General features: G+C 36.5%; 1 protein-coding gene and 2 long non-coding RNA genes across 4 annotated transcripts; 2 read left to right on the top strand and 1 right to left on the bottom strand.

Annotated features, from left to right (window-relative positions):
- Positions 1-13,498: 13,498 nt before the first annotated feature.
- Positions 13,499-23,382, top strand: PCDH18 (protocadherin 18). Of its 2 annotated transcripts, none has more exons than XM_068680749.1 (4): positions 13,499-17,056; positions 17,989-18,074; positions 18,200-18,363; positions 22,644-23,382. In XM_068680749.1, exons 1-4 carry the CDS (start codon positions 14,555-14,557, stop codon positions 23,315-23,317), a joined length of 3,426 nt encoding a protein of 1,141 aa, XP_068536850.1. In that variant the 5' UTR covers positions 13,499-14,554; the 3' UTR covers positions 23,318-23,382. The 2 variants fall into 2 exon arrangements, with proteins under 2 accessions (XP_068536850.1, XP_068536849.1); XM_068680748.1 differs by having other exon boundaries at positions 17,986-18,074.
- Positions 23,383-23,849: 467 nt separating this feature from the next.
- Positions 23,850-30,872, bottom strand: LOC137855988 (uncharacterized). The gene is made up of 3 exons (XR_011096124.1): positions 30,729-30,872; positions 26,341-26,513; positions 23,850-23,987 (listed from the first exon to the last, which is right to left on the bottom strand). It is a non-coding gene; the product is annotated as an uncharacterized lncRNA (long non-coding RNA).
- A 30,098-nt stretch (positions 30,873-60,970) lies between these two features.
- On the top strand, positions 60,971-116,909 carry LOC137855985 (uncharacterized). The gene is made up of 3 exons (XR_011096122.1): positions 60,971-61,125; positions 113,663-113,874; positions 115,261-116,909. It is a non-coding gene; the product is annotated as an uncharacterized lncRNA (long non-coding RNA).
- Positions 116,910-144,179: the final 27,270 nt, after the last annotated feature.

Below are 144,179 nucleotides of genomic sequence, written 5' to 3'. Positions count from 1 at the left end.
GTTATAAAGACAGCAGACAAAATAGCACTGTAGTGCTCCATTCTCTCTTGTCTTCCCATGAAATATGTTGCCAAGAAAAAAATTTTAGACTAGATAAAACCCTCCGCAGTAATTACCGATTTTATCAAAGGATCTACTCTCCCTACACTAACACAATTGCAAGGGAGAAAATCATAAGTGTGGCACCCACTTTGAATGGAATTGGTTTGGTGGAAACTGATCCATGACCAGAAAAGTTTACAGCAAGAACATAAAGAAACAGACAAGAATTTATTTATTTTAAAAAAGTGTAGGTATACTATACACATATATAAACAACTTTTAAGCCATCTCAGAAAGTATCACAATGAGCAGTAGAGAAGCAGAAAAAGCAACTCATCTGATAAAGCAAACGAGAGTAAGCTATCTAGATGAAATACAGTGATAACCATGTTAAAAGGAAAAAAAAAATCCTGAAATCTCAGATAGGACTGATATATAGAGTTTCCATATGGATTTTCCATATAAAGGGGATATCTATAACTATGTAGGTATTCTCTGTCACTGCCACAGAAATTGCTCTTAGCATTTATATGCTGTAACAACCCTACAAGCCACATAAACAGCTGTGATTCACAGAAGTAAATTACCTAAACAGGTTGGCTAAGGAAATGGTCAGTGGCTTTAATTACTAATAGTTTATACTTAAAAGTGTATGGGTGGGAATAGATGTTTGATTAATTTTGAGAGAAGTATTCCTTCTTATGGACTGTTTAACCAACACAAACCAGAAGCCAAGCAAACAAATGAATATAATCTTATTTCTTTCTAGATTTGATCAGTTACAGAAATGGGTATCTAAAAGGTAATTCACTTTGATTGTTGGATGATAACTGATTGTATCAGACAGCTCAGTATTAATTCAGTAAAGCAGGAAAAAAAAAATTGCTGAAAGAATTGACTCTACCATCAATTTTGGGAGTAATGTTTGATTTTATCGGTTGTAAAGTATGTGCACTATATTTGCCTTATGTAGTATACAGCATTCAGAAGCAAGGCCTTGTCAAGGAAAATACTTGGAATTGGAGATAATTTTAAGGCTGCAGGTTTGGATTTGCTTGACAGTCTCTACAGCTGCAACATTACAAAAAAACAAGTTATTCACAACATACAGTGAGAAAGAGATGGAAGCAGGCAGGTTTGGGTGTATATCTTACCTAAATATATATGTATCTTACATTTATTAAAATCACTAATTTAATTCAAATCTATATTTTCTTCTCATAATATAATAGAAGAGGATAGGCAAATAGCTGGAATCTACATTTGGCTTCTTCAGCTTTTTTCACCTCTTTTGCAGTCAATTTTTATTCCCTTTAACATTCAGGATATACAGTCGTTGGAAGTCAGGAGGACCTTTTTTTGCGATACACTGGAAAAATGACATTGATTAAATCCTAATTGTTCTAGACAATGAGCCTAAACACTGCATAATGCTAAAATAATGGAAGTTATTTTTCTTCACAAAGTGGAAACACAATGAATAAGCCTGCTCTGTGATGAGCATCATAAAATCCCCTCACAATTGGTAGTTAATATACTAGTAACTGTGAATCTTTAAAATGTCAAAAAAGAAGCCTTGTAGATACATCAAGAAAAATGTTTCACTTTTCTTTCTCAAAGTTTGTACAGAGATATTTGGTCTTACAGTTACAGCTGTATTTTTCATATTAATTTAGATGTCCAGGCTGCTTGGTAGAGCGTACTGGCAACTGATTTCTCCTGGTGGTATATTGGGTCTTTCAATATTTTAATATTTAGACTTTCAGTGATTTAGAAGCACAGAAAGGGTTTTAAATGCTCACGTTTGCCTGCCCAGGGTTTATACAAAAATTTTTAGTATTCTAAGTTCCTGTTGACAAGACTGCATGTGAGACCCTCGTATGAAATTCTCCTGCTATAATAGAAGCTGATAGCACTTGCATGACTACTTTTTTATACTTTCAGTTGTGTGTATAATCTGTTCAAACTGATTTAAACAGAACTACAAAATGACTAATATATTAACCTCTGTTGTACTCTCTTTACACATGATACCTGATAATGTACATGATTCTGATAATGTAGTCAAAGAGACCAAGAAGCAAGAAGGGCATGGTCACATTTCTCCGTTTCTTACCTTGTTTATTGTTTCCACTTTTCTTGTACATTTTTCCTAAACCTCTGCTCCCAACAAGGCCCATTAGGGTCATCATTTGTTATTACCTAGATATTTTACTTTCTACTTTACCACCTGTATGCTGTTCAGATCTGATTGGACCCTTCCTTTTCCCTTTGCTTCTGAGGCCCTGTTTGTGGTCAGATTTCCAAGCCATGGTGGATTCTTTTGATCATTTCCAATGTCATGTTATTCTGGCTTGAAAACATGCCAACTACAATTATTATTATATTGTGCTTACTTAAGACTTTGATTTTGTTGCTTTGATTTTGCAGTCAGAAATTGGTGTCTGCTATTGTTCTGTTTACAAGTTTCATTCATTCCCATTCTTATCATTTTTATGCTATACAATATAGCGATTTTACAGTGTACCTTTCAATAATAATGGTGCCATCCTGAAAATGTCAATGCACATCCCTTTTTCTTTCTCTCCTCTGTCTTTCTATGTTTTTTTCTCTTCCCCTTCCCTTCAAATGTATATGTGAAGCTAATTTATACATCCACTTTCAGTTAGGGAAAGTTGGTTTTCAGCACAACAGGCAAAACTGCTGTGTACCTGCTTATGTTATTTGTATGCACAGTGATCACAGTTGCCTACAAATTTGCTGCTATCATCAGTAAGATTCTTTCCTTTTGGAGAGATGGTTCTTACTGGCTGGGCAGTCCAAAATACTGTGAAAGCAATTTTACGTAATAACACAGAGACAGGATTAGAAAATTTATATGCTACTTAGCAAGGTAAGCACACCAGGTGGGAGCCTGAGAACTAAAAACTACCATAAATTAGTATTTTTTCAGTTTTCAATGACAAAAAACTTGTTGACAGAATTTTCGTTAGGAAGCATGGGACAATGATACATAATAGCTCTTGTCTGTTAACAGAGTCATAATGATTCTGTAGGATTAATACGAAAATATATAGGATTTATATGAAAATGTTATATAGGTCTTCAGTTCAAGGCTGACTTCCAGTTTATTATATTTTTTTTTTCTCCTGGAGAAGTTATGATTCTTATTTTAAATACATATTTCACCCATTTGTTAAAAATATTCTAGACTTTCATGGTTTTACAATGTTAGGAAAAAAAAAACCACGTATATTAAAATCCATAAGTGATAAAATTATTGTATTTTGCACATAGATTTTGCAGTAGGTTGATTGCACTGTAAAATACTAATGCTAATGATGAGATGTCAGAAAAATGTTCTTTCTCCCTCTTTTCTGTCTCTCTCTTCCCCCATTTGTGTATACATATAATGGCAAAGCTAATGATCTCCAGGGTGTTCAGCTCCAATAAATTCATTTCACGATTCATGCATTATGGAAGATCTATGAAAAATAGTTTAACCACTTTTCTGTTGCAATTTAGGGGCACCATAAATTAAACCTAGTAACTTGAGAAGTAACAAAGATCAAAACTAGTAATTTTCAAAGGTAAAGGACTATTAAGTATCCTTCTCATTTCATAAATATGTGAGTTGTAAGATTCATGAGAGCTCAGCTGAGAACAGAAGTCAGTCATTTTGGCCTCATTTCCACATGGATGATAGCACTTTATATATCTATATATATATTATTTGTTTATTTATTTATTATTTTATTTTATTATTATTTTTTTCTGTCCACCACAGCCAAGAGAGTGCAGCATGGCACAAGCAAATCAAACCGTCCTGACCTGCCAGATGCTAATGTACTGCAATGAAGCTTGAAGAGCAGTTATGAGAGTAATGTCTGCTTGAAGTACTAGTTATGGATCATAACCATGCTGAATTACTATCAAATTAGCTGCTTGTCATGGTTGAGGGCTGTTTAACCTGGATGGAAATCAGAAATTGAATATGAACAGAATTTAGTTAAAAGAATATATAAGCTATAACTTCAAAAACTTAAAGTCTTAAAATATTATAGGCTTCAGAAACGAGACCTCTGTATGATCTAGGAACTTGATCTGGATTCATTGTTACATGCTTTGGCTGAAAATAAACCACTAACTCTTCTGTGCACACAGTTACTCAACTCAACAGGCTCAGATCAACAAGGACGATGGAATTTATTGTCATTAGATGTAAAAAAAAGCTAATGTTAAAGTCAGCTAAAGAAAAGGTTCTTTGGCATCCCTAAATCCATGTGATGTGATTCCTAGTGAAAATTAATATAAGCATTTAAGAAAGTTTTCCACAGTTAAAAATATCAAGCACCCTGTTTTAGTGTCATACTAGAGCAGGCCTAGGGAAACGCATGCTATTAGCTTTCATAGCATGTATGACAGATTACATATTGCTGAACAGGTTTAAAAATAGTGCAGATGTTTTCTCTAAAGTGACTGTAAAACAAAACTAACAACAAAAACCATCAACCTTGTCAAAACACTGATGTTTTTCTTGATATGTGCTTTGTACATTTATTACTTGCTTTTATGGGATTTAGAATTCAAGTGAAAATTTGTGAGGAATTTTTATTGTAAGGTCTTGAACCATTTCCTACCAAGGCACTCAAAGAAATGTTTGAACCAAGTTATAGAAATTACATATAAACTTAGTGTTTAAACAATGCAGAATGGCTAGGAGAACAATTCATAGCAATAATACTAAGGACTGTTTTGGAGGTTTACTTGTGTAACATTTAATATCAATCACAATATACTAAATTTCCTTACTCTATTTTTTTTTTTTTTTAATCAAGTTTTACTTTTTTTTATCAATAGAATATCTTTAATGGAAATTACCCGTATGTCATACTGTATGTGCTTGATTTACTCTTCATTTCACAGCTTTGTTTTGTGATAGAAGTCTGTGTAAGGACAAAGCAAAAGGCCAACATCTTAACAGCACAGATGCCCTACAAAAAGGCACCAGTGAACAGCAATTATTTATAACTTCAACTTCTTATTTCTCTAAAAGTTGTATATATACATAAATGCATTATATATAATATATATGTGTGTATGTGTATAACACAACTTATTTAATTAAAAGTCTACACAGTTACAATTGGAAAATGAGTGTATGAATTTACACGACCATGCTTTAAGTTCCACTCCAGTATTAGTATTTTTTATTTTATTTCTGAAAAAGAAATGCCAGCTGATGCATTGCATCATACCAAAGTGTTCCAGGATCTGACATAGATGTTTTGGATCAGAGAATTAGGAAAAAAATAAAAAAATAAAAATGTGGGTGTACCCATGTTTATGTAGCCTGGTGAGCAAATGCATTCCATTCAGTTAAGGGTATTTTGGAATCGTCTTACGTGTTTAATTTGACATGTAATTGAAGCAAAAATCTTTCTGATGGATGAATGTTCTGATGTTATTTAAACATCTCTAGAAAACCAAAACACTTTTTTTTTTTTTGTATTTCCTACATATTTTATATCTTTTTGCTTACCATGAAAACACTCAATTTTATAGTACAAAAGCAACAGAACTCTTTCATTTAAACTAATGGAGTTCTAATGAATTTTATGAACACTAATATGTACACAATACATTTCATGCAGTTGAGACATAATGCACTATTTCTAAAATGGGTCTGCACAAATTAACTTTGAAGGGTGTCTGTGCCAGCCTTTCACCCATTAATTGCCTGATGCAAACCCCCACAGCAGCTGATTTAAGTTAACCCCGCCTGATTCTTGCCAGTGGAAATTTGCCAAAATGATTACATCAACTTTCAATAAACTACATGTGCGTGACAACAGTAAGCAAACAATTACTTAAAACCCTATAATATAATTTGTAATTTAACATAATAGACTGTTCTTTCAGCGTTCACATTTCCATGACAAAGCCCCGAGAACTGGGGCAGTTCTGCAAACAAGCAGCACTCTGGATATCAGCGAGAGAGGTAGACCTTGTCCCTCATCTCCTCCATGCTCCTGGCCTGCAAAACTACAGCAGTGCCTGGAACCTGAGGTTAAAATAGTGACAGTCATCATTTTGGGATGTACAGTAAAATTTCTTTCTTTTTATCTCTGAGGGGTGGAAATGCCCCCTTTATGTTTTGCCTAATAAGACATTGAGGGTGTTGAGGAAAATAAACTCGTACTAATGATTTATGGAAACAATAACAGTTCCTTGAGCTTTAAAAACATCTGAAAGTAGATGTCATGCCCTCACCTCATCCCCAGCTCTATGCGATATTTTCCCTCTTCTGGTGTTACAAAGATCTAGTAAAGACAAACTCTCAGGAAAGACATGTTGTGGTAAGTTTATTTCTGCTTAAATCCAATATTTTTCAGTAAAGTCACAAATTGCTATCTATGCAACATTCAAAAACTGTAAGATTACTGCACACTCAGGCCTTGAAGCCCTTCTGTTTTCTTTGTTCAAAGACAGAGGTCCTTGAGTTTTATTCAGGAGATGGATCAGTTTATATTCTCTGCCTTTTTCTCCCCCCCCCTCCTCTCTGCTTTTAGCTGAGTGATTTATTTGAAAACTGTGTCACTTCTCTAATTTCCCATTTATGGGCAAGGGGTTGTTTGAAGCAATAAAAGGACATAAGGCCAGCAAGGAGGAATTATGCGGCATCTATTGAAAGGAAATGAAAAATAGATGCAGTTTTATATGAGCAAGGACACTTAAAGGAATGCAAAGTCTTTATCTGCAGATATGTGTTAACATTTTGTTTAGTCTCTGGCTGCCAGAGGAAGACGTCAATTAACTCCTACTTTCCCTGATATCCTGAAGAGCAAAAGTCTCATTTTCACTCTGGTTTCCAAATTAACTTTAAGGTGGAAAATCGACTTTTTCTGTATGTAATGAGATAAAAAAAAAAAAAAAAAAAAAAAAAAAAAAAGAAGAAGGAAAGTTTGTTACAACTTTGGAAGTGGTTGAGAGTATGGAAGAACAATAGTAATATTGTGTAGTATCTTCTGAATGACTGAAAAAGCTTATAAGATACAGAAATTATACAAAAAAATAGAAAAACAAATAACGTTATGTTTGGAATAAAGTGACTTCTGCAGCAGGGAAAACAAAAAGCCTTTGCTATGAACACTGAAAGTTTATCAGCAGTACTGTATGTAAAACAGTTGATTTTAGGCTGTTAGTAGCTATTATGTCAATTTGCTCTTCCTTCCTTGAGTGTTTCTCTGTGTGATCTGTTTTTACAGACCCTTGGCCCAGACTAGGAGGCAGAGGAGCCCGAACGTTCAGATGAATGGTAATGAGCATTGTCAGAGAGGAGGAAAATTGAGTCCCCGGCTCTGGCTGCTGGGCTGAGAGCTGCAGGAGCTAATTGTGTCAATGATAATGAGACCGAGCAGGCAGCAGATGCTCACGTGCCTTTACAATCCAAATCCCACCAACAAATTCCTCCCACAGAAACTTTGAGGGACGTCTTGGCACCCTGGAGATGGTGATAGACCCAGTCCCAGCCACATGCCACCTGCTAGAGCTATTGTTTAAAAAAGAAGGAGAAAAAAAAAGCCTATTATGATAACAAAGTTGTTTGCTGTCTCTTGCAATGACTTTATGGCACCAGTTTTACCATACTGCATCTATTGAAAAAAAAAAAAAAAGAGAACATCTGATTCTTTAAAGAGAAACATTTGTATTGAGCACTGTTAACAACTTACTTGGGAAGCCGGATGTTCAGTATATGTTTCATATTCTGCTGATAAACCATGCCTGCCTTTTTCCCATTACAGCTCCCACTGTGCCTGCTTCCTACAGCAGGTTTACATTTCCACGTTTTCCCATGACATTGAAGCAGGGAGAATTTTTTTTTCCTTTTTTTTTCCCAGAAAAATCAGGAATGAAAAATGCAGATACCCTTGCATAGTGCCGTATAAATATTTATTGTGAAATAAAATAAACAACATATTTGGTCCTGATTCACAAAGCAGGCTGGGTGGTGAACTGTGCCTGAAGTTTTGTAGGGAGGAAGGCCACTAGCACCCAGGTTTCCTTACTGGCCATTATTTGTAATGCAAGCTTTCTAAACGTTGCAGCAGGGAAAAGTTCAGATTCTTCCAAGTGTCCCTTATGACCCTCAGAATTTGTGCCTCCTGTGAGGCTTACATCATTCAACAGAATTTAAACTGCCCCTGAAGCTGTTGAAAATAGTTTGATGGATCAGGTTGGTTCTGATCAGCAGCAGGGTCAGAGGAAGATAGAAATGCTTTACAAACACTGGAGTTTCTTCTGCCCCCCCCACAGCTGCATGAAGCTGAGCCCAGGCTCTGCTGAAGGTAACAGACCCTTCCCTTGCAAGAGAGTGTCCGGCATCCTCAGAGCATGTTGGTCATGAGCAGCTGCTGGCAGTAGGTGCAGATGAGTGGAGTTTGACTCCACTGTTTGGCTTAGGCTGTCAGGGGAAGATTGAAAACATGCTTTGTCTGGTCTGAAGACACTTGAAACAGCAATCATGCTCCTTTTTTAAACTCCCAGGGGTAGTGGAGAAAGTTATAGTTCCTTAAAAAGCTTGGGTTGAGCTTTTAATTTGACAAACTTTGCATTGCAGGCCTGGCTAAATTCACATCTGCATCAAACCTCAATTCCTTCCTTTACAGAAACTCCACTCCCATGAAGAAAAGAAGTATCAAAAGTGCAGCTGCACTTCCTACCCTGTGTAAAGTAAGAATGGCCTTGAAAATATCATCACAAGCTAGCCAGTGTGCTGCAGGGTACTAGGACAAGATGTTAGTCACAACAGAACAGAAATAGTGTGAGACAGATAGCCTTTGAAATTTATTTCCAAATTCCAGTGCATGCAGTATATTAATTTGTTAACATCTGGAATAAAAACAGATGTGGGAAATTCAATGCAAGTACACCGGTATGTAAAGCTGAAACACAGTAAGTGTACTTCAAGTAAATATCACAGATGTTGGCAGTACTTTCCTTATGGGGAAAAAGAGGTCTGGGGTCTCCAGCTACACCAGTGACTATTCCAGCCACAAAGTGGATGCGCCCATAGGAAACAGGAGGTGACTGGGCGTCTTCATTCCTCTACTCACACTGTGTATGGACTTGAAGGTTGTAGCCACTGTCTTCAGAAGCATCTGGATCTTATTACTATCTGTATTTGCAATGGGATAGGTAGATGGAAAGAAAGAAGAAAAGAAAGGAAGAAAAAGAGAAAGAAAGAAGGAAAGAGAAATAAAGATGCATTAGGATCTGGGCAGTTATGCACAACTGTACCCATAGCTGAGTTTATGTGGCTTGTGAAAAAGTGGAACAGGGCTGCATAGGGCTGCACCTTTGTTTCCTTAGGTGTGAGGGGAAAGAAGCATGCCGTAGTTTTTAGTAATATCCCAGGCATAAATAATGCTGAAAATCTCATTTTACTGCAATGCATTTATTACTCTTAAAGAAAAATTGGGGTAAAAGGCTATCAGAGATATTCTACTTCATGCTTTACAAGGAAATAACTAAACAAAAGGATAAACATAACAACAAATGCATTTTGAGTAATGAGACAATGGAATTTTCATTATATACTCTGCCACATTAATGACTACTCAAAATAATTCCAAAGTGTCTGGTGACACGTTGCAGATGTTTGTTTGTAACAGAGTGAAATTCAGTAAACTGTAAGTCTCAAGCATTTTTCTCTCTTGCACTTGGTAAAACTTTGAGAGATAAATGTCTTATTGGTACAGAAAGAGACTAAATACCACGGTACAGCACTTGCCATGCATGAAACATGTACAAGTTTAACTTGCTATTTTGATGCACAGCAGTGCATTGCAAAACTGCCATGAAAATTTACTCATGTAGCAGAAAATCTGCTCCCCTGCCCTTTGCCACAATGATTGATGATAATGTAAAATCTAATTTCAAACTCACTTATCAAGAAAAAAAAAAGTTCTCAACCATCAGCAAATGTATAAAATTTAGTGATTTGATATATTTTAATGAATGAGTATGAACTAAGTTTCTCTCTTTATTCCTCTTTCTGGGTACCTAGAATTTTGCTTGAGGGGCTTTATATGGGCTTTTGTCGGGGTCAGGAAGGTATTTTTTCCTGATACAGGAAAAAACAGATACCTGTTTTTACATGTGTCTCAGAGGTGTCAGCTGTCTTTGAGAATGCTGGATAATGCACAGAAGGGACAGTGCTCTGACTGAGAACAGCTTGGCAGGGTTGTGTTAAAGTAAGGTGCAGATTTTGGGGGAAGTTGGGATTTATATTATTGGTGTTTCTGGCCTTTCTGATCTGCCTGTCAGCAACCTCTGACCCCATTAGGGATGGCTGGTGCTCTGCCTTTTCAGGTGAACCATGTAACTGATGCCTGATTGAGGTATGCGTTTTGTATTTTACAGATTAAAATAAATGCTCTAGCTAATGTAATTGGGCTTAATTAAGAAGACTGTAATGTACAGAAGGCCATATTTGATAATCCAGTGGCCCATTCACCCTCTAGTGTCTCTTGAAGTAACCCAGCCTCTAATGCATCTCAATTTTTTTTTTTTTTAAAGTATCAGGTGTAAACATGACTGATGAGATAGCTAATGGATCGGACAAATACAGCATTAATTCATGATGAGCTTATAATATAGTTGTCCATGCAAAAAATCAGAGTGAAATGTCAGCTTTCTTTCCCCCATCCCACTGAATAGTATATGGACCTTCTAACAATTTAGCGGTGGCTCCAAGAGTGAGTGTAAAATACCTGTTTACCTACATGGATATCCTTTTCCCATTTTGCACTCTCACTGCAACAGATGGAATTGTAAAGTATAAAGACGAGGGAGAGCTCTGTCATTAGTATTACTTTGGGAAACAAGCTTGTGTAGGAGGAAGGGAGGGACAGACAGACAGGGACAGACAGAGAAGGAGAGCAGGAAGAAAGAGAAGAGACAGAGAAAAAGCCCCCCAACTTTGTCATTCATTGTAATGGAAATGTTCTCTTAAAATACACTTCTGACTTAGGAAGACTTGTCTTTCACATTCATTACACAGGTGTCAAATCAAATTTTATCTTGCTATGTCTTGTGCACTGGAGCATAGTGTGTCTGACATTTTGTAACATGATGCAACATAAGGCAATAAATCATACCGAAAGTGAATAAAACCTCATTTCTTTTTTGGGGGGTGGGGTGGATGAGCCAAATGTCACTGTGCTAATTTCACTGTGCTACTATCATTATTAAGAAAATCATTTTCTTTCTCTCCTGTCCCTGGCGAGGGACTATTTCTCAAAGTAACTCTTCAAAGTCAAATTCTGTCACCTAAGTTTTGAATATATACCATGCATCTAGGGCATCAGTAACTTTTAGAAGGAAATCTATGCTTGAGAGCTCAATAAAACTCCTTGGAGAAACAAGTCAGACTTTCAAGTATCTTGACCACAGAAGTAAGCCTATTTTCAGCTAAGTGAAAAATTAATTAATCTGCTGTGTAGCTGTGGTTTCTGAAGCAGTAGTGTAGGCAAGTTGAAGTGCTGTTTGGAGACACTTTGTTTTTCTTCCTCAGGTACACTACCAGGGAATTTTGAATGCAGCTTTTGCGAAGGTTGTGGTGAATAGATACATACTGGGTGGGAATAAGCAAGATTACTCTCCAGGAGGCTAGCAGCACTCCGCTCACGTGCCTAACAGCATTCACAATACCACGCTCCGCAAGAAGTGTCTGCTGGCTGCACGTGGGACTCTCCCTTTCCTTTGTAAGGGAAGTCTGCCATGTCAAAGGTGGGCTGGAGTTTAAGAGACTTTCAGACAAAACTCTTTCACTGGCTATGTGAGGAATCAGCCTTGGAAGTGCTGTGATTGTTCCCATGCACCCCACAGAAGTATCACTTCTGGTGGCACCACGCGCTTAAACGTTGCTGCCTTTAAACAAACAAAGGCAGTTGCTCCTCACTTATAGGTTCAAATGTCTGTCAGATGAAAAAAAAAAAAAAAGAAGAAGATTAATGCTTTTTCATTACTTTAGTTCAGAATCCAGATAACAACTGTTGTGTCAATGACATCTTTATCTTCTTTGTAAGTGTAAATGGGTAGTGGCATGACAACGTGGACTTAAGTGATAATGTTATAAATAACCTGACTGGTGAACTTGGGGGGGGAGGGGGAAAAAAAGAGGGAAAGAGAATGCAATAGGTATTCTGCTATCTATTAATATAGATATTGACATGAGAGTATCTCAGAGTACGTCTCTGAAGAAGACTAAGGTGATAAATTGAAATTACTATTTGGAAAGTGATAAAATTTGCATGAAGCAAATTCTGCATATCTAAATGTACTCAACAGTTACTTGTAAGAACATGTTATCATTTAAATATATATATATAATTTTAGCATTTCAGAAGGGAAATTATTTTTTACTATGAATTATTCATCTTCTGTACTCATGTAAAGGGGTAGTGACTTCTTTTATCAGCAAAATACTTTTTATTGACATTAAGAACAGCATTTAATTGCACCCATTTCCCCAATTATTGTCAGAAAAGAGTTTACATTGGCATTTTGGAAAAATGTTTTAGGAATATTTATCAGAGCTGCAAAAAAAGCTGTCCCTGGACTAATGGAATTAGATTATCTTTGAATTTGCTCCACCAGAACTTAGAATGGCCACTAATTCCTTTCTTTGCTCTTTTGGTGTTTGCAAAGGAGTTCACTAAAGCCTGAATTGATATAATTATTGGCTTGGATTGTTAGAGATTTAGGCCAGATGGCTATGGGTTTCTAAAGTCCCAGTTGCTTGTGTTAGCTTTTCTAGTTTGCCTATAGGGTTTGGGGATCAGCAATTTGAAAGGGCTGCAAACTTGTAAAACAGTATTATTCATGGGGGCAGAATGTTCATCGGCGTGACCCAGTACTAAATACATTCATTATAGGCATTTCTATTCTGCGCAATTTGCCACACGGCGCTGGTTTGTGAAAAAAGAGACAATGGCTTATAAAATGCTTTTGAATGCTTAAAAAGACAGAGAGTTCACGCTGAGCCTCCTCTGCTTTTTTTTTTTTTTTTTTTTTTTTTCCAACAAGAACCTTCTTAGTGACTTTGACTGGGCTCTGCTGAGAGTAAATTGGAAGAATCAGAGATTCACTTTTCACATTTCAGGATAGGGTGGGGAGGGGATGGAAATATATGGGGGGAAAAAAGCATAGAAGAGTGATGGTAAAATGTAAAACACCGGTAACCGAGTGGGTAGTGGGTAAAGTTAGTAGAAATAAAAAAAAAAAAAACAAAAAAAAAAAAAACGAAAAGCATGGTAAGGTTGTGGCTCAAGTGATAAACTTTAAAGGAAGTGCAAAAGAGGGGAAATAGAAATCACACCATAAATAGATACATTAGATAGGAGGTGGTATTGGCTTCGGTGACCTGGCTGCAGGATGAAGCTCTCTTAACTTAGCGAACTGTAGCATTTCTGGAGTACATAAAAGACACGACCAACTCAGCCATAAGGTATTGTGTGTCTGTGTGTGTGCGCAAACGTGTTGCAGTATAAATAGTTTGCAGCTACGGAAGAGAGGTGCGTTAAGGAAATTGTCCAGAACACTTAATCTGTTTTGTGGCTGCTTCTTCTTTAAAACCCTTGGCGTGGATAAGGTGTACTTAGCACAAATTGTCATGGTGAAGCACGAAGAGCTTTTTCAACCAGGGTGAAAAAGATCTGAAGCAGCAGCACGGGGCCAGCCAAGAGAAAAGCAGGGGAACACACACACACACAGGCACATGCGGGAGAACCACGCTCAGGCACACGCCGCTGCACAAATCGTGTAGGAGGAAGGCAGGGCATGGCCAGAAGCGTGCGGAAGGCTATTGCCTTGACAAGCAGGAGGGAGAGCTCCCCGGGAATGGGGGGCAGCTCCGCGTGGATGTCGAGGGAAGCAAGGCAGCTAACGGGGGGAATGAGATGGCGGGGGCGCGGCTGAGCCATCCGCCACCCCCGGCTCGTTTACCAGGCGGACGCCCCGAAAAGACGCCGGCTGGTTAAACGCGGCTCCTACAGGCACGGCGCCGGGTGTGGGGCTGGCTGTGGGGCCGGGGCCGGGTGTGGGGCCGGCTCTGGGCGGCGCTGCCCCCGCCCGTCGGGGCTCATTGGCTGCGCCTCGGCTTTGTCCGAGCCCAAGTGAAGTTGCGCGGGGGGCTGCGGGCTGCCGGGCGCTCAGTCTGCCGCCGAGAGGGCACTGGGGAGGAGGAGGAGGAGGAAGAGGAAGAGAAGGAGGAGCGCTCCGGGAGGCGCCGCGGCGAATGGAGGGCGGCTGCGGGCGAGGGAGAGGCTGAGGAGCCGGCAGAGCGGCGAGGACGTGTGGATGGGTGTCCCGGCACGGTGCGTGCGGAAAAGTTTGGTGATCCGCTAAGGTACCGGTACGCGGCTCCTTGCACAGGGACCAGATGTGCGCGGGGGTTAGGGCGCCGAAGGAAGCTTTGCTATAATTGCGCTTTACTTCGCTCGGAGGGATGAACCGCAAAAACTTAGAGATGCAGCGCAGCGGCAGTAAGATGCACTTTGTGTTCGTTTTTGCACTGGTGGCGGTGTCTTTCGATAAGGCTGCGCTGGGCAAGAATTTGAAATACAGGATTTACGAGGAGCAGAGAGTGGGATCGGTAATCGCAAGGCTATCGGAGGACGTAGCGGATGTTTTATTAAAAATTCCGAACCCTTCCTCGGTTCGCTTTCGAGCCATGCAGAGGGGGAACTCTCCCTTGCTTGTAGTCCGTGAGGATAACGGGGAAATCAGCATAGGAGCTAAAATTGACCGGGAACAACTCTGCCAGAAAAACTTAAACTGCTCCATAGAGTTTGATGTGATCACTCTGCCCACTGAACATCTGCAGCTTTTCCATGTGGAAGTTGAAGTGCTGGATATTAATGACAACTCCCCGCAGTTTTCCCGGGCTCTCATCCCGATTGAGATATCCGAGAGCGCAGCTGTAGGAACCCGGATCCCTCTGGACAGCGCTTTTGACCCAGATGTGGGGGACAACTCCCTTCACACTTACTCCCTTTCTGCAAATGATTTTTTTAGTATTGAAGTGAGGACAAGGACTGACGGTGCTAAGTATGCAGAGCTCATCGTGGTCAGAGAACTGGACAGGGAGTTGAAGTCAAGTTATGAACTCCAGCTCACTGCTTCAGATAAGGGGGTGCCACAGAGGTCTGGCTCGTCCATCCTGAAAATAAGCATTTCTGATTCCAACGACAACAGTCCTGTTTTTGAACAGCAGTCGTATATAATTCAACTCTTGGAAAACTCACCGATTGGGACTTTGCTCATAGACCTCAATGCTACTGATCCAGATGAGGGCGCTAATGGTAAAGTCGTGTACTCTTTTAGCAGTCATGTGTCTTCCAAAATTACAGAGACTTTTAGGATAGATTCAGAAAAGGGACATCTGACCCTCCTGAAGCAAGTGGACTATGAAATAACCAAATCCTATGAAATTGATGCTCAGGCTCAAGATATGGGGCCAAATTCCATTCCAGCTCACTGCAAAATTATAATTAAAATTGTGGATGTGAATGACAACAGACCTGAAATTAACTTAAACTTGATGTCCCCAGAAAAAGAAGAGACAGCCTACATTTCTGAAGGGTCACCCCTGGACACTTTCGTTGCCCTAGTCAGAGTGCAAGACAAGGACTCTGGCGTGAATGGAGAGATAGTTTGCAAGCTCCATGGACACGGCCACTTTAAACTCCAAAAGACTTATGAAAATAACTATTTAATCTTGACTAATGCCAGTCTAGATAGGGAAAAGAGATCTGAATACAGCTTGACTGTAATAGCAGAGGACAAGGGAACGCCAAGTCTCTCCACGGTAAAACACTTTACTGTCCAAATCAGTGATGAAAATGACAACCCACCCCGCTTCCAGACAAACAGATATGAAGTTGTTATCTTAGAAAATAACTCTCCAGGAGCGTATATCACATCTGTGACAGCCACAGACCCAGACCTAGGGGACAATGGGCAGGTGACCTACACTATTTTGGAGAGCTATATTTTGGGAAGTTCTATAACCACCTACGTGACCATTGATCCCTCCAACGGGGCGATCTATGCCCTGAGAACTTTTGACCACGAAGAAGTAAATCAAATTGCATTTATGGTTCAAGCGAGGGATGGAGGGAGCCAGCAGCTTGTTAGTAATACCACAGTTGTACTAACCATCATTGATGAAAATGATAATGCACCTGTCATTGTCGGTCCAGTACTACGCAACAGCACGGCGGAAATCTCAATCCCTAAAGATGCTGGAATTGGCTTTCTTGTCACCAGGATAAGGGCTACAGATAGAGACTCTGGTATGAACTCTGAACTCAGCTGCTCCATAGCAGCTGACAAGGAAAACATCTTTGTGATGGATCCCAAAACTTGTGACATTTCCATCAATGTGAGTGTCGAGTCAGTTCCAGCAAAACAATGGGAGTTTTTTGTGATAGTCCAGGATAAAGGCAGTCCTCAGCTTAGTACTAAAGCACTTCTGAAATGTACAGTTTTTGAGTATGTTTATTCATTTTCAAGCACAGAAGCTACTTTGGTAAGCCAACCCTCTTTGGATGTCTCAATGATAACAATTATATCCTTAGGATCAATATGTGCCGTGTTGTTGGTCATTATGGTTATCTTTGCCACGAGATGTAATCGAGAGAAAAAGGACACCAGGTCCTACAACTGCCGTGTGGCAGAATCAACCTACCAGCACCACCCAAAGCGACCCTCACGACAGATCCACAAAGGGGACATTACATTAGTGCCAACGGTCAATGGCACTTTACCCATCAGATCTCACCACAGAGCGTCTCCATCATCATCTCCAACCCTGGAAAGGGGACAAATGAGCAGCCGGCAGAGCCACCACAGCCACCAATCGCTTAACAGCCTGGTGACAATCTCCTCTAACCACGTGCCTGAAAACTTCTCGCTGGAACTCACCCATGCCACTCCAGCTGTTGAGGTAAGGTCCATACCTTGTTTAGCACTCACACATTCGCTTGGGAGTGTGGAGCTGTTCTTCACACAACCTGTGAGAGCAATGGGCAGATAAATTGATGCCCAATGCATTACAGATTTATCTTTAGCTATCACAGCTTTGCAGTTTTACTCCAGTGCATCTGAATCCATTACCTTCGGGAACAGGATTAAATCTGTTATTGGTAGCATTAGTTCTTGGTTCTCCCCTGTAAGGCCGAAACAATGGAGTGTAACATGCAGAGTAGTGTGCTCTGGTTTACTGAGCTTTCTCCTTCTTCCTTGCCTTCCCTTTTCCTCTGCATAGCTCTATTTAAGAAGGAGTCACAGAGGATTTATATATAGGGACAATAAAGGACATTGATTAATGGGGATGGAAAACCAAAAGGTTAAATATTGAAACAGTTTAAGTACAGGCGTTCCAATGCTATTCTGATACATGCATACAGTATCCTAAAGTTTGACACCTCCCATTTCAATTTCTGTGTAGTGGTTTAAATGAGTGCTGAGTCCTGGTAACTCCCTATATGTAGTTCAATGAAATTTTATTTTGAATTAGGATCCTGGAATGTCAAAGGAATGTTCTAATCTATGAAATCAAAACAAAACTCCAATTTAATTACTTGTTTTACTTGTTAATAACCTAATTGTTATGGGTTCCGAGGCTAACGAACAGCAGTGCGCGTCCTCATTGTTCAATGTCTTCAGATGTTTTCTGTGGCAGACTGTACACTAATAAGTAGTCTGTTGTACTGCATTATGTATGTGCAGGAATTTGATTTAATTAAACTTTAAAAAGGGAAAAGAAGAAAAAAGAACAAAAACAAAACAAGAACTGAGAGGCTTATTAGTGGTTTTACAACTAGGATTATGAGCTTTTATTTGAAGGAATCAGTCTCTTCATCTTTTCTTTAGCAGGTTTCCCAACTTCTTTCGATGCTTCACCAAGGCCAGTATCAACCAAGGCCAAGTTTTCGAGGAAACAAATATTCCAGAAGCTACAGGTAAGGATCTGAACTGTTCCCCCAACTGTGCTTTTATATGTATCAGAAAATACATTAATGTGTTTTTTAATCCAAGTGATACATGGGATAATTATATTCCACAATCACTACAATTCTCTTTACAGATATGCCCTACAAGATATGGATAAATTCAGCTTGAAAGACAGTGGCCGGGGTGATAGTGAAGCTGGAGACAGCGATTATGATTTGGGTAGAGAGTCTCCAATTGACAGACTTCTTGGGGAAGGATTCAGTGACCTTTTCCTTACCGATGGGAGAATTCCTGCAGGTAAGAGCACAATGGAAGCTGAACAGGTTATTTACAGTACTGCCTAGCTGTCACTCTGATAAAGCTACTACTGAGGAAGCAAAAATTCTTTAGCTTTCAAGTCTTGTGTTTCTTTCTGTTTCTTCGTTAAATATTGAGCTGAAGCCTTCCCATATCTAGCCAAATAAAAATGCAGATGCAACTGAAAAATCTGCCCACAGCAATGCCTACATTTTACTGTTATTCACATCATCATGAGCTAGTTCCAATCCTCCCCCTTTCCTCAGCTCCCCCCTTCCCCCCAAGCATGATTTGCTCTGTGTCCTTAGATTTTTAATGACTGGGTGGATGTTTTTGTTTAAAGCCAGGCAGTTGTGGTTTGTTAAAAATACACTAAGCTATAATTTAGGAGATGCATTTTCCACAGTGGGTTTCATCCATAGGATATAAACTTCCAGAGTTCAGAAATGGATTGTGAAGGTGGTTGAGAAATATGGATGGCAGAAGATACAAAAGTATTTTTCACACTTAAAAATGAAGTGGCAAAGGAAGAATCTAAATATGTGCCAGATTTCAAATAGTGCAACCCTAATTTTTACAAGAAGGAGCTTAAGAGAAACAATTCAGGGGTAGAGGGCAAAGCAGAGAAAAGGTAGAAGAGGTTGAATGAAAGCAACATAAACACACACCTGTACAGATTCATGTGTTTGAAGTATCATTTTTGAATGTTATATGTTGAATATTAGAGGATAGCGTGGGAAATCACACTGCATGTAGACATAAGAACTTTAACATGATTTTAATAATTCTACAGCCACTGGTTACACCCTAGATGTCATACCCATATCATATAATATTTAATTCTCCCTGTATAACCAACAGGGACTAAATAACTTCAGTATGGTTTAAGTTTACATCAAGACTGATTAATAAAGTAACTCTCTACAGGGGAATGCTGCTTTATAGTATGGTGCAGCATATGTTCCTGCAGTGGCCCCCTCAAGTCACCCAGAGCTGCAGAGTTGCTCCTTCCCTCTGCTGCTACATTAAACATCAGTGGGGTAATTGTACCTGACATTGGAACATTTTACACTAAGAAACATGCTAAGCAGGAAAAGAAAAAAAAAAAAAAAAAAAAGTGAAATTTGTTCTTCTTAACCGTTTTAAATTTAGACAATAAAAATCCCTTTGCATTTTGTGCTCCAGACCAGGTCTTGTGTCACCTATCCAGATGTTCAGCTGTCTCCTCAACCTAGTCTTGAACCAGAGGCCTTGAAAATTTACTGTTTTATTTTTATATTTTTTTTTCCATAATCTTTAACTGAAATCTGGAGTCCTAATACTTTTTTTCTTTTTCCATCCTCATTTCCCTCAGTTCCTATTGCTTATTCTCCTGCCATCTAGCACGAGGCATGCCTCTTTCTCTCCTGTGGTTAGCAAAGCAGGGAGGGATCTGCTGCAGATCTCAGTTGCCAGGGGAACTTCAAGTGCAATGGCGTTTGCACTGGCGTCCGGCCCTGCCGCTGCCAAGGAATAGCTGTCCCCTTCCCGCTGGGCGGCTGGGGGCTGCCAGCAGGCAGGAGTGGTTACGCGCTGGGCTAGCTGAAATGCCTGTTACTCATTTTCAGCTCTTGCAATTCGCTCTCTAAACAGGAAGCCTAAGGGTAGGGTTTCCAAAAGTGCCTGGCCTCCGCCTAATGCTAATTGAATTCAGAGTAAGGAAAACTCCTGCTGAGTACAGATGCAACTCAGTTTAGCTATAAAGAAGTGCATTTAATCTCACCCAGATGCCCATTTGCCACAATGTGTGGTATTAGTCCATCAGACAAGTATGCTGAGCTCATTCAGATGAGACATGAGCTGTTCCAAATCCCCAGTACAATCCAAAAGAAAAAAAAAATCTTCCTGAAGGTTTCCTGTTCTCCATTTTGAAAGGTTTCTGCATTGTTAGTCTGGACACAGCCTAAATGCTGTGAGAAAGCCCTTGCAATCTGTCCCTTTAAGGTGGAACTGGAGAGGAATAAAGTCTTTGAAACTTTCAAAAATGGCATGATTAGAATGTTTGATAACTGCCCATGAAAGACTTGTTTCTTTCTCTCACTTTTTAAATCTTCACCAATAAGTTTTAAGTTCCGGGGGAAACAGTTGTGCATTTCTCTTTTTTATTCTATTGCTGATTCAAGGGCAGACTGTGACACCGTTCAATTTCCTTAGAGTATCTCTTGATCTTACGCTCAAGAATGCCAGTATTTATTATTTTATACCTAAACTAATCCTGATAACATCAGTAGCAAAGCTCACAATGAGGCAATCCTCACTGCTAATGAAATGCTAGACCACTGAAAGTCTCCCGTTAATTTACATGAGTCTTCTTAATTTAAAGAGTAATCCTTACCTTCTGGGATAAGTTGAGAGCTGGTCCAGGCACAAAGGATCACTGAGATATCTTTTTTCCTTTCTAACTCTTAGGCATTTCCTGTAGAATAGCACATGTGTGCTTTTCAGGCATGGGAATAAATCACTCTAAAGCATTCCACTCAGTCATACCAAAGTATCAGCCACTGATATTTTCTGTGTTTTTTTTTTTTTTTTTTTTTTTTTTGTGTGTGTGTGTGTTTTAATCAGTAGGCCATTTGCAATACCTTGTACAGTCTGCAGCCTGAACCTATGTTCTTGAAGAAATTCCTACTTGTATAAGAAACGGAGGAAGTTTATACTCGGAAGAATGAAAAAGGCATTAGAAAAGCAAACACTATGATAGACTGTGTAAAGCATAGAGATAAATAACACTGACAGTTTTAGGGTAGCACTTTATCAATCATGGGTACCTTTGAAGCTGAAATACACTATTCAGTTCTACTTACACCACTGCAAAAAAAAATCCAAAAACTTTTGATAAACTGAGTGGATCCAGAGCCGGATGGGAAATGTGATGAGAAAATGAGGAAAATCTACAGGGCATGACTGCAAACATTTAGTTTCAGAAGTGATATTTCTTTGGTATTTAATACATAAAGGATTAAAGAAAAAGAAATTCTGTTTTGCATGGGATAATCTAACTATTAGTTGATGGGGATTAGGAGAAAATTTTCCTATGGTCAAAATACGTATAACGCAAAGCTTGGCATTGCTGAAAACTTTCTTTGGAAGTATGTGGCTCATATTCAAGTTAGTGCCCCCTGCAATGCCTCGATCCTTTCCAGCAGGTCTGCCAGGTACCTATGCAGTGCCCAGCCTCATGTCCAAGGCTTCATGTCCTAAGAGTCACTTCTTGTTGGAGAGGAAAATTGCAAGAAAAAGGAAAAATGCAAGAGAGACATGCCTCTTTGCAGGTCTGTCCATCTGTCAAATAGGTCTTTGCCTGTCTCTGCTTCAAAGGGTCTTTCCCAGACCTCTGCAATGGGAGAGGTGTTTGTGGGCTACTCTTGCAGTGCCCCTTAGTGGGCAGGTCAGTCACTGGCCTCATTGTATGGCTTTGGCCTGAGACACAGCAGGAAAACTAAGCAGTGAAAGAGGGAATTTTCCACCCTTTGGCCCTTCTTGCTGGCTTGGATGCCTTTGGAGGCCCTTTCTTGCTGGATTGGTGCTCCCCTTGTGCCTACACCTGAGCCAGCACAGCCCAGTTAACCTGAACTGCAGAGCTGCAGATGCAGTTCAGGGTGACTCCCCTATAAACCCTGGGGTCACACTGGATATAAATTAAGTATTCTGTTACTGAATTAAAATTTAAATGATTTGGTTAATAGGGTCAGATGTTAGTGGATCACCCTGGTATTTCAACACACAACTCATTGTCAGATCAAAAGGAGATAAGTTAATGGAGATCCCTCTGCACATTTTTGTTCTTTCTTCTGTCTTTCCTCTGTCCGTTTATTCTTGTTTTTTTACTCTCTTATGTTTCTGCACTTGCATGCAGAAGACTTCACTAAAACAATTGTAAGCTGGAAGGTAGAAACACCTTCATTTTATTTGTTTATGAAACAGTACTGCAGAAAGGGATTGAGTGGCTTTAAGTCATGAGTGCTAATTTTCTCCATGGTTAAGGTATGACATCACTTTCCTACATGTTCTGCATTTTGCTTTCTCATTTTTTGAGAATATTTAAAAATAAAAGTACATTAGGATCCAGAACATTTGCATTTACTACTGTCGTGCACACAGAAAATGAATCCAAACACCAGGTTTGAATGGCTCTGATCTTTAGAGAAGTTCAGCTCTTGTCTGCCTTGGGTGTTAGATGCTGTTAGTATGATACCTGCAAACAAAGCGGGATGTTCACTCTTATCTCCTCTCTCTTGCAGCAATGCGACTGTGCACAGAGGAATGCAGGGTTCTGGGCCACTCAGACCAGTGCTGGATGCCACCACTGCCCTCTCCCTCGACTGATTACAGAAGTAACATGTTCATCCCTGGGGAGGAGTTTCAGTCACCGCAGCAGCAACTACAGCAGCAGCAGCAGCAGCAGAGCCTTGAGGAAGATCCGCAGCCTGCTGACACAAGTGAAAAGAAGAAGAGCTTTTCAACATTTGGCAAAGACTGTCAGGGTGAGGAGGAATCGGGGGACACCTGCACCTCCTCTCTCCTCTCTGAAATGAGTAGTGTCTTCCAGCGCCTGCTGCCTCCCTCACTAGATGCCTACACAGAGTGCAGTGAGATGGATCGCTCAAATTCGTTGGAGCGCAGGAAGGGACATTTGCCAGCCAAAACTCTAAATTACCCACAGGGGGTGGCTGCCTGGGCAGCCAGCACACATTTCCAAAATCCTGCCAACAATGGGCCCACTCTAGGGACTCACTCAAGTGCGCAGCCTTCCTCTAAATGGCTGCCAGCCATGGAGGAAATCCCAGAGAATTACGAAGAAGATGATTTTGACAATGTGCTCAACCACCTCAGTGATGGCAAACACGAACTCATGGATGCCAGTGAGCTGGTGGCAGAAATTAACAAGCTGCTGCAAGATGTCCGGCAGAACTAAGTGTTTCAAAAGCCTATTTTTCCATATTTATGGAAAACTGGAAGGAAAAAAAAAAGAACAAAAACCAGACTGACAAGAACTGGCATTGCCAATTAGTTGCATTTATCATAAATGTGTCTGTGTATGTTGAATATTAAAATACTGTATTTTCATATGTACACAATGCAAGTGTGATTATCTTTATCTGTATTTTAAAAATACATTTGTACCTTATATTTATGTGTAATTTAACAAATAAATTTTATTTTTGTACACCCACAGCAAGCATGTTTTCCTAAATGTATATAGATGGTACCATCCCTGTCAAACACCCGTCATTCTTGCCACACAGGCATGTAGTTTAAAAAAAAAAAAATACTGCTTTCCATTGTTTCTTTTAAGTCACAAATGTTATGAATACAAATCCAAACCACTGAAACATTATCCAAACATTAGTTTCAATAACTGATCCAACACCTTGTTGCAATGTTTCATTCTTGTAATAAAGAGTTGTCAACTCCCATGAAGCCTAAAATGTCCTTTTTATTTTGATGTTTGGTCAATAGAGTCATTCTTCCATTTAATTAATGGGTTATTGTAGTCTTGGGTCTTCCTCTGTTTTACAAGTAAATGTTTTCTCAAGTGGACAAATCATGGAATTCAGTGATGGAGCTTCTAACACTATCTTTGCCTTAAAAAAAAAAAAGAAAAAAGGTAAATTTGTTCAGCCATTGTTACTGCGCAAAGCCAGCTGAAGTGAGTGTTGTATACCTGAAAGACAGCAATAAAAGCAGAATTTCAGACCTCAGGCTGAATTCTCACCCTATGTAAATAACAAATTGCAGGTGACTGCTTTATGCTTGTAAATGACACCAAAATAAAATGGATGTTGCATCTCTCAGGAAAACTATAGTATTTTACATAGCAGCTATTTTTTTTCTCATTTGAGAAACATGAGTGGGTTCTGGATTCCTGAATCTTGTTTTGGGGGAGTTTTACTTTATAAAGAGCCAGACAGAAAACTAGTAGTTTGGCCTTTCATTCCAGGTTGCAGATGCATATTTATAGGATATATTTTATACCAGAAGTGTGTGTAAAGTCTGGCATGACTTTATATGACTTTACACTTTATTCTGGAGACCTGCACTTGTAAACCTCACAAGTACACTATAGAATACTTTTTAATTATAGAAACAGAAAATTCTTTTTAATATTAATCTGAACACTTGCCAAAATTTTATTTGTCTGCATAAGTTTGTTTGTTTGATCTGTGCATAAGATAACGTTAATCTCTTATTGGTTTCATAGTGCTGTAGCTGTGACATCTGTAGATGTACAGGTATTTGTTGGCACCTAATGGAGAAATTCACACCTCCACCCCTCAAGAGTTTACGAGTATAGCTATGCCAGTTAGAAATACCAGGATCTCAGACTTCTAACCAAGTATCCCTATTAGCAAAAATCGTAATGAGGATGATATCACCAGCATGTGATTTTGTCAATATTATTTACACATTTAAGAGAACTGGCTTATCATCATTGCTTAAAGATTAACAGTGGAGGCCATTTCCATCTTGGAAAGTTCTTATAGCACCTTTGATATGCCAACAAGACTTCAGTCTCATTCAAATACATCCAGTAACCAAAAAAGTCCTTTCCCAGGCCTGTTGCCAGTGCCCAGCCAGAGCCAGCAAATTCTCTTGGATCACACTTTTCTCACTCACAATCCAGCTTCTAATTGTTTCCATCCATCTCCTTCCCAATGCCTGACACACAGGCTACTTTTATTCTTTGTGCTTGCCTGGGCCTTGAGGGCTCTAATAGGCCTTACAGGCCACAACCAGCCTCAGCTGGGCCTCCCCCACACCCTCTGTCTGCCCAAAGCCTCCAGATTTCATTTAAGCTCAGCCCAGGGCCTCCAGTTGGTTGTATGTTGGTTCTTTCTAGCTATAATTCCTGAATGGAGCTGGGATTTACTTTAGAGCAATGTCTCCAAACCCATCTCCAGTTACTGCTGACTGGAGCCCTCAAAGAAGGCTTTGTGCTTTCCCCTCGCTACACTGGGGGCAGCTGATGGACCTTGTTACCAGCACCTGGCTCAACCATCAGCATTCAGGTACTGTAGGATGATCCCATGGCAATGAGGGTACTGCCTGTGCTGGAGTTGGCCTGTACCCCTGTGGGACAGCCCCGTTCCTGGCACTCCCTGACAGTTCTCTCATGTCTTGTGTTTGTCCAGAGCCCTGTCTACTTACAAGCAAGGTCAAGTTGACTCTGAGACCAGTCTAGGTGCTGTAGTAGTCCCACTAACCCTGAAGATCACAAGGGTGTAGCATTTTTTCTTAGAGAGGTGGTTTCTGTCTTACTAACTCAGTTCCCTCTTTCAGTTTCCCTCATCTTTCTATTAGTATAGTTTTGGTCCTGCCCGCCAAGTTCCTTCACCCCTACTTCAGTCTCCTTTCACTGCATCTCTGACTGGTCTTCACTGACTCATCTTGCCTGCGTGCTAATCCTGTATGGCTTGTGGCTGTATTCCTGTGCTTATGAAGTACTTCATGGGTACTGCTAACATCAGCCACGACTGAAATTCCTAGTTTCTACTTCTTCAGCTGGATCTAGTTAACATACATTCCTCAAATCCTTTCTTGCCCTAACTTTTCATATATAGCTGTAAACTCTGCTGGATTCCCAAGTTCCCCCACACCTTTTAATGGGCCACTGGACAGGGTAGCAGGAGGTAATGTTCCCACCACACCTACTTGATGTTGTCTTTGCACAGATGTAGAACAAGAAAGGGAGGCTCGGGCAGAGCAACAACTCCTGAGACAAAATTCATGCCTGCTCAGGAAATCAATGGTTATTTGATTCTAGCCTGGAAACACATGAAGTGTGAGGTAGCACCAGGGACTGGAAGTTATGTTAAAAATGTACGCCAAGGGAGTTTGGCAATAGCTAATAAATGTGGAAGTTATTTTAAGTTTTCTATTGACATGGATAAAATGTTGCTGTCTGTCATGAAATCAACAGCAGAAAACAAAACTTGCCTTCAAGTAGTGCAGATCCCTCCTTCATAAATAAATGCAGATATTACTTCCTGTTTCCAGAGGAGAAAATATTAGACCTTCGGGCGCAGACTGGTTTGCGCTGTCTGATGACTTGCAGGGCAGCCTGATAAGCTCCATTTTCACAGTCCCACCATCCACCAGGGATTACCAACCTGTTTTAAATTTAAAATCCTTAAATCAGTTTATACCCACTGGCCCATGTCACATGGATAGACTCAATGATTTAAAGAGCCATTGTTTGTGGAGAGAGCTTTCCAGCAAAAATATGACAAATTAATTTCTCTAGTATTGCTAGGCATCCAACTATCATAAAATACCTAAGGTTTTCCTAGAGGGGATTTCTATAACATCACACAGTAATAGTATTTGGTATGTGCATTGCTGCAGGAATATTATCATGTAAAGGGACCACCTATAAGACCAGTGCAGACTCCAGCAACAAAAATAGTTATTTAGATTATATGTATGTTATGTTATTTAGATTAATACAGCAGTCTGAGCTGTGCTTATTATCAATAGGAAGCTTGCTAAAAGTTCTGGAGGTTGTGATACTCGGAGAAAAATCTGTCTTAATTCTACTCTCAGTTTAGTTTTCCTCTTTTTTTTCAGGCTTCCCCAATAAACATGGAAAAATACTTTATATATGTGTTAGTGTGAAGACACATGCACACATACATATACACATGTATAGGTGAATCCTAGTGCCAAATATCTTCTATGACAGAAATAGTTCAAACTGATATTCCACAGATCAAAAAACATAAAATATATAAAATCTTGATTTGCTACATGTTAACAAGTAATAGAGGATTATGGATTGATGATGTATTTTAAGCACCAAATCTGAGCATGATTATACTGTCCAGAACACTGGGTTGCTAAAACTGCTATAAACAGCTGTAATTTTATTCTTGAAGCCAAAAAGTTTTCCGCCTTGGTATCATAATGATAAAATGGTCTTGAAAGTCATCAAACATTAATTACCAAAATAATGGTAAGTACCGTGTGCTGGTGGCTCTGTTACTGGTGCCATAGGTGAAATTCATAAGACTTCTGAAGAAATAAAAAGCTTAATTAATACATAATTGACCATTCTTTTTCTCCAGACTCCCAGCATGCTTTCTTTTTCAGTCTTCTCTGAGTTTGATACACTCAAAAATATACTGAAATAATGACTAGAGAGAGTAGGTTGTTTCACCACTTACTTAATTTGTATTTGAAGTAATTCTCTGACCACCGCATCACACTTGACTATTCGAGGTCCATTAGCATAAACACATTGAGAGGATGTGGAGGATGTGGCTGCAAATAATGTCTTTGTTGCATTATGCACCCTGATCATGTTTATAGTTACTTGGTTTAAGAACAGCAATTGAAAGCAAACAAAAGCTACCACAAAATATTTAACCTTCACCATTTCCTATATTATTTTATTTAAAAAAAAAAAAAAAAAAAAAGACATTCATAGAAAATGCCAGGAAACTTAATTTCCTCCTCTTCTCTGCAACCTGTGGAGAATGTCAGATGTTTCCAAAGATTAGAAGAATTGAAAACCTCAGTTGTCAGATGCATATATGAAAGAAACCTTCCCAACTGCAGCACCTAGACTGGGAAAAGGTTGTCTGCAAGCTGTGAAAAGGCTGGATTTATGAAGAAAATCTTATATTTAAACTTTGTCAGGAAGGACACACACTTGAAGATTAGTTCAAGTTGTTTTAAAGAACAAACACTGAACTGTCTCTTGTTTAATGAGCATTAGAAGGCTAACATGTTATCTAAACTGAGATCCCTAGGAGACTATTGCATAATATGCTTTTTTTTTTTTTTTTTTTTTTTTTCCCCAACAATGCAGGTGGTTACAGGAAGGAGAGAAATTGTGCCTTAAATGGTATCCCTGGATCAGACTCTGTCCTTATATAAAACTTACCCTGCAGCATATTCTGTAACATAGTTTATATAAGTAAGGAAGTAATAATACTTTAACTTGAATCAATAAATCATTGTAATTAACAATTCCGTTGTTGCACTTTACAACCTTGGAGCTGTAGAACCATAAATGACTAAGTGTTTAAAAAATAAAAAGAAATGACAAAAAGAAAATGAAAAGAGAAAAAAAAAGTATTCTGGGATCATTTAACCTATCATTGAAAAAAGGGGCCTCTCTGAAGAGGCACTCAGGCACAGTTTAATCTATACTGTAAAACCTATTTACAACAGAGTTGGTAAATAATACCTTGTTAATTAAAACTCAAGGGACGCTCATCAGAAATGTCTAATAACCAAAGCTGACATTTGACCAAAGTACACGTTATCCTAAAACTAGCATCTCCATGTCTCCAGTTTCTTCATATGGCTTTTGTTTAGTACTGATTCCAGAGAAGAAAGCACTACCTAGATGCTCCTCAAAGGACTTTTATCATTGTAATGACCACACACAATGAATGCCAAGTAACCTTCAGAAGTTTACAAAGTCACAGAAGAAAATCTTACCCAATTTAGATTTATCTTCACCCATTTATGAAGAAAAATGTTTTTAAGCAAGTGTCCTAAAGGACAGAGCTAGAAAATCTCTTGAGTAACCCTAAGTTTATCTAACAGTTTTTATCATGTAAATCCAATATATAGAATCTCAAAATACGGATGTCATCTTGTTGGTTGAGTCTATTTCTATTACTTAGACAAATGCCAATCACCCTGAGAATAGACACTTAGTTAGACACTTACTTAGACAAATGCCAATCACCCTGAGAATCACCCTCTATTTACATGGGAACTACATACGTTCCCATGTAAATACAACATCAAGTTCTCTAGATGTTAACGTATCTGTGGCTGGCCACACCAAGGTTTGTCACTGACTGAGCACAGTAGGGCAAGTGATCCTTTGCCTAACTCTTTTTACAGGCTTGGTATATTGGAGGTTTGCTGTCTGAGCACACTCACACAAAACTGGGCTCTGGAGAAAATTACAGGAACAGGGAAAAGAGGACTGCACAATGAAATAGGCACTGGAAGTCAGTTGTCTTCCCTTCCAGGTGGCCACCCCTGAATTCTCCTCATGGGCATGTTTTCTCTCTGTGGCTGGATAGTATGTGTTTTAAACATTTAACAGAGACAGCAGCGTCAGTGGTAAGAATTGAAATCATATGGTAGGCTAGTAGTTTGTACAAAAAGTTTAAGATTCCTGAGTAGAGAAAATGGTTTGAAGCTGAAATTTCTTATAGCTCCAGTAACATTAAAAGCCCCCATTATAATTGCTTATATTTTGTGAGGAAAAAATTGTCATATGCTCTTGCTCTGAAGTTAGGATTGATCATAGTGGATTTTTCTTATCTTTTATTTTTAACTTGTAGCTTTTATTTGTTGAACTTTGAGCATTAACCCAAGTCCCATATGTGCTGCAATCCCATCTTCTCCCTCTGTGGTCCCTGAGCATTCCTGCCTGTACTCTTTGCTGACAGTGTTGCTCAAACAAGGATATGGTGATCCAGTTGAAGGAGCTGATCTGGCTGCAAGCCAGTGGCTTGTTCATGATTTCACCAAGTGCTACTGCAGCAATGTGTTGGGAGTATACAGCAGCCTGGGCTTTGGTTGGCATTGGCTGCTACAGAATTATGCTCTCGATCCCTGCTGAACATGCAGCTATTCTAGTTTGAGTATTGCTAAGAAGGCAGCTATGGGAGCATGGAGTACAGGGCAGGCTGCAAAATCTCTTTTAAATGCTAAGTGTTTGGGTGACAGACTCCTAATCCAGCACTTTAGGGCTGCTCTGCTAGTAACACACAGCTGAAAATGGTTCATATGTGTCCGTGGAGGGTGATCTTTCCTTGTACAGTGGAGGCTTAATCCATGCTGCTATCATCTGGTTTGCTTACTGACTGGTTCAGGTGTAATGTTCCCTGTCAAGGGGAGTGCCCCATTATATTGCACAGAAAGCGTGTAAACACTGTAGATCCCACTGTGTTAAGAGGTACAGACATTTTCTTGTGCATTTGGCCTAAAATTGCTGTAAAGATTAGGAAGAGGTGAGTCCTAACTCCTTTGTTTCATTCAAATAATTCCTCATCTTTTGTCCCTTCTTGTTGTGGGGACTAATACCCTTCATCTCACTGAAACCCTGAATGAGTGTGGGGTAGGAAATATACATACGAAGAAAAAACACATGCCCACCCCCCCCTTTTTTTTTTTTTTTAGGACTAGTAGCAGGAAGTAAAGGGGGACTGAGAAGCCAGTGCTCTCCTTGGTGGTCTAGAGCTCTGTGCAATTTGCACAGTTTTTACAACAAATTGTGGAAGTGACAATTTTGCATTTTTTTTTTCTGTTGAATTATTCAGTGCAAAATGGTATTTTTAAATTGCAATATTTACCCGCTTGGCAAGACTTGTTTCCAGCTGGTAAGCCAGTGTCCCGGGGTCCCCATGGCAATGTTAAGTGGAAACCATGAATTATTCCTTAAAAGGAAGCGTTCTGCTGTGTACAGAAAATAAAACAGCCTCTCACATATGGTGCTGTGGCGGCTGGCTATAATAACTTGGCATAACTTAGTTTCTTTATCTTTTAAAAAGATAAGAATTCAGCAGTGATTATATTTAGATCTCAGAGTATTCAGCTATCCAATTATTATGTACAGAAAAAATAGCTATGACAAGGAAAATAAGCAAAGTCCATATAAGAGAGGATTGCGTTTGTGTTGCCTTTCCACAGGCTCCAGCTGGTTTTGAAATAAAATGGTTGCTCTCTCTGCACATAAACAGATGTGTTACATGTTTAAAAGTGCATTGCCATAATCATGGCTGAAATGGGATGGGGGGCACATGTGAGCCTGGGACTCAATTTTTATGTTTTTGTGATGTTTTTTTTTATTTTTACGTGATCATGGGCAGACTCAATTTTATCCTGGATGGGGTTCGTAAGAAAGGCTAATTGCTGATGTCCTGGAAAAAGCTAATTGTAAGAATTTTATACTCTTAATTAGCTGAAAGTACTGCCTTTGTGTGAGAGTATGTGCAAAAATCCACTTCCAAATTGTACAAGAATAGGAAGGGAATAGGTTAAAAAAAATATTTTCTTTTTTTTTTTTTTTTTTTCTTCCCATGTTAATCAGGCCTATGCTACAACAAGTAATGCTTATTATCCCCAATATTTGCAAACTGGCAGGTAACCTGCCTGGCTTTCTTACAAATGATGACAAACAACCACAGCAGCTTAGTGCATCTCTGACAAAGAATGATGGGTACTTTTTATTCAAATAAAATGGAAACATAAGCTTGGTAAATTGTCAGACTTGAAACCACCTGAACTTATTTTGACCCATCTGGCTTTCTTAAATTCTTAGAATAATTAGGTCACCTCATAAAAAAGACCATGTTGATTTGTATCCAGTCTAGAAAAATGCTAGTGGCAAAATCTGTTTGTCATTTTTTCAAAATATCTGTGGGTAATATTAATATTAAAATCCTTCTACATCCTCAGGTTTGGATTTTGTTGTTCTTGTGGAAGTTTAAATCTGACCTGGTAAGTGCTATAACTTAAACTTTTGCTAGAAATCTTTCAGAAAGCTAATGTAATTCAGGCATTATAGTCTCAGTGGTGAAATAGTTGAATGGCATTTGTACTGTTTTAAGAAACCAAGCTATACTGTCACAATCACGCCTTCTGACCTTTAAAACCTGTTAAACAAAAACAACTGTAAAGATGTATGTTGAAGGGCAACCAAAATTCAGGTCTCTTCATTGATTTTTGTCTCACTGTAGTGCATGGGACAGCAAAGTATGTGCCGTAGACGTTTGAATCTGTAACTTTATATGGAAAAAAAAAAAAAAGCAAAAGAAATTTATCATTGAAAACTGATTTGTAAATAGCTAAAAACTGAATGGCTTTCCACCAATAGGGGTGAACAGAACATTCTGATGCTCTGCATTATACAGCACGTATTTCTTCAACATCATTTACAACAGTCTTCAACAAAACAGTCATAGATAATAAACAGCAGTTCAGGTGAACTGTGCAGAGCAACAGTGAAGACTTGTCAGCCTATGTAATTTTGCATTTTTGTATGTATTAGAGTAAATTACTTCACTCCCTCATACTGGAAGAAAAGACTGCTATATAGAAAAGGTGCATACAGGTTATTAACCACAATGTTAACATACACGATTTAGGCAAACAAGTCATATATTAAAAATGTGTATGAAAAAAGCCACCATGATTATTTGGCAATTAAACTAGAATGAATCTTTAAAATATATATATATATATATATATATAAAGCTTAGTTATTTGTATTCATTTAGACTTGACTAACAGCCAACTGCAAAATAAAAAAAAAAGAAATAAAGCTTATCATTTAGATCATCTTCTTGTGAGTGACTGCACACACTATGGTGTTGCAATAAGCAGTATTCTTGATGCAATTTCTGAGAAATACATATATTTAAATATAAAGTGATATGAGATTCTATATTTGGAAAATGTTACTGTTTTGAATTTTTTTTTTCTTTTACTTTAGATTAAAGTATAAACAGATACTAAAAGAGAAAATGCAGAAGTATTGGTGATACTATTCTTTCTGGGTTGGGCACAACCCAGTGTGGGTTTAGTCTTACTAAAAGTAATTTATGGTATTATTTCATTGAAAATGCATCTGAAATAGAACGGGAAACCATGTATCATCAGTACCAACTTTAAATAATGTGTGAAAGAGTAAGAATAGATACTATTTCCCTTAAACTCAAAGGAACCCTCCCAAAAGACACTGCTGTTATGAGAACTTGATTTAAAAAAAGCAAGTAGAAAATATGCATTCTCTTTGAATTCCTATCCTGCTTCTTTTCCCAAACTTTGAAGGAAAAGAGTGGGCAGAGGAAGGGCTTAGAGAATGATAGTACTGTGCTGTAATTGAGTTCCAGGACTTAAATACCTCAGAGAAGGTACAGAGCTTGTTTGGAGGCTTTTAGCTAAACTTGCCTTTCTGGATAAGTCTTCTGAGTTGGATCTTGTAATTTGGGACTGGTAGATCTCATGAGGTGTCTGCTGCCTTGCTGTTTGCAATTCAGCTGAGGCCGGTGAGGACTGGAAGGGGGGTGTTGCCAATGCAAGAGCTGATTCATCAAGCCTGGCAGCTCCAACACGGTGTCTGCTCAAAGCTTGGCTAGGGACCGGAAGTGCTGAAAATCCATATGTTTTAGTGCAAGGAGTCTGCGTGAATTCAGTGTGTTGTTACCTGGGCTGCTGGTTGCATGGGTGGCAGCCAAGCACAAGGTGAGTGCATGGTGGGCAAGGATCCTCTGGCTGGCAGGACCAGGGAGGCTTATTCTGCCAGCCCATCTGCCAACTGCCACGGTGGCATCTGCAGAAGGCTCTTTCTCACCTTGCTTGTGGGATCCATGGCCAAAAAGATTTGTTTACACCCCGGAGGTCTGACTGAGCTGGCCAGGTAGCAAAGGGAGCTTCTGGAGAGAGCCCAGCTTGTAACACAGGGAGTGAAGAGTGTTCTAGGGAAGACGAGATCTGGCATCTTTCTTTATTGAGTGTATTGTCGTCAGTAATGGTCTTTTTCACTGAAAGCAGCAACATTATTATTATCTCTCCATGGAGTCAATAGGCAATAAATGAAAGCCTGTCTGACTTCAGAAATGAAAATTGATTCCTTCAATTTGGAGACAGCTTGTGTTCTCTCCATCCCCCTTGGAACCTGAACACACAGAAACTTGTGCCAAAATTAAGATGCTGCTACAAGAATATCGGATGCAATGCTCATAAATATCAACAGCAAGCAAACACAAACAAATGTGGGTGCAAAAGGGTAGTGTCCGTTCGGTCACTCTGGGGGCAAATCCAGAATGAGAGAGGAACGTCACCCGGATGGAAGGTGCATGAGAAAACATTTCAGCCTTAATTTTTCTCTTGAGAGTTCTGCAGTATGTTCCCAGGCAATTTAAAGAAGAGTTACTTACTGTACACTGCATAGGGTTGGAAGAGTGTCTTCGGGCAACTTAGTTAAATATTGAGCCTGGGACACACTGTATGAGACCAGTGAAATTAAATAAGATATGATAGATTTCTTCTAAAGAACATTAGCAGCAATGTTATATGTTTAGTAGCATTACTCAGTTAAATGTTATCTTCCCACAAAACATTCTTAGAAGAAATATCTGAAAGCAGAAATAAGGGAGAGTATGCTGAAGTGTGTTTCAAAGTTCTTAAAAACATCAGTTTTGCGGAGTAGTGGAGACAACATAATTGTCCTTTCTTACTTACCTCATAACTTAGAATACTTATTTCAGAAGAGATTATCAATGAGAGAGAAATTCCAGTTGCAGTACTATAGGAATTGAGTTTGCTGTTTTATCCCAACCTACCTGGGGATGTCTGCCTAGCTCTGGCTCCCCAGAAAGGCTTCTTGCCCCTACTGGTCTTCTCCATAGCTTTAGTGAGCTATTCTGTGTCACATGAGATTTTAATCATATTGGAAAACTCTCAGATGAGCCCTTAGGAAAATAAGTAATTTAGTACTCTAATAAACTATTTAGAAAAGTAGCATTTAGTAAGCTTAATTTAGCAAGCTTACTTAGGCACAATTTTCTGGTGTCTCCTAGAGCTCCAGTATCTGTTAACATGCTGTTCACTTCAGCCAGCACTGGTTGCTCAATTGAATCACTGAATATTTATGGTTGTTTAATATACTGGGCAAATAATAACATAGAATATGTATCACTTGGACTCAAATGTATTTTATAACACAATGTGCAAATCAGCAAAATACATTGATCCAATCTGTTTGACCAAGAGCACTATTTACTAAAATATTTTGGATGTGTTGTCTTGGTATGGGATTGTTTTTTGTTTGTTTTGTTTGTTTTCATTGCATTTTGAGCACATCAGTTCAGAGCACATTATATATTAAAAATGAAAGCAGAAAGACTTACATCCCAAGTGAATTGAATTGGCCTGAGGACAAACAAAATATGACTGAACACATAAGTACTTAAAGAGCTTTTCATAAACTGAACATCAATACTCTGAGTTAGTATGGATGTTCTTAACTTTACAAAAGAATAGATATTTTTTTTTTTCCAAATGCACTTATTTTGAAAGGTGTTCAATTAGGCCATGGTTGTTTAATTATGAGTGCATAGAGAATAGTGCTGCTCCAGCTTAAAACAAAACACCAACATAATTAGACCACTGACAAAAGCTTTTTGTAGAAGGCCTTTGTAATCAGCCATAGCTAAGTACATCAAAAAAGTGCAATAGGTTCTTTGGTCACAATGATCCTATATTGTAAAATAAACACTTTTCTTCTAAGCCTGAATGAAGGGGCAAGTATAAGTAGTTCAGTGACTTGAACCATAGCCCAAGTGAAAAACAGACTCTTCAAGTGACAGGTGGAAAAATAACAGACCAAGCGGAAAAGATATAACAACTGTATCTGTAGTATTCATTGCACAAACAATGAATAAGATTCACAGCTTGCTAGAAAGTTAGTAAGAATTATTCCAGTTTTTACAGATGAGAAAAGTGATACAGACATAGGCAAGATCAAAGACCAACTGAAAACCGTAAGCAGGAATTAATGTATGAACAGGCAGCCTTATGCTGCAAAACTCAAAACAGAAGGTGAAGCATTTTCAATAGAGTTGTTTCAGACAAATTAACCAGTACTGCTATATTGATGCAAACTTTTGCTGTAGCAAGGCACAACAAAATTTGCAGAAAGGCAGTTGAAGCCAAGTTAAACTGCATTGCTGATAATGAAAGCTGCAGCAAATGTTCTCTTACTGCATTCTGGAAAATCGCAATTACTTTTTTGCTCAAAATTATTCATATAAATAAAGCAATTTAAAATTTTCAAACTGGCATATAAAAATATGCTGCTTTCTAGCAGGTGCAGTATATATTAGAAGTTAGAAATCCAGGGTGGACAAATATCTCTTTAAAAAAAAAAAAAAAAAGTCTTCTGAAACAAGACAGATCCCACTAAAATTAAAAGAAAACCACACTTCTATATCTACTGGAGTTTAATGCTGGGAGGCTGGATCTTAACTGATGTGTTGATAGAGGAGTTAAGTTTTCTGCTGGATAGTGAAAATGCTTAATCATTGGAAATGATCTTAATATAACTCTGAATATACATAGGCCTTATTTCCCTCCTTTTCTCTGTTCTCTTTTGAGATGCAGTTTATAAAGAAGTTATTTGGTTCCCTAACTGAGAAAACTGACATGTTAAAAGACCCATTTCCCATCTGTAACAGTAAAAGCAAAAGTTGAGACACAATGAGGGTGAGGTGTCCTGGAACTTATTCAAAGAGGACATTAGCAAAGGAAATGGCACCTGGTTTACTGAACATGAAAGCTGATCTCCAAAACTTTACAAATGGAAAATGCATGTTTTCATCCTCCTCCTACATCTGAGTTTGTTTTTAAAATGACTCCTTAACACAGAACATGATCAAGAGAAAAGACTGGAGTATTAGCATCTGCTTGTAGCAGAGAAGTGGAGACACTAGGCCGGGCTGGAGGCGCCTGGAACAGTCTTTCTACCAGGGCATTCCACACATCCCAACCCTATGTGGTTTGCTTCCTTTGCTCTTAAGCAGAGGAGTTGCAAGACCCTAACATTTGCAGCTGTGCATCTTGTATAAGTGACAAAGTTCTGGAGACAGTTTTTCTTCTTTTCTCACTACCATCTGTCCCTGTGGGATCTCCTGTGCTGTTCTGTGTTATGGTAATTTGGTGTACTCGTAGCACTGAGTGTGTTTATTTAGCTGGAGGCTATTGGGTACTACAGTGATGAACAACAGAGGTGTTTGCCAATAAAATGTTTAAATTTAAATGTAGGTTTCCAGTTTGTTTTATATTTTTAGGACTTTTAAGAAATAAAACAACTTATAGGAATTAATGAAACAACGTAAGAAAAAACTTATAGAAATTGCAGGACTGCAAAAGCTAGTAAAAATGAATAATATGGTGATTGAAAATGAGGAAAAAAGCAACAAAACCAAACAAACCAAACCAAAAAAAAACAAGACTTGGAGACCCAAGTGAAGGAGCAGAATGTGTCCTCTAGTTCAGAGGCTGGAAGAAGCTCTGTGTAAGCATTTCATTCAGCAAAGCGTAATGGCATGGAAATTAGAGACATAAAGTACTTATTAGGTTATGCAGGCCATTTCCCAGTGCTGGCAGAGGAGGGAAGAAGTGGAAAGTACATCTCATGTCACCCACGTGTCCCCTCTGGCTGTACTCAGAAATGACAGGAATACTCTCTGGTGGGAGCCACACCCTGGCACTTCTGGCCAGGGGGAACTTAGTGGGCATGAAATGGTGATGAAGAGGGAAAATTCAGGGGCTGCTCATGGAGGAGGGAAAACCCTTTCCTTTGTGACCTGGGTGTGTTCAATTTATTGGCATTGGAAGTGAACAGACTCTGCAAGGGTAATCTGGTTAGCTGTCAGATCTGTTCTCTCTGTGTCCATACACCAAGTGCCTTCCCTCTGCCTGCCTTCTCTCGGGCTTCCATGGTAGAAGTTCGGTTTTGGTGGGCAGGAGGTGATGTGCCAAAGAGGATACTTGACAGCAACTTGGAAATTTTGCAAATAAGAAGAATAATGGCATTCAAGCTCTCTTTTGACCCAGAAGACAGAAAGTTCTAAAAGTAATATCAAAGTTTCACTGTAAAAAAAAATAAAATAAAAATCTATTTGGTTGGCCTTAAACTGCTTCTGGCTAAAAATAACTGAATTTTAACTGAATGAGGTCGGTCTGTCTGTCTCTTTGTTTCCTGTTCAGCTCTGGGTGCTTTTTTATTCTGTTTTTGAAGTTAAATTCCTGTAACCACTACTACCAAAGCCAGATCACGTGAGGCAGCAATTCAAGACTGAGTAATTTTGTGAGCCTTTTTCAATCACCCAGCCACAGGCATAACTACAGCTGCCAAAAAAGAATCTAAGTGTGATCTTTGTTTTGTTTTGTTTTGCTTTTCAGTGGAATTTTATTCAATTATTTTGTCTGGGTTCGATTTTTTTTTTTTTTAATTTTTGTATATTTTAAATATGATGGCAGATTATTCTGAAGGCACCTGACAAGGTCTTCGCTTTGTTAAGGTTTTTAGAACTTTTCAGCACATTTTTAGTTACAATCCCTTCCTACTGATTGCTGAGGCTGTTTGCCTTTTTAACATGGACTCCCCATTTTAAAATGGTGTTTTATGTCTGGAGTTTTATCTATTTTATATATATATATATATAAACAAATTACTTATCTTAGCATGTGAAAGGTCCAAAGTGTCCAAGTTATGAGTTTTAATGATTAATGAAAGTTTTGTTTGTTTGTTTGTTTGTTTGTTTTGGTGAAATAACTGTTCTTGCATCTTGAATGGTGACATGGTGGGGTATACCAAAATCTAGTGGGATCTAATTTTATTGCAAAGATTTTCTACCCTTTTCTGAGACTCTGGACAGCAAATGTTTTTGCAATTGTTACCATACAATATTGGCCAGATCTGGGAGTAATCAGTTTATGAGGTATAGTGGGTCTGATCTTTGTGGTGTCAGAACGGATGTGTCCTTTGAAGTTATGGCTAAGCAGATTTATAGCAGCTACAGTGTCTGGCCAAACTGATTAACTGATTATTACTCTGGTTTTGGGAAGACTTGCCTTTGATTTCAGGTACTTTTTGAATGAAAGGAGAGCCTAGTGGACAGTACATTACCAAAAGTTTTATACTCTGTCAGTGCTTTAGTGGATGGACCTGCAGAAGATCCCCAATTACCTTGTTGCTCTTTCAGCAGAAGGGGAAGACCAGTGATAAGTAATTTGTTTCAAAAACAACAGTGACAAAACACCTTTTGGAGGAGTCCAGGAAAATTCCTGGTCACCTTCCTAACCATGGGAGGAGGGTAACTACTATTAGCCTTTCCCTTGAGCAGTGACCAGCAGAGGGGAAAGAATAAATCCATCTGGTGTCTGCGAGCTGTGCAGGGCTATGAGGCTTCCAGTGGCTCCCAAAAAATTAAGGGCTGCTTCCTGAGCAAGCTCAGACACACAAGACTCCTGCTAGATCAGATAAATAAGATTGTACTACCTCCTGGGGGTGAAAAACAAGCTAGCAAAACTAGATATCCATAGAATACAATTATTGTTAAAAGTCGTATGAACTGCCGAATGGAAATAGATATTTTAATACTCAGATCAGAATGCTGTGAAAAATAAAATTAGTGTTGTGTGTTATTCTTTCTTGTTTTTACTCCAGTTCCACTTGGGGCTGCTTTAGGACCCTCATAATGAGGAGAGACAATGTCTTGGGAAAATAGGGGATGGGACTAATGATCACATATGAAAGGCCATTAAAAATTAGCATTTATCAGCTACCACTTTTTCTAGATGTTGTTCCTAGTTTATATTTTCACTTAAAATGGTAAATAAGGAGACATTTCTTTAGCCTGTAAATCATGAATTGAAATTCATGTAAACTGTTAACTTAGAAACTCAACCAAATAGGTATTGTGGTTTCATTCTAGTTAAATGCTTCACAAGCATTCAATTGTGAGTCATTGAATACTGATTTAATTATGTACTGCCAAATCATGAAAGGTTTAAATACCTGTTGATTTTTCTCCCCAAAGGCTTGCCAACTTGTTTATTACATAGAAATAGATTAACAAAACAAACAAACAAAAACAAACAAACAAACAAACAAAAACAAAAACAAACAAACAAACACACCAAGCAGTTAAGATGTACTATGTGGTTGAGAAAGGTATGGAAATGAATCGGGCAATAACGGTGTTGTACTGCTAGAAACACTGATATTTAGTGCTTATAAATATAAATAATATTTATATTATTTATATTTATATTACAGTAATATAAATTGTATAAAATTTTAAGTAAAAGAAGTATTAGTAGAAACTGGAAAACACTATATAAAATATGAATCGTGTAATTTTTATATATATTTTCATAGGTATTGACACTCCAGATCAGTCTCTCTTACTGAGAATGTGTTCTGACAGAGCTGAGAATAAAAGGTAAGAGAGAATTATTGTGACCTGCATGTACATTTTTGTCAATTAGTGTGTGTGTTCAGAAACAAAAAAACATGTAATAAAATTCAGTGACATGCAAAAGATTTTTTTTTCCAATTAAAAAATTTCAAAACTTCTTTGATTTACAAAAATCCTTGGAACTTTCCTCTATTTTCTTTTACATGTAGCAAATAAGAAGTTTAGCTTTACATTTTGACTTTTTTTTGTTTGTTTGTTTTGGTTTAAAGACTATAAATTTACACACATATATTATTGTCATCTTTCTAAACAAATAATGAAATTCAAGTGATATAACTAAAGGGTTTATTTATTTATTTATTTATTTAACTGATACTTAATATGTATCCCTGAAATACTTCATTTTTCTGGCAAATAAAATATGCTTTCATTTCATAATTAAATAGATTATATAATGCTTTATTACACAATAATCTAAATTATACTTCCATATTTTTTTTTTCAAGTATACTTACTGTGTTGACTATTTTATCTACATACTTTTCATATTAAAAAATATTTAAGCTTTCAGACATAATTATATTTTATGGCAGTAAGTTCTGCATAATTATATATTAAGAGGAATAATTGTTATCAGTTTTGAGAGGCATATTTTATGAAAGACTATGCAAATACTTGATCTACATTCTGTTTCAATATTGTTTAAATTAAAAGCCAACATTCTTTAGGAAAGTGTGGATATAAATAAAATAAACTTAATGTGAAAATAATTAATCATTACTAATTTAATTACTGAATACAATTGTTCTTTTATCTCATGTAATCTTAATAGTGCTAGTTTAAAGTTCTTGAGTTACCAAAAAACAGTTATGTCTCCTGAATATGGTAACCTTTGCATATTCATCAACATGTGAAAGGATCAAGTGAATGACACTAGATGAACATAAACTATAATTAATCTGCCTTCACCAGGTCCATTTTAAACTATTGTTGCTAAACTTCCTTCTAATTTTAGATTTAAAAGGAAAAGCTGGTCTTATATCTAGATATTTAACAAGCTTGAAGTAACAGGGATGGCCTCATATATATTTAAAAAAAAAAAAAAAAAGCCTTAAACACAACTTAGATGTCTACTGGCTCCTTAGCCAATCATCCATCCTTTTTATTCAGTAAGTAAATTTTTTTCAACCTCTCTCCATCTGACAGTATTTACTTTTGTGATTTGATCTGGTTTTGGATGAGCCGTTTTTTGTTTGTTTTTTGGTGGTGGTGGTTTGATTCTGCTCACATGAGCACAAAAAAAAAACCCTCTACCTGGTATAGTGCAGCTGCTTGTATGTTTTCCTGTAAACCAGATCTTAGTAATGCACTTCATTGGAAAAATTATTGCATCTCTGTGGAAGATGAATATTACACAAATATTGTATTATTTATTATTATTTATTGTATTATGCTTAGACTAACAACTAGTGGTCTTGCAACAAGAGTGATAAACACGTGCTCAAGAACAGGGGATTGTCACATTTAAATTTTTAATTCCTGTTAAATTTTGTTGAGTTTTCTGAAGAGACGGTTAGACCTCAAAATGTTAGAACTATCTTATGATTTAAACATCCATAATATTATTGAGGATAGCAACTTTCAGAGAGGAAAAGTTAACGAATTTTCAGCTAATGTATGCATTACCTAGCTATATTTGCCATGATTAATGACTTGTATCATCTTTCTTCAAGCAAATTATTGGAAAAATTCATTTTCAAAGCTTATGCAGACTGTGACCCTGAAATATTTGAAAAAATTGGGGTTTCAAGGCTCAATACTGCAAATGTATGGAATTTTTATTGGCATGGAATAGCTTCATTGGCATGAGAAATTATACTGAAATTAACTTTGGTAGAAAGTCAACATAGGTGGCCAGTGGTAATGCACAACTAGGCCCTCGATTAGAAAATACTTATATAAGTGTAAATAAGATCAGGGTTTAAATTACTAGCATAGAACCCTTTTTTTTTTTTTTTTTTTTTTTTTTTTTTTGTGCATGTGTGAAATTGTGGTGACTTTATATATTAGTTAAATTTCCATTGGAGTTCACGCAGTAGTTTAGTGGGTCTAATGATAAAGTTGCATAAGCATTTATGAAGAGTGAAGGCATCTCCATACCTTGAAAAAGTGGATCCTGGTCTCATTTTCTCATTTCCTAAGCAACTAAATTATTAGTCATTAAATTAGTCATTAAATGTAACATTTATTTTTTTCCTAAGATGCAATGATTACTGTGTAGATACAGCAGTATGAATGACCAGAATCAAGTGTAATGAATTTGTTCATTAGTGTAATTAATTAATTCATGTTGGAACAGGCTGCCCAGGGAAGTGGTTGAGTCACTATTCCTGGAGGTCTTCAAGAAATGTGTAGATTTAGAATTTAGTAACATGGTTTAGTGGTGGATTTTAGTATTAGGTTGAAAGTTGAACTAGATGATTAGTCTTTTCCAACCTGAATGATTCTATGAATTTATTTTATTTTTTGTATGTCTAATCTGTAAATTTTTATTTTAAAATTATCCTCAGCTAATCTGTCCTAAGGAAGTGCCAGTATTTTTGTTTTCTTAAATATACTTTTTAGTTTATATGGAAAGAGAAAAAAATAAATTCCTTAGTAAAGCTGGTGAAAAACTGTCATTTATGAACAGTGAGGCACTAGACATGAATAACTCTGTGTGAAACTACAAGAGGGGAAGCACTTGCCTTTTTTTTTTTTTTATTGCCTGCTTTATGGCTTGTAAATGATAAATGAAAGTTACTAGCAATGCTCTGCAGTAATATTTCAAATTATGTTACAGAATATACTCTAAAAAGTATTGAGTTATAGTAGAATCAAAGAAAAAGGCACTCATTTTTTTCTTTCTGGTAAAGCGTGTTATATTAGAACATTCATCAATGACAATTTAAAAATTACAGGATGCTACAATGATTCAACTTCAGTGTGTTCAAACATTTTATTTAAATAACTTTAAAAAAAATTATGCCTGCTATTAACATTTAGACTTAGAAATTAAATGAGGCTAAATCTCAGTGTTAAAGTATAAATCTGGGTTGCTGTGGGTGCCACCTAGCAGCCCACAAAGCACTGAAGAGCCTGAGCAGCACAGACCCCATAGCACAGTAGTGTGAACATTTTTCCTAGTGATGCTCCCCCCACCCAAGACACGTGAGAAAATTTGCATTGACACATTTTTATGATGTTTTATTTGTGGCTGTTGTTGAAAGATGAAGACCAAGAAAAAGACATTATCCTAAAGTGGGGCTGTGGATAGTGCCTATGGTGTCCTTTAAGCCCTCTAAAACAGGATCCTTTTGTCAGCTCGGGCGAGCGGCGGCTCTTTAACATTCTGAACCTGCTATGGCTGCTGGGGCAGTTCATCACCAAAGAATAGAAAAGAGCCCCTGGCATATCACATGGAAGAAGAAGGGAAAAAAAAAAAGGCATGGGGGGAGAGGGAGGAAAAAAAAGTCCTGGGCGCACAGACAGTGCATTGTGTAACCGGGGTTTAAAGAGCCGGCCATTAGGTATATTTCATAATATGAAAAGACAGACTGAGTTTGGCCCCCTCGCCTGGTGGGATCAGTGCTGTCAGTGCCATTTATTTTCAATCCCCCGTGATTTCTGTATCCCCACAACCCTTTTGCATAAAAATGAACCATAAAGGCAGTCAAAACACCTGCTTTGCTGACAGGCCCGATTAAAGCTTTGATTTATCCTTCCAAGGGAGAGCTGATCTGCTGTTGTGGGGGCCTCGCGCTGGTGTGTAATTCATGGGAGGCTGAAGGTCTCCTTTCTGTGTCCCAGAGGTTCAGCTGTGGGCCTCTTTTGTACCTGCTGGAAAGTTCGGCCAACTCTGAGAACACCCACCCCAGCTGGAGGTCGGGCTTTTTCATCAATATCAGTTTGAGTTTCTCGGCTCCTGTTATTAAGTGACAGTAAATTACCAAGCTAATTTGGGAGGCTCCCCAGCACACGGCCGCGCGTTTCTGAGGAGCCCTCTCTGCTCCCATTGTGGCCTCTGGGGAGCTGCTGTACCAGATGGAAAAGAATATTATTGCTTCCCCCCAGCGTTTTCCCATCGCTGAAACATTGACACTCGACATGTAAGGCTTATGTCATGTGGGAACCCTTTCTTCCTTTTTTTTATGGTGAAGTTTCGTGCTGTATGCTGAAACCTTCGTTGCAGGGGTTGCCCTGACTTGGCTACCCACCATGCACAGCCTCTCGAGGCTCAAAAGCAGCATAGCAAGTGGGAGCAAGCCTCCTTGTAATCACTTGTGTCTGTGTAGAAGCTTCAAAGCTTTATTGCTGTAACTGCAAAACTAGGTATTTTTAAATGTGCTGGAAGGTTGAACTGGCTCTGCTTTTCAACATTAGGAAAAAAAAAAATATATTAGTGGTTTCTGGGTGTATGATGTCAGTGAACACGTTTTGTTTTTAAGTAAACCCAGCCTGTATGCTGCATGTATAGTCCCTAAAGACTTCAGGATATTCTGGCAAAATTGTCTTGTGAGTACATTTGACCTATGCACTATCATTGATCCATTAAACCGCTAAGCTGTTATAGAACCATAACATGGTGTAAAAGAAGGCTGAGCAAGTCATTCCTTGTGGATCAATGTTCAAGAATTTCCAGAAGTGAGACTTTTAATTGGAAAACATCTTTTCACTGAGACTAAAACAATCTAAGAACAATGTCTGTGTATTATTATTTACAAATAGAATGGAAATAAATAGGAATTAATGCACGATCAAACAGCAAAAATATAACATGCTGTTTCATTTTGATAAAAGCAATCTTTCATTTGGCCAGGTGCAACATTAAAAAAAAAAAATCTTGAGGGATAGAAAAAGTTCTTTGAAATTCAGCAAAATCCATAGTAACAATTTCCTATTAAAAATGTTGTTTATTTATTGGAGAAATTGTTGCATTTTTGGGAACTGGGACTTAAAGTGTGATTTAAAAATAGCTTTACTACGAGTTCTTTAAATCACAGAAAAAGACTGTATGCAAAATTTACTTTTGCAGTAAGTCTACAGAGTGAACATTGTGCAGAGTGTGAAGTAAAAACCTAGTTTAAATTTCGAGGTGATCTTCAGTCAGGGCTTTCTAAACTTGTTTCCAGTCTGGGCTTTCCAAATGATAATGTTCAGCAGAACTTGACATGGTGCGACAGTCTTTGATAGACCATGTAGGTTATGGTGAAATGGCAGAATTGGAGAACACCTGGCTGCTTCCTCCCTTCACGGTGCATCTCCTTATGTGGGTGAGATTTTTGTACAAGAAGGAAGTCAGTGCACAGCAAGTCAGTGCACAGGACCCAACCAGCCTCACCGGATGTTTAAAGGTACAGTTTCCCAGCTCCTACAATAGGCACCTGCTTCATGATGTAGAGGTAGCCCCAAACCCCCAGGGGACTTAGTAAGTGTTCATGTGTTCAGTTTGTTGGTTCCAATAAGAAGCAGGGTAAAGTTTTGTGAACTAATCTGAATACTGTTTGTGAACTTGAATTTTTACACTGCTGAATGGAGCACAGAAGACTAAATCCATCAGTCAGGTACACTTGTATAGTTATATTAACTGAGGCTGTATGTAACAGTAAAAAGTCTGGTGTTGGTGGAGCATGGGTTCTAAGAAGGGATTGGTTTGTCTATTTGTCAAGTTGTTGTTTGCAGGGAGGGAAAACTTGCAGTCAGCTATGACTAGCTACTGCAGATTTAAACTCATTACATTTTCACTCACCTATTACAAATGCCACCATTCTTTTTCACTTATACAGAGCATTTAATTTTTTTTCAGGTCTCTTTCCCTCATCCATAGATTTCTTCACCTTGAAGGATCCTTCTCATTGCTATTTATTTGCTTATATTTCCTACAAGCTACATTTTTCTTAACTGTCCATGAAACTGTAAATGAGAATTGAGTGCTCTTTCCCTCCTAAACTTCCATCTTCACCTACCTTCTTTCTCCAACCCCTTTCATCCCTGTTTCTTTATTATCTGCATTGTTCCAGCTTACTCTTATCTTCATTCAAGCATATACTTCCCTGAAGTTTAATTCATTGAAATATGAATAAAACCTTACCAACTTTCTGCCAGTTTCCCAGATACCTTGAAAACATCTTAAAAAGATTGTAAAATTCAAAATCATTTATGAACAAGTCACTTTAAGGATTTCACAGATACTTAAATTGTTGCTAAAACAAGTCTGTGAGAACATGCGCTCCTCCTTTGTTCCTCATATATATCAACTTGTGGTGCACACTAGAAAATAGCATTGAATCCCATTAGTGTTGTGCATGGGAATTAAGATAATTTATATAGGTTAAAACCTATGCCCACCAGCCTTATGTTGCTTCTGCAATAGTACTGACATATAATGGCATGTCCTGATCGAGAGTTGAGGGGCAGGCAAATAGAGAAGTCAAGGAGAAATTCTAAAAAGAAGGGGCATGAATGGCTTCTAAGGCATTGGCATGTTACTCTGTTCATGTTTTTGTTGACATGTCCTCTTTCTGGTCAAAATCTACTGCTAACCCCAAAGAACATCCCCTGTACCCCTCATACATGTTTCAGGTCTAGATTTATCTTTCCACTTTGGCAAATTACCATTTGTCAAAGGGACCAGCCTCATAACAATCCTAATCTTTCTATCCAGTTTCTCCAGTGAGGATTTGAGCATTGCTTGCTACCTGCTGTACCTAAAAGAAGGGAACAATCAGAATCTGACTGTACAATACTCTAAATACTGTGTAACATAATAAATTCCAAGCTACCTTGTAAGAGATATTGCAAAATTATGAAAAAAAAAACAAAAACAAAAACAAAACATTTGAATTTCATTGTGTTGAGTAGAAGGGAGCACAGTGGGTGATGTGTAGGTACAGGACCAATGATTCCTTATTACTTCTTTAGTATGTTTTATCAAGACTATATTCAGAGTACTTCAAAGTTGTTTTTTTACTCATACATATATCTTGCAGTCTCACACAATGGTGCTCTTTGTGAAAAAATATTAATCATTGTTACTAACTATATAACAAAAATACATATAGGACTTGGTAAACTTTTTAAAACAAAATACAGAAAAAAGCTTCAGATGTAAATGTCCCAGAAAAGGCTTGGCAACCCTGAAGCAGATGTGTAGCCAAATCTCCTTAGCTTGAGGTAAGTACAGAAGAAAGCTCTCAGTGATATTCTGGCAAATATCCAAAGCTTAACTGTGATTGAAAAAAATGCAAAAGAAAATAGAAGAGAAACCCATACCTGTTATTACAGATGATATATTAGTTTTAAGGTCTTTTTATGACAGAACGCTTAGTTTTATTTTTTAAAGTAAGTTTTTCTATATGAAGCAAAATTTCTTTCTTATACATACCAGAGCAACTTTATGAATTTTAAATCACTCACCCATAACACATATAATAAACTTTGGATGTTCGACACAACTGGTTTGAATAAAATATTTGCTTCTCTTTCTGGTCTTTAAAATGTTACTTAGTCTAAAAACATTCTAAGCATGTTCATCAAAATCCAAAATTAATAGAGTGAGTATTTCTTTCCAGATACTCTCTTGTAATTGATTTTGCCAAGGGTAGTTTAGTTCAGATGCAATCTGTTTGTTCACTGAGAGCCTGCTCATTTTATTTTATATAATTTCACTGTGTTTTCTATATCATGTATTTTTCATACTGTAAAAATTTAATTTTAGTCTTATTACTGAATGCTTCTATTTACTACTATATGCAACATAGACTTATATAAAAAAGGACAAGAGCAGCTTTCTGTCATTAAAAAATATAAACTTGACCTCACATGAATGTAGCATTTTCCATCTGTTAAAACTGCAACAAACTAAAGAACTTTACATAAAAATCTCATATAGGTCATAAATATTCTAAAACTGACTCTGGATACCACCCTGGCTCTGAAGTTTTGCTGCTGACTTCAGGGGTACAGGGCTTTCGTGCCTACCTGGTGTCTTCTTACTTGTACAGCTGATAAAACTCCAGATCTGCAATGGGGTCTAGTGGAGTCATGACTACAATGGGATTTCTTGTAACGCACTCATGAGAACTAATCTTTACTGGGATAGATTCAAAACTGGTGGGTAAATACAAGCCTTTTGGAATACTATACCCATTTGGAAGCCAGCCTTGGGAGTACAGCATATCCAGAGAAAACTGAGTTTATTAAATATGCAGTGGTCAAAAAACAGGGAAAAAAGGGAGAGACCAGTAACATATTCATAAGACTTCACTTCATATGACAAATTCTACTAAGGAAGGAGTACCTAAAATAGCCAAAGAGGATTGTTTTATAAACAAAATCAGAAAAACGAAAGGCCTGACAATACTTATTTTCTCTCTTCTTATTTGAAATACTCTTCTAACAACTATACCACATAATGTGTGCAACTATATCCGAGAGTTTATGAAAAGTTTCTCATGTACAGCCAGAGTAGGCTACTTACCTCCCAGGGACTCGGATAGATGCAAGTCAAAGTCACTTCAGGCAGTGCCTGACTGGGCTCAGTAAGTCCTCTCTTGACAAGATCTTTCCTAGGATAGACATCAGCAGAGAGAAAAAACATATGTACAGAAGCTACCTCATGGTAGCTACAAGTGAGCACAAGGACTAAAACCAACAAAGAGTTTCTGGGATCAGACAGACACTGTAGTCATGAGGAGAGGAACTGGTGAAAATTACACTGACTGTGGAAGAGCCTGATTTGATAAGGGTTTACTGTTTATCTTTGGTTTGTTTAAAACATCTTCCCTGTACATGTACAAGGAGATTCACTTCTAATATTTTTGCTTTTAGTTTGTTTACTTGAATTTACTCCTGAAAAGGTTGAAGCCAGATGGAGAAAAAGAACATTAGAAAATGATGCAGAGCAGCACCCTTTTTTTTTTTTTTTTTTGGTGCCAATGGCTCTAGTTTTAAAGCCTGAAGAGAACAGCAGCACATATTCAATAATACATGTTCTGTGATGAAACACTGATGATTATAGCTAGATGAATTTTATCTTAAACAGAAGTGTGTCCTTAATGTTTTCCATAACAACAAATTGTCAGAAAAGAACAGTAGTTGCTGCAGTCTTGTTTGCTTTCTCTGTTGGTTCAGAACATGACTATGGTTTCAGCACAGGTCTCATCAATTTCTTTGATGGTCTGTTCATGATCTTGGGATACTTGCCACCAAAATCTGACTTTGTATGCACATATCCTAAGTTACATATTTCTAGGAAACAGATACTCCACATTCTCACTGCCTGAAAATAGCTGATCTTCTGCTAACTAGGCTAGAAATGTAGTTTGAATGAATTTTGATGAGTCAAATGATGTTTGAAAGCATATTGCAAGGAAACCAGAGCTTTGGCTACTTTTAAGCAGGTATCTAAATCTGCTTTTTATCTCCTTTCTTACATACATCTGCTTTTGAAATCCAGATATAATCCATATAATCTACCTATTAATACTTCAGGCTAGTGCATCTATCCCGTCTCATCTCATTGTCTGCAGTGAGTTTTTCTTTACTGAACACCAGTCCAGACTCATAAACACAATCAGGCTTGTTCATTGAGATGAAGAACGCCTGAGGACTGCTTATAATTGCATCATTGATTAGATATGAGTCAATTGTCTGCCCCTTGTGAAGACTGGCTTAAAAGAGAAGGAAAACCTAGTTCCTTCCAAAATGAGGAAAATACAGGTTGTTGGAGGAGTGCTGTAATGAAAACTGAGCTACTGCAAAAATATGACAGCTGTATGTACTATGCATTGACATATGATATGCCCTTACAATCAAAATGGTGTACATAGAATTGTGTGTTATAGCTGCATTTGCAAATTGAGTGTCATGTTCCCTCCAAAGGTTGTCAAACTAATTTTTACCCAAGATCAATCTAATAGCACTATAGTAATAAGAAAGAAAGATGGTTTGTAGGGATATCTGAGAATATATTTCAGCTTTCTGAAAGAGCCCCACTGCTTAGATCAGTATTTTTGTCTACACATTTGGCTTGCAGTCACACTAGTTGTTTAAGTAAAAAGATAATGATCAGAGACCACATAAAGCTTATAATACTATAGAGACAAAATAGAAGCTTTGGCATAACATAAAAAATTATTGGAATACTTAACAGTTTCTTTGGATTTGTTCAAAAGCTGTTTTATCAAAAGAAAAAAAAATAATTTCTGCCTGGTAGAGAAATAGGTGCAAGATTAATTAGTTTCTATGAAGGAAGGCAAGGGACAGGATTCATTACAGAATATAGTTCAAAGCCTTTTTCTGTTCTTTCATGCTCAGAATGGTAACCTTAACATAGGTAAAACTACCTCTGAGTATACAATATTTTAAAAATTATTTTCCTGCCCTTCAGAATTCTTTCATATTGTTATATATTTGCAAAGCACCTCAAATTTAAAGTAGGAACTTTGAAAAAAATGGAAAGTGAGAGCATATCTCAGGCAATAACTGACCTAAAGTAAAACCTGTGGAAAGGTTTTTATGCTGCCCATATCAAAGGCAGAACTCCCTAAATAATGCTGTTACTATTTCTGACCTGAAAAGAAGTTAGCTTGCTTGAGAGCCTGTTTTTTTTTTTTTTTTTTCTTTTAAATTTGTTATTTAGCCTAATAAGTGATGTTATCTACTGCATAATAGTAAGGTTTCATCACACCAGCAAGAAATCCACTCTCCTTGTTGTCATAATTTCTAATGATAATATTTATTGGAACTTCCATCCAAATTTCTGGGCTTTAACATTAAATTTCTCTTTGTACTTGGCTATATCTAGCAACAGTTAATGTATTCATCATAACTCAATGAAATCATTTAATGGCAAGGCACAGAGTTCACTGGCACAACTTCTTGCATGTCAGAATATTTTGATGAACAGTTCATGAAAGACAGTCTACAATTTACCTGGAATATGAAATAAGTGACATGAATTTGGCAGGGCTCTGAGTTATCCTGTGCAAACATTTTGAATCAACTTGTGACACTATGAAATATGTACCTGAAATACTGGATCCAAGGAACAGGGATACAAATAAAAAAAGGGGGAGGAGGGATGACGGGGAGTGGATGACGGGGGGTGGGGGGGAGGGAGGGGGTGACGGGCAGGGAATATTTTTGTGCCATTTTTATTAGAATTGTACACCACTTATGAAAATAAAAATATTCCTCCTTTAAAAATAAAGCAAAAGAGTGGTATTTTCATTTTGACATTGTCAGCTTCTGGCTCAACAGTGACGTGTGGATATTTGTCAGCCCAGAGGATATTTTTCCAGTAACACAGTGTTCTGAATAAGTTATTCATGAACACATGAGCACTGAGCAAATTCTGTTAGCATTGCTTTTGATTGAGAAAACAACTGCAACAACTTATGTTCTCCTTTAACTTCCTATTCCAAACACTGGCTGACTAACCACAGATTTGAATGAACTTTCTGTGTCTGGTAAATCCCAAACCAACCTGACGTGGTTTAAATATTTTTAGTTAACAAACACTGTTATTGAGGAAATCAAAAAGAAGGTGAAATGGTAGAAGTGATAATGCTGTTTTTTTTGTTTTGTTTTGTTTTGTTTTGTTTTGTTTTGTTTTTGGGGGGAGGGTGGGTGAGAGGAATCCTGAGGCACCAGGATATCTTTCTTCTTCCTCTTGCTTTCTCTCTTTCAATAGGGCTGGGATCTGTTGTTTTTCTTAAGAAGTACATTTCAAAACATGAGGAAAATAAAGAATATCTTAACAGTTAGTAGGTGACTAGAAGGTGGCAAAACCAGAAAGATAGTAAAAAGCTGTTTTAGAGCCAAGATCTTTTCAAAATTCTCAGGGGGTGGGAATTCATACTCAGCAGACTCAGTCTGCTTCTGCCCCTAAGGGATGCTGTAAGCATGGATAATGAATCTGAAATCTATTCTCTAACTTTAAGCTCAAGTATAAACTTACATAGCTTGCAGGCTAGGAAGCTCCCTTTGTGAAACATTTTTGGTCTTTTTCCTATCCACCAGAGGTGAAAAATAAATTTCACTGGTAGAATGTCCTCTACTGCAGGAAGGAATATTTTTGGCCACAAATGAGTGTATAAATCATGCTGCAGGACAAATATAAGTTTATAATTATATATATATATATGTATATATTTTCCAGTATTCATTATTTTAAACAGAATAAGACTTGAGTTTAACAGGCCTAAATGGAATAAAATTTCCACTTTCAAGGCTATTTGTTCTCCCCATCTCTTCCTCTGCACAGGAAACTCTTATTATGTGGCTTAATTAGAAACATACTTCTGGGATGAGAATGTACAAGACATAATGTTAGCCAGCTGAGGAACAGAGACAGGCTTCTTTGGCAATCTACTATCTGATGAAACAACAAAGGTTTGGAAATGAATTATTCAAGACCATACTCAAACTATTCAGGAACCTTGATATGGGGCTTTAAAAAAACAAGCCTGGAATCCGTTTAGTGAATTTCTCCAACTCAAGTCTCCTGAGGTTTGATGAGCTCCCTACATGGGAGTAAGAAAGAAATGCATTTTTATGATCTTGAGAATGGGAGGAGAGGGGACATTATCATTAATGAAGTGCCAGCATTTCCACCACTAATACATATCTACAGGGAGGGCTGCATCACAATTACAAGAATGCAGTATGGAGGCATCTACCATGAAAAATAAATTAGATTTATATAATGTCTATACTTTGAGCCAAAGTATAAGAAATATTTTTCTGACAAAACGAATAATCTTGTGCAGGTGAGTGATTGTACCTGTGTAGATGAATCCAATTTTTCAATGAGAAACTTCAAGTTGATAAGAAACGCAAATATTTTCTGTGAAAGATGTTTAATCAAAACCTATTTTTTTATGGAAAAAAAAAAAAAAAAGGATCTAGATAGAATAATTACACTATTAGATTTATAAATGACCCACTTCATTGAGATGTTTAGAGTTCTGATATGAACTCTCTAATTCCACACAGCTGTACATGAAAATATATTTCTTAGCAAGATCTAATGAACATTTGCCAGTCAACTCTGCACAGTGGAAAAAATTAATTAACTCTGAAGTTTTGATTCATCCATCATCTTTATTAGTATGTATTAATATTTACTTCACACAAGTCAATAGCCATTTTATGAAAATACTATTTAGAAAATAATATAATCACATTTAAAGTCTTTAGATCAATCATTTGAATGTTTTTACTTTAGCAACATGCCAAAGAGTTGAATAATTAAAGACTTATTTGATTTCAGTTGTTGATTAAATTTTAAGAACTAACCTACAATTATTTCAAGTTGAGTATCATCACTCCTAATATAGAAAAATCAGCTTTTCTCTCAACACAAGTAATATCACTGTAAACAAAAATGCAGTCTATCGCCAATTATATTTCCAATTCATATATTCTTTGGTTATAACCATTGTAAAGTTTTACAACTTGATTTTTACAAGTATTTACTTGTTCTCTTAGTCTGAGAGTAAAGGGGCAATGGCAAAGAATGACAAAATGCAAACATCGATACACAAAAGCAGTTTGTGTGAATTAAGTTAAAATGGAACTAAAAGCAACCTAATCTGAACACAAATAGGTTCAGTCCAATTTAAATCATTGAAGGCACAAGGCATTCACTGCAGAAGAGTAATATGAGCTCCAGTTCTACCTTTAAGTTTCATGATCTTTATCTGCCTTGCTAGGATACAATGATAAAGTCACAACTATAATAACTGCATTAGGGGATGTTAGCAGCCAGATAAATCTGGGTCACGATCAGCTCAGAAGTGGCCAAAAGAGGCAATTATGGTGATGTTCCTCTGATATGAATTAATCTCTTGGTTACTCAGTCACATTGCTGTAGTTACTACCTTGTTACTGCAATATGGTATTACTTACATATATTCATAAAGTGGTTGATTTTACACCTTTTCTTGAGCTTTTCTAAATATATGCATACATTTAAACAGCAAGTAATGTAATTTTATAATAGTAATGCATGTCACTGATTAACATTTATTGTTAAAAGAGCAGTGCTTGTTTTCAGCTGTTAAATAGAAAAAAGATCAAATCACTTACAGGTGTGTTGTTTCAATATGTGAATGAGCCTAATTTAAAGCTCAATGATATAAAGTAACTTCTTCAACACACAAAGCTGTAGAACAGGGAGCTTTCTGGATTTCATGATGTTTTCTACACTAAATCAACTGCTATCGACAAAAATGCCTGAGGGGCTGCAAAGCCTCTATCCTACAGAAAGTCAGTGTGATCTGAGCACTTCAGTCTCTTCTGGAAATGAGACTTACTCTTCAGAGCCCCTCACACACTGTAGAAAACATTATTTTATGCCTACTAATTTCACAGACAATTTCATGAAAACGATAATTATGTAGTGGAAACTTAATTACAAAATTTATGCTTTCATGTTAGAAAAAAAAATAGATACTAAATTAAGCCTGTTATGAGAAAATAGCACAGAAATTTCATTAAAGTAGCTTGACTTTTAATTAAGAATGAGGATCAACTGTGTTCTAACTTCAGGCATTTAAAACACACAAACATTTGATCCAACTTCTAATAGGCACAGTAACGTTTGTACTTGAATGCTTGGTTGTATCGAAGTTGTAATTGTTAAGAGCACATCAAAAAGATTGGAAACTCTCAGTTTTGTAAGTCTCAGACTAATTCTGGTCTGTACACCCAATATTATAAATGTTGACTGTTATTCTTCCTTGTCAGTTAAAACTATTTTTCCATTTTCCAAGGGTGAGTCACTTTGACAAATAAAAATAAGTTTGCTGAAATAAAGGAAAAATTTTTATGATACATACTCCACATATTTTTTTCTTTCATTTCTTAAGCTAGAAACATATTAAAATATGCATGCTTTTTCATTTATTTATCTTTATCTTTGTTTTCATAGCTTCTTTTGTTTCTCTTTTTGACACTGGAGATGAGGAATTTCTGCTTATATTCTGATTTTGAGACCCTAATAGTCATTATAGCTTCATAGTCTGTGAACAGTAGTAGTAATTTTTCCATGAAATTTGCGTTAGATTAGATTCAGTCTCAAGGCAACTTTGAATCCTGTATCTTGTTTAAGTATCCTGGGAACATCTCCTTTATGGGATGCGTGTGAGATAGGCATAGAATTCCAAAAATGAGTTATGGAACATTGACAAGGAAAGTTCATACTGTGAAAGAGATCCCCATTGAAAAACAATCTGTAGAGAAAAAAAAAAAACAAGCTGTGTAAGAGAAATAAAATAAAATAATACTCAAGAATGCAGATTAGGGAAGGTTGGTCTTAAAAACAGGATCTTGATAAACTGTTGGCTGAGAAGACAAACTAATTGCTTCTGAATCCTACAAGATCCCATTTTCTCATTTTTGCTCTTGTTCTCATTATTGCTTTAATCATTATCTGTCTCAGACTGTATAATTCAAATTCACTGTATATTTCAAAGCACACTTTCAAATCTATAGCATACAGGGCCCCCTTATTATAAACCACAGTACATTCACAGTGTTTGTATTCATGAAGACTAAGCTTTGTGTCAAGTCTTGAATGAATCCATGCCACATCATGCTACATTATACAAGTATCTTTATTTACATCACAAAATATTTTTGGCTTCAGGAATGTTTTCAAAGTATGACATTCATGACAATGGATGAATTCCTACTCATTTAATTTCTCCATTACCAAATAATATAGCAATAACTACTGTATGCTCCAGAACTGTTTGCCTTTGCTACAACGCTCCTTGCACACCTCTGCCAATGCAAACTAGCCACAAGGCTTACTACCGACTAACCAGATGCCCAGAAGCAGGAAAACCTGCCATCAGCTTTTCCCTATATTATATATTAAGCCATTTTAAATAATTTCCAACATCCTCCTTGGTTAGAACAAAAGTGGTATGAGTTGTAAGTTGAGATTCAGTGTTAGAAGGCCCTTTCTGTACCGCATCAAGTTCATACATGCCATTTTCAAATTATGGGTGGCCATAGTTCTTACTATTTTTCCTTCTTGCTTCTATCTGACCTGCATTATTTGCTGAACACTGAGTCCCATGGAGATTGGTTAGAAGTACAGTAAAAGGAAGTGTTCCTCCTTATGCTTGCTATAGTTTAAATGCTACACGAGCTACAACTAAATGAGTTATACCCTCTTTATTTTAATTATATGTAATTAAATTTGCTATCTGCAGTATTTCCCCAAACGGTTCTCCCTAATTAATTAAATGACTACTGCTTTTTGTGGAAAAAAAATAAAGACACAAAAACAACAGATAAATACATGAATAAATAAGGTCAAGCTGAGATATAATTCTTGCTTATCATAATAATATAGGAATAACTTCCTTTTGCACTGACATTACTGAACTTACATCTTTCATTAATGAAATTATTAACATAGTCATCAGTGATAAACTCTGCAGCATAAGTATACTCGGGGTACCCTGGCCCTTTATAACACTGGAAGAACTTCCCAAAATAGTTATGATGAAGAATTTTCCCCATTAATTTAATTGTGATCTCTGCAACTAACAAAAAGGGCATTGCTTACTGGAACTCAGTATAATGAGTATACAGTAGAGAGGCAAAATGCTGTCAAGTAACCTATAAGAAGTGTCTTAGTCATCAGAACAAGGCAAGTTTAAGCAAAATGTTGCCTCTGTGGCAGAGCTAGAACAAATCACATGGCACTTGGTCCTCTGCCCTGGACTGTTTTGAGAGAGAGAATTCAGGTTTCTCACCCCTTTCACCAAGACACTACCTAGGTCCTATGTACCCCCAATAAACATACCAAAACTTTTCTTTGTGGCTAAGAAAGTACGTGCACCATGCTGCTGTCTGCCTGGCAGCATGATCAAGGAGCCACTGAATCTCCCCTCCAAGCAGCTTCATGTGAGTTTGGGCACAAGGAGCTATGATCTAGCTTAAACTCAGAGCTTTTCTTACATACTGAACCTAGTGACATTGGGAAAAAATGCAATGTCATATTCATCCACTGTGCATTGATAGAAACTGATAGGCATGCATTAGTCTTGACAGCAAGCAGTGAATAACTGAAAGCTGTGTGCAAAAAAGTTGAATTACTGCCATAGATTAAATGGATGCCACACATAGATTGATAGGTACATAGATTTTCTTTCTGAGGAACTAAAACAAAAACAAAAAGGTGGCTTACCCAAGAACCACATGTGGGATGAATTGCTGACAGAAACCAGCTTAAACCAAAAGAAAAAAACCCAAACCCTCCAACAGCACACAACTTTGAAAATTCCCATGTTTATACATGTCAAACCCTGACATCTTTCCCTTGAAAGGTTGGTTCATTTTATAATAAGTCTATGCACAATGTGTCGGCACTTTTAGGAATACTGATTAGACATCTGAGAGTTAAAACAACATCTCTTGCAGTGAGGCTGCAGATATTTTTCAGGTTATTTTTATTTATAATAGGGAAAGGTAGGTCAACAATATTTAAAAAACAAAAACAAAACACAAGTCATATGTGGAAATTAACTGACATTTATTTTTTCTTAAGACAACTTCACACCTTAGCAAAATCAATCAATGAGAAAACTTGGTGGTTCTGAAGTGCTGGCTTCCACCCTGAGTACATTGGAATCTGCTAGAACAGGAGACTGCTCCAATGACAGTGCTAGCACATCTTTGAGCCTCTTTTTCTGCCATCTCTTTTTGAAGGGCTCTATGGAAAGCCTGCTACACTGAAGCCTGAAGGCCTCTTCAGAATTGGCCAGAAATTCTTCTTCCTTGCTCATTTGCATGTTTTGATTGATGCCACAGGATTTTTCCCACCGTTAATAGATTTATGTTTGATTTGGTAAAAAGATGCCTTTTCTGACGTTGCCTCTTTTGTCCTCTCACTATAAATTACTGGAAAGTGAAGAAATGGACGTAAGTGCTAACACCTCCTGGTATTGCTTCATGTAGTGCAAGGGGCACAAGGCTGCTGAGAGATGAAAAATTAGCATGGTGCTTTTTCTTAGCAATATATCCTCAAAGAAAACATACTATTTATATATTGATGACCCTGTAACTAAAATAAAATGGAACCATAGGACTAAGGTTAATATAATATGTATAGAGGAGTCATAGGAGACTGTATATGTGTAGGAGACTGTGTATATGGCACATCAACAAGGCCCTGGTCTGTCAGAAAACTGCAAGTCGTGTGTCAATGATCCACAGTGCTTGGTTCCTGGCCTTGAATTCAGATTGGTACTTTGCTGGCATCTGTGTCATTTTGCATCTCTTGTGAGGGAACGGAGCAGCTAGTGACACAGTGAACATGTCCTGTTCAAGTTCATGTTCATGGCATGATAAGCATGCAATGTGAGAACAGCACTCTCCAAAGCTCTCTGGGAACTTTCTACCTCCTGTATGTGCAGAGGGACACTGTGACTCTCATTTGTGGAGTGGAAAGAATATAAAATGTAGTGGTCTGTAAACCATCTGTGGGATGTTTGCTTACAGTCCACAAGGAACCAGTCGGTTACATGATACTATCTCTCTCTCTTTTTTTTTTTTTTTTAACTTGTCTAACTGGGAAAAATAAAAGAAATAAAAGCAATAAATAGTGTGAGGCATAAAACTGGACAGGCATCCAAAAACATAAACACATGCTGCACTACAATTCTGGGAAACATGCTCATTTTACATTATGCCACATATTTTTATGCTCTGTGAATTTGTCTCATAGTATATATATATATATATATATTTTTTTTTTTCTCCCTAGGTAAAGGATTGTTATAGCTGCCTTGAAATTGTCATGGTGTTGTAGTTCCCAAGCATTTAAGACAATAAATATAGGTTTGACAAACACATGAAGAGATCGTGTCAAATAAAAGGGTTTACAACAGCAACATGCATGCAGCTTGCCTGCAGCTATAGGCATGCTCCTCTAGGGAGATCAGGATTTTGGAAGGAACTCTTCTGTTTGGAAAGATCTTTTTGGTGATGTATATCCTGGATGACTTATGTCTTCTAGGTGTAGCTGACATGAAGAGTTAAAGTTGCACCTAGGCAGAATTCATCAGTAACTTCAGGCTACAGGATGCACAGTTTTAATTTAGTTCATATTTGTAATTGCAACTCTAAATTTTAATACAGGTGTTTACAATGACACTCTTTTGTTAATAAAGATCCCTAAACTATGCAAAAATCAGTACTCCTGTTAATTTGACAATGAAGGATGGAAAAAGAGAGTCAACATTCCTTTCGATTTTCAGCTATTATTTGCTCATCTTGAGATCTAAACTAGCCCCCAAAGCTGCTAGAGAACTTAATTTCTTTCATATAATTGTTTTTAATTAATTAAATGTGTCAGACAACTACAAAAGTTTATATAAAAAGCATTCCTTTGAAATTAAATCCTTATTTTACCTCAGGTTTGAAATAAATTAAAATTAAATCAAGACTTAGATGAATATTTTTTATTGTTTTTAAATAAAAATAAAACTATGTAATCTTTTTAAGTTTTCCAAAACTGAGGAGGCTCATATTTTATACCTTGTCACTCTTTATGAATACTACTTTTAATAAAAATCTAGAATATAGAGGTGTACTAGTATTTTGGAGCATGAAGTTGTATTTGAAATGTCTGAAATGCTGTTGGAACACTGTGACACTGCATGGACAAAAATCAGTAGCGTACCTTGTTAATCCAAAAAAAGTATACCATATTATCTAGCTGAACCATTGCCTTTACAGACACACATGGAAAAAGGAATTTGTTTTAAATCCCCAAATGACGTAGTTTATTCTGAGTTGTAGTGCAAACATTTTCAAGTATATGGAAATAAAATTTTAAAGACTGATTCACCCAAACTGAACCCAATGGGGTTATCCATATCTGACATTTCAATGTCTCATTGCATTTCTTGAATTCCCTCGTGATTTAAGAACCAAAGCTGAAGCCGTTCATTAAGAACACAGTCAGGAATGCAAGTAATTTCAGAATTTACAATAGTCCATATTTGATTACATCACCTCAAAATCTTCAACATTCATATGATCACTGTGTATAAAATCTGGGGAAAAAAAAATCCTAATAAAAATGTGGGACTTCATCTACCTCACTTCTATCTTAGGACTTTACACGTATACAAGCTATTAAGAAAACAGCATTGATTGTGTGTTTGGGAAGAGTCAAATCGTGGATGATATGTAAGGCATGATATGATCTGGTAGGTTTTTTTTGTTGTTTCATTTTCATTTTAATCTAATCTTCTGACTTGGTGCTTCTTCACTTTGGGTATTGAACCTGCTGTTTCTCAGAAGATTTACAGGTCACTTTCCCAGTGTTTGTTTCTGGTTAAAAGTTCACACCAATGCTGCTAGTTTACTCAGAGTACATTTTTCCAGACACAGCATGAACTACGAATTCCAACACCAAATTTCCTTTTAAATTTACAGTACTAGGGCCCCAAACACACTAATATTTCTCACCTGAGCCCCCACCCACACCCCTGCCCACAGGCCTTGGGACCTATTTAAACTCATCTCCTGGACATTTACTATTTTCCTGGGTTGTGCTGGTGCTGTGTTGATATCCAGCCTTTTCCTTTACTTGATACCTGCCGGAAGTTTTTTGGGACTTGCCACAGATGCTGAGATGCCCTAGCTGCACCTGGGGAAAAGCCCTGTGCTTGTGAACCCCTGAAAGCAGGTAGGTTTTTCCCTTGATCTTTCATCACACATGTGGGAATTGCGGGGACTTGGTTGCTACTGTCTACCTACATAAAATGTCTTGTCTCTTGGAAGGTGGGAAAGATGCTCGGAAACTGTGGAATTTCTTTGGAGAGTAAGAACAGGCTTCAGAAGTGGAGCATTGAGGCTGTGGTCTTAAAAAAGAGAAGAAAAAAAAAAAAGAAATAGATTAAAAAAAAAAAAGTAGGTGCCTTAAATCACTGGAAGTGGTCAAACTTGCTACCCTCCACTTGTCCCTGTGCCAGTGTCTACAGGTACCAAATGCATCAAAAATGTTGTTATTAGTGACTATAAAACTTGAGTCAAAGAAGGAAGAGAGACAGTATTGTCACTTGTAAAGCATAAAGCTTAATGTGTAAGAACTAAGGAGGTTTTACAGGTGAATGAACAAGTATCTCCTTAAGAAATTTAGTGATGGATGACTTTGCCTTGTGCAAAAATTGAGGGGGGGGGGGGGGAAAAGAAGGTCAAAGTTTAAATTAGCTGTCTTGCAGAAAACCACACAATTGGAACTGGAAATAAAGCCACTGATAACAAATGTAAAGAACCACTGATAGTGGTGGAGTGTCTGTTATGCTTCCTCTTCCCTAGTAAGCACAGAAGGCTCCCCAGAGTCTATGAAACAAGTCCCTTGGTCTCCTTATTGCGAGCAGCCTTCCTCTAGCAGTGTTCCCAGCCCCAGCTGCTTCCTGTCAGGGTGCTTGCAGTGGGAACCCAGTGCCTTTGATCACACCAACCCACGTGTTGGCCTCCTACTGCAGCTCTGGTTCCTAATATTTCCAGTTTCCCTGTGCTGCCCACAAGGGATGTGATTTCTCCCACTTCCTCAGAAGTCTGATATTGTAGTCTTTTAAGTTAACCAAACTTGCAGAAAGCCCCCACCTACAGTCACTTAATTGCCTTAAGCTTTCCCCTAGATATCTGCTTTTCTTTTCTTTCTTGTTATCATTCAGCTCTGTTTAGACGGTACTTAAGCAATCTTTCTTCCAATCCAAGTGGGCGATGAAAAGGTAGTCAATCACGGCTGATGAAGACAGGCTAAGGGATACCCTTGTTATGAGGGATGGGAGGAGGAATGTTTAGACCAAGGAGATCAGTCAGACTTTTTCCCTTCTTTATCAAATTGAAATCATGCAGTTCTTAAGAAGTCTAGCACACAGATGGTTTCCTGATTTATTTCTGATATTAATTACCTTGATTAATGGTTGATCAGGCTATGAAGCACAGCAGAGGTGTTTTCTGAATTGCAGAAACTGGAATAAGGGGCCAAAATAAAGTGTAGGTAATGTCAACACACTGAGGAAACATGATGAAAGATCACTTAATGACTTGCAGACCTGGAAAATTTGGGGTAGCTTTTTATTTTTAATGATGGCTTGTGACATTTTTACCTCCAAGGCAATAATACTGGATGTGGATATAGTTGTGGATATGGACTAGTGGTTAGTTCTATTCATACAATTGCATACTTGCACTGAATTTGATTACAACTATGTCACTGTCTCCTCTCAGTCCCTGCTCACTTGTGGGTTGAATCTATTAAAAGTGTTTCCTGAAATATCTTGTTACCCACCTTTTTGTTGGCCATTTCTTTTTTTTTTTTTTTTGACCATTTATAAGTGTTGTCTTATTTCTTTTACAGTTAAAGTCCAGGAACCACTGTGGAAGATTCACCTTGTTCTTGCTATCCCTAGTTATGACAGGGAATAGAGGTGGAAGAGATAGTGATAGATGGGATATTTCTTCTTCTGGTTCATATACTCTAGAGAAAAGAAAAATCTCTGATGCAGAAACTGTGTCTGAAGTAGTAGGGACCAAGGCCGATCCACGGGCTGAACAAAATTTGCTTTCTTCCCTCTCAGATTTGTGGCCAAAGTAAAAAGACAAGTTAACAGATGGATGAGCTTGTGTTGAAATAATTATTATGGCAACTCGTGTTTCAGTGCTCTGACTTTGAAGTAAATGCATTCACTCTGAGCTGTTGCAGAGGTGTCTGTTAGTGTGTGGTCGGATTTTGCTATTCACCTGTTCTTTTCAACTTATGATCTTGACTGCTTTTTCTGTCTAAGCAGACTTGCAGACAAAATTGTTAAACTTCAGATTCATAAGCCGCTCTGATCTTTTCAGGGTATCCAAATTCTCTCTGTTCCCTTGTTCTTCCAAGCTGAATGGGAATGCTCTGAAATTGAGCTGGCAACATATCCCTCCGAAGTTAGATCTCCATAAAGTCTGTTTTGCATCGCAAGGTCTGGATCTCAAGTAGTTTTCTTTTAATCTCACTGAATGTAAAAGATATGGCTACAGGACATTAGTGAGCATCGTAGAACTAAACTGAAATTAAATTTCTGTTCTGCTGTTTCTTCCTTGTTGAAATCATCTTGTCCTAGTTGGGGCTACAGAAGGAACACATTTTGACTTATTACTACTTCTACAACTAACATACTGTTTGGATAGCAAGCTAAAATGTTTATTGTTGCAAACACTAAAACTTCTAGAAAGTAAAAATATGCCTTCCAGACACTTTCCCATCAGGAAACTCAGCTGTGTTCAAAAAGCCTTGGCTTGTGAAATAAAATGTCCACACAATGTAATAACAGTTTAATGTTGCCAATGTACCACTCGGCATGCCTAACAGTTAATATACACTGAAGTGGAAATCTGATACTAAGGTGTCCGTGTGAGTCAAGCTTGAACTTGGTTTCTCTGCTGCTCTTTCTACATAAATAATGACATAAAACTCCAAAACAGGCTCATATCTTAAATGGGATTCATGGATTATAACTATTTAATATTAAAAAAAAAAAATAGGCCAAAGGTGAAATTTTCAAATGCAAGAGATATTTTGTGTCAGCCTTTTAAATTTAACTTCATAATATGTCTGTATCTATATGGCTGTTCACAAGCACTTTGGACTAGTAGTGACTGTGGCGTATATGAATATTTGGTACCAGCTAGTGGAGGAAGCCCTATAAGCTTGAACTTGGCCTGAAGAGAACACCTGATTCTCTGTGATGGTGGTACAGGTTGCAGGATGCAGAGGTCATGTTCCCTGATTGTCCTGTGAGGGTGGGGAGTGAAAAATAACTCACTCCCTGTCAGCATTACTGCAAAAATCTGAGAAATACTGCAGATTGCTTCCTCTTTGTCCTACTCTTACTGGGTTTCCCATGGGAAAATGAAAATCTAACCTAAAATCTAGGGAAAGCTTTTAGCATTAACTTCACTGGTTTTCATTATCTGGTAATTGATAATAAACACCTAATAAGTTTTTCACATTCCTTCACAATTTCTTTGCCAAAGCAAAAAGAACAAAAACTTAAAGGGTGGGGGGATAGAACATAGCAAGGGGATTTCTATATAAACAAAGACTGCTTCCATATAGGGATAAGAAGATTAAATTTCTTTAATAGCTGGGGAAAGGCTTGCTTGCTTTAAATAACTATAGAAGCTTCCTTTGTAGTACAGCATTCCAGAGTGAGGCCACATAATCTCTTGTTGCATGTAAATTGCTGGGTGAATTATGTTCTAGTTATGAATTTAGAACTTTACTGTGACTCTGAAGGGAAAAAAGGGAGGAGAAAATCTCCCTCCACGCAGCCATAGCAGAATTATCCAGACCTTAAGCTCTGGGACCTGACATGAGTATTGGTAATGTCAAATTCTTGGATTCTTCTAAAGAAAAGGCAGGAGAAAAAGCAGGAAATATTTCACCTTTGTACATCAGCTCATGTAGATGGAAATATATTGGATTCCAAAAAGTACTACTGCAGAAAGTGTTGCTATGTTTCTTCTGATCCTTCTGAAACAAGGGAGTCCCCAGAGATACATTGCTTGACTGACTTGGCCACTGCATGCTCTTTCGTTTTTCTCTAAGATTCAGTGCACATGTCCTACACACAAAGACTAGGCCTGGAGGGCTGATCTATTACTTAGTAATTAGCAATTCATTAAAATAATGCTATAATAGTTGATATAAAAATTTTGATAGTAAATTTATTTTTTCCCCTTTTCCTGGATGACACAATCTATCTCACTGGAGGGACAGATTTTTTTTTTTCTTGACTCCTGTTTCTTCAGTTAAGTGTATGTAAACAAGCAATGTGCATGAGCTAATGTCTCTGGTATGATTTAGCCTTCAACACTGTGGAGTTAGCCCATGAAATTATGGGTATTTTAAGCCTCTGAACATGCATTTTCTAAAGTAACTGTGGAAAAGAACTACATTTAAAAGCATGGAACTCAATACTTCAAATTTAGTGGAAAATAACTTGAGAGAAAATACTGGATTCAAGTGAACATCAGAAACACATCTGTATATTTTATACTTGGAAAGTAACCATGCATTGCTGATGGTGCAAAGAAATCTACTGTTTCTTCCTGTTCTGAAGCAGTGTGTTCTCCTAAACCATATGCTGTGTTCATTATACACAACTACAAAGCACTTCTTAGAAAATAACTTAGCAAACTGGACGAATTAGGTATGGGCAAGGGAATGAACAAGCTGGATCTGAATAATGTAAAATCTTATTCAAGCTGTTGCATGAGATGAATAAAAAAAGAGTGTAGCTGACTACATTGTTATTAGTGAGATTTACAGCCTTATTATTTACAGTAATTAATAATCCTTTTCCTCATTTTAATATCTAAATACCTGTTATATTATGGTTAATTTAGCCCATATTACAGTCCATTTGTGCAATAGCTGATAACATGATTTTCATACCCATTTTTTGGTATACATTACAAGATCCATTTAGAGAGTTGCAAGTGTGTTTATGAGCATTTTTATAAAGACTTATTGTAATTGGCTTTTACTGCGTGTATGTTGTAGGAGGCAATGTGTTGTGATTTCATGTAATTTGAGTGATAATGAGGAGAAAAATGCATATTGGTAATATTGCAACAACTGCACTCTGATTCTCTTCTTCATTCTCCTTGCAGTTGGGGAATATCCTTTTCATTAACTGTTTTAGTGCACTGTTTTATCTTAGCTGTAGTCTATAAATTTTAAATATTTATGGATAGAATGCCAATCAATGCCACTTAATTGCACCCCAAGTCTATAGTTTTTGTGTGCATTTCTTTGTTTACCTATCAAAAGTGGTTATGCTGGATCACTTAGACCAGTTCTGCCAAATGAGTCATTGGAAGTTTTGTTATTTACTAAATGGAAAGGCCATTCTTCCTCTTTGGAGACTTTTTGCAGGATTACATTATCATTCATTTCAGCTGAGCCCTGGTGTACACAGGTCACTTCAGGATATTTTCATGGTTATGACCAGATGGAAAATGTCTTTTGCAATCAACAAAAAGCTTGCATTGTTGCATTGTTGACATTTCAATTTTTCTCTACAACTGTAACTAATTTGCTTTCTACAAAATTTAAGTGTCCAAAAATGATTACAAATGCTTTGCAATGTGATTACTTCCATGGTTCAGAGAGTATTCAGTGTCACAAACTCACTTTATTTTGGTATGCTCAGGATTAGCTTGAAGTGAATCTGTGGTACGGGTAGCTTTACTGATGCATTATTTGACTTCCATGTGGAGTAACTTTATGGTCTCTCAGTCCACTAATGAGCCCATCTTAAAACTCTAATCATAGCTTGGTAATTGGATTTCTCTTGCAAATTGTTTCCTTCACAAGCAATTACTGTTGGATCATGTGACTAAAGGCCAGCTTCTATGCATAAAGGAGTGCAGAAAAACAAAGGTAGGTGGGGGAACCCCAATAACCATGGCAGACAGAGGCTCCCTGGCTTGCCTCCTCCTGCAGCTGTCCTAGGAGTGTTATCAGCTACATGATCTGAGTGTGGTGTCCATCATTGAAGGAAAGGCTTTCTAAAGCTACTTTCAGGATGAGGGGATGCTGCCTGAAGGGGGTATGGGACTCATCATGAAATTCAAGAGGAAAATATTGGGGTGAGATCATGAGTCACAGGTGTCTGATGAGCCTTTTTACTCTGTGGCTGACTAAGCAATAGAACAGGCCTACTGAGTCTCTTCATTAAACCATGTCCCTAAGTGACATATCCACATGTTTCAAATACCTCCAGGGATGGGGGCTCTGCTACTTCCCTGGACAGCCCATTCCAATGTTTGACCAACTCCTCTGTGAAGTTCTTCCTAATGTCCACTCTATAAATCTCCCCTGGCACAACTTGAGACCATTTCCTTGTGTCCTATCATTTTTTACCTGAGAAAAGGCTGACAACCTCCCTTCAGATAGTTGCTGAGAAATGAGATTTCCTATCAGCCCCCTCTTTTCCAGACTAAACAAACCCAGTTGCCTTAATTGCTCATAATAATGTCTCTTCACCAGCTTTACTGCTTTCTATGTGCATACCTGAGCACCTCACTATCCTTCTCATAGTGAGGGGCCCAAAACTGAACACGGTATTTGAGGTGTGGTCTCACCAGTGCCACATACAAAGGGACAATCACTTTCCTAGTCCTGATGGCCATTAGCTGAGAGACTGGGGGATTCAGAGACAGCTACTGGATGGATGAAGTAGACTAAACCCAGCTGCTGTAGGGAACCACATGTGTGACCTTCAACCTGAACACCTCAGAGAGGGGAACAGGATGGGGCCGTTGGTGCTGTTTGTGCTTGTGTGAGTGCTGACTTTTTGTTGATATGTGTAGTTGGCTGTGTGTATATGCGTGTGTTGTAAACATGTTTGTGTATGTACTTACTGGGAACACATGCTCAGCCTCGTTACTGACTGGAACAGCAGCAGCCTTACGTCTATGAAGCTACTGCATTCAGAAGCTCTGGTGATTACCACATTTCATTTCTTGTATCTGAAAGTGTAAAAGGCTGCTGTATAAACTTCACACTATGTTCTTAAGCTCCATTAGGTGGTCATTTGGAAAGAATACATTAGATACAGGAAAGCTGTGCCTATTTGGTGAATAGAGAACTAGTTTAGGTGTCAAATCTGAGCTTGTACGTGTATATCCAGTTTACTAGATGACCTGCTGTACAACTTGGGGAGTCACTCTAAACACGTATACCTACTTCTTCTACACCTTCTTTCAATCATTTTCTTCCTGTTTCTCAAGATTGAGGGATAAATTGCTGTTTGTTCTGACAGTAGTATTGCTGAATGGAAAAAGCATTGATGTTCTAGGCTGCAGTCTTGTCTCCGAAGATACAGAAGCTCCTAGGTTACTCTTATGCAAAGAAAAATCCCTCACAAAACTAGGGAAACCAACTAGCTGCTTTGAGACATCTCACCATATACTTGAATAACATTAGACAAACCTGAGCTCAGGTTACAGAACTAATGCAAAGGATGGTTAAGAGGGGAGGGGAAAGTATTTACAAGCTGTTTACACTTGTTTTGAGATTTGCATGTGGAAATCTTAAATTGGCAGCTCCTAAATCTTGAAAAACACACAAAGATTCTTGTAGAGACAGATCATTCAGAAATCCTCTTCCAGAAACAGGGGAAAGCAGTTGTATTCACTCTTTCTTGCTGAGGCAGGAATGTACTACAGGCTACTCTAATCTCAAACGCATGCCCAAATCAGCTGCCTCATTTACAGGGTTAAAGGGAACTTCTAGTCTCTTCCTGCTACAGGAGACCTTCTGGGAGCTTTCTTCCCTTTAAGTATCAGAAAATGTCACAACCCTGACATTCTCTTTTCTAGGCACCCTGTTGGTCATGGCCTTTGCTAAAGTTTTCAAACGACAAATGCAAGTTCTGGGGGTTACCTAGTGTAGTTTTGTACACTGCTTCTTACTGTTTGCTTTCACTGTAACAACATGCCTACTTAACTGAATTAGCACTGTATACTTTGGAGTAAGTTTTCTGTGTCTGGCAATTTAGTATCAGGTAAACATATGTAATGTGATGGGCTGATTCAATCATCAGTGATTGCATACTTGTTCTTAACAAATTGAGATATGAAAACCTTGCAATTTTAAACTAATAAAGAATAAATCCATGCTGTAAGCAGGTAACATGAATTTAAAATAGCTTCTGAAATGAAATAAGAAATAAATGGTCATTACCAAAGATTATTTAAATTATTTTTCTGCAACATGGCAAACACAAAAACAGGCTCTGAAATCTTATAAAAGATTCCTACTTACATCAACTCAATACATTTGTGTACAAGCTATGTAAATTAGGTTTTCAGTCTAAGTAACTTTGCAGTTCATAGGAAAAAAGCTTTATTCAGCACAATGAGAAATTTAGAAAAGCATTTCCTTTTCCTCTATTAAATATAACTCCTGTGGTTTAACCTGGCTGGCAGCTAAGCACAACACAACTCACCCTCCCTGCCCAGTAGGATGGGGGAAAGAATTGAGGGGGGGAAGTTTGTGAGATGAGATATAGTTTATTAAGACAGCAAAGAAAGGAAAATAATTGTAATGATAATAGTGCTACTACTAATGTGTATAAAATAAGTGATGCACAATGCATTTGCTCACTACCTGCTGACAAATGCCTGCCTTGAGCAGTGGACCCCCCACCATGGCCAGCCACCCTATATTAATTGATCAGCATGATATCATATGGCATAGAATAGCCATATGATAGCCACTTCAGCCAATTTGGGTCAGTTGTCCTGGTTCTGCCCCTCCTAGCTCCTGCTGCACCCCCAGACTGCCTGCTGGCAGGACAAAGTGAGAAGCTGAGAAGTCCTTGGTTTAGTGTAAGCGAGAAGCTGAGAAGTCCTTGGTTTAGTGTAAGCACAGCTCTGCAATAATTAAAACATCAGTGTGTTATCGACATTATTCTCATACTAAATCCAAAAGACAGCACCATACCAGCTATTAGGAGGAAAATTAACTCTATCCTGGCCAAAACCAGGATGATAAGCAGGTTGAATCTTTTCTGTTTAGCCAAACCAGTTTTCAGTATGAAAGTAGTTGTGTTTAGATCTAAAATAAATAAATAATACTAATTAAAAAATAAAAATTAATTTAATCAAAACCTTAAAGTAAAGACAGGGATTTATGTGTCTGAAAGTAGAGAAACTTCAAGTAAATGCTCTCACTTGAGATCACAATCTTTGTTCACATGTGAAAAATGATCCAGTTTTGTAATACATGTATGTAAGATCCTCTGCAGATCATCATCATATATTTGAAAGTCAGCAGTACAGAAAAAAAAAAATGGATCTAGTATCTACTTACCTTCTCCTTCCCAGAAGACAAACAATTGGGGTAAGATAAACATCTTCAGACTCAGTGTACATGTCTATATTTCATCCAATATCTAAAGTATTGATAGAGTATTTATTGAAGTTTATAAGAATAATGCTAGGTTTATATAATGTATAAAGGTATATAATCCAAGATTTTCAAAGTACAGCTTCCAGTTGCATGGTCTTTGTAGAAGGGAGTTCCATAATTTTATCTTAAATCACTAGATTTTCAGCAGCAAGAGCCTGGGCTAGAGGATCCTCTGAATTTTGAGGTATTTTTCCTACATGGCAGTTCTCACTAAAACATTGCATTGCCTATGGACAACAAACAGTAGAAGAACTTAATACAATCATCTTTTTAGCATCTTCAAGTCTTTTCTTTCCTTTGCTCAAAGATTTCACAGAAAACTTAGTGAAAACTTAGTTTCATTCTACATTGCTTTTTTCCTTTTGCATGCTGGTTCAGTAGAATCTTTATTTTCAATTAATTTCAAAATATATTTATTTGCTTGTCAGAAATATTAATTTAAACAGTTTTTTTTCTCACCCAGATTTGTTTTTAGAATAATCTGATGTGTGCTCTTCAGTTTAGACCAATGATATATATTATGTTGCTTAACTTAAAATCTTAAAATGAAATGCAAGTTCTCCACCCTGGGAGAATACAAATGTGTCATCATTTTAAGATAACTGGAAAAAGTAGCATAAAATGTCTGTAGTATGTAACTACAGTGATTTAAACACTTTTTAATTATTGCCTACCTCTCCAAGAGTTTGAAAACCCTTCAAAGTCAGATGCCTAAGAAATGAGGCAGTTCTTTCTATGATAAATAGTGTTCAGAAAGTTCGTTTTATACACTTGAATAAAGAATGCAGTGGTGGAAAAGACAATCCCCAGCTGCAGTGCTTGCAGCAGTGCTGGAAAATGATTGCTCTCTGTGCTGGACTCCTGGGCTGTGGCTGTGGCAACATGCAACAAGTGGGATGATTCTTCCCTATCTCTGAAAGATATGCAGGACAGGGTGGAGAACACAATTGCTTTTTTTTTTTTTTTTTTTTCCAAAAGTATGACTGCTGTAGCTGAGTCAGAACAGAATGAGCATATTCAGGACTTATTAAATGACTAGTACTTTCATTCTTCCAAGGGGGAAGGTGTCAGTCTTACTTTGTGATCACTGAATTGGAATGTTTCTTGTCTTGCTCTTAGAGCGTAGCAGTGCTGCTCTTCATAATTAGGAAGGTGATATTGATATAGAATTTCAATGATTTGATCCCTTTGTCATGCTTAATTCTACTTTCTAAAATGGATTAAATGTATCTACTTAGCTGGTATTTTGTCTTTTAATTTTATATGGCTTGAAACTCTTTAATATTACCTTTCCAGTCTGGCTCCTGTATCTTGTTTACATTTACAAGAAAAGATGCCTTGTTTTGATGGGAATATTTAAAAACTACAGGTATTCAACCATGTTATTTTCCTACTTCTCAGAAAATAGGAAGTAAGGAAATTGGAAGATTAATTGAAATATTAGTGAGGTGTCTGCTCTGAATTGCTGAGTTGCATGTTTTATTGTAGCATTGGAATTTGTCTTGATTCCTGGTATATACTTCAGATTATCCTGAGACATCCTGTGGTGAGGAAAATGTCTTTGGCAGTGACTAGGTGTTTATTTATATGGATGAAAATATAATTATGATCATTTACATTCATTTTCTTTAAAGCATCTATATGCCTGGGGTGATAACCCTCACACATTACTCAATATATTCCTGACAATAGACTGTTTCTAAAGATGTAGTGGTATTAATATTGCCTATTTTGGGCTTTTTAAAATCTATTCAGAGGAGAATGTTTTAAGTTATAAGAGATGGGTGGGTATGGGCTCCTTAACCAAGGGAAAAACTTGTTAGCTGTCCTGAGGAATTACCTTTAGAAGACCAAAGGAATATAACTTACAGCAAAGTTTATGGCACTTCCCTAGATAAGCTATGAAATATTTGTATATCAGAATGCTATGTTCTGTGGCAATGAGCTTTCCCTATGTATGCACGTGTGAATACTCTTGCTACCTTTCCAGCAGCGATCCCCAAGCTAACATTAACTTGAGCTGATGCCACAGCACTGTGCCAAGTTACTAGTTTTTTTGAAAGCTGTGTAAAGCCTGAATTAAGTTCCAGACTTGAAATGGGAGTAATCAGCTTAGGTGCTATGCAGGTCTGCATTAATGTGCCATGATTCTAGTTTTAGGGATAGAGCATCAACCTTTGCAGAGCAAAGTCTGATACTACTGCATGTTAGTTTAGAGCTAGTATATACATCTCCTCCAAGTCTCTTGCAAGCATTTATCCAAGATGAAAGTCAACCAAAAGAACAGACAGGGATGATTTAAAAAAAAAAAAAAAAAAATTAAGCTGGAAAATAAAATCTCAGTTGGGGGAGGGAGCGGGAAATGAACAAGTAATTTTTGATTGAAATTCTTTGTCTAAAATTTAAGAATAACCTTAGTTTCAAGACATTTTTTCCCCTCAAAAGAATTGGCTTTTTGTTTTTATTCAGTTTGAGTCTTTTAAAAAGTAGAGTTAAAAAGTAGAGAAATGTCAACGATATTATCATAATTTGTTGCTTGAGGCAGTGAGCCAGGTGCTTACTGTCCACTCTTTCTACAGCATATTAACAAAGAATTGTAAGACTTGAGATGCTTGAGGCTCTTTATGCCTTTGAATCTCAGCAATACAGCAGATCTGTGCCATTTTAAATAAACTAGACTTCCACCCCCTCAGGAACATTGTTATTAAAAGACAGAAAATTGTACATCTTTTAAATCAACATTGAGCATACAAGCAACTTAAAATAACGCTTTCACTGTCACTACTTTGTTTGGAAATGAGAACTTAATTCATAAAAGTATGTCTATTACTGTAGGCTTTTTAAAGTTTTCTTTTTTGATACAAATATATGTAATGGATTAAAAGATTACTTAATGTGCAGTATTTCAGACATTCTTATGGTACCCTTTGTAGCTTGCATTTATGTAAGCTCTCATAGCGTGCTCTGCAATAATATCTAAATTGCCAAATTTAAAAATGAGATTTTGCAAGAGCTTGTTCTTCCCTGTGGAAAAAATTTGGGACTAGAAACTGGAACATATGTGACTAAAGTTGTTTTCATCTTATTTTGCCTTTTTACTCTAGGTGCCTTTTTTTTTTTTTGTCTTGATGTAATAGCTTAAGAAAATGGGGGAGAAGTTTTAGGATTGTAACTCTATCCCTAATGGATTACTGGGAGAGGTTTCAATTATTTGTTTTTCACCAACTAATTCTGAGTCCAGTCACTCCATCTGTTTTAAGATTGCTAGATGAGCTGGACAGTGTTAGAGTCATCATAGCTGTTGGATAAACTGCTAGAGGAAAAAGGGCTTGAGGGGTGGAAGCAGAAGCACTATAATCACTTAGCAGTCTGCCTCCATGTTGTAGTGTTGCCTTCAAATAATATTGGATCCCTTCCAGAAGCAAAACAGTACAACAGCTGGTCCCAATTATCCTAACTACAGTGTGTCTACATACACAAATGGCCAGCTTTTCTAATTTGGCTCTGTGGTTTAATGAATTAGTTATTTAATAATTGGACAGGAATGCTAGTGTTGTGTTTAGCCATTTGCTTCTGTTTAATCTTATCTCTGGAACAGTGTTCATACAGTCTTGCCGTGATTGTTGACTGCTATTGTGATTTATTTACATGAGAAAATTAAATATTTTGGCAGCACATAGCAAGTAGATTTTTTATTTTTTTTACCTCAGAAGGCCTAAAAGTTGGAAGTTCATCATTTGATAAACAGGTTTCTCTATTTACATGAGTTACAGCTAGGAATGGGAAAAAATTATCACTTTTTGGCAACTCTCGTGGTCTGAAAGAAGTACCCATACTCTACTGACCCTTACATGTTCACATCAAATGATATATTTTCATATGCTTGTATGTGGCCTACAGAAATCTAACTAGGAATATAGATAAGAGTTCACTCATGCAAGCCATACGGGAAGATGAACAACTGTCGCAATGGGATAAAGAAGTACTGATGTTTGCACAAGTGAAAAACACATACTATAAGCACACAGCAAAAACCTGCAAAGAAATGGTCCCAAATATGTTACAAACTAGAAAATTCACCTCTTCCCTATCAACACCAGGACCTTAATAAATTACCAAGAGGTTGGGGTTACCAAGCAACCAAAACACCATAATTTATGGTGCAAGACTGAATTCCAGCTGACTGGTGTGGGTGAGCAGGGGTTGAATGATGCAACTTAGGAAGAGAAATTATTTTGAAGAGTTTTTTTTCAAAATGCCTCAGTAGCACAAAAAGCAGCTAATTCACATTCCTGCTGTGCTGTAATAAAAAAAAAAATACTTTTGAGGGTGACTGTAGTGGGTCTCTGTAATAGTTGCAAATTATGAAAGGTCTTAAGGGAACTGAAAACTGGATGTGTCTTTATGTACTCAGTGTTCTGTGAAGTAAGTCTGGGACAAGGGGTGGGTTTCTCTGTATCATGAAGTGGGTAAAGCTGGCCTAAACAGGTTTACTGGCTAGGGACCTGGCCTGTGAGATTACTGAAATTAGCCTGAATCAAAGAGATTTTGCAGATGAAATGTTTAAATAGTATGATATTTAGTATTTAAATAGTATGATATTTTCATTGCTTTGTGATATGTAGATCCTGTGTTGAAATGCACAAAAATCAATGGAATTAAACTTGAATTTGGCTTTTAGAAATGTAAGAGGCAAAATGCTCTGCAATGTGAAAACATGATCAAATGCAAATTATAAATCAGAAACACAAAGTTCAACAGCCAACTGACTGATAGAGCACATTACTTTCCAAAAATAACTGAGAAGGGGTTGCAACAAGTAAGAAAATTATTTAATCAGAAACACAGAGTATCTGTTTCTCTAAAGGAAATATAAGGAAAGAACATTCTTTAAATATAACTCCATAATAATAAACAGTGCTTAGCTAGCAGTAAAAATGAGCAAGAATTCTCATAAGACTTAAGGTAATGTTGTTATTTTCCAGTCATGTCAATAAATGCCATATATATAAACATATGCAGTTTATATCTAATTCTTTTCAACTTCCTTTATTGCTCAGCTGAGAGGAAATAGTTATTCTGCTTATCAGTGGAAATAACTATTCTCATTATCTGAAAGTTACGTTGCTTTTTGGAATGTTTTGTTCTAACTCGTGTCATGTTTGAGCTTTTTAAATGTTTTAAATCTAGATGTGATTTAAATCTATATTTTCAAGTAGGTTTTGAGTTCTTATAGCAAGCTTGATGTGTGCAAAGGTGTGCAAAGCTTGTTAAAAGAAACAGCAGAAAATGCAAAGAGAACTGATTCTCAGATACCTCATGTTACCATAGCAGCAGGTATTTGGCAGGGTTAAAAAGGAATTATGGGCTGTAATGCAATTGCTTGAGTTACAGAAATAACCACATTCAGTATGCAAGTGCTCAGAATTGGCAGTGGACTTTTCTTTAACCTGAGGTAAAGCTCTTCTTGAAGGAAATTATTTTCAAATGTTGTCCATAAAGACTGCAACAATTACTGGCTGAATGTAAAGTCTATCAGAAAGTGAGTAACATGATGACATGCCAGCAACTGAAAGCTCATGACTTTGCTTTTCATTACATAGGAAGCTCATGAGATCTGTTTTTCAGCTTTCTCAGTGCACCTCACTGGATAAGAATGTACGTTTTCCCTTCCACTGTTTCCATCATAATAATGTTATCACCAAAGATTAGTATAGAAAATGTCTGATTTATAACAGTATCCATGTAAATGAGATTTATCAAGGCACTTAAACTAATGCAAGAACTGATTCTCTGTTGACCCCCTTCTTGTGTAAACACTGACATAAGTTAAAGGCACAAAAATTGTGAAATAGGTAAAAATGGTTTTGCATCAGAATAACTGGCCCTAGAAAGAAACCTGAACTGCAACCAATGAATGCTATTGGTGAGGCTCTATTTCTTTTGGGGTAAAAGTAAAGCCTATTTAGAAGTCATATCAGAAAAATGCCTTTAGAGATTTTATAAACAATAAATTAAAACAACATGATTATGAGCTCAAAACATTCTTTGCTTGGGAACAAACATTTTAAAGAAAGGAAGACAAATTTTTAAAGCAACTGTTTCCTTTTAGTACGGAACAGAGGATTATTTTGAACATGTGGGTTCTACCTCAGTGGAAAAGTCACTTTTTTTTAATGCAATTCTAATTGGGAGACTTGCCACTGACTTCAAAGGGGGTTATATTGTCCACAGTACAGCTCAAAAATTGTTCAGAGAATCTAAATATTTTACTAAGACACAAATACTCTCCCTTGGATTTACAATAAGCATAAAAGTTATCTTATATAGAATGCCCTCTTTTCAGTTTTACTAGCTCTTGCTTAAATATTAAATAATGCTGACTGTAAGAAAAAACTGATGAAATTTCATGTAATATACCCATGAACACAAGGTGATCTAATCATGATTATCCAGATAAGCAGCTTAAATTCAGTTGTTATCACTGTAATTCAATCCTACATGGCCAATTTCCATGGGAAGAAACCAAATTAGGCTGCAAGGATGTTACTATTAGAAAAAATGCTATTAAAGCAACTTAGACTGTAAAGATGTGTAATAATTTGCAATAATGGGGATTTTTACAGCGTAGAACAAATACTGCATAGCAGTAGCTGTTGATTTTAAGTTGCTGACGTGTATAAGTGCACACTGGGATATATTACACAGAACTGGATCAAAACTAGTTATGTTAGTGAGTTATAACTTCGTAGTCGTGTTAGTGGGTTTTAGTACTTCAAAGTAATGATTTGTAACTTGCTAGCTAAAGTTGCTCATGCAATTGAAAACAACCTGGGAAACCTTAATATTGCAATACATGTAAAAACATAAGGACAAATCTTTGATAAATTAAGACTTTACTATCTAGTAAAAGATACAGTGAAATAATTTCAGTTTCTCAGGTATGGCTGTTGAGCAACTGATAGACTTATTTCCCTAATGACTTCGAAAAGTAAGATGACTTTAAAAAGTCAATAGGAATTGGCTTAATAAAGATTGGATTTGACTTCGGCATATTAAATATTGAGTCAGATAGTTAAATGAAAAATCCTAGTTCTTTAAATAATGGAGGTAGGATTCAATTCACGGTATGTATTTGCTTTAGGATAAGCTTGATTATTTTCCAAGTTTTGTACTTTGTTTAGAAATGTTTGTTCATACCATAATGGCCTAAAAGTACATGGCTGGTACCATGCGAGTTGCCCAAAGGGATTCAAGATGAGAGAAGTGCAAATAGGCTTGTGCACATAGGCAGCTTATTTCTGTCTTTGGTATCCATGAATTCTAACTGGAGCTATACATGCACATGGGTACCTTTAATTTTATTTTTCAGCCGGATCTGACTGGGATGTTTTGATTTGTATTTTCTGTTTAGATTTTTTGCAGATAAAACATTCTTGCTCACTACCAAGGTTAAAACTATGTCTTTACTTCTGGAGGTAAAGAAAAATGTGGCACAGAAAATAGATGAATTTTTCTTCACAACTCACAAAACTTGTTCAAACATCTGATGAAAGACAAACAGACAAGACAGATTTGGGGCATATTTTCATACATTTTGATTACTGGTAATAATTTTGGAATTCTGCTCTTCCCTAAAAATACAAACTCATCACCCTAAAGGGAAAATACCTCATATCTGCTTGGAAATACTGTTGGAACTTGCTGGCTTTCATTAAATTGCGTTTGCATTCTTAAGATTTTTTTATACCATGTTAACGCTTCTGGAATTAAATGCTTCATTTTTCTATATTTGATTTTTTCATCCTTCTAATTGTTCTTTGTGTTTATATTATAAACATAAAGTGACTTAAACCTTAGTTTTTGATCTGTGTGTTTTATTTCAATTCTAACTCAATTGTTGCTTCAATTGATCTTGTGAAATAACATAGAAAATCTTGAATCCTTTTTAAAACTAAATCTGAAATACAAGGCCTAGTCTTAAGTTTTCCATTCAAATCAGACAAGTTATTTCAGGGACTAGGAAGATGCATCTACCATATATGTACTCAGTATACACTAAAGTATGCAGCTTGTGATTTGGCTATGCCCTCTGACCATTTTCTACTCAGAAAGTCTTTCAGTATTATTCCTTTCATAATTCTCTAGTGTGTGTTACTTCCCTTATCTGAAGTATGGGAGGGTACAATACCAAAACCGTATCACAGATTCCATGAATATGGTTTAATTTTTTACCTTCAGAACTCCATGAAATCCATGGCTTGCAACAGTATTTTGACATTATTAATGTTGGTGCTTTTGGAAGATCATAATTTCCTATTATCATTTTCTTATTACTTCTGAAATTGTTTCAATATATCTGTTCTGGATCTCTTCTGGTGTCCCATGCCTGTTACTTATAAAGACAGAACCTCACTTACCTCACTGAAGTAATCAAATAGACTGAATCAAGGGGTTAGCAAAATAGTTTATATACACCGAACAGGGTTTATTTTAGATGCAACACCATACTATAGTAATTTCTACTTTTCCTTCTTGTGTTACAGGTACTAACTGATGATTTAAGCATCAGGATATTAAGTGAATTAGACTAGGTCATTCAGAGATGGTGTTTCTGCTATGAGTGCAGTAATGGATAAAAAGTTCTAGCCAACTACAAGTTTTAAATAAAGTATATTGTGCAGAAAGTTGTTGTTTTTCTTTCTTTCTTTTTTCTTTTTAAACAGAACAGCCTTTAACACTGAAGAGGGGGGGGGCGGGGGAGGCAAAACTTTCCAGGAGTTGCACCTCCTGACACTGGCATCTTAAATGCATAAGGTCATTAATAAAGGTTTCTAGCATTTGTTTAAATGTCTTAGGCTATGTCAGCTGGCTGTCAGTGTTCCAGGAGTTCATGGGTCTCCTCCTGATTCTTTATTATTTTTTTCCCACTAGATGGCTAGAGCCATTTCAACTGACCTTAAACACCTATGTTTAAGGATATAAGTGGTTCTTATGTGTTTTTTTTTTTTAATGCGCTGCTTTTTTACATTTAGGCATATAATTTCATAGCAAAATCTGCAGCCATAGTGTCTCTAAATCTGCTATGAAATACATAAGTGACTTTGTCCTCCTGCAATCTTAACTTGAGGAAATGTTTCCAAAATCACAATAGCAACCCAAGACAAATCAGGTATTTTAATTCTCTTCCAAGTCAAAATATAATGCTATAACTGGCCTGCTCTTCCCATTCATGGGCTTAAACGCCTTGGAGCCTCATCTCTTACCATAGTTTGGTTTTCTGCCAAAAGGCATTTAATTAGAAAACAAGTCTGGTAAGATCCAGAGACATAAAATAATCCCAAATTGGAATTTCCATCTCCCACGTGCAATTTTCTGATGTCCTCCAAATTCATTTTCACAACACTCTCATCTAGGAATAATGAAAAGTAATGATTAAAATGTGGTACTGTATCCAAATCCAAGTATTGCCAAAGCTCAGAAATACTGGTATTTGGAACTCTGTTTTGGACTTGTCTCTCTATTAACTTTGTTACCATCCTGTAACAAAGGAGGTGTTTTTTGAAGCTCATATAGTGAAGGTGTCTGTAGCTGATTACACACATAACAAATCCAAGAAATTGCTAGTAGTGGGATGATAATATACCTCCATTCCAATCCCTCCATCTTCTGATTTGCTTTTCACCCAGACAGGTCTTACACCTACTCTTTTTTTTTTTTTTTGCTGAGGCCCTTCCTTTGCATCTTCTCTGAACTGTAGAGCTTGGCGACTCTGTATATGATGTGCTAAAATGAAATGTTTTATTACATGTCTGGGTGGTCTTGTAAAAAGGTGACAGGAATCTACAGAAATGATTGCTAAGATGTTAAAGGCTTGCACACAGTATACTTTATCATACACTATATCATACCTATTTTCAAAAACCATTGTAACAAATTTGCCACACATTTCATTAGCCTAGATGATAGGAAAAAACTTGCATCCCCACATAATTTTCAGGTAGAGTTGTGTTATTTTGTGAGAAGAAAAAAGTAAATTAAGTCTTGTCATTATACTAGCAGCATTTTGGTTTCTAAGGAGATGATTAGTGCACTAGGTTCAAAAATGTCATGAGTTTATTCCTGATTAATTAGTGATATTTGTCAGCACTAATACTTCTGCAGCAAATGGCTTCATATCTCAGGAACATCATGCAAACAAGACTGCACAGTGCATTTTCTATGTAAATTCCACTAAATATACAAATATGAGATTATCTGCTTTCCTCCAAAATGCGTGCTTGTCCCAAAACATAGCTTTGGCAAAGCAGCTTTATACTTCAGTCATTCTTCTGTCTATAAACTCCCCAAATTTCCTTATCCTCAATGTAGTTATGACCTTTTACTAAGAATATGCATCTTTATTTACATGTCTGTGTATGTATATATAATCTATCCTATGCAGCAATTCTAACAATGTTCAACACATCAGATTGTTTTTGTTTTTCCAGTTCATCAGGATAAAATTTTAAATACACTTTCTGATACTTCTTCCTATGCTGCATCATTCGAAACTTGTTAGTCTTGTATTCAAGATGCTTGCTGAGAAAACAGATCTGACACGGTAGAAAATTCCTGTTTTATTACTAACTGAATGTAAGCTACTTGTAAATAATTAGATAGTGTTGCAGGGATGGATAATTGATTTGAGAGAAGGATAAAAATGAAGATTCTCAGGGCTAAAAAAAATAATAAATGATAATAATAATCTGGATTCCTTCAGCTCTACTGTTAATTGTGTAGTAACATTGCCCTTCTGAGATTTTTTATTTTTTTTCTGGCTGTATTATTTCAAGATAGAACACTTGAAGATTCATTGGTCATATCAGTCTGGAGTAACAAACTTCTCTTAGATTGAGTGAGAACGACTCTCAGTCAGTGAGTTGTGTTGAAGATACAATACACAGTTTCACTGAGTCCTTCCACCTTCCAAACATCCCGCAGCACCCCGGGAGGTGACATTGCTTTGCACCTAGATGCACACCCTGTGCGTCTCAGGTGTATGCTTGGGCTTGGTTTGGAGGAAGAAGCAGGGAGCCTTAGTTGAGAGCAGAGAAAGCATGCCTTTCTGTATAGATGTTGCCATGAAGTTCTTTATTTCTACTACCTTGGATAAGTCTGCTCCTATAAGGTTCTTGTTTCAGGATCCTGAATGTTCCCAAAAACTATTGTCCTGTGGCATTTTTTCTTTTCAGAAATCCTTGTCTCTTTTTGGATGAATCTGGCTGATGAGAGTTGTATATTCATTAAGAATTCTTCAGCTGCCCATTATCTAGAATTGTTCCGCCTTCCTTTTTAAATGAAAAGCTTACTTTGCCCTGCACTTGCCTGACGCATTCTAACAACAGGCAAGTTTAATTGAAAATAGCTACTGTTAAAGCTTTGATATATTTCTAGAGTACCCAGTGAGTTACCTGACTTCGGTCTGTATAGATTGAGTTTTGGAAGTTTTCCAGATTTATAAGCTAGTCCCTACTGAATACAACCTGTTTTAGCAAAAATAAATTCATGCACACTTGAAAAATAATTTGGTGCTGACTTGTTTTTAATTTTCTTCTATTGGTATTAATTTTCTGAACATTTAAATGTCCAGGAACTGTTTTGTTGACATTCATCTGCTCAAGCTGGAGAATTTTAAGACTCATCAGCTAAAATGTTCCTACCGCAATGTAACTGGAAATGCAGTATTGTTTCCAACAGCTGTTTATCAGAGCCACAAGCAGGGGGAAAAAAAAATAAAAACTGGCAAGAATCTGAAAATACCTATCACATCCAGGACAGTGCATGCTTAGGCAGCTACTTTGTGTGAATGTCATCACAGAAAACTAAATTCTGCACATCATGTCCCAGTTTGTTCATAGGTGAATTATTTCAATTTTATATGCATAACGTTTCAAGTCTACCGATATAACTTATGCTATATGTTCTGGTTTTAATTTACCTAAACAAAAGTTCAGTTTCACAAACATCAAAGGTAATGAAAATGCCTTTTTAATTAGTGTGTTAGGATATACATGTTTATTCCACACGAACTTCCTTTATTTGTCAACCTAACACATGAGAAATGACCCCTCCTGTGCTGTTTCTGCTTAATGTCAAAGCTGTAGGGAAAAATGTTTATAACATTAGCTGCATTCTTTCACTGGGGGCTGGCAATTAATGTTGTGTCTGGAATCAGAAAACTTCAACATGTCTTTCATTACTACCTGTCTGGGTGGCAAGGAGGAAATGAAAAGAAGTTTTCTATTCTTGTCACATCTAGTTGCAGGATTTACTAGAAGCAGACCTTGTTCCAGTTATATGGAGTAAGATTATACCAAAGCTGCTGATCTGTTTTCAGAAGAATTGTTACAATCCCTGAGAGAAATAGCTGGGAGTAATAGAATTTTAACAGAAATGAATCTGTTACTAGCCGGGAAAAAATTGCTACAGTCAGATAGACCTGAGGTGCCATGCTTGCAATTTCAAGCATGGTATATGAAATTATGAGTAAGAAGAGGGAAAATACATTGAAAGAAAGTTCTTCTAATCCAAAACTTAAACTCCCTGTGATTTACCCCATCTTACTCTTCTGCAGATAGTTCCCATCAAGTGGTTATTAGACCAGGCAATGAACCTCTCTTTCAAGTCACTTCATGCTCAGGCCTCACTCTACCTCAACTAATCCAAGCAATGAGATAGAAGTCAGATATTTCATGCTTCTCTGCTACAGCTTTGCAGAAAGCATTTTACCTTCTGGGACCAGGCCTGAAAAATGAGACACTGTGAAAGATAAAATAAAGCTCCAGCAGTATAATTGCTTGGGTTCATCACCCTCAAGATTATCATATAAACATTGAAATTGCTTGATTCTTGACCTTAGTATCTTTTAGCTGTCTTTGGATCAAAGAAGACTGTTGTCCAAAACTTTGTTACCAAAACAAATGTTATTCTGTATTGGTTAGACAGATATGATTGTTTTCTGTTTTGATCAGCAAAGAAAAAAGTAATTTATATCAGAATATATAGTACCTTCAAGTTTTGCACTGGTGGATGTGACATTTTGCTTGTTAAAATTTGCCACTGACCTAAAAGAGACCTTTGCTGTGATGACAGGATCTACTAGTATGCCTACAGAAGGTCGAGAAATTGTCTATCCATCAAAATGTTTTCAGTTTCAGACTAGTGCTTGTTAAATATTTTTTTCTGCATATAATCCCTCAAACCACAATGCTACTTGTTTTCAAATAATGGGCCTCAATTATGCTGTATGGTAAAAGGGAAATACAAGTTATCCTCTGTGCTCTCAAAAAGATGTTTCCACAAATGCGCCAATTTATTGGCTCTATATAGAACAAAGCAGGCAATGAAGGAAGGTGTGGGCTAAATCCCAAACCACAGGTGAGTTCACTGTGATGAGTATAGAAATTTCTAGTCAGCAGCCTGTGAGTCACTATGACTGATGTGCCCACAAAGACATGAAAATGTAAAGCTAAGAGGATCGTCTCAAGTCCTTGTGCCAGACTGTATGTGCTATCCTAGTCTGTGCATACCAGATGCAGTATCAACTAAGCTATATTAATAAACTTGGCAGGACCTTTCCTTCTGATACAGTTGAGGGGTACAGACTGAGGCCTGCACAGTGCCAAACACTGCCTTAGGACAAAATCCAGGTGTTGGCACAGATGAGCGAAGACTAACATGTTAAGACTATAGAAGCACTGATGAGGAACAATGTGAAGTCAGTTTAGGGTTGGATATGTGCCCATAACCATGTATCCCAGAGTGCTTGTATTTTTTAATTTGTAAGCAGTCTGTCCAATACTGTCACTATGTGTGCTCAGAAGGGGTCTACTTATCCCTCTCCTGTGATTCATCTAGTGTTGTACCTTACATGTCATATCACTAGGAACAAGTAATTTCACATCCCAGGGAAATTAACTGTCTTTACCTGAATAAAGCCAAGCTATAGGAATCAAGGAAACTTTACTAGTTTTCAGGGAGAAACTCAGATTATGGCAGAATTCAAGATGAAATCAATAATGTGTGGCTGGTGTTCACAGAAGCCCTCATGATTCTAGAACCCTTAAACATTTAAAATTGTAGGGATTATTGGCATTACTGAAATACTGAACACCTTGGTATTAACGGTTCTGATTTTTTTTTTCTATATCTTGTGTTAGCAGGCATGCTTAGGTTCACCAAATCCTGAGCTTGAAAAAAATAACTGCAAGTATAATAGTTAAACATACATGTATTCCAAATGTATATGCAATACAAATATTCAAGAGGGGAGAGAAGAAAATATTTCTGAGCCTGTAAGTAGTCTCAACTGCTGTGTTGCTGATAAAATGTCCACATCCTGATGAGTGGACATCAGCTATGTAAACAGATGTTCTGGAAGAGAAAAGGAAGTGTTGAATAGCTGACTTATTTTTGTCACAGTTTTGCTCAAACTGACAGTTATGGGTTTAAAGAGTGGTTGCCATGGCCAGCAAATCCAGCCAGGCTTTTAAGTGCAGCTAAATCCAATAGAAACTCTCAACTTTACACTTTCGCCCTAGAGACGATTAATGGTTGATAGTTATTTTGAGTTATTTGAGGCTAATCAGGAATGCATGCACAGATGTTGAAAGATTGAATTTATACCTCTGGAATAGATTCAGGTGCTTTTAGAAATATGTTCTTATTAAAATTATTATTTACAATGCCTTTAAGACTGTGGCAAATCTCACTTTCTAAAAGAGATTTAACTGTTTCTTGACTTTCAGTGGACAAAGCAGAAGTATCCTGCTGAGGGACAAAACAGCGTGCTCATTATATACTTTATCAATACTCTACTTTTCTACAACTATGTTGTAATGAAATAAGGTATTGCATGTAAATATGCAAAACAATTTTGGTTATTTCCCAAAGTTAGGTTTTATTTTAGTTTGAAAATGTATTTTTTTTTTTTCCTTTTAAAATGCCTGCTGTTGGAAACATATAGTCAAATCATGTTGCTAGCATTGTAGCTCTAAAAAAAATTAAGAAATATACTAATGGTAGGCAGACCTTACAAATACTCCAGGAGAAGCACCTTCTGCAAATTGAAATGCCCTGTTTGTAAGCTGCTCAGAGTTTTGGACCTTGATGGAACAAGGTGGCTTCATCTTTTTGTTTAACTAAAGGAGTCCCAAGTAAGCAGTTGCAATCGTACACTATGCATTCATTCTGCCACACAATGCCCATCAGGAGAGTATTTAAATGTCTTAAAGTCTTGGGGAGGGCGAGGGGCAGACAAAGCCCAAGCTGCATTTCAAACGTGAATGCTGAAAACTTCGTCAGCGTTTTAAAATTAAGTTTCATCTATTCATATGTTAAGACTTAGGGAGATGAATTAGGACAGATGAGAAACTGATTACAGCGTCTAGCTACATTTTTTCTTTTTGCTGTTCACGTAGCCAAGATGACACGGCCCCTGCTGTAATACTTCTATCTCGTGATACACGTATAAAAAACGAATAGATAAGATGGTTGATCTTGTGTCTTTCTTGTTCTGCCACACGCTTTTTCTTTGAACCACATGTCATTAATAGAGCTAATGGGATTTTGGCATGGACCCAAAGGGGTGTTAGGGGAGAGGGGGTGGGAGGGGAGATGGATGGGAGTGCGATGAACTACTGAGAGAAGCACTGCTGCCTTTCTTTGCTCTAAAGCGATGTCAGGTTTATCAGGCTTCTCTTTAGTCCTTCCTGACAGGACTGGAGGCACTTCTCTATACATGTATGTGTCTCCTACATTCATGAGCCTCTTTGACACTCTTGCATCTTTTGTTAAGAGCTGAAAATGCAGATCATTGCTCTACCCTTCCCTCAGCTGCCATATGGCATTGTGGAAAGGGGCCCACAAAGGAAGGAGAGGGAAGTGGAAAAAAAAAAAAGGGAGAGGAGAAATGAAACTACCACCAGATGAAATTGATTTATTTTTACCATTGGGGGTAGGGGGTGGAAGCCTCTTGGAATATAAAACCTTCTTGCAGAGCAGGCAAACAGGCTGCCTGCATGACAGCCCTGGTATATGTTAAAAATAACATAGTTTGAAAATAGAAGCACCATTGTTATGCGCAACTACTGTAACAAATTTATATGAAATGGAATGCGTCATCTAAAGTGAAACAACTGCCAAGGCTGCCAGCTTTTCTATTTTTCCCTGTTGTCTGTGAGAGGTAAAAACCATGAAACCCCAAGTGCTGCATAGGTGCAACTGTTTGGCATCACTGTATATTTTTCTGAAATCTCTCAAAATAGCTTTGGTGTAGTCTGCATTTTTGTGGAGCTAAACCTTTCCTAAAGTAAGCAGCAATTAGAGCACTTTATATAATTGCTTTAAAAACAAACCAAAAAAATGTGTTTGAGAAAAAGAAACTTGCCATGTCAATTCTTTGGTTATTTTTATGTGAGTCCATGCTTTATGAAACACTAAATAAATTCTTCAGATGAAATGCTATGTGGCATATGCTGTGTATTAGCTAAACTAGATATTCTTACTTACCGCACCAGGTTTACATTCCCTGCTGATATAAATAAGCTCTGTCAGGGTTTAAGTGACTTCCACTTTGTTATGGTAGTGTGGAAAAGGTTAAAAACATGAAACTTCAATGAATTTATTTCCTCATTTTTTTCTATCTTTAATTTTAATGTGCCATTCAGTGAAGAGGTAGCTTTAAAGATTTGCATTGTGTACAGGAAGATCTGTCTGTTTTGTAAGGCTTGCTGTCAGGATTCTGTTCAAGGAGGTATACAGTCTTCATAATGTTATTTATAATACTCTAGTCATTCACTGAAGAAGGGCCATACGGTGACTAGCAGGGAATAGTCCATACCTTGATAACTATTTGTGATAAGTATTCATCAGCTTCTGTTACCAATCTGAAAGCAATTGAAATAAAAACAGAGTCCCAACAAAAGAACAAAAGCTATGGCAAGTTTTAATCATAACAATAAGCTACTACTACTAACATTTACAATTCTTTATGCACCGTTAATAAACAATGACTAGAAAAAAAACTATTGACAAGAAGTACAGACAAAATTGTATTTAATGTTTCTTATGCCTTTAGGAATTAAAGAGGAAACAACGCAATCAATGTTGAGCATAGGTTTATAATATTCTTTATGGGAAGACCATACATGGCACTAGCTCTAAACAACCAGTTTTGATTCTATTAAAATTTTATTTTGTCAGCTTTCTTCAGGAATAACAAAGCTGCCATCTTTGAGGGTGAATCACGTAAGACCAAGAGACAATTTTCTGAGCATCTTCATCCAGACTGCAGAATTCACTTCTAAATGAGTGGCCGTTAAATACGGTTACAGATTTTACTGTTTTCAAAATGAAATGTAAAGCTCATGTCTTCAGTTTAACCTTCAGTTTAATATCACAATAAAAGCAACAATGGAATGTAAAGAGAATGAAATCATGTCCCACCAACTGTTTTGGAGAAAGAAGAGAGCAGACTGAATCGTGTCTGACTATCCATAGTATGGAAATAATAATTTGTAGAATACTGATGGATGACTTACTTGTGTGGTTAATCCTTAGAACCAATTCCCAAAATGCTTTTACGTGGTTCCCTAGTCCTAAACCCCTCCCACTATCGGTCCTTTGTTTTTAGACGTTAAATGTCCTCAAGTTCCATTGCTCTCTCATTCTTCAGACTCCTGAGAGGACTTGCACAACTCAGGAATTCAGGGTGAATTGTAAGATATTCTGTCTATCTAAAGACCACATGTAGACTGGAATCAAATATTCATTTTTAGGGGTAAATTAAAGCTTTTACTTCCCATCTGGAGAAAAAATGCTGCAATCAGATTTATTTTAGACTAAGCAAAAGTGATGAGTAGCCAAAATATTCCATTGGGCACATACAATCAACACATTGGACTGGCAAGAAAATATAACATGATCATGGCTGTTTGTTTAAAGCATTCTAGATGAGGGGAGAGGTGTAGTTTTTTGTTTTTGTTTTTGTTTTTTTGATATCAGACTATCGTGCTTGGTTGGCTTGTTTTTTGCATTAATCGGCAGCAGAAACACATAACTTACTTTCCCCTTCCTCCTCTATGTAAACCTGCTCTCAAAAGAGTGTCCTAGACATTCACACGCCAGTTAATTATTTCTTTTATGCAAAGTGTTACAGTCTCAGCAAGAGGAATTGGGCATGCTTCCTCAATGCAATTATAGCTGTTCCTTGGAGGTGTGAGTTTGAGTTCTGCTATGGAGAAGAGACTATCGTATATGGAGCTCTTGACCCCACTGGAATGCTTTAACAAATGAATAAAACAAAAGTGGATGTAAATGTAGGAACTGCAAAAACACCACCACTACAGTTTCTAGCTGTGATGTTTTAAAGAGAACAAGTCCTGTTTTTAAAACAAACACAAGCATAAATATTTAATGCCACTGTCTATAAAGAGAGATACCATTCCAATTCCATCCATGTGCTTTTTCCTTTCTAAGAACATCATAATTTATGCCAATTTTAGTGAGTTGAAGGGTTGATGTGGAACTTCAAGATGTACTCTAATAAAACTAGACCTCAAAGTATGGATAATCTCTGAATAGATAAAATGTATAGGTTATGTGGAAGTATATAGGCTTATTCCATTCAAGGAAAACAAAGTAGTTTCAGAAGGAGCTAACAAACCAAGATCTAGCTTATAAAGTCATTGTTTATAAATGTTAGACAATGTGCCTGTGAAGGATAAATTTGAAATCCTAATACATGTAGCTGGGACTTAGAAAGATGGATCCAGGCATTATTGTGTCTGGTTTATTGTAAATCTGTCTGGTGCACAGTAATAGGAAAAAAGTACGTGTGTGTATATGGAGGGGGGATGAGCGTACACCACAGTTAGATGAATAAACTTTCAGTCTGATCCTGCATGGATGGAGAATGTGAACCAGAAATGTCCTGAGCAGAGGTGACTGCTTTGATTGATTTATTTGTTTATAAATGGTTCTTGCACTAGTTTGAATGTAGGGTGACCAATTTATCTTCATTCCTTATTTGTCCTTTACATTAATTATTCTTATATTTTATCATTTGTATTTTTATTTATTTATATGATGTCAAGATAGAAAGCACTTTGGAAGCGGAGATCTAGTGGAGCCACAGCAGTATTTTTCACTAGAAGGTAGTTGCTTATGTTTACCCACTGCACTATTTTCACTAGGTGTTAGCAGGAAATCTATTGCTGTGTACCTGTAGAGGTACATCGAGAAAACAGTCTCGATGTTGCTTAAGCAAATGGCCAAAGATTTGCAAAGGCCCACCATTTTAGATGTAGTTATAGGAATTCTATGTTGCAAAACTAGAGTCCCTAGATTGATTTCTAAGAGTGCTATGAAAGACTAGTTCTGAAGAAGCTTATATATTCAGATGTGCATTATAATGTATATTTTGCAGTTTGAATATCTTAAGTGCCTTAGGTTGAAAGAGAGAGAAAAACTTCCTGAACTTTTCCTCTTACAGGCTGAGAATTTGACGGGGGATGTGTCTGGGGAGGTGGCATGTCCGGCCTGCTGACAGGTTATCCATCAGTATCAGCAAACAGGAATGTGATTTGACCTTCACTTCTCATGCAACTGTCACATCAGAAGATTAGCCAGAAACGGACTGATCATTTGGGGCATATTTCTGAATTAGGCTCAACTTTATCTCCTTTTTCTCCTTCACTGACAGGGGGATTTGTGGTCATAACAGAAGCCTGCTTTAAAAGTTTAGTCTTTTGAGAATTCTGAAGTTTAATGGTCCTGGAAAATTTAAATGAATGGAGGATGGGAATAGATCTTGTACCAGCTAAACCTCTGGGAGGTATAAGATCAAAAAGAAGTAGGCAAAATGTAAGAACTCCTCCATTTATGATCTGTGCCTCACAGTGGAAGGTTTTGAAAATAACAGGAAGTAAAGATGCTTCAATACTTTAAAAAAAAAAAAAAAAAAAAAAAAGTCACACAATTAATTTTTCTCCCTATAAACCAATAATCAAACCTTAAAATTGGGTGAAAGACTCCACCGTTCAAGTCAACATACTTTGTTGCTGACAGTAGTAGGCTTCGGTATGTTTTTCCTCTCTCCCCTGTGCCAGTTGCTAGGAATAGAAATTCTGGCTGAACTAGTGGTTGCACAAGGAAACTGCAGTAAGAATAATATCCTTACATCATTTATATGTAAACCTTAGCCATGAAATATCTTGCCTTCATATGTGAAGTTATTGGCATATGTATATATATATATATTTTTTTTTTTTTTTTAACCTCTATTCATAGAATGTGTCTGAGCTCGTACCATATTCGTGTTTGTTGTATTTTCTGTGTAAGAGATATTACTAAAAATATTGCTGGTAATTTCATGAAATTAGAAGAGTAAATTGATAGCTCAGTCATGTAGGTGCTCAAATGTTTGGAGTTCAAAAAACTTTGATAATAGTATTTAGAAAAATTATGAAAGTCTATCAAGAACTGTTAATGCTGACTATAAATCAGACTTAAGAAGTCCACAGTCTTTAGATTGCTGGAAACAGGGATTGTTTTTTAGGGTAGCATCTTTTTCTATTTTAATAAGCATCTGCTACTGGATACTGCAAGAGACATAGCACTAAGTCAAATAGGTCCATATTCATATTAAGTTTTGGGTAAGTGATATTTTTGATGTTTTATTTACAGCTGAATATCAAGTATTTGTGATGTATATATTATATATATATATATTTTTTTTTCTGAGACTTTAATAACTTGTAATACAGCTCAAGAACTAAACGTGAGTGTTTAACTGCATGAAGTTTAACAAGGCCAAGTGCCGGGTCCTGCACCTGGGGTGCAATAACCCCAAGCAGAGCTACAGGCTGGGAGATGAGTGGTTGGAGAGCTGCCAGGCAGAGAAGGACCTGGGAGTGATGGTGGACAGTCGGCTGAATATGAGCCAGCAGTGTGCTCAGGTGGCCAAGAAGGCCAACGGCATCCTGGCTTGTATCAGAAACAGTGTGACCAGCAGGGCTAGGGAGGTGATCGTCCCCCTGTACTCAGCTCTGGTGAGGCCGCACCTCGAGTACTGTGTTCAGTTTTGGGCCCCTCGCTACAAGAAGGACATCGAGGTGCTTGAGCGGGTCCAAAGAAGGGTGACGAAGCTGGTGAGGGGCCTGGAGAACAAGTCCTATGAGGAGCGGCTGAAGGAGCTGGGCTTGTTCAGCCTGGAGAAGAGGAGGCTCAGGGGCGACCTTATCGCTCTCTACAGATACCTTAAAGGAGGCTGTAGAGAGGTGGGGGTTGGCCTGTTCTCCCACGTGCCTGGTGACAGGACGAGGGGGAATGGGCTAAAGTTGCACCAGGGGAGTTTTAGGTTAGATGTTAGGAAGAACTTCTTTACTGAAAGGGTTGTTAGGCACTGGAACAGGCTGCCCAGGGAGGTGGTGGAGTCACCATCCCTGGAGGTCTTCAAAAGACGTTTAGATGTAGAGCTTAGGGATATGGTTTAGTGGGGACTGTTAGTGTTAGGTCAGAGGTTGGACTCGATCTTGAGGTCTCTTCCAACCTAGAAATTCTGTGATTCTGTGATAAACATAAGTGGTGGCTTATATATCGCCACTTTCAGAATTTACCTACCACTGAAACAGACAAATGTTTCACGCACAGCAAGGTGTCTACATTCAGTGTCGAAAGAGGCTTTGGTTTTAGAGTTCTGGTGGACATACCGCCACCAGTACTCTACATACCTCATACATACATACCTCAAATATCAAAACATGTTTAAAAAAGTTTTCCGACATTTTTTCATAAGCCTGTAATAGAAGTAGGCATCTGTGTGTTTTTAAGGCATATACCATTTTGTGCACATTCCATTATCATAATCATATGCATAAGGATGTGCATACAGATGTAAAAGTATATATTATAACAGATAATAAATTTTAGCTGCATCATTTGAACAAAAGGCTATAGTGACTATCTATAGTTACAGAGCTCCTGAAGCAGGTAAAAAACAAATACTTTTTTCTTTTCTTTCTTTCTTACATGAATATCCCTCTCTTTTCAATGTGCTTCTTTCCAAGTGTTTTGTCACAGAATATTTTATACTTGGTCTCAGGTCCCTTCCTTATGCTGAAACAAAGCCTCTCAACCTTAGTTTTGAACATGCATACATATAGGATAAATGTGCTTTAGTACCAGAAAAAGGGAACAAAGTGGAAGATTCAATCATTATGAATTAATGCTTTATACAGCCTAGAGAAAGAAACTACTCAAAAGAACGCCACTTTTAAAGTTAACTTTGCTTTATGTACACACCAGTGGTGGCATTATTGTGATCCTGCTGTAATGTCTTGTGAGAAATCATGTAGGATAATGCAACAACCATGAAATTAAAATGGACTACTTCTGTAAAGCAGACCATTATTATGTGGTGTCTTATTTCTCAGAGGGTCCATTATCTCTTCATCACCAGAAAAATCAGTCTCGGCAATGAAATGCCACAGACTGAGCCAGAGATGAGGCATAACAGTAGAGGAAAGGCCATGGGAGGACAGAAAGTACCAATGTCACATCTCACTACTCTTTATTTAGTGATCAGAAATTCGGATTTCAGCAGTTTTAAAAAATTGTTTCATTTATAAGTGCCAGCTGCTGGAGAAGATAAGGAAAGAAAGTAACCTGTTTAAAACTAAGCAACCCCAACCCTCTATACCTGAAAGTACTTTAGTTTGTTTTTCAGCACAGCCTTTGAATTTTAATGAAACATTTGGGGAAACTTGTAAATGAAAATGGAAATGTTGCTTTCTGAGAAGCTTGCCCAGCACCACATGTGAATTATTTAGAGACAACTTGTATTGTTTCTGCTTTTAAGGAGCAAAGAGATTTTTTTCTCCATTGCCTCAGTCTTAATTGTTTTTATTTCCTCATCACTGTTTTTAATTCCAAAATCTCTTCAAAACACGATAGCTATGCCTTATAGTAATTAAATAAAATTACCTAACTTACTAGCAGTAATAATTTTTTATCTGCTCATCTACAACTAAAAGAGGAAAAAGAAATTTCTTGATAAACTGCCTGATTGCATTACAAAGATGTGAAAAGGCCCTAATTATAAGAAAGAGTTAGGTAAAATCTTACATCATAAATATTGAATACCCACCAAATCCTCAAAATATAACATCCAATGTAGGAAACTGAGGAACTCTTAGTTGAAGAAGCAAACTCTATGTATAATTGCAATAGCATCTAGAACACCTTTTTGATTTGCCTAACGTATGTTTTTTTCTCTCTCCCTGTGTTATCCTCTTTTCTGTTTTACTCCCATCTTTGAACTTTTTGTATCTCTGGTCATATTCCTGGCTACTGTGTAGCACACGTGCACACATGCATTCTCTGATTACTCCAGTATCTGCCATCTCTTCCACACTTGTATCAAAGGAGGTTAAGCTTCATCTTAACTCTGTCTTTTTACGCAAGCAGAGGTATTGGTGTTTAGGCACAGTTCTACTCACCACCTTCATTAATAACATTTTTAAAATTAATTAGAAAAAAATGTGCACATCTGTGTTATAATTGCTCTTTTAAAACAACGAAAAAATTTACTGGATTGAAATTAGGATTTATCTTTTGTTGTTCCTTTCCAGACATTTCAAGTGAATCTAACCCTGTACAAACTAGGATTTTTCTTTTTAAGTTTGTTGGTTTTAATCTTTGTATTAAACAGAAGCAACAGTAATGAGTCATACACCTACCCAATTTTCCAAAGTATTTTTGGGGGTACTTGTATAGAACAGAAAAATACAGGGCTATGAAAATCAAAATCAAACCCATTCTTAATTCAAGAATAGTTTTGCTATGATAAGTGAGGATCTATCAGATCTGGGGTACTGAAATGCACTTTCAGGTGCTAACTTTAAAACATTTCACAAAAACAGTGTCATTGATTCTGCTTATGTATTTATTTGTATGTGCATATCAGAGATTATATTCTAGAATTACATGAAAATAGTCCATAAATCAGGGGGCAGAGATTCTTTTATTTCTCTGAAAGGTTTAGTTAGTTAATACTACATGTAACTGATTCCAAATCTTGTCTTCTACTTCACCTGGCTTTCCTGCAGTTCAAGAGTCATGATGTGGAGACTTTATAATATTCCCCAGGTATAAATTTTTATATACAATTCTTGATAAAGAAATCAACCTGTGAGGAGTTAGGCAGTGCAATAATTGCAGGATGTATAATTTACGCATTTATGCAAGTGAAAAGAATAAACAGTTTGAAAAGTAAAACCATTAAAATATCGTACAATTTCTATTAGGCTTTTCCTCATCTGCTTTGTTTTCTTACGTAAGTTGGGAGGGGGGAAAAAAGTCATTAATATTAGCTTTAGGGGAAAGCCCTGCTAGATAATTCTGTTCACTAGCTGCTGAGTAGATCAAATTACGCTTGTGTGTATGAGTAGTTTTGTATGCTTACATGCCTATGTATACACATTCATGCACATGCCTTAAATGAGTGGAGTTTCTTCAGATGCAGAGATACTTTACTGTATGACCAAGTGGTCAGATTCCAAGGTGTACTTAAAATTTGAATTAATTTGCAATAAAATAAATATTTGACATTTTATCAGTGAAATGAAAGAAATCATAGCCCTAAGTGTACTTTATTTATTATGTCTGTGGAAAACATCTGTTTGGGACAAAGTTTTCAAATCTGTCTATTTAAATTATACAGAATCCTGCAAAGAGTTACTCACTGCACAAAACCAATGTGTTTTAAGAAATGTTGTCCTCATAAAGTGCTTCCATCAAGATATATGCTGAGGTCTAGACTTAGTTTTGCATTTGGCTACATCTGAATGCTGTGGGTCCTTTAATATTCTGAAGAAATTCCAGGGCTGCCATGTCATGCTTGGAGGAAGATTAGAGGGAGCTGAGTACAGGTAGACTTCTGTGGGTGCTGCCCAGGGCTTCAGTTGCCCATATAGAGGGATCTGGTGAAATTTGAAACCAAAATGACACCAGTCACCTGTTCACACTGTATAATCTCTGTCAGCTCCATGCAGTACCTTACCTTAGATACCTTGAAGTACCTCAAATGATTCTGGGGATCCCCTGTTTAGGCAAATGAATCAGGCTCTCTTCATCAGAAAACTGTTTTCACTGATGTAACTTCTCAACCTATGGAGTGAGGACTGTGAAGTATTGCTTTTCTTACAAGAGCACTCATAGGACCCTCAAGCATCCTGGTCTTCAGTACTCCAGGATGTTCTGCAGACACAGATGAAATGCCTCATATGACCCCTAGGTTAAAGTCCTATAAACCCTGGGTGGTATAAAGGAGAATAAAGTAAAAATAAAATAAAATAATAATCTTGAAATTTACACGTTGGTGACAAACAAAAAAGAAAGTCCTCTTAATGTTATTTCTTTAACATACCAAAGATTGGATTCTCTCATGTTACTGAGTAAAGTGCCTATATCTTTTGCATACCTCAGAGCTTCATGTTTCCTTTCTACTTTCATATCTATGGGAAAGACATTTGCTCTTCAGTATTCAGCCCATATGCCTCCTGCTGCTGTTGCTGTTGCTGCTGTTAACTTAGGCCAGTTACCATGTCTTTTTCAATGATGCTGAACCACTATGTGTTTTGCAGTCTGAGGATTCCAGCACAGTGCTCCCTAAAATGGGGCTTCTTACTGTCTTCTTTCCGTCTCATTTCTCACAGGATTTTCAGGTTCACATAGAACCATTTGAATGTTTTTATGCTGGAATACACCAGGATAACTCTGCTCAGTGCAGTTTATATTCATATAAAGAAGATCAGAATGGGGATCAGTATTTTTTTTTTTTAATTTATTTTTCTCTAAGGAAAACACAAGGCAAAGCCAAGTTGGAAGGCTTTTTTCCCTGTATCTGACAAGGATGATCTACTTTTCATGGAATCATAGAATCATTGAGGTTGGACAAGATCTCTAAGATAATCTGATCCAACCATTCCCCTACCACAAATACTACCCACTAAACCATGCTCCTAAGTACCATGTCCAACCTTTCCTTAAACACTCCCGGGGCAGTGACTCCACCCCATCCCTGGGCAACCCATTCCAATGCCTGACTATTCTTTAGGATGGATAAAGAGGCTGGACCCCAACACGGACTCCTGGGGAACACTGGTCATGACTGGTCATGATCTGGTTTTAACTCCATTCACCACCACTCTCTAGGCCCAGCCATCCAGCCAGTTTTTAACTCAGCAAAGAGTGTACCTCTCCAAGACGTAGGCTGCCAGCTTCTCCAGGAGAATACTGGATGTTTTATGACATCTCCAAACCAATTATTCCTGTTGTAATTCTGATATTATTTCTCCTTCATTTTTTTTTTCTAGGTCAGAAATACTTTTGTTTATTCTCAGTACCCTCTGATAATGTGTGCAGAATAAATGTCTATTTGATTCTTAATGCACTGGGTAGTTACAGTGTCACTAAGAACTAAATCCTACATACAGAAGATCAGAACTAATTCTGAACTTTCAGTGAATCAGACTTATTCTTTGCTAATGTCAAGGAAGAGAAATGATTGCTCTGTTTTAGATATACTCAAGGAAGATTATAGCTTTAAAACTGCTGTCTCCAGCTGTCTCCCATTTATAGTCTATTTTGTTCTTTATTATCTGTATGTCCTGAATGTTTTGCTCCCTTGCTTTCAATTTTAAACATGGTGCAGACAGCTTACAACACAATGTTGGATGTGGGGCTTTAAACTGACAAAATTGTTCTTTTTATATCCTCTCCAACCCCTTCATTGGACTTCATGCTTTAACTTTGCAAATATTTGTGATGATCATAAAGAGATCAGGGAGAGAAGTATTCCAGACAAACGAGACCAGTAATTTTTTTTTTAATTTTATTTTTTTTCTGAGTATGATTTGTTCTTGGTCTAGTCACTATTTATTTCACAAAAAGCCAGGAAGTCTGGACATTATGAAGCTTACAAGGAAACTGTGATATAAGGTATTATGAAACTTAGTACTGACTGAAGTTACCAAACAATGAATCTGACAAACAGCAACCACCAGAGAAAAGATCAGTGTGTGAGAGGGAAGGAAATTAAAACTATTGGTACGCTAATTGGACTAACACCTTGGTTAGTGCTAGATAATAAGGACAGCTCAATATGACAATGTAAATAGGTCTGGTGGGATAACACAAAAATCTGTGTGATCATTAGGTATCATTAGGACTGAATCCATATCTGTGTCTGTATCTTGCACCACTTTTTACTAAACATTTTCCTTTGTGAAACATACTGATAAAATATGATGCTTAATGCACTGAGTACATACTTTAGTTCCTTGCAACAGTTACAGACAGAGCTACTAAAATTAAAGGATGTTGTATTAGAAAGTGGAATTAGGTGGAAACTTCAGAAAATAAGATGTATAGACTGGATTCTTAGTTTAACACTCATTTAGTGCAAGACTCGGTATAACATAGAACCAAAGCAGTTGGGCAGTAGGACTGGAAAATTCACAGTGGATAGGGAAATGATCACAGAGCTAGTGAAAGTGACTCTGTTACTTTTTGTGACAGAAGAACCTCTTGAGTCTCAGAGATGGGAAGAGACCAGAAAAGGGAAAAAAGGGGGAAAAAACAAAAACAAACAAACAAACAAAACAAAAACAAACAAAAAAAAAAACACACAACCAAACAAAAAAACTAACCAAGCAAGCAAGCAAACAAAAAACTCGAGGAACATGGTACTCCATGGAAGATCCAGTCCTGTAGATAGCAATCAAGTTACAAACTTGAGTTTATAAACTACGAGTTACAAAATCAAATTCATACTCCTTATCTTTTCCTTATTCTTGTATTAAGGAAGCCAAAACAATCTCTTGCCTATTTTGAGGGTTTTCTTTCAAGCTGAGACTGTTTACATCCAAAAGTGCATATATATATATATTTTTAATTAAAATCAATGTACTTTTAAAACAAAGTTCATTACAACTCTAAGACATAAACATAAGACAAAATTAAAAAGGCCTCCATGACAGGTTGATCAGGGTGGGTATTCAGGTAAAAGTTTTTGTATTCTTAAGTACATGAGAAAGCAGATCATATAGTGAAAATATTGTAGGAGTACATAGGCAGGTAATAATCTGTGAAACAGGAGAACACAAATGAACTAAGGTTTGATATTCCTAGCCATTAAAAATTTTCACGAAGCACTTCCTTGATAAATACATGGAGTGAAGTAAAAACTTACCCTATACCTGTAGTAAAGTAGACTTGTGACATATCACAGAATTTCAGAAATATACACCATTCTTGCAGTATAAATAGAAGTAATTCACTTTAACAAGGAAGAAAAGGAAAGAGATGTAGTTCAGCTGTTGTCACAATAACTGTAAGAAATTGGCAGATGAAAAGAGAGGATCTATTTAACAGCTACACCATTGAACAGTAAATTAATCAATCATGGTTGCAGTCAGCTTGCAGCAATCTGCAAAATGCCTTTGGCTCATTGCTTACATAGCCACATCAAGATAAGCATTGTCATATATTGACCAACAGTGGGCTTAAATGCATTTACATTAAACTGGGGAATCAAAACAATAAAACTGCCTTTATCAGCTTGGTTGACTACCTTATAATGTGAAAAAATAAATATTCAACGGTCTAAAACTGAGTGTCTCTACGCCTTTCTTTATGGATATATTGAATTAAACAAACAGAATTTTTGAATTACTAAAGTTGAGGCAAATCTAAATAAAACAAAAAAGCAGAATGGGTTTAAATTACTTTTTTGCATCCCTTTATGTTTCACCCATAAATATCATGGGACTGCTAATCTTATGATTCCTTATGGTACAGCAAATGTTATAAGGTTAAGAACAACTAAGAACATATGTGGTGTGAAAAGATAAGAGCTTTTTCTAAGTTTAAATCTCTTTTAATTTTAAACAGGTAGCAGCTCATTCCTTTCATTTAAGTGGGAAAGATATGGAAGTCATACTTCTACATACTTATACTTTTACATGTTTACATGTGCATACATGTCTTGAAGGAGTTGTCATTTTATTATTTAGATGGCCATCTTTGGGACAGGAGATACATGAGCAGATTTTCTAAAAAGTTTAACTTTTTTGTGTGAGAAAAGGTACAGTGTTATTTTCTTCTCCTGTGTAAATGTGGCTTTTAGGGACCATGACTCCAATCAGAGACCATGAATATCTGTTGACAAAAAATAGGACCAGCTGGTGCCATTGCCTGGTACTTTTTACATTTTCTTTAGGATACTGGTTGGGAGGGGGGAGGTGGAGGAGAGCTGTGCATAGAAGACAAGAAACAGAAGTTGTGACTGGAAAAAGACTCAGAATTGGCTACAGCAGCACTCCACCAGCTGCCATTACAATGTGCATTGTGTACATTTGCACGGTGTAGAATCTAATTCAGTTTTACAGTCAGAAAAGAATAGGAGGCAATCGTCAAGGCATCCATCACCAAACAGCATGATAAATAAGCTGTTATTTGGATCGTGTATTTAACCCAGTCAAGAGACCTGAACTGGAAGAAAAAGCTGACAGAAAGGACAGAGTTGAAAAAAGAAAGAAAAAAAAAAAAAAAAAGCAAAACAACAACAAAACCCTCCTGTGAAATAAAACAGAAAGACAAAGAAGTATCTTTGGACCAGAAACACTGACAAGAGCTAATATATGATTGTTTTTTATGAGTTTAATTTGAAACTGGGAACTGCAGTAGTGTGAAATAGAAGAAAAAATCAGCAGTTCTGTGAGGGTTTGTTGACAAATTTCAAGGAAGGTTCTAAATGTTTGCAATAGTGAAATATTTGCTTATTGGCAATACTTTGAAAATCATCCTGCGTGTAAGTGAAAATACAGGGGGACATAAACGTCTAAAGAAAATGAGTCTATTTTTCAAAAGTAACTTCTGTACTTACAGCCAATATTTAATGATATTTAGCCCTTGACAAATTCAGAGGGGTTTCTGGGTAAGTGTTTCAAAACCATCTATAAAGCTGACTCCTGAAGTATATTAACTGCTTAGGAATTTTTCTTTTTGTTTTGTGGTGTATCTTCATTTGCAGACACTTAAACAAAGCTTTATTAATCCTGTTCTACACACATATGTAGCAGCCAAGCTGGCCTTTAAAATGGCAATATAATAATAATAATAAAAAAATCCCTCCTCTAATATATCCTTATGGTATTTTCAAATAATCCATTTCCTCCTATAACGTATTATATAATATGACATATTATGGCCTTTTAATATGTGATTTTAGACTTATGAAATCCATACTCTAAGGATTCCCCAAATATGTGGTAAGAAATGTTGGCCTGCTGTTGTTCAATAACTCTTCTCTTGCATGATAATGCCAGGGCCCAGAGGGCACTAATAGGCCTTCCTGGCCCCAACCAGCCTCACCTGGGCCCATACCCCTGGGTCCCATTTAAGCTCAGCCCCAGGCTGTCAGCCCTTCCTTGAGTTAGGAGGGCTTTGCTCTGTCCCCTGGCACATCAGGGGTTGTGTCTGAGCCCCATTACTAGCCCCCAACTGCTGCTTGTCCTGTTTGGGCTCTGTAGGACCCTGCCCTGGAGGCCCAGGCCTGGCTGCTGCCTCCTTCCCTAAGAGCAGCCATGTTCCTGCTAGGCCTTGACAGGTAACTTCAGCAACCTTCAAGCAATTCAAGCTTTTTTTTTTTTTTTTTTCCTTGGAGCAGGTCTAAATAATTTCAGAACTTTGGAAAGTATTGTAGTATTGTTTTGTGGAGGTCTGAGAAGGCTAGGGGTCATTGGGTGGGAAGGTGTGTTAAACTAATCCTAATCATGATGGCCTTGCTATCACCTGCTTCATCTATGTTTGTTAATACTGCCATTGGCTCAGCAGCCAAACCAAAAGGAGAGATCTTCAGGCTTTTTGAAGAATTGAGGGAAGGTTTTTGTCCTAAAATGGTTTCTTCAACATGAAAAGTTTAATGATGGTTTCAGGAAAAAACAAACATATTTATAAGAAAATAAAATAATTAAAAACTGAGAAGAACAGTCTGAAAGAAAACCTACTGAAGCTGTCAATATGGAAATATTCTTGTTTCTGCATATGTGTATTTTTGAATTGAAGTGGTTCTCCAACTTGATCTTAATTCAGCAAGGATTTTGTTTCTTCTGAAGCTGAACTTTTCAAGAAAGTTGTTGCTTACTGTTGGTTTTAGCTGTCTTGCTCATGCTGTGCTGGGTGTGGTTAGGAAGCATTCTTTCCACTTTTAAGAGAAACCACAAAATGCCAAGAGATTTTTTTTTCCATTATCATCAGTCTGCAACTAAGCAAATATATCAGTTTTTGTTTGTTTGTTTGTTTTGTTTTTCATTGTGTTTTTATAAACTGTCTTTGCAAGATCATTCTGGCAGCGAACGTGGCTTTTAGGTTTACAGTGGAGGTTGTGTACCATATTTCACATTTCAATTATAGTTCTTCAGTTCCAACATCTCAGAGTTTTGCTGTTAGGAATCTATCTCCAATTAACCTATTGCAGAATGTGAACCACCTCGTATAAAGGCTTTACATATGTCTAAAATGATCACTTAAAATTTCTGATTTTAAACAAAAAAAAAAAAAAAGAACGGAGAGAGAGAGAAGGGAAATGCTGATGGCATTCGACCTCTGAGATAGAGGGATAGTGCTGGAATAGTAAAACTGCAAATCCATGTCTTAGTCTCATACCACTAGTGTCCCAAATCCCAGCCCTCTCCCTCTGTCTCAGAGGTTGAATCCCATCAGCATTTCCCCATCACACCCAATAAGGAGCTTGTTCCAGTATTCCCCCACAAATTTCTCAGACTTCCTTCTCTCCCAGCCCGCTTGTGTGGTCTTATAGTTCTCCTCTCTCTTTAACACTTCCTTCCCGTATTTTTGTCCAATACTTCTTCCTGCTCTGATCACATCCTTTCTCAGCTTAGGTTTCCACACCTGCTACAGTTCTTTGCTTGCTACAGCAAAGAACTTCCTCCAGTTCTCCCTGGCTATGTGTAGCTGTTACTCCTGCAGTCTTTTGCGAGCACTGCTTTTTGGATATTCATTGCCTTTCCTCCCATGGCCTTTGCAGCCTGACAGATTCTCCTTTTCACTTGGCTATCAGAAAAAAAAAGAAAAAAAGAAAAAAAAAAAAAAAGCTACTGGCTCTCGGAAAGCACCTTCATATTCTTCTCTCTTGGGTTTTCAGAAGTCCAGACACATTTGATACTTATGCAAAATGTAGGACAGGACTCTGAAGGCAGTAATGCAGAAAACATTAATCAGAAGTTGGTTTATTAAGGTTTTAATGCTTGTGAAACTAAATTTTCTGTCATACGATATTTGCAGATGTGTTCGGTTTTATTTTTTAGTGATAATTCGGAAACAAGATAAACCTTCAAGTTGTTAATGATAAATTACTTTTAATTAAAACACAGGGTTTTCTGTAGTCAGTTTAGAATTCTAATGAGTTATTGCAGCTGCCTAACATGTTCAGTAGAATAGATTCATTAAATCAAAAAACTAAGATTCATGGGAATCTAAAACTTTTAATGGAAAATGTTCTAAAGTATTTCTCAATCTAGTTGTTCAAGCTGCTTGTTATTAGCGCTGTGCAAGACAGGATGGGGCTATCTCAATCTTTCTAGATGCTGTTAATTTTAGAGCATTACAACATGTGCTCAGCAAAATTGTATGAATATAATGTATGGAGAATAAGAATAACACTTGAAAAATACATGATTTCCTCAAACTCTGCTGTGGTATGGAACATTTTGAAAAGACTTGGGAAACTTTGTTCAAATTAAATTACATTTGATCTTTCCCTGTATTTCTACCCTTTCAGGAATACAGCACATTCTGCCATACCCCCACCCTGCACAAGCTGAAATGCATATAGACCTTGTTAAATGTGTATATACAGCACAAGCCGATGTGATTACTGTACGGGTGTAAGGGAGACACCTACTGGCTGCATAGCCGGATATACCTCGATTCTTCCCATGCACAGCTAAGTGAACATATACTGACAGGCAAATGGCAAAGTCAAAATTAGGAGTTCATAATCAGTCCCATCGCTTATTTACAACAGCTGTGTAGTAAGGAAAGTGATGTGTAGCACAAATTAGAGTGCAAGTTGCACCTTTCCTCCAAGATGAATTACTGATTCTTTGTTGTTGTTGTTGCTAGAGTTCTGAGAAAGTCTGCAATTTTTATTTGAAAGATACAAACCCTCTGGCATTTTGATATAATACAATCACAAAATTGAATGATATGATAGAGGAAGAGGTAGTTAAACTGAAATGGGGTCAGCAGACAGTGAGGTCAAATGTATACATACATGTATGCGTGTTTTAAGCAGTGTTGCATGTAGAAAGTCATAAGACCATGCTAACAGTTGAAGCAAAAAAAATAAAATAAAATACTTAGTTGAAAGTTATCCTGAGGAAGATAGGTACATTTATCAATAATTACAAATAGCACAAATGGTGATGTATTATTCTCTGATAAACGGTTATCAAGTTATCAAAAACTGTAAATAAGGTCTTATATTTTGACGTGTATTCAGATTAAGGTTTTAAGGAAAGAAAGGGGGAAAAAAAAAACAACAAACAGAAGCCACTAAAGCATTCCACATCACTGGAAGATTGAAAAATGTGTTAAATATAAAAATAATGAAGAGCTGCATACACGTTTTATTAAATGCAATGTAAAAAATAGAATATTCAAAAGTTGAGGAGGGGGGAGCGAGCTACAAAGCTTGTACTTTATCTCTAATTCCAGATGGTTACATTTCCTCCATTTCCTCCAGTTTGTTATAGATTATTTACAGAATTGTTTGGAAACACCTATTTATGCACTACAGTGCTCTACATTAATAAGTAAAATGTACAGAGGTAAGTGATCTTAGGTGTATTCAATGTCTACCCAGCCATTCTCTAGGCATTTCAAGCCCATCTATGCAGAAGTAATGGGTATATTAGATATATTACAGGCATTAATAGGCCTGATCTAATAACATCTAATTCATTCAGTAATGATTTTTTGTTCTCTAATTCAGCTGGCTGTGTAGTTAGTTTAACAGTGTTTTATTGTTATCTTGTTTCACTGAGGGATGTTACAGATGGACAGTGTATTTCCTTTATTTATTTATTTTTTCTAGGTATCAAGTTGTTCTGATTAGAAGTTGCTAGCCAAACAGACATACATAATCCATCTACACAACAGTATTACAATTATTTATTTCCCTATTTTTGAAGGGTAATTGCACCACATAATTATCTATAGTGGGTATTTGGAGGACAGGCCCTTAAGAATATTAATAGAGTAGTCTTAGACCCTTAAATTTTCATGTTATTTGTTGTCTTCCCAACATCATTTGCCTGACTCCCTTGCTGTGGTAAGGTGTAGGCAACTTAAACTCATATAGACTAATTTGACAAAGTAAAAGCAAACTTCAGTCTGAAACCATTTTAAAAAAAAAGATTAAGGAATTGTTCAGCATTTGCTCAAGTCCAAAATCATAGAAAAAAGTTTCCAGTATGTGTCCCCAGGTGATAGAGATTCAGCAGAGAATGAGTAACTGAATTTGAAGACTGATGTTAACATCATAACGGCTTGGGCTGGCATACGCTTCATTGAGTTAAAAACTGGCTGAATATCTGGGCCCAAAGAGTTGTGGTGAATGGAGTCAAATCCAGCTGGAGGCTGGTCACTAGTGGTGTCCCCCAGAGCTCAGTACTGGGGCCAGTCCTCTTTAATGTCTTTATCAATGATCTTTTGTTGGATACTTTAAGGATGAGGGGATCAAGTGCCCCCTCAGTAAGTTTGCAGATGACTCCAAGTTAGGTGCGTGTGTCGATCTGCTCGAGGGTAGGAAGGCTCTGCAGGAGGATCTGGGTAGGCTGGACTGACAGGCTGAGGTCAACTGTATGAAGTTCAACAAGGCCAAGTGCCGGGTCCTGCACCTGGGCCGCAACAACCCCAAGCAGAGCTACAGGCTGGGAGAGGAATGGTTGGAAAGCTGCCAGGCAGAGAATGACCTGGGAGTGGTGGTTGATAGTAGGCTGAATATGAGCCAGCAGTGTGCTCAGGTGGCCAAGAAGCCAACAGTATCCTGGCTTGTATAAGAAGCAGTGTGGCCAGCAGGTCTAGGGAAGTGATTGTCCCCCTGTACTTGGCTCTGGTGAGGCTGCACCTTGAGTACTGTGTTCAGTTTTGGGTCCCTCGCTACAAGAAGGACATGGAGATGCTTGAGAGAGTCCAGAGAAGGGCAATGAAGCATAGACCCTGGTGAAGGGTCTGGAGAACAAGTCCTACGAGGAGCAGCTGAGGGAGCTGGGATTGTTCAGCCTGGAGAAGAGGAGGCTCAGGGGTGACCTTATTGCTTTCTATAGGTACCTTAAAGGAGGCATTAGCAAGGTGGGGGTTGGTCTATTCTCCCACGTGCCTGGTGACAGGATGAGGGGGAATGGGCTAAAGTTGTGCCAGGGGTGTTTTAGGTTGGATATTAGGAAAAATTTCTTTACTGAAAGGGTTATTAGGCATTGGAATGGGCTGCCCAGGGAAGTGGTGGAGCCACCATTCCTGGAGGTCTTTAAAAGACGTTTAGATGTAGAGCTTAGGGATATGGTTTAGTGGAGGGCTTATTAGTGTTAGGTCAGAGGTTGGACTAGGTGATCTTGGAGGTCTCTTCCAACCTAGACGATTCTGTGATCTATTGGTGCCTTCTAAGAAAAGTATTGAGCTTTTTTTTGGAGTCATTTTCTATTTATACAACATTAATGATTTTATTGTTTTTAAATTGTATAATGCATACCCACTCTTCCCAATCTTTCTAGAGCGGTAACCCAAAATCTATGAGGTCTTAAAATATATATATATGAAAATATCATTATAATCATAATATAAGTATGCTTTTGCTTTCTACATCTAACTGATAAATACAAGAACATAAGGTAGATAAATAAAAATACTATTTAAAATTGCTGATGAAATTTCGGTGAGGGGGGGCGGGAAATCAATGAGATTATAGTCACCAGGTGTGAAAAATGACAGTGTAGATCACTCTGGAGAAGGAAAGATGCTATATAATTTTAATAAAGAAGGACTCAAAGCTGAGGAGTAAATTTGCTATATCACTAAAGTGCTATATATTTTAATTTCTCTTCACATTGGAATTTCATGCCCTAGTGAAAGTGGTGAAGTGGGGAGGTGACAGTACTGGGGGTTTTCTGACTAATTTTGGAAGAAGGTGACCGTACTGGAAACTATGAAAGAATATAGGAAATTGTTGCTATATTATTACTCTATAAGGGGTGACTTCATCCATTTGTAAGTAGATTCCAACTAAAAACAGAAGCTACATCAAATAAGGATATTTATGAATAGGAAACTAAAAAGATCGGCCAAAGCATTTAATTCTTGCAGGTGTCTCACAGACTGCACAAGGGAATGCAGCAAGTGAATTGCTGGGGAGACATTCTATATAAACAAAAAGGAAGTAATTAAGTTGTCATTGGCAAAAAACTGTGTAGTCACCAAAAATATGAATGAATTCAAACATTGCCTGGGCAAAATTCATGGGAAAAAAATGCTAATCAAGAGCTATTAAACAGAAATCTAGGGATATATTAAAATTAAATAAAATATAAAATTAGTATCATTATTTCTCAGCAGTATCAGTAGAAATAACTTTGGGATAAATTATGTGTTGCAAATTGTGAATGGCGCTCACATGTTTGAGAATATAACCTGAAGAAAGTGCATTAGCCTTCCTTGATTATACGAAGTGGTTCGTTACAGAGATATCTGTGTAGCAGTGTGCATAGTTAAAGAGCATTAAAGACAAACCTGCCTTCTCTGCACTTCTAGGATGTGTCAGGAAAATAGATCCAGATAAAAGGTTTAGTGTTTATTTAGCGTCTGTGGATGAAGTGCTTTTAAATACTTTTAAATGCTTTTTTTTTTTTTTTTAATTTCTCACCACCACTATGACTCATTCACACTACGTTAGTGAAAAAGTTCCTGTGTAGAAAAATCAGCCTAACTGAGTATTATTTAAATTAGACTGTGGCAAAAGGGTATAAACAGACTGTAGGTGTTCTCTTTTTATACACAGTCTTCAGAATAAGTTTGAGGTACATGAAGCTTCATTTATGAAACTACTTTGCAGATTTATCAAAATCACCAAACTGAAATTATATAAACATAATAGATGCATTGTGCTATATATTTTTTAATGATAAAGTTTTTCTCCTATATTGCTTTATAAATATGTTTTGATACGTAATGTAAATTACCACTGGTAATGAACCCTTTATGCTTAACTAAAACACATGACTGCTTAACTGAAACACTTTGCCTGAATATAAGGCAAAGAAAAATCTAAGTTAAGTGACAGGCAAACTCTCCGTTTACCTATTTAGTGCTTAGCTAATTAACACACATTCATTTTTTCCTTGATGTGCTAATAAGTGCCAATGACTTTTTTGAGGGGGGGGGAAGAAGAAAAAAGAAAGTATACATTAATTATTATGGAAACCCCATAGTAAGAGGCATGACTACTGGAAACCCAAATAAAGATGACAATAGCATAAAATTATATCTTAGATCTCCAAGTGGTGGCAGGACCATTAGAAGTAATTTTGCTTCTCTCCCCGCATTTCTCTCCCCTCAAATTATATATATTCACTGGAAAGGCCATTTTTCAAACATGAAAATAGCACTACTATTCCAAACCATTACAAATATAATAAAATTGCTCATTATAATAGAAACTGTGTTAAATTCCCTGTCTTTACTCGTTCTTCATTTTAAACCATCTTTTTTTTTTTTTTTTTTTTTTTGAAGAATTGCAACATTGGAGATGAATGTTTTCTCCTCTCCCACCTTTGAACTAAAGGAATGTGGTTATGAATGGTTTGAGATGGGTGAGAGAGGGAATAAGGAAGAAGGAAATTTTCTTCATGTGGTAAAGGGTGTATTTATCAATAAAGGGTTTGTCCTTTTATGTTAGGAGATATGATAACTTTGACAAAATTACTCCAGGGGATATATAAAACAGTTTCAAGAAAAAGCTTGTCTTATTAAATTTTGTTCAACATTTTAAAGGTAGGAGTTTCTAAAATATGTAATGTATGCATAATGTATGGGCAAGGTTTTGCTGATTACAGATATCTGGAAAGACTTTAAAAGGTACACAGGTCTGCACCAGCTTCTATTGACTTCTTATACAATTTAAAATGCAGTAACTTTCTAAAAGAAGCAAGGATTTTTAAGCCGAATAGAGATATTTCATAAATCCATTCACTTTTGGGGACTTAGCTGCATTTTGGAGCAGCTAAAAAGCTTTGTCCAAAGTTCCAGAGCTCTTCATATATCTCTTATCAGTACTGCATGGCTCTTAAAAGGCTTTATTAAAAATACAGAAAACCATAGATTCATAGATGCACCATTTGCCAATTAAAAAAATATTCTCCACATCATTCTTTTCAGTATGGGAATCTAATTCTCCACGATTAAAAAATTCTTATTGTTGATACATGCTTCCTGCTGCATATGTGGGAAAATCCTGTTCAGGGTCAAACAGTTCAAGGAGTGTGAGTTGAACTTTTACCATCTTCCCATTTTCACTACACTACAGTATGCTTTCAGCATTATTTAAGGCAATTAAGTAGGAAGGTTGGGTGACTAATTTCAAATAACCCTCGTAAAAAGGAGTTTGTCAGACTTGGGCAACAAATCCTAGAATTTGTTTTTATTCAGAAATTAATTAAAAAAAAAAACAAACACATTTCTTTCCATTAGAGCAAGGCATAAATACTGAATCAGTTCTTTGTGGATTTCTCTTGCAACTCTCAGCAGCATTTTAAAAATGTTCTTCAATTATAGTCTTCATCATACTACCAGAACTGATGTTGACAGCTGGATAGCTTTGTGCTGGTATCACAAAATGTATGTCACTAAGTAATAGCCTATAAAAATGAGTTGCTATTCATCCTGCAAAAAGATCAGGCACCAGTGAAGACTTCTATACCATGTACTGTAGAAACTTTATTTATTTATTGTGGACATTATACCACAGAAGAACAAGAAGGAATACAAAAGGGATAACTTTGTGAATATTTAGGAGTACTTGCCGGGGAAAGGCTAAAATAAAGCACCCATTTATTTTGAATGGGTATAAAAACAGGTTTTCCCAGTGAGAAAAGAGGATATTTAATGAACAGAAATTCATAATGAGACAGATTTGAAAAATTAGCTATCTAAATGAGAAGTGATATGTGTGTGTGTGTATATATATATATATTTTTATTATTTTTTTTTTCCATTTTGCTAATGTCTCTTACTGCCAAATCTAGTCCACTGGAATTTGTTCTGCATATGAATTTGAGTTTATTCTGCATTCAGTTTTCCAGCAACACTGAAGATTTCTGTTTTAAAAGTGCAAAAATTATGATAACACCACTTCTACTCTGCCATACAACTAATGATCACAGAGTAACTGCCATTAACGCAAGTTCCAGCCTGCTAGGCACATTTGAGGAGTTAACTGTACAAATGTAGGAAGTAATTTTTGTTAGCCTTTTTATTGGTTGCAAAATGCCAGAAGTGGCTAAGAGTGAAACAATTAGTGTGAATAGGAACGTGGAATGAGGAAGTTTTGTTGCTATAGAAACATTGTCTTCTTGATACTCCTTTTTCTCTAAATAGCAATGATCACTTTTTGTTGTTCTGAAATAAGAGAAATTCTCATGGACAAATCAAGAATACCTCCCTGCATTGCTACTCATTTGTGCAGAAAGTCTCATGTTACAGAACTGATAGAGTGGAACTTTTAAGTAGTTTTATTCTAAGCAAAAAGTTTATATTGAAGTTGAAAGAACCTTACTTTTTTGTCTCCCAGGAGAAGTTGTTGTTTTTGTATGATGTACTACAAGTTAGAACTAGTTTACTTCATTATTGACATCAGTATGTTCCGCATCTAAAATCTTGAAACACTTTGCAAGCCCTTTGTGCAACCCTGTTCAGATCTTGGGGAAAAAAGAACAAAAAATGTAAATGGCATTTATGTTCCTGCCTGGTAGTGGTTATAGAAAAACAACATATTTGGTTACCACAGGATAACCACTTTTATTGAGTAATGGAACCAAAATACCACCATTGTTTTCTGCCTTGCCACTGTAGTAAGACCAGAAACAGCAAATTACCTGTTCTGGTATACGAATCATTTGTATATTGTTTGCATTTATTGTTTGTCTGCTTTCCCTTCTGAAATAGAAAGCAGAAATGTGACATTTTGCACAGGATTAAGAATATGATAGAAACTCTAATAGCTCTTTTTTCTTAAAATTGTTAGATTCTGGATGCAAGTGGATTCAACTAATATAATCAAGGAACTCTATTCTCAGTGCATAAAAACTAGTAAACTATTAGTACACTAACCTGTCTTTGAAGATCTTTACCAGAAAGTAACAGTAGTATCTCTCTTCTCTCTCTCTCTCTCTCTCTCTGCTTTAATAGAAGTCTGTCTTGACTTCTCAGTTCTTAATTCATTCCCTGTGCCCTTTATTCAGAGGCTGGTTTATAAAGGGCACAACAGCATTAATTAAATAACTCTCACCCACAAGACTTTAACATGACTGTTTGTCTTCTGACTTTTGAGAGCAGCACTGTAAGATTGTTTGCCGAATACTTTTTTTTTTCCTCCTGCTGAAAAGTACCAGTTTGAAATGGACATTTCTCAGGAGGACATTAATGTCAGTGAAGGTTTGCTTATGCAATGAAGACCAAGATAACTCATGGGATGACCATACTCTTCCACAGAGAACCGGCATATTAAGTCGGAGTAGTTGTCTGTGTGACTGTCTTGGAAATGCCAACACTGCTTTTTGGAAAAATGTGATAACTACTTTTTAGGGTATAAAGTACTCTCAGACTTGAAAGAATGTCATTTTCTCAGACCTTCAGAGTCATTGCTGTGCCTCATTCTCCCCACTACCTGTAACAGATGCACCCACTTTCTTACTACTATTTCTGTGGTTTGGGGAAACTGCAGTAGGCAAGAGATGGTTATCTAAAAGATAGCAGATGAACATAAATAATGCCTACAATTCTCCTGATTGATCTCCTGTTCTACTACAAAATTAGTACAATTAGTGAAGATGCTGGACACTGGCAACAAGTATGTCTTGGTGTTCTAAGAGACAGAGGATTCTGAAAAATCAGTGTGATTTTTTGAGGTGAGCCAAATCAGGTTTTTTTTTTTTTTTTTTTTTTTTTTTTTTTTTAATGTAATTGTTTTATATTTTGAAAAAGAGACGTTTGTCCCTTTCTTTCCTGACTTTCCCCAACTGCTGGTTTGCATGTGGTGGTTTTTGTTTGTTTGTCTGTTTGTTTTGAATACTGTGTCCATGTAGGTCCTTATTCTTCCTAAACTTCAACCTCACAGGAAAACTTGAATGTGTAGTTTTATTTTTGCTTGGAAGTGGGTTATTGACTTGTCCTTCTTCTCACATTTTAACAGAAACTTTGTATAAGGGATCTAATTTTATTTGCCTCATTTTATTTGTGCCAATCAAAATCATTAAGCGTGAAGTTTGTTCGCTTTTCGCAAACCACTGAAATGTATATAATGCCATATCTGTCATTTCTCATTTAAGAGGGACTGTGCCTTAATAACTGTTTATATCTCACCATTGTTGCTCTCAGCCTGCCATCTATACTCTAATGCAAACATATAGTCCTTTTTGCTTGCAAATAAAAATTGATTAAATAATTGCTTTTAATACAAATTCTGAATAATGTGTTGGCACAAGATACCAGTTAAAGACCAAAACTCAGCAGAGTTTAAAAAGGTCCCACTTTTCTACAAGACTGACATGAATAAATGAAATTGTCAGTTAATTGTAAAAGTACAAAATGCCTAGAGACATAAATTAATCTCTAATTAAATAGAAGTTCTGATATTTGGCATAGGAGAATATTTTACAAGTGATACTCTCTGTAGGAGAGTTCACCTGAGCATTAAGTGCTTTGGTTTGTAATGCAAAGGAACAGTCATTGAAGCGTGATATCTTAACGTGAGGATGGAAGAGGAACGGGGTTCTGCAGGTTCTTTGCTCAATTCCTGCTCGGAGCAAGGCTAGCTTCAAATTTGAATGAGGTTAATCAGGTCCTTCCCCATTCATATTTTGAAAATCTCTGAGTATAGGCATTCTGGAGAAATTGTTCCAGTCTTTATGAATATATTTCTTTGTATTTTTGGACTTTTTGCTTCTCTTCTTTCTTGTGCACCTCAGCCTTGCCAGCCTGCACATCACCTGGTCCTGTCAGGTTAGTGTAACTGGAAAACGTTGTGAGGATGTACTACCTCCCATTGTCTGGCCTGTTGATGAAGGTGTTAAATAGGCTTAGCTCCAATATAGTTCCCTTAAAAACAAATATTAAAGCTAGCAATTACAACTAGTAATAAATTGTTAATATTTGGTATAGATTTATCTTTCTTTCTGGGATGCTGAATGTAACATAAGCCAGGCTGTTCCATAGAAAATCTCTTAAAGCTGTAGTTGGAGGCTGTACTTTACTAATCACAGTCCTTCAGACCTTTGGTTACTGGAGAAATAGCACAGATACAGTAAAACCAGCATATTTTACTAAAGATACCTTAATAGCATTTTACTGTGTCTCTCAGGGTTGCAGGGTTGCTGAACAGGGGGAGTGAGCTGGAGGTTGGCAGCCCCACCATGACCGGACCAGCCAGGGAGCTGGGCTGTTCCACAGCCTCCGGGCAGGGTGGGTAGAGATGGGGGCTGGTCTCGGTTTGTGGCAGCCCATGTCATGGTGAGGGACTGGACTGGGGCCAGGAAGTTTCTACCAAGGAGTCCAGGTAGAGGCTGGGCATCCTTACAGCTTGCTGATGCCCACAGGGCCCTGAGTTGTCTTTCCACCATCCCTGTGGCGTTGTCTAAGCTACCACAAAGATATTTGTCTGGCCTGAAAGAGATTTGTGTTAATTCATAACTCTAAACAGATATTTATCAAACAACTTGGCAAAGTGACCTAATCAAGCTTGTAGTGTAGCACAGAAAAGTCACAAAATAAAATTATAATTGTTCTAATCGTTACATATGCTACAAGTTTTTCATCCTGAAGTAATGAAAGTCACTTTTTTTTTTTTCTTTAGGAAATGAAGAGACATTGAACTCCTTCAGACTTCAACAGCAATGGGTTGAAATAGTGAACATGATGTTCACTGATGAACAGTTATAAGACCTCTTTCTATCTACTGCCTATACAAAGCAGTAATTAAATATTTCTAATAACAAAACAGAGACAGATATAATGAATGCATCAAGACTACAAAAGACACATTGCAGCCTATTCTAGTATTAATCCGTAAGTATGTTATTTGTCTCTACTATACGGTTGCAAATAATTTATCTGCACTTTTTAAATGTCTGAGGTCTTCTTTTCACCTTTAATTTCTTGTTAATAGTTGCAGACATTTCAGATAAGTCCATATTCACTGGAAGTTTTTACTGTGAATTGTACATCATTTTCAGTAAATTGATGGAACTAGTAATACCTTTTTTGGAGGCAGGGATTGAGAAATTATTTGAAAATTAGACATTTCAGTGATGGAATTGTTAAGTAAAATTACTCAAGATAAACTTCTAGGGAAGTTGCATCAAAGCATAAGAAAAGAAGACCTTAAGTAAAATTGCATAATTAAGGGATTTTTTTTAAGTCTACAAAAACGTCAAAGAAAGAGGAGGGAGGCAAATCAAAATATCATTAAAAAAAATAATCACTAAAAGAATGTGTTTTTTTTTTTTTTTTTTTTTTTTCTTAAGGAAAAGATCTTACTTTACAATATTTGGGGAGCATAAATTTCTTTGTGTTCATCTGCATCCTATGCACTAAGGCCGATTTGAAATTGGAGAAAAAGGTTTTCTTTTGTACCAGGAAAAGTTATGTTCATGTGATAAGCTGAGAGGTTACTGAATGTTTATATAGTTGAGAATCATTCAAGAACATAGTCGTGATTTGTATGACTTTTTATTACTGTATCCTGCTCTAAAAGTATGCGGTCTCTTGCATATTAAATAGTTAATGTAGGACTTCAATGTTTACATATAGAATATTCTTCCTTTTTAGCATTCTCCATGAAAAAGGAGAATACCACCCTAGTTTAAAAATAAAACATTTCTCAAAAACAAAACCAAACCAAAACAAAAAAAACAGCTTTTACTATGATAATAAAATAAAAACATGCAAAATAATACAGCATTTTCAAGAAAATAATACAGCATTTTCAAGAAGAATCTCCCTAATTATCCATGTGGGTTCATGTCCATATCTCAGTCCATGTGTGAGACTGAGATAACTCCAGTATTTCTAGCCCTTAAAGGTACAAATTAGCTTTCCTTTCTGCTTAACCTTTACCCAATATGTTATACTGTCTAATGGTCACATGAAAATAACTTATGTTTATTCCTGAAATTACAAAGGAAATGATGTTTAGAATGGAACTTTACATTTTACAACAAGTTGTTTAATAAACAAAATCTACTGTGCTAAGAAGTTAGATATCTCATAGGAACCCATGCTAACACTGCCTAGAATATTTCTAGAGCCAAGCAGTATATAACATGTCTGCTTTTGATCAGGCTTTCTCTTTGTATTTGACAAAGACTGAAATCTTTAATACCGTGGGTTCTGGCAAATTTCAAAGATGTTTCAGTCATACTCCTTTGTCTTAGTTTTGTTATCTAATTTCAGGGAGTGGTATAAAACAAAATCAAGGGAGAAGATTAATATCTGTCAACTTCATAATGTGACCTAGTTATTTAGAAGACATCTTTATTCTCTTGGACAGAAGTAAGTGGCATACCAACAATGTGACCAGTTTAGGACAAGCTCTAAGAAGTTAGACTGTACTGGGTTATTTGTGGTTTTCACTGTAAAAGCTGTGTTGTTCCAGATAAAACAATTGTTGGACTGTTTTTTTGCTGAAACTCTCATGACTGACATAATTGCTGATGTAGCAGGACAATATGGGTTGAAGCCTTAACTGGTGGTTTTCTCTCCTCAAAGACGAGAAAAATTTTATTTCAAGGACTGCAAGTGGTTTTGCTTGATACTATATGTCCTTTCTAGAGCACTCAGAAAGGGTTTTAATTAACACACTGTGCCTTGCGCTAAAAGCAAGTATTACATCATTCTTTCAAAGCAATTCTCAGTCTGCTGCTTACCAGTCTGTTCCAACCATGATATTTCTTGCTCCTCCAGGAGAAATAATGTTATATCCCAAACCTGCCTGGACACAACATTGAGTCACATGCCCTGATGTGGGCATGACATGAGTGAGATGCAAAGACAGGAAATAAGAAAACAGTTGAACTGTGTTAAGTATTTTATAATGTATTCAGTACTTGCAAAATATGATTGCACATGTGCATATTTGATAGTGACCCACCCATCCTGGAAAGCATCAAATGGTGACTCAAGTTGCCTTTAGTTTTAGATAAGCTACAGCACTAATGCTGAGATGAGAAATAAATGGATAGGAAGAAATTTAAATGCAAAAATGGGTCTAATATTCAGCTTTTGAAGGATTTGGGGGATAGGATGTCATCCTTGGAGGTTTTTATTCTGTATATTGTATATTCTGTTGTTTGGGATACACTGTCATTCAGATGTGTGCTACAGACCTACCTATGTACTCCAGGATAGGGCAGCCCCCTGCCTCTAGTACCAGTTCTTGCAAGTGCTACATCATGAGGTGAGATAAACCTTTTTGCAACTCCATGGCAAGAATAAATAATTCTAAAATAGTTCTAAACCTTACTGTTAGTAGCATAGTGTAAGCAACTGTCAAAAGCCAATTAAAACAGATATCTGTAGCGATATTTTTTTGTGATGCGTTTTGCAAGATGTTTTTTAATCAATAGTATTAAGCATGGGAAACATGAATAACTGATTTCTGTGCCTGCAATGAACTGCATGTTGTACATATGATGTACTACGTACTATGTTGACACCAAAGGTAGAAGTAGAACAGGAAGGTAAGACAAGCATACAGAGCATCTGTTCTGTGATTTATTTCCTTGTCTAACATTTTCTCATTTCTAACATGGGTGTTAAAGATATAAAACTATCACACGTATGATTAATAGCACACTATTTGCCTTCCACACAGAGATTATTAAAAAAATATATAAAACAAAGAACCATATATCTTGACCAATGTTAGAAAAATCACCCTCTGGTACTAAACACTTTGAAAGACATTTAGAAAAAATCCATTAGAACTTTGCTCAGTCATCAAAATTGGATGTTTTTATGACAGTGATTCCATTGAAGTAATGGCAAAAGCTAGGCAGGGTTACATCACAATGTGCTAGTGAATAGAGAGGTTTCTGGCTTCACACCTCAATGTCTTTTTGGGCACTTGCTTAATTCTTTCTATCTTTATGGAGAAACCACCTTCAATGTCATTCTTCTTTACACCATGATGTACACAGAAAACACTCAGGGAGCCTGAGGGTCCTCAGGATCCATGACTTTAGGAAAAACCACAAGCTCAGGCTTGATCTTCAGATTCACATCATGAAGAATGTGTTTTGTCCCACAGCAATTGGTTGAAAGCTTCAATGATCCTCTGACTTATTTCCTGTTTGGAATAAAAGCAAGAATTATGCAAAAACCAATATATTTTCCTCTACATAAGATTTAAAGAACTGTACGTGCTAGTGAAGACCTCAAAAACTGGAGTACTCCGTATCAGTTAACCTTTAGTTATTAAGATAAGCATTGTTTCCAATGTATTTAATTTATACATTTCTTTCATTTCTTTATATTTTTTTCTTCTTAGGGTCTCTCACTTTATTTGTGAACTGTTCATTAACAGAAAAGAAGCATGATTCATATGTATTGTAGGAGTAAAAAGAGAATACTTACGAAAGTTTTAAGCAGATATTTACATACTTAGTACTATACGTCTAACTGCACGTCTACTTAATTCAAACCTGAAGATAAGATTGTATTCCACATGCTGCCACTGTTTCTTGTTCTGGCCATCTAAAGAATCTGGGAAATAGTCTGCTTCTGGCAGCCGTGTTGTACAAAATATTCCAAAGGCGTTGACTCAGTTATGTGTCTTCTGAGACCATTGCCTTTGACAACTTCTGTACTTCATGATTCCTGTTGTGATGATTTTCCTGTTTTCTTGAGTTGTAATGCTAATCTGTCAGGCTTCCACAAAGAGTGGCCAGTGATTCATGTCAGGGGCCACCATCTTTTTCCTCGGTCAAATCTTTTTAGACGTTCTAAAATAGAAAGAGAGGTGCTATCAAGTATACATTATTATTTCTGCTTATGGCCAATCGGCATTTGGGTTGCTTTCCTTCAACTGCTCCTCCCACAAAAAAGCTTATTAGAAGTGCTGATTTTAGTTATTAGATTGGCAATGCAACATCTGAGCTTAATGCTGGGCACATAGTACTCGAAGCATTGGGACCTTTAAGGATGTGTGCATTCCTTTTTAAAGGTTTAAAATAGTTCTCATTATCAACATTTCATGGTAAAGAAAAATATGGCAACTTACTATGTTCTGTGTATCTGGCTTGTACTTTGTGACAGGTCAAAACCAGCAAGGGGAATTGTGTATGAAAACTTTTTTCATAAAACAGGCAAAAAAAAAATATATTTTTCTGTGAAAGCTTTTATTCCCTAAATGTTTTTACGGAAAAGATGCATTTGTCCCCCTATAGGCAGGGTACTAGCACTGGTTTGATTTGTATTAAAAACAAATAAATGGATCATTACTTGCTCCTAGAGAGATTTCTCTTTCCCTCTGGCTATTTCAAAATTGGCAACATCTTTCCTGCTTATATGCCACCATCTCTGGACAGCAGTTGCAGCTGTCCTGTAGATGACACGTCCTTGCTTCACTTACAGGATCCCACAGATAACAACATTTAGGCTGGATGGACTAGATGGACTGATTTATTTCCAACCCTCCAAAACAGAAAATGCTGCAGAGAAAAGTCTTCTCCAGTTGGCTATTTCCATTCTGCTCCTTGTGTTTTGATAGAATTAGAAATATTAAAGCGTGCCTTGTTGCTTTTACACCACATTAAAATTGAAGTGTTTTACTAGCATTATAAGGTAAACATTTCTGTTTTACCATGCTTCACTTTTCTTTTTTCAAAAGTTATTTAGATGAAACATTTCCTGAGTCTTTGCTCTTTAAGCAAGTACATTTTTAGGACACAAGTAGAATATTTCTTTGAAGGTGTGAATCTGACATGATTTTTATGGTGTAAATAGTGGAATTTTAAAAGTGATAATAAAGAAAGGACAAGAAGATTACCTTTTAGGAGTTCAGTGTGGTGACTTGGCAGGCATCAATAGGTCATGGACTGGCTGAACAGAAAATGCATTTGTCTGCCAGTGCTCTACATTTCAAAACTTTTTGGTGCTGGGGAACCGTAAGCAGTGAAAAATCGAGTTCTCTTAGACCTAAAGCATAACATTCCAGCCAATTCCAACTTTGAGAGCCTAATTTATACAATGAAATATACTACAGAACTTCACCTTTTTTTTCTTTTTTTTTTTTCTTTCCACTGGCTCATCATTAGAAAATTTTTCTTCACTCAAATTCACCAGTGGTAAAATTTATGGGGAGATACTGAATTTAAACAAGCCCTAAGAAAAGCAATTATAGTACACAAAAATAAGTGGATTACTCTAAGTAGACACTAATGCTTCCTTTAACTTAATTTCTCCCATGTCTTTCATGTTTCTTAAAGCTGTCAGTAATTTAAGAGCAATAGAAAAAGAACTGAGTAACAGTCCATAAAAGCAAAAGGCTTGTCTAAAACAGAGAAGAGAGAAAGTTCCAGACTCTTTTGAGCTTATTATGGATTTTATTGCACTTGATTTTACTTGCAAATCATTTAAATATTATGGTGACTGATAGTAATATAGTATCTAATATAAAGGGCAAATATTTCAGATGTTTCTAACTTTGGATAAACTTGGATTCAATATTTTCCTTCAAGTCTTGGTTTTCTCTTGAAATAACGGTAAAGAAAAGACAATGCAAAATTTTTAATCTTGACCTAAGAATTCATCTTAAAAATAATAATAACATTGCTCAAGAAATCATGTTAATGTGGTTTTTTGTTTGTTTGTTTTCGGTTTTATGGTTTCTAATAGACCTTCAAAAACTTACATTTACTCTACAATTACATCTCTCTTCGTATTTGAATGGAGCATTTGTTCAAGACCTTGTCAAAATCACTGTCTATGGTGAAAGAGAAAAGTTGAGCTTCTTTCCCTGGCTACCACATTAAGAACTGTAGGAGTTAACTCTGTCAACGATAATGAGATTGAGAAGGCAGCAGATGCTCACGTGCCTTTACAATCCAAATCTACCAAAAAATTCCTCTCACAGAAAATTTGAGGAATGTCTGGCACCCTGGAGATAGTTACAGACTTGGTATTAGCCATATGCCACCTGCTAGAGCCATTGTTAAACAAACTGCAGGATTTTACAGCACTATGCAAAGTTGCTTACTGTGACTCGCAATGAGACTTTGTCCCATCACAAAAATTTATCATCTTTCTGTTACAACCCCTTTTTAAATTGCAAGTCAAATTGTAAAAAAATCATGAATGTATTACAAAAATTTAGTAATTTAAGTAATTCAATAAGTAATTTATTTTAGAATATTTTACAAGATATGCTATTTGCAATCATTCATGTACAGAAATGTGTTTGCTACAATGTGTTATTTTTCCTGTAAAAGCTCAAATACTATACTTACTGTTTCACATTTACAATTTCAACATCTGTTTCCTCAAATGTTTTGCAAGGGTATGTTGCTGTTTTCATGCATTATCATATTTGATGTGATTCTGAGCTGAAAATCTATTCTGTAAAGTACGCAAATTTCCTCATTTACAAAACTTGTAAACCAATGACACCTCACTGCAAAGAGGAGCACTTTTGAGAGAAGTAGAACAAAGTACACATATCTGTAGTGTTTTGCATAGTAAAAATAGTAATAGCAATACATGAAAAGCACATTTAACCTTCATTTCTTGAACAGATAGGTATCCAAAACAAACAAAAAAAACAACACCAAAAACACTGGCCAAAGTGCTCAGATATGACAGAGTCATCATCTTTCATTTTCCCATCAATATGATTGCACTAGTGCTTATTGGTACAGTGTGCCCTCCGCTTACACCATAAACTCTCCTTCTGCTTTTCCTGAGCTGTTTTGTACCTTCTTCTGTACCCAGCCTTGCACCTTGGTGACCTCGTCCCTGTCTTCCCAACTTGACTTTTGAAAACTGCAGTCCTGAATGTGTTTTCTGACTCAGCACTAGTAGAGGTATCAATGGTCCATGCTAATGCATGTTGTGTTGGAAAGTTTTGTTAGGAATTAATATATAAGACAAGCCTTTAAAAGATTAGCTAAGAAGGCCTGTCTGAACCTTCCTTGCCTTTTGCTCAGCTGGCAGCTTAGCCAACTCATGGATGGCAGCTCATGGATAGCAGACATCTGCGGAAGAGTCATTTCTCACTGTATTTTCTGAATTTATTACCTTGAAACTGACAATTCTGTACTTCTCAGAAATATTTATTTCATGGTCTCAGATTATCCAACAGAGCAATTAGACTCAACTGTAGAAAGAGTTGAGCCTGAGAACTGCGGCAAAGACCATTAAAAAAAAAAAAAAAGGCAAGCAAAAACAAACAGACAACAACAACAAACAAACAAAAAAACAGGAGACAATTTCATCATTTAGAATCATCTCAGGAATATGAGACAGTGAAAATTGCTCTTGCTTCCAAATTACTGAAAGTTCCTAATATCATATGTTGAATATTCCATTCATTCAGGAACTGAGTTTGGCCTTGTGTCTCTGGGTAGTTTTTATTTTACAGTCATGTAATGTCAAGAATTGTAAATCACAATTCTTAAGAAAAAACAAAAATGCTCAATTGAAGTTGAAGCTTAGCTGGTCTCTAAGTATAGGTTGGATGATATGGTTTAATGTTTTGGACAGTTTGCTTTTAGTAGAGAATTCCTAAAGTGTCTTCAAGGATCGAACTACATGTAACTGCTTATTTTAAAGCTTCAGCCAGTTGTGAGATACCTTAGTTAAAAGAATGAGCAAACCATTCTTTGATCCAACCACTGCAATGTGGAATCACAAAACTCAAGGGAGTGCTTATAAAACACAGGTGTTTCATTTCTTTTAATTTCCCTCACTCAGTTCACTGTAGTAAACTAAACTATAGCAGAGATGCTGAAGAATATATATATATATATATATATATATTTATTATTATTATTATATTTTTTTTTCCCCTGGAGTAACTCGTTGAAATTCAGGCTCAAATTTATTTCAGTAGGAAAAGATTGGGGTTTGTGTATTTTAGAGTTTAGGTTTCAGCATGAAAAACAGTCTGCTTGTTTTATAGGTAAGTTCCAGTCTCAAGCATTTTTTAATGTGGTGAGCAGAGAAAATTGGAATGAATGAAAAATGAAAAAAAAAGTGTTTATTATTGGATTTATTCTCATTTTCAACACTCCATCTCAACTCTATGTACAAGCATTATAAAAAAGTTTCATCATTTGGAAGAGTTTTTGTTCTCTTAAGTTTTTGTTTTGTTTTGTGAATAAAAGTTGTTGCAATTCTTCTCTCAGAAAATTTTATTTTAAAGGATGTGGAAGTAGAAAAATAATTATTCTTAGCACTGACTCTAGTTCTGAAAACATATTCATGACTTTTACCAACCCAACATCCAGTTGCATGGTTCAGCAAAATGATAACTGAAAGAGAGACTGTCTCACCATATGTATACACCATAGAGCTCACACCAACAGAGTGCTGTTCTCTGAAAAGTCTGTGGATATTTTATAAGCACATTTAGTCTGTCAATTAGAAGATACCATGATAATATTCCTAACCATCAATAAAAATAGGTTTAATGTAATTTTTCAAAGGAGTCATTAGGGGAAAAACTCCACTTATAATTTGTAAGATAAAGTTGATGCATTATGAAAAGGTTTACATGGTGCATTGCCTGAGATGATAAGGTACTGTTCATTAAGAGATAGAAAGCTCCTGCTAATCCTGTATTTTTAAATACACTTTTACTTCTTTTTACTCATTCTTTGAGTATGTTAAATAGCTTCCATAAAGAATGCTTTCTGCCTCTTTGTAGCTGCTGCTGCAAAAGCTTACCATATTCATTTCAGAACATACTAAGTAACATACACAGTAACGCTGCTTTGGAAAGCAGCGAGTGCTTCTGTCATTAAAAAATCGAGCAAATGATCTTCTAGGGTTTGCTCAGCTGCAAGACAACCAGCAAAGTGCTGACACCAGCTCTATAGTTTTACTTTAATGGAGATGTTCCATTCTGCAAAGCATCATTATTGCTTCTATTATATCTCTTCACCTTATACCTACTGTGCAGAATGACTGATTTAGAAAAATTGAACTGAGCAAGAATTTTTTTTTTTCACTTACTACCTCCATATCTGGTCATTCACTGTAATACCTATGCAAAAGAATGTAGAGTTCAGATTGCAGCTTATCTTCAGGATTCAATACTTGACATTTTATTCTGAGTGCACATTCTATTATGCAGAAAATTATTTTGGATCTCATTTCAAAAAGCTGACATTCAACAGGTTCTTGTTTGGGGGCTACAATAAGCCATTTTAGTTCCCTTAGGTAGAAGGAAAACCCTTTTGCAGGGTAGCCTGGTAAATTATTTTCCATATATTTTATTTTCCTTATTCTTTCTCACATTCGCAAGGTCCCCCCACATGGTTCTTATTCTAACGCTTTCTCTCTAGATGCCATAGCTGGAAAACAAACACTTTTTTCTTCAACCACAAACAATTCTTCCTTCTTGGATGTCGCTAAGAGACTAAATAGGGTAAATATAACTAAGTGGGAAAAATAACAACATGAATTACCTTTCTATTCATGTTTTTGAAACAGAAGTGCTGAACATTTTTTTGAATTAGATTTTCTAACATCCAAACACTGAATGTGTATTTGCTTATGACTAATATATTTACCCTACTTCTGGAAGGTGTGAAATGTAATAATTAAATAGTTAATGATATACTTCCTTATAATATTCTAAAAGTTTCCATATAATAAGTAGAACCATAGAAGATGGTGATTAAAATGTCTCAACCTTTGGGTATTGTTTCAGTAGTTTCTTATTTTTTATTGTTTTTATCTTAATATGCTTTCATTCTGAGTTACTCACTCATGCAGAAACTGACAGTTAAATTAATATCAATAATTTTCTTCCCTCGGGTGTAACTATGACAGTATAAAAACTGTTTAAATCAGTTTTACATTTTATTTTCTTCCTTTTACTGTTAGGACAGAGATAGTTGTTTTTTTTTGTTTGTTTTTTTTTTTTTTTTTTTTTTTTGTCAAAGGTTTTTTTTTTTAGGGGACATTTATCACAGCTTTAAGAAAAGCTCTAGTGGTATAATAAAATGTATTATCTTTGAAATATCTCTTAAAATGTCTTCTAATTCCCATTTTTTACTTTCTCAATCTTTTAATGACCATCACTGCGAATGTTGAATGTGTATTCCCTCAGATTGTTAAGAATGTATAACAGGTACAGACCTATAGCTTTCAAAAGCTCCAGGTTTTCATGTTGTCTTTTCTTGTCTGAATTTTGAATTACAGGATCAGGAAATAAAAAGTGCTGGAAAAAATGTATCACTCATAACGACTATTATTATTATTATTATTATTATATACTTTTTTTTTTTTTTTTTTTGGGGGGGGGAAGTGTATCAGGCAACATTTTAATTCACTACAAGACCCTCTGTCATCTTTCAGGGCTATCTATATTTCCGTCTTCAAAATGGATCCTAGTCCAAATAACTTATTAAAAACATGTTTGCATTAAATTTATTTTGAAATTAGAACACTAAATAATTAATTTAATTCTAAATCATTGTTTGTGCAACAGCCATTGATAGATTAGTAATATAGATTTTCAGACCAGGCAGTTGAGTTGTTTGTTGTGGCTGTCGTAACATGTCCTGGAGTGAATGATATGCCATACAAGTTCTCTGTCTTTTGAGCTTGTTGACAGATCATCTACATAGGGACTGGGAAAACAGTGAGACAGAGTTTGCTAGTTGGTTCCACAGGACATCATGCAACAAATGAAAAATAACAAATTCTATTCTACTTTATAGAAACCTGTAAAATATTATCATAGAATACAGGATGAGTCGGTGTATTTATCTGGTCTGTTCTGAAAGTAGCAGGACTCATTTTTTTATTTTTTTTTTAATTATTCATGAGAATAGAACAAACGATTAGAATTTTTCAAAGTAGCACCCTTCCGCATCTACACACTGCTGCCAACGAGTTTTCCAGTTTTCATATGCCTCTAGGAATGCCTGGACCGGAATGCTGTTTAGCTCCCTCGTCACGGCCTCTTGAAGTGCCTCTACCGATGCGTGATGCTTCCCCTTGAGTGTCGATTTTATTCTCGGGAATAGAAAAAAGTCTGGCGGGGCCAAGTCGGGGCTGTAGGGGGGCTGAGGCAGTGTTGCCACCTTGTGCTGGGCAAGATACTCCACTACGCGGAACGCTGTGTGGCTTGGCGCGTTGTCATGGTGCAGCCACCAATTGTTGACGATGGCTGGGTGGCCACGAGCAATGCGTTTTTTTTTGAGGACTTGCACGTAAAAAACTGCATTAACTGTTTGTCCAGGTGGTACAAACTCTTTGTGGATGACTCCATGTCAATCAAAAAAGCAAATGAGCATGGACTTATGCTTGGAATTTCTCATTCGTGCTTTCTTGGGGCGTGGAGAAGCAGGGGTGTGCCATTCTGTGCTCTGCCCCTTACTCTCCGGGTTGTATTCAAACACCCATGTCTCGTCACTGGTCACTACATTGTCCAAAAAGTCGGGCTCATCATTCACATGATGAAGATCCTGGCAGATCACTTTCCAGTTGGCCTTTTGCTCCTCTGACAACATTCACAGCACAAACTTCGCGCACACTTTCCTCATGGCTAAGTTTTCTTTCACCATCTCAAAAACTTGGGTTTGAGGAATGCTCAAGTCATCAGCAATCATTCTGATACTCATCCTGCGATCATGGTTCAGTAAATTTTTCATTCACAACACATTTTCATTGGTCTTGCTGGTCAAAGGGCGTCTGGAGCGGTTGTCGTCTTCCACTTTTTCCCTACCTTCTCAGAACAGCTTGTGCCACTTAAAAACACCCGATCTACCCATGGCAGCATCACCGTAGGCCTCCTTAATCATGTTGTGAGTCTCTTTGCCCATTTTACCAAGCTTTGCACAAAATTTGATCGCGTATCACTGCTCCAGTAAACGCTGCATGATTCTTTGTGACGAGGCGTTTTGACAGGTGTTCACAGTACAAGCAACCTGCTCTCTTCAACAGCCGACAGCTGACTGCCGATTTTTCCCAACGTTCCCAATATCACCCTCCACCAATCCTGTGTGCGCAGACTGCCTCTCGTCTGCCCGTTCGCCCAGGAAAAAGCCAGTCCTACTACTTTCAGAACAGACCTTGTGTACATGAGAACCGGAGAGAGATGGCAATACTGAAATGGGAATTAGGTGTTTCAGAACACTATATTTAATGTGAAATTACATATCTTTTTAATTTTATATTAAAAAATTAACTCTTCCATTCAAAACTTTACAATTGCAAATCAGAAAACAAACAAATAAACAAAACCAACCAACCAACCAAAAACCCAAAACCATTATTCTGATCCTAGTTAACTAAATTGATTTTGCAAGTTAACTTTTTTTTTTTTTTCAAATTAAAAATATACTTTTTTTTTCTCTTGCTGGACTCACAATTTTCTCCACAGGTTATTGTTCTAAACACATGACATTCTGTACTTAGGATGGTGAGACTGACTTTATTCTCTAAATTGTAAGAACTCATTTCATCTGTACTGTCATATCTAGACATGGTATTATCTACAGAACTTCATGAAGATCCTCGTACTGCAGATCTGGGCTTCCACAAACTTTGCAGTAATAGAGGGTTTGATACCTATTTTCAAAGATAATGAATTCTTACTGGTGCCAAAATACTATTTTCAGTAAATAGAACTGAAGAATAAAGATCTTACTTTTGAACATAAAAAGACACACAAAAGGTTTAGTTTTCATACTGTGCTGATTAATCCTAAAAGAATCAATTCTTTTAGATAAAACCCCACAAGATGAAGATTTTTTTTTTCTGTCAGCATCATGCTAGCATGATCTTAATTTTAACTTCAAAATCGCTATCTTACTTTTTAAACCTATCTATGCTGCTTACTTTAAACATAATACGTGTTTGTTTTTTTTTTGTTGTTGTTGTTTGCTTGTTTGTTTGTTTGTTTGTTTTTGTTTTTTGTTTGTCTGTTTTTCTTTCTCTCAGTAATAGTATCCCAGAAAGGCTAACTGTAATGATAAGAAGAGGATTGACAGGGAAGAAAGAGTCATTCTGGAAAATGTTGTGTATTAATTGAGGAAAAAGAAAAAGGAGCTTTGCAAGAATCACAAGGAGAGAGAGCTTAAGGAAACATTATATTTCCTTTTTATGTTCTTTTTTTTTTTTTTTTTAGTTGGTTCTGTTTGTAATTGTACTTTCATTGTAAAAATCATTGAAAGTTGGGAACAGCTACTAGAAAAATGATCTAACAAAGTAATATATTCAGAACCTAGACATAGATTATTTCAGTTTGAGGTTTAAAGATAAAGCAAAGTTAAAAGTCATGCAAATGTATGAATTCAAACCCAAATAGCTGATGGCAAACAAACCTTTTAAAGGTTTCTACTCTTATTTATAATAGCGCTGTTCAGCTAATAAATGAACAGTATTTCGTTTCAGAAGTGTATTCCCAATGGATAAACCGGGGCAGAACAGTGAGGCAGAGAACCCTGAAGTTAATCCTGACCACAGGAGAACTAAAATTACTTATGTCAGAAATGATGCTATTGTTCCTCTTTCTATGTAGTTAGATCTATATAACTTTTTCCAGTAAAATGTTATTATTTAGAAACTGAGAGTTCTAGCCTATAAGTATTGTCCTCAAAATGTACTTTGAAGTGTAATTTGACTTGATTTTAAACTGCTTAGATATTGCAAGGGCTAAAATATTCTTTCACTCCTGCTATTTTATGCACACACATATGCACATGCACAGCTAAAGAAACTTAAATGCTGTTCCAAAGAAGCATTGAAAAGCATAATAAGGCAGAGATAGATAAACAGATTTATTATTTTGTAAGAAAATATAAATAATGTAAAATTACAGACTCCTTACAGACATATTATATGTAACATTCACAGTTATGTGAACTGTATATTCTCTATGTAAACTAAGTATAATACAATATGTAGAGATATGTGTAATCTCTACTCAGTGTGGGACTGGAAATCTGAAAAAGGTAAAAAGCCTGAAACTTCAAATAAAATAATAATAATAAAAAAAATCGTTGTTAGTCAAAGTTACTCTCCATTAGTTGGAGACAAAATTTTAAGGACTTTTTAAAAAATGAATATTGCATTTTATTTTATTTTATTTTATTTTAATTTCTTCCAATTCTGTACTTTTTGGAGAAAGATGCTTACAGGATTTTTTATTTTTTTTTTCACATGATTTGTATGTTTTTAAATTCATATGTATATAGATGAAGAGAAAAGCTTGAAGCCTTGAATCCCAAAAGTTTTGAAGCCGTAACTCTAGAGAGGAGAGCTAAAGATTTGGTTTTGTTTCTTTTCAGTCTAATGTAATTTAGTAATTTTGGTGTGCTTGGGGTTAGAGAACTGAAATATGTACTAGTTGGCTTCTTCTCCTGCCTCAGATTTCTATGTTATTCTGGGAGACAGAACTGAGGTTGAATGGACCAATTCCATTTTTCTTAACTGTTGAGCTCTCTGTTTCAAATTTATTTTTTTTTTTATTTTTTCCCCACAGTGCAAGGAACACCATTTCTCTGTTCACTGAGAAATTCTACCACCTTTTTCTAATTCCTGCATAACTTCTGCAGTGTGACGTAGCCATGTAATTTCTGCTACATCATTTTTCTTCTGGTTGTAACAAAGAGAAGAAATACTTATTTGTAAGTGTCTGTATCTATGGGGATACATTTCGGCAGGTACTTTTCCTGGTATTAAACAATCAGGGTTGCCTAACAGAACTGTGGTTTGAGAAACTCTTCTCAATCAGAAGATGGCTTTTTATCCTTCTAAGATATCTTGCCTGCCTATCTGCACCATAAGTGTTGCTTGAATGAACATGTCCATGTTGCACACAATTGGAAAGGAAAAGAGTGTTCTAGCTAAGCATACCCGGCAGGAATTTGTAACTGTAATGTGTTCACTCTCTAGAGTATTTTAAAGGGTTTTCAGATCCTTTGCAAAAGGAAAGAATTGGGCTCCAGCTTAAGCAACATTATGTTCAAGTTTACAGAGGTGAAAGTCCTCTGCTAGAGGACTAGTCCTTTAGCTGAAAATGAATGAAAGTAGCTCACACCTTTATGAGATGAATAGGGAAGAAATAATTTATGTAATTTAAACTGAACAGTACAGGTTGTAAAGGACCTCTGGAGGTCATCTGGTGCAACCCTCCAGCTCAGGCAGAGCCAGGTGACAAGGACCATGCCCAGACAGCTCTTGAAGATCTCTGAGAAGTGAGACCAGACTCCACAACCTCTCTGGGCAGCCTGTGCCAGTGATGTCACCGGCACAGTGGAAAAAATTTCCTGTTATTCAGACATATCCTGCCACTGAGTACTACTGAAACCAGACTGGCTTCATCTTCTCTACACCCTCCCTTCAGATATTTGTACTCATTGATGAGCTCCTCTTCTCCAGGCTAACAATCCCAGCTCTCAGTTTGTATAGACATTCGAATTCTTTCAACTGTCTATTCCCACATGACACCATCACCACTAGAAGTCAAAAGATTAATTGCATTGTAAAATGAAAACCTAGAAAGTCAGGAGATGCCAGAATTAATTTTAAATCTTCTATCACTGGTCATATGCTTTAGTTTGCTTACTTTAGGAGATCATAAGCATGTCTCTGATATTGTCATTTTACCACATGGGTGCTGGTTTTACTGCTGAAGGTCTGGGCACCAACTGCTATAGCAGTAACCAGCCTTATGATTCCCTTACTGATTGTTTTGACATGAAGGTACATTTTTTTGCTGAAGATCATGAACAACAAAAGGAGTACAGCAAGTTTTAATCTCAGGAAATGGTTAGAAATAGTTTCTGTAGCCTGAGGACATTCCCAGCCACTGCTACTTGCTACCAACAGTGGAGTTCTTAAGGCTTCAGTGTTGGAAACAGAGTAATCTTTCATAATGGCAAGTAGCAGGCACCTTACATCAGGTTACTACAGCCTAGGCTCTCCATATATTTGGGGGTATTATGTAGTGGAGTCTATTGCAGTTGTTGCAGAATATCCATGGATGTTAAGAGGACATGATTTCAGATCACTGGAAGCCTGTATTAAAACTGTCTTGTCAGACATCAGATTGGATTTCTAATTTTTATCTATCAAAGCACAACTATTACCCAAAACATAAAAAATAACATATCATTAACATTCATGCCTGTTCATATCTGGATCTTAACAATTACCCAAATGCCTTTGTCTTAAAGCAATTTAACAGTGGTGTTAGTAAATAATACGTGTACCTTTTATTTATGGAGCATACATGAAATAACAGGAAACTACATAGTATTGAATAACTGTCTTATTACGTATCACATAACACTTTTCACAGGATTTTTTGTCTTACAGCAAGCACCCTGGAAAAGCTTAGAATTTTGACAGTCAGTAAAAATATCACTGTAGGTTATTAACCCAACTTATAGCTAGTAAATTATTCATGAATTTGAAACTATAAAACAGCATGGGAAGAGTAGGAATGCTTATTTCTTTATATGGAGAAATAAACATTTCTGTGATAAAGTCTTATCCAATAAGGACAGGTTCTGTGATTAATAAAAGCAAAGACAATTTTTTATCCTGTTATCATTTTGGCCCTAGTTACCCGTCGTTCCTCTTCTTATGTTCCTTATTTATTTGTTTGGGCAGGCGCGTGCTATGACTGGTTCACAGCTATGCAAATGTTGACTTGCTAGTCAATACAAGCTTGCAGAAACGAAATGTTAGACCACTTTAGAGCATGGTTTGTCTGCCAAATTACAGTTTTTACATTTAATGAGTATGCATTTGGCTCTCCTACAAGCTAACCTTTTAAAATTCTCTCAGTTGCTGAGGTGTGCTTTTTTTTTTTTTTTTTTTTTTTTTAACTATCCCATTTCTGAAGGTCAAGAAGAAAATGCACAGTCTTTCCAGATCACTTTGATTACAGCCTATCAGTGGGACCTGAGAATGCTGAGTAGCTTTAAAGAGGCTTCTTTAGCCTACAACCACCCTTTTCACTTGTATTGCATTTGAAAGGCCAACCAGCTATTTCATTTAGGACAGCATAAGAAAGAACATCAGAAAATCATGCTCCATAACATCAGGTTGTAACACACACTTGCTTTTCTTATATATATACATATATATATTTTAATTATCAACGCTATTGTTCATAATTTTTTCTTTTCTTTTGGTGGAATTTTGAAACTGGAAATAAATAACAAATGTCATTTTAAAGGAGAATTAGGTACACATGCTTTTAGTGAAGGGAGTTTTTTTCCATTTCTGTCATACACCTTTCTATTTAACCAGTTTTTGTTCTTATAGCTTTATGATTTAGTTGCACAGCTTGCTGATTGAGCAACGTATTGCTGATTGAGCTCACCAATACCACTTTTCAAAATCAGTGTTTGTGTGTAGTGACCTGTTGGTGACATTGGGTGCTCTGTTAACTAACCAGAGCTATAAGGCTTATCTTTACAGCCTGTTTTACTGATTTAGTTCAATTTGTTTAATGCTTGGTTTTCATTCTTACAGAAGGATTTATCTTTTAAGCTTTTGACTCCGTTTTTGTTGTTGTTTGTTTTTTAAATAATAATGGGATACTTCAGCTGAATTTTCAGATACTTCACTCTGCTGACAACATTGCATATTTAACTGATAAAGAGGCTATCCTGAAGTATTTGACTGGTGCTATTTTACGTAACTTGTTAATTCAGGTGTATATTTAAGCTGAAGACTTTGATATTTCAATAGTGAAGTATTTAGGAAAACAATTAATGAATTGAGACTCAAGTATTTCTTGAGTGAAACCTCTTGTGTAACAGTTGTGTTATGTGTTAAGAAATGTTCAGAAAATACAGCATCAGAATACAGATAACATTTTATAAAACTGTGTTTAGAAATTAATTTCCCTATATTAAGAAAATTTTAGGAATGATCAGAATAGGAAATAACTGTGTGAGAAAAGAAAGAGAGTATGTTTACCCTGGGGAAACAGTTACATTTTCATTATATTGAAGGATCTTTAAAAACTATGGAGAAAATTCTCACAATGACATTGGCCAGCTCTCAACATGTTCAGGTGCATACCATCTGGTCCAGTGGACTCATGTATTTTGCATTACCTTTGATGTTATTTATACTGGTAGGATGTGTCATCCCTGGTACATAATTATTGTGATCTATGGGGATGGATTATTATAATGCTACGTCAAGTCTTTTGTTCTGAGTAGATTGTAGCACCTTATTAGCACTTCAGTTTTTTAGGAGTACATGACATGTAGAATCATGTCATGTATTGACATCACTTATGTCACTAGATGTTATCATATGTGATATTCTGTTACTGTGCTTGAGTTTGGAATGAAATTTATCAATGTAGGGTATTTCTTTTGATTGCTTTCTTCTTTTACTGAGTGATGAACTAGCAGTAGTTGCAAACTCTGTGAGGCATTATGTGAAATGTGAATTGAAAATGTGAGGCATTATGAGTGTACAGGATATGCAGTGGAAATTGGTTTTCAATTCTTTGTCTTTTCATCATTACTTGTTCAAGTTTCTACCACTCTTCAATAAATCCATATTCTCAAGTAATATTTTAAGACCTATATATTAATTCATTTCTCATATGGGATACATGATTATATATAGATTCATGCACAGCATTTTTAGGTTTGACACCTTCTATGAATCTCTGTTTTGTGATAAGCACTCTGAATGGGCCTTCTCTCAACTGTTACATTCTTAATGCCTAGTGCCATAGCTATGAAGGGTGCAGCATTGTAACTGGTATTGAAGTAAACTCATAGAAAGCTATTTTTATGAAAAGTGCTATCCAAAAAGTATGACGTAGAACTGAATATTGTGTATAGTGGACTAGAGGACAGGATGCTCTAGTGGGACAGAATGGTCATGCCAAACCACATGCGGGGAGACTAGCTGTGGTGAGGTTGATTTTTTTTTTATAGAGCTTGATTCATAGTTTGATGTGAAAAATGTTCACCTTACAATTTTTATTTTTAAGAAGTTTGAATATTTTTTGATTTTGCCACTCTGGAATGTCTTAAGTATTCACAATTCTATCTCTTATTATAATCAAATCTTTCTAAATGTATTTGAAAAATTTCTGAAGAAGTCCATAATAAAATTTCTAGTGTCAGTGTGTAAACCACAGAAAATTGCTAGATAAAAGCTCTCGTAAGTGCTAAACATAGCACAAATTATATTTATGTTGGTGCATGTAGTGTTAATGATTACAGGAGTTGTTACAGACTTGCATAAGAATATAACTCTCCATTCTTTAAAATCAGAAAGTTGCATATATTTTAAATTGTATTTTACAGAAGTATTTTTGAGATTTTCTCCTTATCTGACACGGCTTGCATAAAAATGTGCATTTAGGTATTGTGACAAAGGAGGAATGCAATTCTCTTCATCCTTATGGTTTGATACCAAATCTGCAGAATGCATATATGAATTATTAATTCAGTAGAGAAGTCTGATTTATTTTGATAGGGCATTTCAGGATGTCAGAGAAGGGTATAGAAGACGGATACACAAGTGACATTTTAATGTACTGCATAAGGATATGCAGAGGTAGAGAAAATAAGTCCTGGATGGTGGTACAGTCACAAGTATATTGCAAATGGGAAATACAATACTCAACTGGCCTGAAAAAAATGAGTGCACAGTAAATGATAGTATCATCTGGTATCTGAATAGCAAAGATGCAATAATTCAACATCAGCTGCACTGTGCTTACTGATAACATTTTAAATCAGATACTGTGTGACATTTAAGCATCTACTGACAAGGATTTTCCATTTAGGAATGAAGACAAACAGAACAAATCTATAGAAAACTTGCACTGATATAATGGAACAATTCAACACAAGACTTGTATAGTGTTTTTTGTTTGTTTGTTTGTTTTTTTCCTGTAAATAACATCTATACTCTATTTTTTCACGTCTTCATATTTTTAAACATCCACATGTTGTTTGTGTTCTTTTCTTTTTTTTCCGAATACCATGTTTTCAAAATAAGCCATGAGGTTAAATATGTGAAATATGTTGGCATATACAACTTGAGATACAACAGACTTTATATATCCAGTTTCTTAGAATTATCATTGGGATTGAGAAAAAGGAATTCATGCCGATTTCAGTGCATTTGTGGTTGACAGCAACACTTCTTGAGGTATTTCAGATACCTACCTAGATTTTATTGTATGTACTATTGAATACTATATTTTCTGAGGCATTTGACTATTGAAAGTTGTTTGTCATATTGTCACAGGTGAGAGGAACACAGCTTATGACAGGCAAGTTATTGACAAGTAAACAGTCAATGCTGTCACTTGCTTATATCTCAAATAACAGAAACATAGAATATTGAATAATATGTATCTTTATTCTCAAAAGTAAAATCTATTCTGTCTGTCCTTCAGAATTATAAGTTTGGAAGCACCATGTTCTCCTTTCAGGCAAATGATTTCTCTTGTCTAATTCATTTAAAGTGAGTTTGAATAGCTTTTTTATTAATTATTAAAACTGTCATTGAGTCCAGGCTGGGAAACCAGCAAGGTCTGTGCAAAAGCTGTAAGTGACATGAGGCTGGGAATCAGGACAGAATGAAAGGGACATCTGAAAAAGGGAAAATTGAAAGAATTGGAAGAGAGAAGAAATGGCAGAGCCAGTAATTTCATTCATATAAATGCGTCTACTTTATAGGTACATTGAAGTCTGATTGTTTTCGCTGAAATTACTTCTTAGCCCTACAGCTTTAGGGGATGTATTTAAAAAAAAAAAAGTGTAGATTCACTGCAGATACTCTCTGTTAGATAATTATTTGTAAGGCAGCTATAATGTTATCATCCATCTATGCCTACAGGTAAATATCTATGTGAAAAACAACCCATATGCAAATGTTATGTACTTCAGCTGTGCTGCAGATATCACTGGTTACACGTGTTGTTTTTTTTTGTTTGTTTTTTTGTATGTTTGTTTATTTTAACATTGTGAGAAGAAGGAATAGAAAACAGAACCAGCTCCCAAAAATAAGTAATTTTTTTATTCCCCTGGATTTTGAGATTTTTCTATTTTGTTTAAATATTACAGAATTCAGAATGTAGAAAGCAGAAAGGGGTAGAAGGGAAAAGCAGGTATATATTTGGCTTTTACTAAATTTGTTAAAGGCTTCATCACAAAGAAAAATCCTGATGGTGAGTTAGTTTGTTAAAGTTGTGCTGCAGTACTAAACATAATGTTTTTATCAGTCCGTTGCTTCATTTTTTTTCTCCTTGGGTGCATGTTTGTGCCTGAGGCTTATCTCCTTTTTATCTCATCACTGATAGAACTGTCAACGCTGATCAAGTTTCCTAAAGCCACGTGAAAATTGACTTGTTCTCAGCTTCACTGCTATTGTTTTTCAATACTCCTCTGTTGTCTCTTTGCTCGGTTACGAGTGCTTTGTCTTCATGGCAGTTATTGCAAATCCAAGCTGAGTACACAGAATTGGTAAGGTAGCAGAGAGTATCATCATTCAGTTGCGCTTATCTAGCAAGTTGAGAGAGCATTTGCATAAGCCGTGGCACTTAACTCCCTGTCAGCCAAAGTCACGGCCCCCACCTCCTCTCCTCTTATGTCCAGTTTCAGAGCATGATGTAAAGTGACACATTCTGTGCCTCTTTGAGTTCCACCAAACCTTGAACCAGCTGCTTGATTTTTCCAGCAATGTGGTGGTGTGGAAAGATTCTTCCTGTGTAGTATTCAAAATTGCAACTGGTGTAAATCTCAGGTCTTCTCCCTTGCATCTCTCCCTGTATGTAATATCATTAAGTATTCTCCCACGTCCTATTCAGTTTTTCAGCCTGCTCCATTGCCATGGAATCCAAACACCTAAGCCACTTAATGCTATAATACCTTCAAATGGAGTCTTTTTTTTTTTTTTTTTCCCTGCTAATGCTCATATAGCAACAGAAATTCCTACACTCCACAGAAATTAACTGTGACATACAAGTGTGTGTGTTGGGGGGCGGGTATCAGATAGAATGAGAAGTAACAAGTGAAATGCATTTGGAACTTTTCCATTATGTATAATATGACAATGGCTTTTTTTTTTTCTGTGCTTGTAAGAATTCTCTTATACATCTCTGTGAATGTTTCAAATGCAAAAATCTTTCATGTGAAGAAAATGAGAAGCACTTTTGTAAGAGTTCTTTTTTTTTTTTTTTTTTTTTTTTGCTATGGGCTGCAAAGTAAAACAGCATTACATGTTGTATGTATATTTAGTATTAAAACAAATTTGAACATCCCCCTTAGAGCCTTTTTTCCTCACAATTTTTTCATTAAAACCCAATTCTTGTTATTAAGCACATTATTACCTAATTAAAATTAAATAAGTCTTGGGGGAAAGTAATAATTTGATGAAAAAGCACCCTTGATTATATTTCCTTTTTTTTTGTTGTTGTTTTTTCTTTAAATGGGTTGGTTCAAAAGAGAGATTCAGTCTGAGAAATACCATTATAAGTTAAGCATGTTTTCATTATCTTACTTTTCGAATTTATATACTCAGAGGCACCACATAGATATAGTAATTTGAAAAATCTTTAAATTATTAAATAAACCATTTGCCCAAAGCTTGTATGCCTTTATATAACCACAGTGTGTTGTCATGTAATATTCAAATAATAGATTATAGCAATTGGTCTTCGGCTTGCTAACTATGCCTTCACTGACGGTTGTATTGGCTTTTAAAAGAATAGCAGACATTAAGATTTAATTAAAGTTTTTTAAAAATGTCTTCAAATATCACGTAGTGTTAGTAAAGCAGGTACACTGGACTTCCAAGCATTTGTCTTCACTACACAGCTCTAAAAGATACTCGGGGCAGGGGGGAGGATGACTGTATGCATACAACCAAAAAAACAAATGAATATACACTGCCTACTTTACTTGACTGAAAACCTTTCCAATCTTGATTAAATGCTTATGTAGAAATAAATAAAAATACTCAATGAGCAAGGTACTGCAGAGAGATGCTGTAGTATCATTTTAGTCATTGAGAATAATCACTGATCACAGGAGAACAATGTTTTACCCTTTGTGTTTACAGCTTTGGTTGGCAAACTCTTTGTGTTCAAAGAAAATATTGGTATGTATTACCCTAAAAAATTTAAATCAGAACATGGGTTCTGTTGTAGAAACCACAAAAAATGTTGGTCTTTTTCCTAAACTGTAAGATCTTCATGATACGTTTTTCTGGAGTTCACACAATTGGGAGCTCAAAACCAACTGCTTTTTCTGCTCTGCACAGTTCTTTCAGTAGTAGATACGTGGGGTGCAGACTCATCTGTGGTGTTTACTGTTCCCAATGTTAAATACGGTCATAGGGTAACAAAACCCTTTCTTATGATAACTAGTTGATAACTAGTCTGTATATACAGTTTTGTAGCTTTTTGAGGAAGGATACTGTTACCTCTGTGAGTCTATGCCATTCACAGAAAATATTAGGAAAAAAATATGCTTATTATGAAGGCAAAGTCTCTTCTCTGGAAGACTCTAATGCAATGTAATCCTTTCCTCCTATTTGGCAAGGGAAAACTAATTCAAAATGGATAAAAACAGAATGGTTCATAGTCAAGTTGACCAACCTGAAGGGTCGCATTAAAAATCAGTCATACTTTATGTACTACGTGCTAGTGCTAAGACTCAGAGCCTAGTGATACTCGTTTCCTGTATCATCTTTACAGATTACCAGTCCTTTAGAAGTCATGCTGAGCTGATTAATATGATTATCTTAGTTGTTAACTACAGGAAACTCTGAAGAGGTGTGTGCTGAAAGGAATCAGGAATAATATCAGAAAAAAAAAAAAAGTAAGCTTTTCACAGATTGGTGTCAGTTTCAAGGATGAGGAATTAGAGGACAAGATTTATCAAAAAGGTAAATTGCAGCTGTGGTAAACTATGTACAGTGTTTTGCACAATTGCATTGAAAATGTTGTGAAGGAAAGTTGCCAGAACGAAGTGCAAGTACTGCCAACAGACTTGCCTCTGGCAAGCATTAAAGAACTTGTGACCAGCATTGGTGTAAATTAACCACTTAATCCTTCATATTTTTCCTGACAAGAACTTGCAACCTCTTCTTCCAAGATGCACAACTGATTGCCTCTAGAGGATCTGGGTACCTTCAAAAGTGTCTCCCTCACAGCTGAAGTCGATGACAGCAAATGCCTTTTTTTTTTTTTTTTTTAATCACATCCCAGTAAAGCCTTAGTTTTTGTATTCTGAAGACTTAAAAATCATGCAGCACTACAGATACTACTACTATTAGTTACTAACAGGGGGTACTGCTGAAATTCTAAAATACGAGAAACATTGTTAGGACAATAGAGAAGATTTCAAAATAAGTGGATTATCTGATGTTTTCTACCTTTTATCATACTTCCAAGGACCTACTGTGAGCCTTCCTTTGGTTGGAATAGAGACCCCTTCTGAGGTTCCTTGCACCTTGAATTATCTTATGATACTAAGAATTTGTTTAAATGAAAGTCAAATGGGTTGAATGCTAAGAATATGACACCTGAAAATTCTCAGTCCTAAATTTCCTTTGATTCATACTCCTATTTAGGCTACATCTTTAAATGAGGACATATTTTGAAGACTGAGGCCTGATGAAAAACAGAGACAATATTATAAACACTCCTGCATGTGTAGTGTGTATACTGCATATCTCAAAGCACATCAAGGACAGCAACAGTCTATTATTGGCTTCTAGGTAACTAGACACACAATGTTTTTCTGGCAATTTTTACAAGTTATCTAATTTAGCTGTTGAGAATATATCGTATATTTAAAATATAAATGGAAAAAATATTTTACATTTTACATTATTAATATTGGAATGCTAGAAACAATAGCTTTCACTTGATTGCAGTGAAGCTCTCTGAATACCTGAAAAATACTGGCATCCCCACAATTTTGGACATAATTCAGTTGTTTACTACTTTTGTGTGTATTTAATAACTTGAATAACTAGATTTCTTCAGACAGAAGGAAAAGTACAAGAGTAATGAAATGAGCATAATGCACTTTGCTGGTGAGGAATTGTATAAGCTCTGAGTTGGCTGTTGTCTTAGGGAAACCTGGTGCAACCAACACAGAAATTCAGTGGATTTATTCAGCAAGGAGGGAAAAAAAAAATGGTCCTTCCAGAACCGAGGTAACCCCAGTATATGAGTCATTTGAGACTTTGTAATGTTGCTGTGATTATAACTTGCTGACATGGGAAATACGCTTTAAATTAAGATATTTCAGATTGCACTGGAATTATAAAGTAGCAATAGCATGACTGTTGTCACAGGCATATCATCTAGAGTTACCTCAGTGAGCAGTAGTAAAGGAAGGTAAGTAGCTTATACCAGTTTCTCATACTTTTGTGCCATTTCAGTGTGCCCAGGAATCTTACGGAAGTTTTATTCTTCCTTGTTTCTGCAAGCACAGGCTAGGGTATAACATAGCCTTCTGGAAATGGAAAACACTTCAAAGATTTAAAACAAACGATCAAACAAAGCTATGAAAGTTATTTTAAGTTATATAGGTTAAATATTTACAAATGCGAATATAACCTGAAATTTATTATTCTGTTCTGATTCTGATTAGTCTCACAACCTGACAATTGAATTATATTTAGAGGAAGGCCTTGGTGTTCTTATGTTAACTTACTTTCTCTTTTTCCTGGCCATCTTTAATTGCGTGCTATTTAGAAGGAAATGGAATAATAACATAAGACTTAAAAAAATAAAATAATAAAAAAATCCAAATGGTGGATGTGAGTCCTCAATTGCTCTTATTTGTGTCATTTCACAACACAGTAAATTTTTTTGAAGGTACAGCCAATGTTGTTGTATCTTGTTCCCTATCTCTGTGATAACCAAAGATTAAATGCCATTTTATGTATGATCTTGGTGAAATAATAAACACCATTAAAAAAAAAAATCCAAATACAGTAAAAAAAAACTTTATTCTTGGTACTAATCTTTTGAACTGTAAAGTTAAATAAGATGGTGGGGCAGAATTTTGATTTAATTTAAAACTCAGAAAACTTTATTTTTAACACTTTTTGTATATTCAAAAAACAAAAGGCATGCATTGTAACTTTACAAAGCAAACTTGTTGCTTATCATAAAATAAACATCAATTATGGCTTGCTTTAATCTTAATGCATGTCCTTTAATACTTCAAAATATGTGTAGTCAGTCGATATCATAAGGAACAGGACATTTTTTTTTAGATTTTTTCTTTATTCTGAAAAGCAGGCTGTGGTGTGGCATTTTAGTATAAAATTCAAGTACTGTGAGAGCCGAAAATATGGAGCTCTTCAAACCACAGACTTATAAAAGAGAATTTCAGAACAAGTGCTGTTGGCTCCCTCCGATGGTAGGAGGTTACTATTGCTGGGGTCATGATTTTTTAAAGGAAAAAGCTGTTAAACATGGAAACAGCTGTCCTAAAGTAACAATAATGTTATAATTCTGGGAAATGCATCATCAGTTTCTTTTGAAATATACTACTTTTTCATTGTTTACTTTGTTAAAAAATCAAACAAAAACCATTGTGGGATTTATTATTTGTCCAGTAAAAATGTCATGAATGGGGAACTCTTTTTTTTTTTAATTGTAAATTATATCTGTTTGGGTATGTGGAGAAATACATTGGGAAAAAGTCAAAAGTCTATCAGAGATGAAGAATTTACAGAATATTTAGTTGATAGGTCAAAATTGTAGTACTGATCTACTGTGGAATAGACACAGGGATAAGATTTTTGTTTTCTTTTATCACTTCAGATAGGACAGTTACCTGACATCTGTGTAAAGGAAAATTTGAAAAGCAAATTATTAGATCACTTTTTCAAAAACCAAGTGTGTTTTGTAAACAAATTCAAGTGTTCTTTGTTAAGACCAATTTTTCAATGTATTTCACACTAGACAATACTGAGGATTTTCCTCATCTCTAAATGTCATCTGTTGTCAAAGACTGAGAATAACAAACAAATTTCCAGAGACGTATACCAAGTTGGGATAATTTAATATTAACCATTCAACAACTAGATAGTAGTTTCTTGGTGCAAGGTTTTTTTGTAACTACCTAATGCTTCAATAGGATAGGAACTGTGATAACATCTGATTAAACTTATCAATCTTCTCGTTCTCTTCAAGCTACTAGGTATTATTGCCTTCATACTCAAGGTCTTCCTGAAAGAACTTCATGACATCATCAAAAATTATGCCATATATTCTAGAATAAATGTATCAGTTTAAGAAGAAAAAAAAAAGTAATGAGTTATCTTTTTGCTCTTAATGGATCTGAAATAGTTGATGTCAAAATGTTGGGTCTACATTTCTCTTATATTTATAGAGTAGTTTCCTGGATTTCTGTTTCATCTCTGCTTCCAGTTTGACTAATGTCTCATACAGCACCTCATAGCTGCCTTCTGTTTTAGGGATTCCATGAAAGTAATAAGTAAGGTTACTTTCTTTTGCTGTCAAATTGTAATTCAAGATGCTTTACAGTTATTGTGACTCCATTATTAAAAATAAGTACATCCCACCTGACTTCCTCCCAGAAGGCCAGCTAAGGGTCAATACTGCTATTGGCCTCTTTGCCTTGGAAATCTTTGAGCAAGGATTTTTGACAGAGTTGTATATACTCACAGAATATATCACAGTGAAAAGAAATGATTTCCCATGTATAGCAACTAATGATTTTTATTGTACAACACTTTTTGGGATCTTCTCACAATATCTTTGCCAGAACAGCCACTTTAATGGGAATCAAATTGCATAAATATTGTGTAATGTGAACACTCATATGTGGCTGAAAAATCCTGCTACAATCTAAAAGCAGTGATGTCGATGACTTTTTGACACTGCTGCAAATGCTACACATAATATTAAACATCAGTCCCTACCTAGAATTAAGAGTTCTTGGTTTTGTTATTTTCAGTTTCATGAATTTATACAAGATGAACATAAGCCTTTCCTTTTTTATAGGCTCAGTTTCTTAATTTTTAATTTCTTCATTTTTCATTCTGGTATGAGCAAATTTCTTATTGATTATCTAGGGTAACCTACTTATAGCCATAAGTTGTTATAAGAGGTGTATATGTTAGAGGCAGAGTTTTCCTGCTAACAATAAATGACATAAATTTGTGAACTAATTCACACTGTATTAATAGCACGAATCTTCTCTTTTGCAAACATGAGGTTGCTTGTTAATAGAAATTGCTAAAATCATTCTCCTCTATCACTGAAATTGTGGAGCCACCTGGTAAGCTTGGAAAATAAGAATGATTTTCTGAATAGGTGTTGTGCTTCTTACACTATACAATTGAAAGATGAGATACATCCAGGTTAATTTCTGCCCTTCTCCCAACTTCCTTGGAGAAGTGTGATCATGCATTAAAGACATCGAGAATCAAGTCTATCAAAATGTACTCCAAATTATGTTTTAAAAGATAAAACACGTAGAGTGCTTTCTACTGAAATTTGATCCTGAAAATTGAAAAGCTTCAAAATTTGTATTCTTTACGTTTTAAAGGCATGCTTACAGAAAACTAAATTTGATAGGAAAACAGAAGGTGTTTTAAGAAATGTGTATAGGTTATCTTAATATTTTAAAGAACAAAAAACCTGTGGAACGTTTATACAATGCACGAGTAAGACAAGTAGAATAAATGTTTGTAAAATTTAAACATACTTTTGTGGCTTATTGCACTTTTGCCTAAAAAATAACCAACAGACTTGTGAGAAGCAAATATCAAGGCTTAAGTTTTGTGCAGAATTCATGAGGAATAATGGTCTTAGATTAGAAAGAGGCTGAGAAGACATTGGAGTCTTATGAATTATTATTATTTTTTTTTCTCTTTTGAAAGTGGGGAAATGACAGTTTCAAAGATTGAGGACTAGCAGACTTGGTCATTATGGAGGAAATGTAGTTCTTAGGGTAGAAACAAGATCAACTGATTGCCTGCTGGAGGAAAAAAAAAAAAAGAGGTGGGAGGGAGAGAGTTTGTGAGAAAGTGAGCTGTTGGAGGGTTGTCAGATGAATTGGATTTCTTCAGCTGAAACACATATGCTTTATTGAATGTAGTCAGCATTATTGAAGTATATTCATAGTAGGACCAAATGCTTTGCTAGAGATATCTGCTGTGACAACTGCGGTACATCAGCTCTTTTCAGCAACATTTAATACTATATTTTGAGGTTTTAGGTATTTACGAAGGCATTAAAAGCAAGATTTTGTTGGTATATTCTTATAGCCGTTTTTCTATTTGGAAGTTTCAAAATAAAATGATAGGCCATCTCTGGGTTTCTTCTGTGAAAATTGTCATTTAACACCTATTTTTATTGCCTACTGTTAACTAGTAGTGGGAACCATGTGACTAACGCTCACAGTAAATAATTGCTACATGTCAGAAAACTGCAGCTATTGAAAGATGTGTCTTTCTCTTCTCTGCAAACTATTATAGTACCCTTCTTTTGTCTCCAAGTACCAAAAAGAAACCAAAAGAAAACAGGCACATAGTTTACCACAAGAATTCAGTCACCTGCACATTGGTTAGCATTGAGCAGAACTGGGGGCCAAGCAGCAATCTAGGGTGGACAAGACAGTCAGAGGACTACTGTTACTTTATCAAGAATACATTATTCTATTAGTCTATTAAAATTTCTTAAACTACAATATAAGAGTGGGCTCATCTAAGTTTTCGATCTCCTTGTAATGTTTTTGGTAGCCTACATGAAAAATAAAAAATTAAATACCACCTTCCTTTCCTATATTTGTAGAAGCTGTATCTGCAACTTTTTTTTTTTTTTTTTTTTTCCTCTGGTCTCTGTTATTCTTTGAATTTGGCTGCCTTAGCAACTACCTGTTTTGCCAAGTTACTTGTGTCAGTAACGTGGAGTGGTTACTGAGGGCCACAATGCCTGAAAAAGGTCTTGAGAGTCAATCAGAAATGTCCTTGAGTAGTTGCAGGTGTTCTTTCCATCTGTCTTTCTATCTGCCTTATCTGTCCGCAGACAGAGTTGATTAATTTTTGAATGTAAAATTGGTGTGAGATATTGAGAGGACTTTATTATTGATTAATATCCTGAATTATGGATACAAACATCAGCACAGAGTTAATCA

The sequence above is a fragment of the Anas acuta genome, chromosome 4, assembly GCF_963932015.1.
Source record: "Anas acuta chromosome 4, bAnaAcu1.1, whole genome shotgun sequence".
Taxonomy (NCBI): Eukaryota; Metazoa; Chordata; class Aves; order Anseriformes; family Anatidae; genus Anas; species Anas acuta.
This window is presented reverse-complemented; position numbering and strand designations above follow the sequence as displayed.

What these genes read in the sequence shown, in the direction of transcription:
- PCDH18 (XM_068680748.1), top strand. Translation starts at nt 14,555, where the DNA reads ATGAACCGCAAAAACTTAGAGATGCAGCGCAGCGGCAGTAAGATGCAC. An exon ending in AAATATTCCAGAAGCTACAG is followed by an intron (nt 18,075 to 18,199) that starts GTAAGGATCTGA and finishes TTCTCTTTACAG; the next exon opens with ATATGCCCTACAAGATATGG. An exon ending in CGATGGGAGAATTCCTGCAG is followed by an intron (nt 18,364 to 22,643) that starts GTAAGAGCACAA and finishes TCTCTCTTGCAG; the next exon opens with CAATGCGACTGTGCACAGAG.